Genomic DNA, 120,435 nt, shown 5'->3' on the forward strand with positions numbered 1-120,435 from the left:
AATAGGGATGGAATTAAATATTTAGAAGTCAATTTTGGTAGAAATTAAAAGAAATCATAAATCTGGGGACTAAATTGAACTTGCAATTAATTTAATTAATGAAATCAGGGATTTAATTGAAAAAAATACCAAAGTTTAGAGCTGATTCTGGTCCAAATTGCAAGAAATTAAAAATTCAAGGACCAAAATTGTGAAGCCTGAGAATAAAGTATACAAAAAAAGGGAAGAGTTTATAATAATTTAAAAGTGTTGTTATATATATATATATATATATATATATATATATATATATATATATATATATATAGAAGGGGCTAAAATAAGAAAAAGGGAGAAAGATGGGACCAAAATGAATTAAGAAGAGATGGGACTATAAATACCCATCTCTTCTCTCATTCATAACCGGGGAGGTAACAAAAAGAAAAGGGGAGGGAAATTTTTCAGATTTTCCTTCACCAAACCTAGGAGAAGACACCTAAATTTCTATACCAACACAAACCTTAGAATTTCTACGTGGGAAGACAAACTTGGGCAGGAGATTTGCAAGAAGAAAAGTGACATAATTTCTAAGAGAAGAGGGGGTGGGAGGCCGACTGCTTGTAGAGAAGAAAGGGGTTATGAAACTTTAATTAAATCAGAAATCAAACCTAAATTTTCCTCCAGGTATGAAGTTCTAAACCAATTGGGAAATATAAATTAAATTCATGCAAGAATTGTGCATTAATTTGAAGTTTGAAAGATTAGGGTCCTTGAGTAAAATTTGGGGAAATGTGGAATGGATTGGAATTAAATGAGTTGAGCAGCATAGGTTGCCTAAAAAGGATGGAATTATGCAAAGAAGATTTCAACAAAATCAAAAGATTATGGGGGAAATAGTGGCCAACCATGGGATTGTAAGGAAAGAAAGGAAATTTTGAATATTTGCGTTGTTTTTCCCTATTGCAAAAATTAAAACAGGTTTCAGGAGGTGAATAATAAGGAAATGTCATGATTGAGTGTGTGTGTGTAAAAAAAAAAAAAAGAGAGAAGGAATTGATTTAAGGACCGGTCATTGGAGGGGAAGGAAAAACAAAACAGGGGAGAAGAACGTATGACTCCCCTGTTAATTAATTAAGTGTGCTGATGTAGTGTAGTTACAAATTGTAACTTATAAGGGAGAGGAACCTACGTTCCAGGTAAGGAAAACATGGCTGAAATTGATGGAAAGTAGGATTGGAGATAAAAATTGTAGGCACCTTCTCTATTGACAGAACAGGGCAGGTTCATTTCCCTGGTTCTTGAGGGAATCTGGACCTGAAGATGATAGAATTTAGGGAGGGTCCATCATAGAAGTTGTAGCTGGGAGTGTTAGCTTTCCAACGAGTCTGACCCCGCCTAATTTGGAGTCCTAGAACTCCGGATACAAATGAAAATCTGAGGAGAGGACAAGCTGCCACCCCAGTTGGCAGTTTCGGCCAAGTCGATAAAACAACGAAGTTTAGCCGTATTAAGGGTAGAATTTGTTTTCTCGCCCTTCATAAAGTATGTCTTGATCTGCAAAAAAAAAAAAAAAAAAAAAAAGAGAAGAAGAAGAAGAAGAATAAAACTGTGATCAAAATTGAATTTATGATGTCCACATAAATGGGTCGAAAATGTAAAAGGATAATAATGAGGAATGAAAGTGAGAAAGAAAAGATTGATAAAAGAGAAATGAATATTATTGCCATTTTTGCTGTTGTGTTGTGATATGTGGACTAATATGGAATAATGATGGGTGTTTGTGGTTTCAGGAGGAATCGCGGGAGGAGTACAACAATAACAGGGGAACACAAGTCGAGCGTCTACAGCAGGTAGGTACTCGATACCTATATCTCCTCTTGTTAATAATTGTTGTAGCTAATTATTGAACTCTCTCTCTCACTCTCTCTCTCTCTCTCTCTCTCTCTCTCTATATATATATATATATATATATATATATATATATATATATATATAAGACTTGGTGCATATTGATGAGGAAAAGAAAAAGGGGGAAAGGAAAGGTTAAATGACGGGAAAATAGAAATGGAGGACTAAATTTAAATTATGGTTCCTTTTGGAGGAAATGAACTGTGACAACGAATTTCGATAATGATTGTTTCTTGAAATTGATTAGCCTGTCCCTGATATGGGAGGCTAATGACCAAGCTGGTTAACATCGGCATTACCGGTACGTGGGGGGAGAAATATGAAACTTGATTAACTATTCAGGTTCAGAATAGTTAATGATATCAGCGGGTGACGTCGATATCAGCAAAATTTATAGACTTGATTAACTATTGGGGTCTAGAATAGTTAATGATATCGGCGGGTGATGTTGATATCGGCAAAATTTATAGACTTGATTAACTATTCGGGTTCAGAATAGTTAATGATATCGGCGGGTGTCGTCGATATCGGCAAAACTTATAGACTTGATTAACTTTCCGAGGTGAAAGCTAATGATGTCAAAAATCCTTGACATCAGCATACCCGAGGACCTCCTTAGATAGCAAAGAACAATGATTAATTATTTCGGTCCAAAAATATTTAATGACACCAACAATCATGTTAGTGTCGGCATTTTCATGAATCTGATTAGTTGACCCCAGGATGGACAACTAAAGACACTAATGGAAGTCGTTAGTGTCGGTATAGTCTTCCTAAGGTGGGGAAAAGTAGTTAAAGGAAATAAACTGGATAATCCTCAAAAGGGATGGTGGTGGTGTATTGAAATTGCATATGACTTAAGTAGATAGATGTGCTATATAAATTTTCTTCCGTGAATTGTTTGTATTTTAGTTATTTTTAATTTTATGGAAAATTTGTGTTTTGCAGGTCCCTCCCATTCACGTCAGGAGTAGAATTTAGGTTACTTATCCCTTTTGTACAAGTTATGAACTTAAGGATCTTTCATGTAATTTTGTTATGCAGCAAACATATAACCTGAATAGAATAGCAGCTCCTTATATTATTTTGTTTTTGGAATATTAATGTATTAATCTATACTTGGAGAAAAAAAAAATTATAGTGTAATAGCTTATATTCAGAACGCTAAACTGTGTTGTGATTATATATTAAATTTTAGTGCTTGGATGGTCCTCTTAATTACTAATTTATGCATGTGATATGAGATGGAGATTGAGAATGAAGAACTGTCCTAAACATATTCTCAAATGAATAAAATGATTGAATGTACCAATCATGGATGTGATTATGGGTGGGATGTGATTATAATTGTGTGCAGGATAAATTGTCGATAACTTCGGATCTCCCGGTATAGGGGAGACTAACGAAATTTCGGTGAATTAAAAAAAAAATTGCTCCATTTACCCCTTATGTAGGAGTTAAATAAATATATATTGATTGAATTTTTTTGAGATTGTTACAAAAATAAATAGGCGGTGATACTATAAGTGGATTAATTGATTTTTTTAGGGGTAATTTTGAAATAATTTTAAGTTGAAAAGCCAATTAAGGACTGAATTGATGAAATTAGGAACCAAGAACTGTTTGTAAAAGGCACCGAAATCTAGGGATTCAATTGTAATTCATCCAAGGATAAAATTAAAAAAATACTTCCCTCTTTAAGAGACTCATAATCAAGGAGATCAGCCTTGCATAAAGTTAATCTTTCTTGGGATCAGCCTTGCATAAATGGGAATTCTTGGGATCAGCTGTGTATAACAACACAAATACAAAGCATTAAATTAACACAATCTTAAGAACAGAAAAGGGAAAGAAACCAAGTGCTTAATTATTATAAACTAACCTGGGTTCCTCACAGTTTAACAGAGTAACCTTTCTCTAGAAGAAGTTTAGCGATCCATGAAGCAATGAAGCCACCAGCCCCGGTGATACAGACAGTTTGGCCTTGGCATGGAAGTGATGAAGTATCGACAGGCATGTTGTCTTGATATATGTATTATTATGTGTACGTGTTTGGTGGTAGAACGAAGGAAGAGAGACAGAGAGAGGGAGGTGTTTTCCTTTTCTCTTGATTTATATTTGTTTTATATAAGACCAAAGTCTGAAGATGCAAGGGAATTCATTTTGATTCCGAAGAATTTTCTAATTTATAAAATAAGATAATATGACGGATTCATATAAGAGGTGTTAATACTTCCATATTATGTATTGAAATATCTACAACAGTTATCGATCAATATTGTAATATGACAAAAACTAGAAATAACATAAAATTCGATGTGGTTCGATATTGTGTCTATATCCACGGGAAGGAGTTTTTATCTTCACTATATATCAAATAAAATTATATAACATATATTTATAATAAACCCTAAAACTGCTTAAGGGAAAATAAAGTATTTTTTAATAATATCCATTTATCATACCCCTAGGGCATTGCCCCACACCCTCGACTTATCAATAATCTCTAGATAAAAAAAAAAAAAGAAACAAATCCAAATGAGGTAGATGTTGTCATTCTGCCTTGTTCCACTTTGATATCTGATTATCAATGCATTTTATATATAAAACATGAATAAAAATACTAAATAAATATTGATAAAACTATCAAATAATATGGTTATATAATGAATCTTAAGGGGTTTTTAATATTTATCTAAAATAATTTTTTTTAAAAAAAATATACTTAGGTTATATAGTGGATCCATAGATTAGCTCAATTAAACTCTTTGATAACTATACAAATGGTATCATATCATGCACACATACGGATTAGAATAAAAAAAAATACAGTAATTAAGAAAATAAATGAAATTAAATACAATAATAACTTAGAAGACCATCACAAGCCCACAAACACTAAAAAAAAAACGAATATAATCAATAAGCATATTTAAGTAAAGTACATTCTCCTTTTGTTTTGTTCAAATTTATAAGAAAAAAAGCATAAATATATTTTATATTTTGAAGGCACTTTTAGATGTAAGATTTGAAATGGAGTAAATTGAAGATAAAATTCAGACCATGTTCCAACTCGTATTGAATATTGGCAGATTTGATATATGATTGATGTTTTATGGAGTACTTGAGTTGTAGAGATCGAAATGAAGTGATTGTAGTGGCATTAGAAATGTAACATCAATACCTTTCTATACATATATGGCATAAAAAAAAAAAAGAGGATGGAGATCGCAAACCTTCAAAGACAATTCTCGTATTTTGCTAGTTTTGACATTTGATCATTTGAATAACTTGAGCTAGAGAAGTCTATTTGATGAAAAACTCAATTTTGTTGGATTCCTGACTCAAGGACTTATCAACCTACCAAATTTAAACATATATAAAGTGCTCTGACACGATCAAAGAGTTGATGTCTTATCCCGAGTGCAGGAGTGTCAAAGTAATAAATATCCCGACAAGATCGGGGTCGATCCATAGGGAGGTCAACTATATAAATTATAAATAATATATATAATTTAACAAAAAAGTTAAAGAGATCTTTGAGATGTGAGATTAATATGAGGATTAAACAATAAACAAACTTGTAGTAACACATGCTCTAGTTATTATAAACAACTATCTTATATTATCAGATTTATTATTATAAAACATACTCTAGTTAAGGAGTTATTGATACTTTAAGTCAAGGTTGTTAAAATTGCATTTTGACTCGTAAACAAAACATGTTTTGCATGCTGAATCGTTTGAAAAAATAAAAAATAAGTGAAATTGGGTTGAAATCATGAAAAAATCATGATTTCAAGGCTGATTTCATGATTTTAACAAAAGTATGCATTGAAGATATTCATTGACCTTAAATTTAATTCAGATTTTTTCCCCATATCTTTTACTTTTCTTTGTTATGTTATTTTGGCTATTCATTCACCTTAAAATTACTTATGTTGTTTAATGGTATGGTAGCAAGTAAAAGAGATTTTATAAATATAAAATTAGATATAAAAATAGTAACGGGATAATTTTAAAAATTATATTTATTATGATAGATTGATTCACGAAACTCATAATTAGAAGCTTAACTCATGTCAGATTTTAATTTATACAAATAAAAAAAACTAATTTTAATAAATTTGATTACTTCGACTATATTTTTAACCATTTATTTAACCCGATCAAATTTTGATCAAAAGTCAATTAAGTTAAATCAAATAATTTTTTTTTTAAAATAAAATTGTGTTGTTTCAATCAAATAATTAAAAAATAATAACCCAGCTCCTAAAATATACTTAAGCAACATAAATCATTGACTTACACAATTAAATAAACATTTTTCCATCCCATAAATAATTGAATTTCATTCCTTCATTTTACTCGTGGACGACTTGTCACTCCAACTTAAAAACCACACATAATCCATTCGGATAATCACCGATTTGTCGTCCATCGAGTGAAAGGCAACTTGGAAATGCAAGCACCACCTGTTAACCACGGAGAAAAAAAGGAGCAGCCAACTTCCCCAGCCCAATAGAGCTCAAAGACTGTATAGAAGAGTTAGTTCACTCCTGGGGTTCAATTTAGGCTCCTCAAGGGAGTCCTCTTCTTACCTGGTCAAAGAAGATCAAAATGATCACCACCCCATTTCACATACTACTTCTGGTAAGAAAGTTTTGAACTTTATGCATTAGAAATGAACTTTTTTAATTGGTTGTTACTGGTTCCTTTTCTTTTTGGGTTTGGTTTCTGGGAGAGTGGCAAGCTTTGACTCATTTGGGCTACTTTATTGACTTTGGTTTTTTGATGATATTATTGATTGTTGCTGAGAAATTCAATTATTAGAAAAGGATTGATAAAGAAAAACAAATTTCTCCTTTTAAAGTTATAATTTTAATTGGTTCAATGTAGTTTTTTTTTTTTGTCAAGTTGTATATACTTGTATTGGGATTTATTCATTTGGCCATTGATTGGTTGCTGAGAATTTATAGAAAGAAAAAACATGAAAAATAAATAGAGAGGGAGAGAAAGTTCATGACTTTATTATGCTTTGATTGTTGTTTTCTTAATTAATGTTACTTAAAAAGACAATTTGATATTGCTTTATGTGCTAATTTTTCTTTTTTCAGTTAGTGAGTTGGATGTTGCAGATTGTGTCATGTAAACTAATAATCCTCTTGATGTTAATGATATTGATGAATCTCTGAGAAATAATGAGGAAAATGAAGGCGTTAAAGCTGGTTTTAGTTTACATGACATACCAGTAGATTGTTTGTTTTAAGTTTATTAATTATTAGCTAATGAAAATTTATTTAAATTATGTATGAATTTTTATTTGAACCATGTATTTTAAGATGCTTGAACTATGTATTTAAACCATGTATTTTCATGTGCTTGAACTATGCATGAATTTTTATTTGAAGCATGAATTTTTGTTAATGTATTTTAAAAATCCTTACGATTTTATGATTTTACGATCCGTTTTTACGATTGAGTTTGTATTGCACTTTTCCGTGCTATATTAAAAATCATGATTTTAACAACCTTGCTTCAAGTGCAAAATGATGATATAAAACTTTTATAAAAATACACTTAATTTTAAGTACTAATCACACTACTCAACTAGTTTATTACTAGTCTTTAGTAGTAAAGCGTAAAAATAGAAAAATAATTTGCAAGTTCCATAAGGCAAGGCATTCATCATTTAACTTCCATTAATCTATCCAAATAAACAAACTCTCATTAAATTTATATATTTGCTTCATACTATTAAAATAAGATATTAATAAACCTTCTTTTTATGTGCTTAATATATGAAAACATAGATGATAGGGCTTTTATTGGAAGAAAACAATATTATGTTCTAATGTTTTTCTAATGTTAACTTCCTTGAGTTGGGATTATTATCTTTTTTCTTTGTTTTTCCTCTCTCTCTCTATATATAACTTAAAACACAATGCATTTTTAACCCATGTAACAAGCTTTCGACTAATGACTCTCAGACTAGTTGGTCTTAGGGCATTAGGTGTTGAGACCCTCCTACAAGCTTAGTAACTCGGGTTGTAGATACTGATACGTAGATAATGCAATGTTTGATTCTCCTAAGCTTTTCTCCTTAACCCATGTAACAAGCACTAGGCCAATAGCTTTCAAGTCAGTTGACTTTAGGGTATTAGGTGTTAAAATACTTCTTCGGACTTAATTGCTTAGATTAGGGAGGCTACGAAACCAAACTTATCTACGTTTTTATTATCATCAAGATTTTTTATTTTGAAAATTATATACTTTCCCTTTCCCCTAGTTGTTACCTTTAACAAAAGAACATAAATAATGGAATAATCCAATGTGCAACCCATAATCATATGTTAAAGTGTGTGTGGGAAAATGAAGGTTTAAGAATATTTGTTAAATGAGTATATAAGCAGAATCAATTGATAATAATGCGAGAATTTGTAAACTTGAATATTTCAAAAAGTATTATGATAGACTTTATTAAGAATGTTTACTAAGATGCATCTCAAGAGTCACTTTAATAAAAGAACTCCTTTACTCTGTCATCCTAGTTGTCTCACGTCACCCGCGCGGCATTGGCTAATGATTTTTTTTGTTTTGTTCGTTTGCTTGATTCATTGGGAGTCGCCACCTAGTATTTAATTGAGGGCTACTAAGAAACCCGAGTATACTGGTCTTGTCAGAGATTCACGAGTAAGGGACTGGTTGTGTTTAGGGAAGGTATTAGCACCCCTAACGCACCCTACCTGAGGTAAGCTGCTTCGTGGCTTTGACGTGTTAAAGAAGTTTTAAAAATTTTGTCTTTTCATCAGATATTAGAAATACAACTTATGTATAAGTTAATAATTCTTGATCGTGAGCAAATCAAAATATAAAATTCTTCTTTATTGTTTGCAATTTTATCATAAATAAAAACAACATCCATAAAATAAATACAAACACACACATACATTTTTACTATATATTTTTTCTTCTTTTCTTCTTTTTCTTTTCTTTTCATCCACATTTACAAAATACAAATTATAAAAACTCAAACTAAACAAATATTACATTAAAAAATTTGAAAATTACAAAACAACCCGGAAAAGTGTCAGGCCGACTTTCTGGTGCTGCTGGAACAATGGCGGTGCATGGGCCTCACGCACCGCCGCTGCTAGATAACTAGGGAAACATGGAAGTCTGGTCTGCTTTCTTCTTCTCTTCCCTCCCCTGCCGGTGGGGAGGATCCCTATCACCTGCAAATCCAAGAAAACACGACAAATGGTGGTTGATTTTAGTTTTTCTTTCCTTTACAGATCTACTTCTCTTTCTCTTCTTCTCCGTTTCGGATTTGCTTCTCTCTACAGATCGATTCTTTTCCTTTGCTTTCTCATTCTTCTCTGTTTCAGGTGGTGGCGGAGTTGTGGGTGTCGTCGCTGTGGCCTAGGCGTTGATGATTTTCACTCCTCTTGGTAGTTCTGGCGGTGGCTGTGGAAGGAGCATCAGAGGCCAGTCTGTGCAAAGGAGAGCTGATGGATGAGGAAGGGGATGATGTTTGTGGGTGTAGCTGTTGTCAACCGCCGCTAGGTTCTTCGGTGGGAGGAGGCTATGAACGGGACTCCTGTTGTTGCTGTGTGGCTTGATGGAGGCCGGCGTTGATGGAGACCGAAGGAGAAGAAGACGACGCTGAGGGGAAGCCTTCAGTGCTGACAGGGGGGTTTCTTTCGGGTTGTGAAGTTAGGAGATCAGGGAAGATGGAGAGGTGATGCGGGTTGTTGCTGCTTATACAGGGGAAGATGTAGAGCTGAAATGACAGGGATCCTTGGCTTCGTTCTAAAAACAAACCTAGGACCCCGGGATGACAATTTTTTTCTGAACAGCTAAAAAGGGGCTTACGGCCACTTAGGTTAAAGAGAAGAAAGGGTTGTGGGTTTTAGGGGTTTTTTTTTGTGGTTTAGGGTTTTTTTATGATTCCATTCAATTGTGCAAAATTACCCCCCTTCTTGTGCAAGTGTTGGAAACTCCTATTGATAGGCAAATATGTTGTTAGGTCTCCAAAACCTGGTCCCTCAACTTCTTTTTTTTATATAAATTTTGATTTTTTTCTTATTTTTTTTGGATTTTTCTTATCAACATCGCCTCGAATGAGGAAAATTGGTGATTTTAAAAAATAAAGCGTTAAAAGTCGAACACGTTCTAAAACCTTTGAAAATTTTAAATTCTTTTGAGATGATGTTAAAAATTCTAAAAAATGATGCAAATATATTAAAAAAATGTATTTTTTTGGATTTTCAATGTTTTTTTGTTATTTTTTGGATTTTTTCTGAAAATTTATCAAAATAAGGGTAAAAAATTAGGTTACAATAGATGCCCCCTCTTTATAATGCTTATGAAGCAAAACTCCTCAATGTTTTGCATAGTAAGCTTTGTAAATAAAACTTGTCTTCTTGTCTTCTTAACTTGCTGAATGATCCAATCATCTAAAGGATTTTTACTTTTTTTTTTTAAATGTATGTTTCTTTGTTTTTTCCTTCTCTTTACTTTCTCTTCTTTCTTCCTTTCTCTCTCTCTCTCTCTCTCTCTCTCTTGTTTTTTTTTTCTTGTTAACCTAAGATCCCATCTGGCGAGCTCCTTTACCAAAACCAAAGAATTTGTGTAGCTCGATCAACTTGAAATCCCATCTGGCAATTCCCTTTAAACAAAGCCACCTAAGATCTCATCTGGCGACTTCATTCAATTGGAACAAAACAATATGTGTAACTCGATCAACATGAAATCCCATCTAGCGATTCCCTTTAACCAAAGCCATTTGAGATCTCATCTGACGACCTCATTCAACTATAACACAAAAATATGTGTAGCTCAATCAACCTGAAATCCCATCTGGCGATTCCCTTTAACCAAAGCCACCTGAGATCCCATCTGGCGACCTCATTCAACTATAACAAAAAAATATGTGAAGCTCGAACAAACTGAAATCCCATCTGGCGATTCCCTTTAACCAAAGCCACCTGATCTCTTTATTTATAGATTTTTGTTATGCAACAAACAACCACCCCCCCTCTTAATTTCAACACAATTCAACTTCTCATAACAAATTCAGCCACCACAACACTCGGTTTGTCACATCTGTGTTCTAATTCAATTTTATTGAGGATTCTCTACCTTAAGTAAGCAAATCTATCCATTTTTATTTGAACATAATTTTTTTTTTATGTTAATGTTTTATGCATATTTTTGTAGTATATATGTTTTGTTGGGATGTTTACTTGTTTTATTCTTAGATAATTTTTTTTTTGTGGATTTATGATTTGTACATGTTATGGTTTTTTTAGATTTTATAAAATTATATTTTTTTTATAAATTAATAAAACTTATGACAAATATTTGACTTCGATGTTTTGTGATGAAATAAATAATAGCTTAATGTAGATATAAAATTGATAATGAATTAAGAAATCTATTAAAATAATGGGCTAAACCAATATTTTTGCAAATTTATTTAGTTAACGTAGTTAAATAATACCTGTTATCATCGTTATTTATGTCATACCCTCGCGAGAGCACGACGTCGCGGTGATCTTTCCCAGAGCAGGGATCATGTTGGGGTCTTTGTTTTGTGAAAAGGGGAGTCGTCGCCTTGTATTATAGTCACTAGAAACCTTACTTGGTCTTTAGAGATTCTAAGACAAGGGACTGATTATGTAAATAAAAGGTTTTAGCATCTCTAATACGCCTTACTTAAGGAAAGTTGCTTTGTGTTTGATTTGTTTTATAATCCTATTAGTTTTTTAGGATAAGTTTGCTACGATGAACAAATTGGGGCTCAAAGTCTAAAAAGAAAGATCCCTTGGCCAATATGGATCATACCTTTCATTATGTCTATAGAGTGCCAAGGAGAACTAATATAGATATCTTGAAATCTGTTTTTGATTCAAACTAAATTTACAACCCGTGAATTAAGAGACAACTAAGATAGAAATCCAAGGATATTTAGTGTGCTTAAAAGCTCATTTTTCCCTTAGTCTTTTAAGAGTTCGAAACTCGTAAATCGCAAAGAAACAAAAACTAAGTTAGAAATCTAAGGAAATTCAAAATGCTTTAACAGCCCATTTTTACCATAATACTAGGTGCCGACTCCTAAACATTAATCATAATTTTATGATTAAATCCAAAAACCTTCCCAACACACCACACCTCATTAGGAGGCATGATAAAAGCCTTCGCTATCGCAAAACGACGTCGCGGCAGGTCCCCATGATAGTAGAGAGGATGATTGGGTCAACTTCTAGTGCTAGCAACATGCATGAAGTTGTAAATAACAATAGTAATCATTATAGGAATATGATTATGGATGCGATGAGAAATAATCAAGGTCATGCCAGTCAATATCCAATAAAGTATTTTATGGGAGATTCCTTATTGAAAGACTAATCTTCTTTATCATAACCTTAAAGTTATGCACATGGAAAAGAACGTGTTTGAGAACATTTTCAACATGGTTATAGATGTGAAGAGGAAGACAAAGGACAACAATAAAACTAGTGTCATAACCCATTTTTGGGTTATTCCTCAAAATTTGCCCTTTTTTCTCTTAAAATAAAAAAATAAAATAATAATAGTAAGAGGACTAACGATGTGGGTAAAACGTTGGCCGAAAAAAATCCCAAGTACATGCAAAAAAATCAGGCTAAAATTAAGGATAATTTTGGAGTATAATTATACCTCGTTGTACTCAAGACTAGAGATACAACGCAAATTTAAGGTTATAATAACCCAATTTTTTATTCTTTTACTTTATTTATTTTATATTTATATAAAAATAATAAAAAAATGATGGAAAAAAATGAAATAAATGAAGAATAAATTGAAATTTGGGTCAAGACAACATAAATTGGAATAGGGATGAAATTAAAAATTTAGAAATTTACAATTCAATTTTGGAAGAAATTAAAAGAATTGATAAGTTTGGGGACTTAATTGAACTTGAAATTAGTTTAATTAATGAAATGAGGGCTTTAATTGAATAAATACCAAAGTTTGGGGTTGATTCAGAACCAAATTGAAGAAATTAAAAATTCAAGGACCAAAATGAATAGGCGGAGATGCTATAGGTGGGTTAATTGATTTTTATAGAGATAATTTTGAAATAATTTTTAGTTGAAGAGCCAATTAAGGAATGAATTGATTAAATTGGGAACTAAGAACTGTTTTGTAAATGATGTTGAAATGGAGGGGTTCAATTGCAATTGATTTAGGGGTAAAATTAAAAAAAAAAAGATTTCGATAAGGACCTAATTTCTAACTGTCAGAAGTTCAAGGGGCAAATTGGAAATATCCATTTAAGGTGAAAACGACGCAATTTCAAAGAAAATTGTTCATCACCTTCTTCATTCATGAACCACGCCTGCCAACTACCCCACGATGCATTACTCCTGCAATAACAACGGTTGGTCGCCTCATTACCTAGAGGCGACCGCATGGCATTCTCTGGCTTTGTAAAAGCTACACCTAGTGGCGCAACCCAGTCACTAGCCCAAACCAATGACCCAACTGGCCAACAGAGGCACACGCAGTGCGTGAGTGCATAGTGAAGGGGTTATTAAAATTCAAGGTGCATAGTTTCTATGATCCATATATGTTGTTGGGTGAAGCCTTTCCTAAGCTTGTTGCTGGAATTCTAGGAAGAAGCTAGGATGCCACTCCCTGTTTCTGGCTTCCCTTCTATTCTGTCTTCTCCTTTTTATTTCCCATGTTAGTGTCCATTTCCTGTTCTCTTAATCCCTTTCTTTCTTTTTTCTTTGTGCCTCCCCCCTTTTCTTCCCTTGGAATGCTTTGTTTCTAGTGCAATGGCTGCTGAAGATGGAGCTTTGGAACTGTTACCAAAGAAGAAGTTGAGGGCATGCCTTTTGTTTTTCATTTCTGTTTGTTCATCCCCCTCTGGTTTTTTTTTTTTTTTCAGTTCTTCTCTCGTCTCCCCTTCTCTCGAGTTCATGGCCTTTCTCTGGCTTTTATAAGGCTAGAGAATGCCATGCGGTGGTAACGGTAGGCTTGGCAACGACATATATCATGGGGGCGAGGGTAGTAGCTGTGAGACGTGTTCTATGATTGAAACAGTTTTAATGCCTTTTTTGCTGAAACGGCTCCATTACCTTTACTGTTGAAATGGTTTCAGAAAATGAATAGTCTTTCTAAATGACCTTGTTTTCCAATTTAAATGGATATTTTCAATTTGGTCATTAGAGTTTTGAAATTTTGTAATCAAGCTCCCCGGTAAATTGTAATTGGATCCATTGATTTTACCATTATTTACAAGACAGTCCTTGGTTTTGGATTTCTTCACTCAAGTCCCTAATTGCCTATCAAACTTTGATATATATGCAATTAAGCCCCTGATTTGGCCAAATCAACTCTTAAAAATTGTAATTTCACCCCTGAAATTTAATTTCTTCCAATTAAAGCCAAGATTGACTTAAATCTTGCAATGAAACCCTCCATAAATTCAATTAAACCTTAAATAAAATTTAAATGAGTCTATAAATATCTTATTTTGGTAAAACTTAAGTCAAGAGATATAATTAGATTTTCAATAGGCCATATTCATTTAATCATAGGCCAAATTAAAGTTTAATTATGTTTAAGAGTTAATTTGGGTCAACTTAAAGGATTTAATTAAGTGCAAAGACTTAATTATACTTAATTAAAGGAGCTAGCCTAATTTGGTTTTAATTGAGAAGATTGAAATTTTAGAAGACCAACCTTAAATTTTTATAAAGTTAATTGGTTCAAATTAGGGGTAAATTGCAAAACAAAATTAAATTTTATGAGCAATTGAGGGCTAAATTGAAGAAATTCACAGCTAATTATCTTTTTGAAATAGGCGTCAACTTGGGACTAAATTGAATGAAATCAAGGGTGAAATTGAAGAAATTTAAAAGTTTAATGGTCAATTAAAGATTAATTTGCATAAATTTGAAACCGTGGACCACAATGAAAAAGGTGCTGAAATTCAGGATTGATGTTGAAGTTTGGCAAGGGAAAAATTGCATAAAATTAAAAGTTTCGGTCCAATTAGAGATGTAATTTAAGGAAATCAAAAGCTAAAAGATTAAATTAAACTTTGATCAAATCCCTAAATTAAAAAAATAAAAGACAAAATGATGTCATTTCATTTAAATAAAAAGACATGTTTTGACCAAAAAGCATCACAAAAACAAAACAAACTAGATTACTTGTCGTCAGGTTACTAATCATCATCTTCTTCCTTTTTGCCTAAAAAAATTTACCACAACAAGAATTCATAGTTTTACCGACGGCAATATTCTGTCGGTGTATGATTAGGAGTTCGTCGGTAAATTATTTACCAACTAAATTACCGATGGAATATGTCCGTCGGCTTACCTTTCATCGGTGATTCCACATTCCGTCACTATATCGGTCGGAAAAACAAAATAAACATTTACCGACAGTTTTACAGACGGAATTTGTGAGCCAAAAAAAAGGTTTCCTACTTGAAAAATACCGATGGATTTTAATTTGTTGGTGGTATCACAAGTCACCGACGGTTACTTTTCATCGGTAAATTGGTAGGTGAATCGTTGAAATACCGACTAAATATATTCGTCCGTGAATTCATCGGTAAGTTAAAACACCGATGGAATAAGTTTGTCGGTATATCTATTGGCGAGTCATAAAAATACCGATCGAATTTATCCGTCTGCAAATTTGTCGGTGATGGTCTCGGCTACTGTCTAATGTCGACGATTAATTCCGTCGGTAAATCCCTCTGTAATTGTTTTTTTTAATTATTATTTTTTAAATATTTTTGAATACATAATATAAAAATGATATAAATTAATGGTAATAAAAACCAATTATGCAAATAAAATTTATATTAAGCATAAAAAAAAAATGAAAGATAAATAATATTCATTACAAAATGAATGTGTGTCAAAAAAACATTAAATGAAAATTTAAATGTAAATAATGTTTATTAAAAATTAATATAAAGTAGGAGGAGGAGGAGGAGGAGGCTGGCTGTTATGCGGCCAAAAAGAATTTGATGCACATGTTCCATCTTGTGCCATGTTCATGTTCATGACCATTTGACAAAGCTCTTCGTAGGCAGCTCTTTGTCATTCAGACTCCGCTCTTTGTCGTTTAGACTCCGCTCTTTGTCGTTTAGACTCCGCTCTTTGTCTTTCGGATGCCACTCTTTGTTGTTCTACGAGTTGTGTGTACGCCTCTGATAGGTGGTCGTACATTTCGGTGAGCAGAGCCGTGTGTTGCTACAAGGCCACGAACTCCTTAGCTTGGGAGCTCGATACTGATTGGGAGCTCCCGACGGTTGAAGCACTACGGGCCGACCGCAAGTTATCGGCCGTAGTGTTGGAGATCCCGTAAACCTGATTTTTATCGGGTCCACCTGACAATCCAGCCTCCATCCACAAATCCGGATTGAATTCCGGATGGGTCAAAGGAATGCCCCCGTATCTCTCCCTCAACCGATTATTATAGGTATCCTGAAAATAAAAAAAGAAATCATCATATTCAATTCAATAAACATATTAATAACTTACAAAATAAAATGGTTGAACAAACATACCACAAAATGTTGAGCACGACTGTCAATGAACTGTTGCACCCCGTTTTGGCGGTCTTGACTCCGCACGTGCGTCTCCACAAACAGCTCCATAGGGCTCGGCTTACGTCCAAGAGATGTAGCCTATAATGAAAAAAATTTATTAACAACAAATTAATTGAACGATATATTTCATTTAAATTAACCTTACCATCCGTTTCGCATGTGCAGCAAACGGAATGGAGTCGCCGGTGTGTGTTGTGACCGAGCCATGAATTGGCCGATTCCGGTTGCCAACACCGGAATGTGAGCGTCGTGTGAACCGTTCAAACGTCACGTGCTGAAGATAGTGCGGTCATATATCCTCCGGGATGTATATTGGTTTGAAATCCCTCCAAACTGCAACATCGTTCCAGCCTTGAAACCACCTATCCCTCGCAGTTTTTTTTTACCTTTTTTTAGGCTTCGTACCAAAAATCACACAACCTACTTCACGCAAGCAAAAATTACATTTCAAAACATAAATTTTTTTGTAAAAAAAAGGTTGTATTGTTTTCGATATTACCTAATTGCCGCATGATTTTTCAACACCCTCCTCACAACAGTGTTATGTTCCTCATTCTAGCAGAATCGATTCTATGTATAAAAAATAATTTTTTAAAATGTTAATAATTTGTTTTACAATTATATTAAGAATTTATTAGAAATAAGCTGAAAATTATATATTAACACGAACTTGAAATCTGGAAAACCATGCATTGATTTGAGGCATCCATTCAGGATGCCTGGATATCTAACTCCATTGATAAGCTAGCTGCACCCGTTCTAGCCCAACATGTAAAAAATAAAAAAAGATTGCTGAGTAATAAGCCAACCCAACCAAGCTGGGCTAAACTTGTTTTAGCCCGGCTCATATGGTTGGATTGGATCTAGCCCAAGTACCAAAAAAAAACATAGAAAAGTTGTTATTTGGGTGGATTGGACCCGATTATAATCTATTTCCTTGATAGTTCACACTGATGTCCGTGGACTATGTGGCTCCTTGCTGGAAATTGCCTGTGATGTTGTTCGCTGACTACTAAGCGCCGACTTCCCTCTCACTGATATCAGATTTATCCAAAATGTTTTTTTTTTTTAATTCTAATCTGTATGTGTGCATAATTTGGTACCACCACCATTGTCTGAGCTTTACTGGAAATTGACTGTGATGTTGTTCGCTGACTACTAAGTGCCTTGGTTTAGACTTTAGATTCGTCTTCCACAAAAAAGGGTATGTACTGATCTATACAGAGATGGCATCCTAGCGATTTTGAGAGGGAATAAGAGCAAGAGAAATTGACATCCTTTATTAATTATATTAGGAGGGTGCTACGAGATGTACATGCAACTATCATTATATAAGCTTTATTCGATTTTTAGACCTTATTTTGGAAGATAGATAATCAATTCTCAGTCCAAGGGAAGCCACCAGAGATTGATATTGGATTAAACTTGCAAGAAAAAAAAAAAAACAAAAAAAAAAAACAAGCGGAACACTCAAAAGTTAATCTAATAATTGATTAATTTAGGGATTAAAACATTCATTGAAAAAAGGATTAAAAAAGCACGAAGACAATTAGAGGTATAGAAGACAGTAACACTTACACTCTGACATTGATATTCTTTCTTAGTATATTCTTTTTTTTAGTATGTATTTTACAAACAACTGCAACCATACTTGAGGTGTGGACCTATACCCTGCTGATAAATGAGCTTTTATATTGAATGTTCACAGAGTCTTCAACATGTTTTGGGATTGGAAGGATACCCTTTTCCTGCAAGCTCTTAACAGTTTCATACAGGCACTGTTTCACTGGACGAATTCGATGCCCAGATCCTTGATCTTCTGGTTTGTGAGCTTGTAGTTTTGTTTTCTTGGGTTTTTCTTCATCAGAACACCTGCAAATGCATAGCAATACAAAATATTAATATTCAATATGAATAAAACACACAACATTATTAATTCTTTCTACAAACTTGGTAGGTTTATTTGAAGACAGCAGAAAAAACTGTTCCGTATAACCTTAGCAACCCAACTAGGAACATTCAATCAACTTGTCTGATCTTAAGCACTGCAATTAGGCAAACAAGTACTGCAGCATATAATTGCATGAGATTAGGATATAGGACCCAATCCTCTTCCTAACTCTCCATGACAAAATTTGAAATATATATAACAAAGCAATATTTAACTTGTGATCCATTAACTTTGTGCAGTACAAATCGTGGAAAATATGACAGACGATGATGGGGTTGGTGAGGACCCTTTTGCTGCACCAGTATTGTCAAATCATTATGACAAAGACAATTTAGTATTGCTAACCCATTCAATCCTCACCATTTTGTTTCATGTCTATTTAATTTTCCTTGTCTCCATTATATATATAAAAAAATTGGTAAATGCTAAAAAAAAACAAAAGAAAAAAGGAAAAAAAAGAGTGAACATCAAGACAGGGGAAGAAACAAAAAAAAAAAAAAAAATTGACTTTCTTATGCAAATATTTGTTTCTAAAATCATAAATATAATTTTGCTAATGAAGATTTGAAGAAAAATCGGAAAGGACCATGAAAGAAAAATAGGTTAGAAAAATAATACAAAGTTTCATGACGTTAGAAAAAAGCCAATTTATTCTAACTTTTCCATTGAAGTAGTTTGTCAGAGATGTTAAGCTCGTGATTATTATACAGTTGTTCAAAATCATAAGAACTTACTTGGTGGGGATGGGATACTCCGGGAAGAACTTTGCAAGGATTTCCACCACCTCTCCACGGTGAAAGCATTTTTCTCAAAGCAAATGTAACGGCCGGAGGCAGAAGGTGTCTCGAAGACTAAAATGTGGGCTACGGCCCACATCCCTAACATGCACATATGCTTGAACAGCGTTAGCATATGTCTTGGCTGAGCCAGTTAGTACTTGAGGATGTGAAGGATGCTAGCATTGACAGTGGGTTGCAACAATGGTCCAACCACCACCACCGGGTTCACCACCACTAGGTCAACTCCTTTGTTCCTAGCCACATCCCATGCATCCTGTTCTGCCACAGTCTTTCCATAGCAATACCAATTCTGCAATTCCAGGATGAACTTACATCAAGATGTGAAGGACAGGCAATTAGGATTTCAAGATGCAGTAATTAAGTCCTATGACGCAAGGAATAAATGAACTTACATCACGATATTCTTAGAGATATTCTTATTTACACCTGCTCTGTATGCTTTGAGTGCTCTAATTAGGAGCTATTTAATTATGTTAATCATCACATGTTATTAATTAAATACCTTGGTGTTCTTGCAATACTCAAGATCACTCCAGCAAGATTCATCAACGACAACATCAGGGCTCCTGTTGGGGTCCATGTACACAGTACCAATTGAGGACGTGAAAACCACTCGTCGGACTTTGGCCTCAGCTGCTGCCATGATCACATTCTTGGTTCCATTCACTGCTGGCTCCATCACCTTGTCCTTCAAGTATTGTAACACAAAATCATCAAATTTGAAGAAAACATACTTTGCATCATGAAATTACGAAAAACAAAATGCATAAAATCTTTTACTAACATTTGTCGGTGACACCCGTACTTCAATTTACCGGCAACCTAAAATTTGTCCTTGGAAGTCCAAGTGTTGTTTTTATATTCTTTTCTTAAAATTCTCAGCATCCAAACAAATTTTTTACTACCAATGTACCGAAAAGAAAAGAAAAGAAAAAAAGGAAACATACTGGATCGTCTGTGACAGGACAAGCAGTATGGAATACTCCATCGCACCCTTGAATAGCCTCTTTAAGAGACTCATAATCAAGAATATCAGCCTTGCATAAAGTTAATCTTTCTTGAGCTCCTTCAAGCTCCCTCAAATGGGAATTCTTGGGATCAGCTGTGCATAACAACACGAATACAAAGCATTAAATTAACAGGAAAGGGAAAGGGAAAGAATCCAAGTGCTCAATTATTATAAACTAACCTGGGTTCCTCACAGTTCCTTTAACAGAGTAACCTTTCTCTAGAAGAAGCTTAACAATCCATGAAGCAATGAAGCCACCAGCCCCGGTGACACAGACAGTTTGGCATTGGCATGGAAGTGATGAAGTATGGACAGACATGTTGTTTTGATATATGTATTATGTGTGCGTGTTTGGTGGCAGAACGAAGGAAGAGAGACAGAGAGAGGGAGGCGTTTTCCTTTTCTCTTGATTTAGGAGCGGATGTATTTATAGGTACGTGACTGAGTTTTTGTAATATGAATCGTCAACACCTTGTCCTGAATTTATAGCTGCTATTCTTTTAAGGTTTTGTGTGCTGCTTAATCATGATGTTTACGTCAGCCTGCTCTTCTTCAACTTCCACCACATAATCTTGTGTGCGAATTGGATTCAATCCCCACTCTTTTAAAAGAATTTATGAATAAATTAATGTCCATTGATTAATTAAAGCTCCTAAACCAGCAAACAGTTTGGTGGAAAAGTGCTAATTACTAATAAACCTTGTATGGAATCCTGATTGTTTTGTACTCTTGTTTTTTTACCAAAATGTAATTATAAGCTACTGATAAATTAATTTTGTTTTGGAAGGAGAGGGAAAGCATCTCATGGATGACAAGTGTTCATGCTAAAGAATATTTCGTTATTATCCTGTAAAATAGCAACGTGTATGATAATTAATTAATCCACTCTTTTAAAAGAATTTATGAATAAATTGATGTCTTTTGATTAATCCTACTCCTAAACCAGCAAAGAATTTGGTGTAAAAAAATACGCAGACCATAAATCTAGATAAGGGCAGAGAGCAGTACTTTCTTTTGGAAGTAGAAAGATAAGGGCACATTAATGCTAGGATGGGTGGCAAGTGTTGATGTTGAAAGTCTAGGTATTATTTTAGAATAGAAAATATAAAATTAATTTAAATAAAAAAGATGGGACCATTGAATAAGAGAAAGAAATAAAATTGTGTTTGATAAACTACACAAATATACATACAAAAGATAGAATGACTTTTTATTATTGTATATAAGATATAGGTGTTGTTTGTTTTTGTTGTGATGCTGTGTTTTAAAAAAAAAATTAATTTTTTTTTATTTTAAACTATAATTTTTTTTGTGTGTTTTTTTATTATTTTGATTTGTTGTTGTCAAAAATAAATTTTAAATAATAATAATAATAAATATTATTTTAATATATTTTTAAATAAAAAATACTTTAAACACTAATTTAATATTTTGATTATAATATTTATGTAAGCCTACTTTCTCCAACCCAGTGTGAATTGGATTTAATCTAGAAAAAATGACGAATAAATGAATGTCCACTGATTAATTAATACAAGTAAACCAGCAAAGAATCTGGTGGGAAAAAAAAGTAATAAAGCTACGAATAAATCTTAAATGGAAAACTTATTGTTTTATGTATGTATTTTTTGGACCAAAAAGTGCATGTTGTTTTTGGACCAATCTCCTGTCCTCTTGTTTTTCTTTTGATTTTATATGAAACTTAACTATTTAAGAACATGGTGTATGTACTAGTTACATGACCCGCGCGATGTCGCGGGTTAATTTATTTTTGCTTAAAAAATATTAAAAAAAACTAAAAGTCTAAAAAGTGTTATGTCTTTCTGTAAAGTTATAAATCAAGAATCTTGAGTTTGACTGCAACACCTGACCCAAAAATAATATTTATAATATTAATAATAACATTAAATTTATATAATCCAAGTTTAAGTGGATTTGGCTACAATATCAAACCCAATAGCCTTGGATGTGGGTCTATCTGCAAGATCGTATCATAAAAGTGTGATAATTAAATAGATTAAGTAAAAAAAATGCATAGAAAAAAATACCAACATGAAGAAAAAGAAAATAAAATCTGTACTAACTGGGTTAATCCGTCAAACATTGGATTTGTGTTGTGAAAGTTTGATAACTAAATAGAAAAAAAAAATTGACGGGTTAACTCAGAATTAACTGGGCTAACATGTTAAACCCATAAACCGTGTCATGAAAGTTTGATAATTAAATAGAAAAAAAAAATTTAACATTAACAAACTAAAATAAACAAAAACAATTAATTGAAAAGGAAAAAAAACAAAAAGCATCAATTTTCACTATGGACTACACTCTGCAATCCATAGTCAATAGCATAAAAAAGGCACCAAAGAAAAAAGAAGAAAAAAACTAATGAAGAAAAACAAAAAAAAAAATCTAAATTAACTGGGTAACCCCGTCGAACCTGAGATCCATGTCATGAAAGTCTGATAACTAAATAGAAAGAATTTTAATATCAACAAACTAAATTAAAAAAAAATTAGTTAAAAAGGGAAAAACAAAGAAGAAAAAACCTATATGAAGAAAAAAAAAAAACTAATGAAAAATAATCTGATAACTAAATAGAAAAAAATTTAACATAAACAAATCAAATTTAAAAAAAAATTAAAAAGTAAAAAAAATAATAATAAAACGCATTAGCCTTTTCACTATGGACTGCACTATGCAGTCCATAGTCAAAGACATAAAAACAGCAAAAAAAGAAAAAGAAAAAAAAAAAACTAAAGGCATCAGTCGATAACTTAATAGAAAAAAATTTAATATTAATGAACTAAATTAAAAAAAAAAATATTAATTAAAAAGAAAAAGAAAAGAAAAAGCTATAAGAAAAAAACTAATGAAGAAAAAGGAAAAAATAATCTAAATTAATTGGTTTAACCCTTCAAACCAGGTTAACCCATCAAACCTAGGATTCACGTCATGAAAGTTTGATAACTAAATAGAAAAAAAAAATAACGGGTTAACCCATAATTAACTCGGTTAACCTGTGAAATCAGGTTAACTCATCAAACTTGAGATATGTGTCATGAAAGTCCGATAACTAAATAGAAATAAATTTAACATTAACAAACTAAACTAAACTAAAAAAAATTAATTAAAAAGAAAAAAAGCAAAAAAAAAAAAACTTCAGGTTACCTTGTCAAACCAGGTTAACTCGTTAAACCCGAGATTCGTATTATGAAAGTCTGATAACTAAATAAAAAAAAATAGTATTAACAAAAGAAAAAAAAACAAAAAAAAGGGATGGGTTAATCCATAATTAACTGGGTTAACCCGTAAAACCTGAGATATGCGTCATGAAAGTATGATAACTAAATATAAAGAAATTTAAAATTAACAAAACTAAACTAAACTAAAAAATTAATTGAAAAAAAAGCAAAAAAAAAAACTCTGGGTTAACTCGTCAAACCAGGTTAACCCGTTAAACCCGGGATCCGTGTCATGAAAATATGATAACTAAATAAAAAAAATTTAACATTAATAAAAGAAAAAAAACAAAAAAAATGGACGGATTAACCCATGAAACCTAAGATATATATCATGAAAGTCTAATAACTAAATAGAAAAAAATTTAATATTAATAAACTAAAGTAAACGAAAAAAATTAATTAAAAAGAAAATAAGCAAAAAAAAATCTAGGTTAACTCATGAAATCAAGTTAACCTGTTAAACTCGGGACCAGTGTCATGAAAGTTTGATAACTAAATAAAAAAATTAACATTAACAAACTAAATTAAAAAATATATATTAAAAGAAAAAAAAACAAACAAAGAAGAAAAAAAAACATTAAAGGCATAGAAAATGAAAAAAAAGGAAAAAAAAACAGTTTTATTAAGAAAAAACAGCTAAAAAAAAGGACAACTTAATCTTTTATTGTGGATTGCTATAGTAAAAGAATGAGCAGTTTTAGAATATTTCTAATATATGTTTCTTGTTCCTTGCTTGTATAAAGAAAGACCCGTCACATCAATTAATGGTTGATCCTGGGAGTCCTTCCCTTCCTAGTAACTTCAAAAATATTTTACGTCTAGTTCTCTTCTTTTCCCGCGGATTGACCTGTCTTCTTCTTCTTTTTTTATTGAACGTTAGTTTAATTTAGACCAGCATTTTAATCAAAGAACTGCATGATCTTTTACCAATGCCTTTAATTAACCCGACAACAAAGTTTGATTTAAAAAATAAAACAAACCATATTATGATATAATATTCTTTATTGATAGATAGAATGCTCGATAAAATGATTTTATCAATAAATTTATTGATAATATTTTATTTTTTGATCTACCGATCAATCATTCTCTCTTACTCTCCTCATTTCTCCTTCTTTATAGACTTTTTTATGCAACAAACAACCACCCTCCCCTCTTTTTTTTTTTTTTTTTCAATGCAATTCAACCTCTCACAACAAATTCAACCACTATAACACTTGTTTGTCAACATCCGTATTCTAATTCAAATTTTATTAAAAATTTTCTATATTAAGTAAGCAAATCTATCCATTTTTATTTGAGCACAATTTTTTTATGTTAATTCTTTTGCATATTTTTGTAGTATATATATTTTGTTAGGGTGTTTACTTGTTATATTCTCAGATAATTTTGTTGTATGGATTTATGATTTGTATATGTTAATGTTTTTTTTTTTTTTTAGATTTTAAAAATATTATATTTGTTTGTAAATTGATAAAACTTGTGACAAATATTTGACTTCGATGTTTTCTGATGAAATAAATAATAACTTATTTAACAAGTTTGTTTTATATTTTTGTTAATTTTATTGTCAACTTGTATTTTTCAGTAAATGTGCAGAAATTTAAATTTATGTAGATATACAATTGATAATGAATTAAAAGAACTATTAAAATAGATTAAATAAGATTGGGTTAAACTAATGTTTTTTCAAATTTATTTAGTTAATGAGTTAAGTAATACATGTTATCATCATTATTTAAATAGCTTTGATATAAGTAATGAATGATCATTCATGAATGTATCGAGATTCACTTCAGAGGTTGTGAAGGATGAATTATTGTAATGAGATTCAAATTTTTATTAATTACACGCTATATAATCTGAGAAATATTAGTTGTTGTAACCCATTTTTGGGTCCCCACAAAAATAAATAAAATAAATAGCCAAAAGAGGCTAGAAAAATAATGAAAGGCAGAAGCACTCAGAAAATGGTTAGAAAATTGGTCAAGGAGTATAAAGATACAAAGATTGGATTTTTGATAGTATTTTCTTGAAGGATGAGAGCCCTATTGAGAAGGAAAATTTAAATTTTGAGGAGAAGCCCAAATTTGGATGTTTATGGACTTAATTGGATTTTTATTTGAATTTATAAAGGATTTGATTGCAAGAAAAAATTGATTTTTAAGTCAATTTGGGCTTTAATTAGAAGAAATTAAAGTTCTGGGGCCAAATTATGATTTTTAGGAATTTATTAAGTCAAATCAGGGGCTTAATTGCATAAATATTGAAGTTTAAGGGCCAATTAGGGATTTAATTGAGAAAATCCAAAACCAGGGACCAATTTGGAAAATGTTCCTTAATTTACTGTTCACTTTCTTCCTCAAAACGCTGCCTGAGTGGCTGCTTTCCAGGCGATTTTTCCGGCTCGTGTGGCCTCCAAATCCGACAAACCTTACACCAACATGTTCACATGCAACCCCTTTATCCCGGAGAATGGTCCGGTCGGGTCGAAAAAGTTAGAAACGGCTCCGTTGAGTGGCTCAAAATGGCCACCTCGGGCAGTTCGCAGCCTTGAGCTGCCAAATTTGGCAGCTCGAGGTGCACACTTTGAGCGAACGGTTGAGATGCTTCCCAACTGAATCAAGGGTTTCAATTTTTCCATAACATATACAAGATTTCCCTCTTCCACAGCCTATAAATAGAGTCGAATTTGATGATATGAGGGAGGAGAAATTCGAGTCCAAAGTCAGCCAAAAACCAGCATTTTCGCCCAAATTCTGCAGATTTTTCTTCTTCTTCTTTCTTCCTCTGCAACAGGAAACCGACGCCGTCTTCCTCCAACTCCACCGCTGCAACCACCAGCCGAACCACCTCATCACAGCAGCCACAACCCCTTCGGCCAAGTAAGCCCCTCTTCCTTTCCTCCTCCTTCCTTTTCCCTTCCTCCTTTTCTTCTTCTTCCTCCTTACCTACTGTTGCATGAACAGTAGGCGTGAAATATAATTCACGTCCTACTGTTCACGCAGGACATGAATTATATATATATAGGTGTGTGTGTGTGTATTATAAGATTATAAAATAAAAATAAAAAATAAAAATTCAAAAATCAATTTTTAAAAAAAATGTGATTTTCTCGCATCTTTTTCTACCAATTTTGCAGGATATTGGGTTTGTATTTTTTTATATTGTAAAAATAGAAATCTAGCATTTAAAATACCCCCGTTTTCGTCAAAAAAAAAATGTTTATTAAAAGAAAATGTTTTGTTTTCATGCATACGGCCAATACACTAACATGTTTTGAATGTTCTTTTTATATATATAAAAAAAATATTGGAAGTTTTGAAAATGTGTTTTCGCATGGATTTCTTAAACACAAATCATTTTCTTGCATTTGTGGATTTTACAACCTGTTTGTAAAACTCCAAAGGGTATTGGCCAATATTCCAAAAACTATAAAAATCTTATTTTGGGAGGAGAAGTTGTGGTTATTGTTCACCGCTAATGTTTGGATGAAGAAATCCTTAAAAGGACGAACATCCAAAATATTATCGGGAGTAATAAATCAACGCACATGTTTGAAAGAAGCTTTGGTTGCGATCGAGAACATTTCAAAATTTTAATTTTTTTTTCTCCACGGTTTACGAGTCGTGAAAAGTATAAAATTGTTTTTTTATGTAACTGTGAAATTTTCTTCGTTCTTTTTTTTCTTCTTTTCCTTGCGATTTACGAGTCACCGACTTTTGAAATACTAAAGGAAAAAACGAACTTTCATAGCACATGGAATTTCCTTAGATTTCTATCTAAAATAAATTGACGGGTTTAGAAGACACCAACACCATAGACTATGGAGCAAACCAAACACCAAGCAGCTTACCTTAGGTAGGGCGTATTAGGGGTGCTAGTACCTTCCCTTTACGCAACCAGTCCCTTGCCTTAGAATCTCTGAAAGACCAGTTAGGGTTCCTAGTGACCAAATACTAGGTGGCGACTCCAAAGAACCAAATCCTTAGAACACAACGAAAATCGCCAGCCGATGTCGTGCCTTTATAATTTTTTGTGGGGGTGTGACATTAGTGAAGACAATCTTAGATGTCTATACAAGAGGTGTAAGAAATTCTTTATTTATTAATTTAAATGTTGTAACGATGCATCTTCTATAAAAAAAAATCATAAAAAAATACATGTATTGGTATGCACACGAAGAACTATATATTCCTCATAATATCATGGTAGAGAGGATGATTGAGTCAATTTCTAGTGCTAGCAACGTGCATGAAGTTATGGATAACAATGGTAATTTTTATAGGAATATAATTATGGATGCGATGAGAATGAATTAGGGTCATGTCAGTCAATATCTAACGAAGTATTTTGTGAGAATTTTCTTATTGGAAGACCAATATTCTCTACTATAACCTTGTTGTTATGCACATAGAAAACAATGTATTTGATAACATTTTCAACATGGCTATGGACGTGAATGAAAAGACAAATGACAACAATAAAACTAGTGCCATAACCTATTTTTGGATTATTCCTCAAAATTTATCATTTTTCTTTTAAAATAAAAAATAAAATAATAATAGTAAGAGGACTGACAATGTGCTAAAAGTTGGCCGAAGAAGATCCCAGGTACATAAAAAAAAAAAAAAAAATCAGGCTAAAATTTTGGATAAATTTGAAGTATAATTATACCCCATTGTACTCAAGATGAAAGACACAACACGGATTTAAGGTTGTAATAACCCCTTTTTTTTTTTACTTTATTTAATTTTAATTTATTTATTTTATATTTATATTAAAATAATAATAAAAAAATGATGGAAAAAAATGAAAAAAATGAAGAATAAATAGAAATTTGGGTCAAGATAATATAAAATGGAATAGGGATGGAATTAAATATTTAGAAGTCAATTTTGGTAGAAATTAAAAGAATTCATAAATTTGGGGGTTAAATTGAACTTGAAATTAGTTTAATTAATGAAACCAGGGACTTAATTGAAGAAATACCAAAGGTTAGAGCTAATTTGATTCCAAATTGCAAGAAATTAAAAATTCAAGGACCAAAATGAATAGACGGTGATACTATAGGTGGGTAATTGATATTTATAGGGGTAATTTTGATATAATTTTAAGTTGAAAAGCCAATTAAGGATTGAATTGATGAAATTAGGAACCAAAAACTGTTTTGTAAATGACGCTAGAATCCAGGTGTTCAATTGTAATTGATCTAGGGGTAAAATTATAGAACAATTATTTCCATAAGGACCCAATTGCTAAAGTTTGGAAGTTTAGGGGGCAAATTGAAAATATCATTCAGGTGAAACCAGCGCAGTTTCAAAGAAAACTGTTCATCACCTTCTTCGTTCATGAACCACGCCTGCCAGCTGCCCCACGATGCATTACTACTGCAATAACAACAGTGGTTCGCCTCGTTATCCGGAGTCGATCGCATGGCATTCTGTAGCTTTATAAAAGATAGAGAAAGGCCATGAACCAGGAAAGGAGAGAACGAGCAGAGGGACGAACGAACACAGAGGATCAAAATAGAAGGAAACCAAGGGGGGAGACAGCAAACGACAAGGCACAAAACTAATACTCAGACACAAGAACATGGACAAAATTTAGAAGAAAAACACAAGGAGAACGAGCAGACACAGGGAGAAAGAAAGAACAGAACAGAAAACACAGGAAAAAAAAGAAAAAAAAAAACAAAGAGAGAGGGAACAAGAAAAAAGAAATAGAACAAGAATGGAGAGCCAATGAGAGGACCCAGAGAACACAAAAAAGGGCAGGAGACAAACGAAAAACGGGATAGGACATCGTTTGGCCAGATCATCACCATCGTCTTTATCTCCGGCCTTCTGCACCAGGTGAGCTTTTCTTTCCTTGCTCGCAATTTTAATTACACTCTTACTGTGCAAAGCGTGCGTGAAGTGTTTCATGTGTTGCAGACAAGTCATTAGCTTGGGTAAGTGATCGGGCTGGACCAGCCCAAAAAACACACAAAACAGTTGAATTGGGTTGGGCCCAATTGAAAAAATAAATAGAAGAACAAAAGAATAAAAATAAATGCACTTCAATTTTAAAAGATTGTCGTTTACCCTCACCATTAAAATTTTGGTACATTAACTGTTAAAAAATAACTTGGTTTTTATTTATTTATTTCAGTTACGGTAAAAAAAAATATCTAGCAGCGTTGCAGAAACTCCTAAATGCAACGAAGATTGGAGTGCAGAAGATTGACGATACCATTAAAGAGGCTGGGATCAGTATAGATTATAGAATGGTCTCTGGAGATCCTATGTAGGGCTGCTCTCTCTATGGGCACACATTATTGAAGAGAATAATATGGGCCTTATCTTTTGTGGACTTTGAGGCCCAATATACATTCCACAACTTGATTTGCCAACGACACAGCTCAACAGAAGTGTGGGCTTGTCTATACTGGTCTTTTGTTACGACTATTGACAATTCCTTGGGTCAACTCTACTTCAAAGATGACTTAAAATTCTCTAAAAATGTTTCCATTTAATTCAGTTCATTAGTTAGTTATTAATTTTTTAGAATTCAGCTTTTTTTATTGAATTTTATATAGGTCTCATGGTTTTTTTTTCTTTTAATCTTTAATATTAAATTTATTAGAAGTGAGGTTTCATCATATATTTTTATTTGTTTTATATAAATTTATAATGATTTCATGGTTCAGATCACGAGTTTAATATGTTAATTCAAGTTGATTCATGCATTTTTTTTCTTGTATTTTTTTCTAATTTATTTTATTTTATTTTATCATTCAGCATTGAATTCATTAGAAATTGAGCTTCATAAGTTTTTTGTTATATTGATTTTATGACCCTATTGCAAGTTCAGGAAGTTGACTTTGTTAATTTTTTTTCTTGTTCCCTTTTCTAATTGAATAATCTTTTTTACCAGGCTTTGTAATTTTTTTTATTTGTTTTTTATAGGGTTATCTTGATCTCATGACATAGATCATATGTTTGACAGGTTGACTCGAGTTGACCCAGTTTATTTTTTTATCCTTTTTAATTGAATAGTCTTTTTATAATTTTATTTTTCAATATTGAGTTCATTAGAAATTGAATTTCAAAGTTTATCTTGATTTTCTTTTTATAGGGTTATTACGATTTCATTACCTAAATTGCGAGTTTGGTACGTCAACTCAAATTAACTCAAGTATTTTTTTATATATATATATTTTGTTTGTAGTTTTATTTTTTAATATTGGATTGATTAGAAATTGACCTTCATAATTTATCTTGATTTTATTTCTATAAGGTTATCACGATCTCATGAACCATATCACAGGTTTAGTAGGTTAAATCAGGTTGATTCAGATAATTTTTTTTTTTATTATTTTTTATTTTTTTTTAACATTTGATCATTATGAATTAATCTTCATAATTTATTTTAACTTTATTTCTATAGTGTGAACTGAATCACATGTTTGGTAGGTCACACCGGGTTGACTCAAGTGGTTTTTCTTATCCTTTTTATAAAAAAAATTTAGTTTTATTTTTCTTTATATTTTATCGATTATGAATTAATCTTCATAATTTATTTTCATTTTATTTCTATAGTGTTGTAATGATTTCATAATTTGGATCACAAACTTTACAAGTTAATCTGAATTAATTAAATATATCAATAATTAAATATTTTAAAAACAAATATCATTCAATTCAATGTAACAGTATTTAGAAAAAAATATTGTCCAAGAAATGAATACAACTTTCAATGCAGCACGAAACAATAATCCGAAGTTTGAACTATTAAAACCTGCGTTACCGAGTTTGGAAGACGAAGGGATCTCAACAACCACACATTAATCACTTCATTGTATAAAAACTGTAAATTACTAGGTAGTTGCCACTGGCCACTATGATATGGTATGATAATCAAGCAAATATCATATAGTTTATTCAAGATTTAGACCTTGAAAAAACAGCTAATCAAATTCAATTTAAGGAGAGCCAGCAAAGAAAAAATCAATAAAATTATGTTCTTGTAATTTTATCAGTTTCATCCCAAAGCTATTTAGTGATGCCTGAATGTTCTTGCTTGTAAGGCAATTCTTTCTAAAAATGAAACAAAAATCAATAAACTTAACAATTTCAGTGGGAAAAAAGAGAAAATCAATTGATAAATTAAACAGAAAAATGAGGAAACAAATGGAGAATAACAATAAACAAAAATCTTATTCCGCAATAGATTATAGATCCATAACCTAGCTGGGCAGTGAAAACTAAGAAATATTACAAGCCAAATAAGAGGTTAAATACATGCAATATCTTAAGTTTATGAAAAATCGTACACCATCCTATTCAAGAACCAATCAACTTAAAAGTATAAATGAACCTCCAAAATATGATTTTATTTAACATTCGAAGATCCCAAAAAGGGTGATCTGTACCATTGATCCATGTTGTAACCCATTTTTGGGTCCCCATGAAAAATAATATAAATAGCCAAAAAAGGTTAAAAAAAAATAACAGGAGGCAGAAGCGCTCAGAAATGGGTCAGAAAATTGGTCAAGGAATTTAAAAATACAAGGATTGAATTTTTGACAGTATATTCTTGAAGGAATGAAAGCCCTATTGATTTTTAAGTCAATTTGGGCTTTAATTAGAAAAAATTTAAGTTCTGGGGCCAAAATATATTTTTTAGGAATTTATTGGGTCAAATCAGGGGCTTAATTGCATAAATATTGAAGTTTAATGGCCAATTAAGGACTTAATTAAGAAAATCTGAAACCAGGGACCAAATTGGAAGAGGCGCGTAAATGGAGGGGCTGCAATTATTCGGTTCAGGGGCCTAATTGAAGAAATTGGAAGTTTATTGATCAATTGAGGGCTTAATTGCATAAATCAGAGGCCAAGGATCAAAGTGAAAAACGCGGCCAACTATGGGGGCGGGGACCGAATTTGGAGGGTTGATTTGAAGTTTGGCTCATTTAAATGAAACGGCGCGTTTTATCCAAAACGACGCCGTTTCATATAAAAAAAAAAGAAAAGAAAAGGACCAGAACGGTGTCGTTTTGAACGACACTGTTCATCTTCCTCCTTCCCCCCTAATTAGCAGCAACAAGAGACGAAAACATTTTCAAACCTTCCCGCCTCTCTCTCCTCGCCCCCACCGAAGCCCCACAAGACCACCGAACGGGTCACTGGCCGACCAGCCGTTGCGTGATTGAAGGCGCACTAGCAAAAGGCACACCGGTTTCTTTTTTTTCCTTATAAATAGAGAGAGACCGAAAGAGAGAGAACGACCCGAAGATAGAGGGAGAAGAGAAATAACGCACAAAAGAGAGAGGAGAACAGAAACAAACCGAAACCAAAAACAGAAAGCAAACCGCAGCCCCGCCAGCAACGAAAAAACAGGGAAAAGGGGAGGAGGAAGAAATTTTTCGCCACTGTTAGAAACAGCAGCAACGCCGCCCGGAGCCGCCGTCCACGAGCCACGCCACCGCAGCCCCGCCATCAAACCACCGTCTCCGTCGCGCCAGGTACGCTCTCTCCCCTGCATTTTTCTTTTACCTGTAAGTTTCATCTCCTGCATGCAGAATCGTTCTGTATGCAGGGGACGAGGGGGAAAATAATTTCCCCCGTTCTGTCTTCTCTTCTGGGCCAGACGGGTTCTGGCCCAGAAACATGTATATGGGCCAGACGGGTTCTGGCCCAACCCGGCGGTCTGGGCCGGGTCCGGCCCAGACCAAGTTTATACTTTTCTTGGGCCGAGATCGGCCCAGTCACTTTTGGGCCGATCCCGGCCCAATGACTTGTGGGGCTGAGCCCGACCCAGTTAGTTGGGCCGGCCCAGCCCCCCTTAATAATTAATATATAATTATATTATATCATTATATTATATTATGTGTGTATATATATTTATTTTTTAAAAAAAAAAAATTCTAAAAAAATGTTGTTGTTTTCTTTTCATATATATATAAGGGGGTTTGTATTTTTATACTGCGAAGGTATAAATTCAGTATTTAAAATATCCGATTTTCGTCGAGACACCCAAAATTTTCAAAGATAATTTTTTTTTTTTGCTTTCAAAAAATTTCTAAAATTTCTTAAAAATATTGTTGATTTTTTTTCCGTATATTTTTTAAAATGACTTAATATTAGTTTGTATTTTTTATGCTGTGGAGATACAAATTCAGTATTAAAATACCCGATTTCGTCAAAAAAAAAAATATATTGTTTAAAAAAAAAATGTTTTCTTGCGTGCTGCATACGGCCAATACTCTAACATGTTTTGAATGTTCTTTTTGTAAAAAAACATATATTGGAAGCTTTGAAAGTGTGTTTTCGCATAGATTTCTTAAACACAAATTATTTTCTTGCATTTCTGGATTTTACAACATGTTTGTAAAACTCCAAAGGGTATTGGCCAATATTCCAAAAACTATAAAAATCTTATTTTTGGGGAGAATTTATTTATTATTCACCGCTAATGTTTGGATAAAGAAATCCTTAGAAGGATGAATATCCAAAATATTATTGGGAGTAATAAATCCGCACACATTCTTGAAAGAAGCCTTGATTATAATCGAGGACATTTCAAAAAAATTTATTCCACGATTTTTGAGTCGCAAACGCTTGAAATACTAAAGGAAAAATGAGCTTTCAAAGCACATGGAATCTCCTTAGATTTCTATCCAAAATCAATTGATGAGCCTAGAAAATACCAACACCATAGCAATTATAGAGCAAACCAAACATCAAGCAGCTTACCTTAGGTAGGGCGTACTAGGGGTGCTAATACCTTCCCTTTACGCAACCAGTCCCTTGCCTTAGAATCTCTGAAAGACCAGTTAGGGTTCCTAGTGACCAAAATACTAGGTGGCGACTCCAAAAAACCAAATCAGCAAAACAAAACAAAACGAAAGTCGCCAGTCGAATGTCACAAAACAAAATTTTTTGTTATATTTTTTAGGGGTGCGACAGTCCATATCAAATGCAGATATTTCCTTAGCAAGATATTGTTGTGAATTAAAAACTTCAAGTAATAATTAACTCACTTGATCTGGTAATGACTGGTTTATTCAATGAAACAAGCTTTGGCTATTAAATAACATTTACAGTTGTAATATTAAACAACCATGTAGCCCACGTCTAAGCTAATTGAGACGTGATAATCAATAGAAGAAAGAGTCAAATAACAAACGACTTCCCTATTCAACAGGGATTATTCAAAACAGAAAATATAACTTCAACTGAAACACCTATTAACTCGACATTTCCTTCCCTTAGACTAATCAGTTTACTTCTGGTACTAGGCAAACTCTCAACTAATCATGAAGTTTCTGAAAAGTATCAAGCTTGAGTGCCTTGGTCATTACATCTGCCAGCTGCTCCTGTGTACCACAATAAATTAACTCAAATGTGCCTTCTTTAATGAGATCACGCAGGAAATGGAAGCGTACATTAATGTGTTTGTTGTGCCTATGCATTACAGGATTCCTTGACAACTTTACTGTGGAGCTATTATCACAAAATATAGTTGTACACTGACTCTGTGATTGACTCAACTTCTCCAAAATTCTCTTCATCCAAATAGCTTAAGTGGTGTAAGAGGCAGCAACCACAAACTATGCCTTTATTGTCGAAGAGTAACAATCTATTGCTTTTTTTAGGACCAAGCAACAGCTCCAGAACCTAACATAAATACATAACTCGACGTGTTCTTTTGATATTCTAAGTCATTTACATAATCACTATTAGCATAACCAACTAAACTTTCACTCCCTCCCTTCTTGTAGAAGATCCCATAATTACCTCAAAGCTCTTTTGACAGCTTACAAATGTAATTCAGTAGGCTTTCCCATGTATCTACTAACAATGCTTATTGTGAACATCAAACAGGCCTAGTTGTTGTCAAATATATTAAGCTCCCCATTCACTTGAAATACGTCTCATCCACTTGAACTCCTCTTTCATCCTTTAAAATCTTAAAACCTAGAATAATAGGATTGTAAACTGAATTACAATCTTCCATTCCAAATCTTTTCAATACTTCCAACGCATACTTTCTTTGATTAATATGAATCCCATCTGGCCCTTGTAACACCTCAACTCCAAGGAAATATTTCATCTTCCCCAAATTTGTCATATCAAACTCACACACCATTGAATTTTTAAACTCAAGAAACATCAATTCATCATTACCAGTAAGGATAAGATCATCCACGTAGAAGCTGACAATTAGAATTTTACCTTCTCTACCTGTCTTGGTGAACAAAATGTGTTCACTATGGCACCTTTCAAAGCCTTCATTATAGAAGGGAGGCTCAATACGACTAAACCAAGCTTGTGGAGCTTGTTTAAGTCCATATAAGGCTTTCTTTAGCTTGTAGACTTTTTGAGGATCATCGTGCTATATATAACCTTTAGGCTGCTCCACATACACTTCTTCACTTAATTCTCCATGCAGAAAAGCTGATTTTACATGAAGTTGATAGATTGTCCATCCTTTTTGTGCTGTAAGTGCTATAATCATCCTCATTATATCCATTCTTGCAACCGGTGCAAACACCTCATTGTAATCAATTCCTTGTTGTTGCACATAGCCTTTTACTACCAATCGAGCCTTGTGCTTGTCCACCTCTCCATTTTCCTTTAGCTTTGTTTTGTAGATCCATTTAACACCGATCTTTTTCTTTCCAACAAGTCTATCAATAGCCAAGTATTATTTTTCTCGATGGCTTTCATTTCAGAGTCCATAACTGCTTTCCACCTCTCACTCTTTACTGCTTCGTCAAAATACATAGGACCAACAAATGCAAATAGTACCATATTAGCCGCATCTTCTTCAGAAAAATTGTCTCCACTATCGTAATCATCCATCCAGACTGGCATTCTTCTAGATCTTCCTTCATTTGAGCTAGATGAGTTGATATCATTCATATTATTTGATGGAATGATATCATTCACATTGCTTGATGGAATGATCTCCACTTCTTCTGCACTTGATGGAACGATCTCCACATCTTCTGCGTCATTATCCCCTTCACTGTCACTTATGGCAGGTTCTTCGTCCTTGTCACCACATTCCAAATCAACTGTAATTAATTCTTCATAACTTTTATCCCAATCCCACCACTTATCTTCTTCAAATTTGACATCCATTCTCACCATAATTCTTTTTGATATAGGATCATAAAGCCTATAGGCTTTGGATTCCTTATTGACCCCAAGCAGTACGCAACTGAAGCTCTTGTCTTCCAATTTGGTTCTCTTCACATTTGGTACATAGACATGTGTGACACAGCCAAACACCAGAAAGTGTTCAACTGAAGGTTTGATTCCACTCCAAGCCTCTTCTGGAGTCATGTTTTTCACAGCTAGAGTAGGACTTTGATTCAGGACATGTACAGTCCAATTTACAGCTTCTGGCCAAAAACTCTTTGGAATCTTCTTATCTGAAATCATACTTCGCACCATATTCATGATTGTCTTGTTCTTCCTTTCTGCCACTCTGTTTTGTTGTGGGGTGTAGGCAACCGTCAGTTGTCTCTTGATGCCATTCTTTATGCAGCCTTGTGATGCAACTTCTTATTTCTTTCTCAATAAGACTCTTGAAGAATTTAAAAATGGTGAAAGCTTCTGACTTCTCATCCAAAAAATAAACCCATATTTTTCAACTAAAGTCATCAATGAAACATATTAAATACCCTTTATTGTTTTTTTATATAGGAATGATTGGTCTACACAAGTCTGTATGAATCAATTGAAGCTGTTGTGATGCTCTTCAATTACTCTTCTTTGGAATAGGATTTCAATGCTGCTTTCCAACCATGCAGTGTGAACATACTATTGTGGAAGTAGTGAATTGTGGTAGTCCATGTACCATTTTCTGGAATTGAAGAGTTCTGAGACCTTTATAACTCAGGTGACCATATCTACAGTGCCACAAATAAGACCAATCCTAAGAGGTTGTATGGAAACAAGTTGCCTTTACTAGTGGAGATTTAGCTAACAGAAAAAACATTTTATTTGCTAACATCTCAGTTTGAACAATTAACCTCTTTTCTGGATGGTAAATCTAGCACTTCCCATGTTGAAAGAAGATAGTTAACCCTTTTTCTTGCAACTGACCAATACTTAACAAGTTGTTCCTTAATTCTGGCACATAGAACACTTCGGTAATCACATGTACAAATTCACTTACTTGCAGCCTCACATTTCCTTTTCCCATCACTGACATTTTCATGTTATTTCCTAGTTTCACCATTTGCCTGAAACTTTCATTAAGATTGTTGAATAAGATTTTATCTCCACACATGTGATTGTTGCACCCTGAATCCAGAAACCACACGTCTTCTCTTCCTACTTCATTTTCCTCCACAATTGACATTAACAACATTTCTACTTTCTCATCAATCTCAACATAATTAGCTTCTTTGTCCCAGCTAGGACACTCACATTGAAAGTGTCCGAGCTTGTGACATTTGTAACATTCAACAACAGACTTGTCAAAGAACTGACGCCCTCTACCTCTGCTAGCTTCTTCCTCTGAATGATCCTTGACCAGGACCTCGTCCTCTTGATCTCTCCTCATGAGTTACTTTCAAGGCTTGTTCTTCTCTATCATGCTTATGAAACTTCTGCCCGTGAACAATTAGAGAGCTTTGCAACTCATCAATGGATAAACTATCAATATCCTTCGACTCCTTAATAGAACAAACAATGTAATTAAATTTGTCTGTTAAGGATCGAAGTATTTTCTCTATAATGGTAACATCTACCATTCGTTCACCATGCACCCTCATTTTATTAGCCACAGACATCACTCTTGAGAAGTAGACCGAAACTTTCTCACCTGACTTCATGTCTAAGGTTTCAACCTTTTTGCGAAGAGCTTGAAGAATTGACCGCTTCACTCTTGCATTTCCTTTGTACTTCTTCTTTATTGAGTCCTAAATCTGCTTTGCAGTGTCCTTCTGAAGATGGTTTCCAAATGGTTCGATCAATAGCCTGGAATAAATAGTTCTTTACTTTCAAGTCCTTTAACTTCAACTCGTCGAGCCTCTTTTGTTAAGCCTCTGTCACGGTTACTCCATCTTCTGGTTCTGCATAACTAGTCTCCACGAAGCTCCAATACTCTTTGGATCTCAAAAGACTCTCCATCAGCATGCTCCAATGATCATAATGACCATCGAAATGGGGAATTGAAGGTTGCACGAAAATCCCTTTCTCTTCACTCGTCATGTTTCTCTCTTTGTTTACAAGTCACTCAAAGTCTGCTACCTTTTCTCTCTCAGTCCCAGTGGGAGCTCTGATACTAGATTGTTGTGAATTAAAGACTTCAAGTAATAATTAACTCACTTGATCTGGGAATGACTGGTTTATTCAATGAAACAAGCTTTGGCTATTAAATAGCCTTTACAGTCCTAATATTAAGCAAATATGCAGCCCACGTCTAAGCTAATTTAGACGTTATAATCAACAGAAGAAAGAGTCAAATAACAAACGACTTCCCTGTTCAATAGGGATTATTCAAAACAGAAAATATAACTTCAACTTTAACTCGACAAATATTGGAGATTTTCTAACATGGAAAAGATTGTTTATTTGAAAGAAGACAGAACTGTGTAATGAATCTGTTTCACGATCATCCTATTTGACCCCTGTTTTCGGGTCCGGTTTGAAATAAGACATAACTGTGAATACAGTTTGCAGCAGGGTGAGCAGAAGCAATGTGAGAGCAGCTAAAAAGGAAATCAGTGACCATGGACTGTTGAAATGATTATGCCACAGTTTCGCCAACCACACATTGCGCCGCTGAGTGCAGTGCTTCTCCACATCTTCGAATAATTGAGCATAATAAAAGAGACCACGATCGGACATCATGACATTTATGCCTAATTTGTTGAATAAGGTGCAAACCATTTCATCATCACCCAATCCATTTTCAATAATTCCGCGGTGTCGAAGTATCCGCACATCCTCTGGAGTGTTGATCAGACAATCCATCAATGTTATATAATCAGTGACGTACAGATGTTGACGCTGTGAGCATTGTTCATAGGCAATAAGATTTCGGAATAGAGACTCTGTTGTATCCTCAATTTTCAAACGTGGGATTTTTATCATGTCTTTTTCAAAACGCACACCTAGGAACAACCCAAACGATTCTTCTTGTTTTCCAAACTTTATGCCAACTTCTTTCAGCTCTTTGGCACTGCGTATGAATTTCGTGTTCTTTGCTTCAATCCCACTGTGCCGCTCAGAAGGTGAAGGCAGCAGCCAATTATGATATAACAAGTCCAGAAGATGCTTGCATTCATGGGAAGAAATTGTATTGCTTCTCTCGAGCTCCGAGCTTGGATACATCCATTTGAAGAAAACTGATGCCTTATCAATGAAAGGGACGTTTTCGTTCGGCATCGCCATGGAAGACAACTTCAAAAGAACACAAAATGGAAGTTGATTTTCTAGTAACAGAATATCATATGATACTGTAGAGAAAATCAATACATTTCCAATAACGGGATCATTTTGATCTCCCTGTTGAAGCCCGGACGTGGCAACCTTGCAAATGAGCTCAACAATAAAGCAACCATCAAGAAGCAACATTTGAACAAATGCATCCTTGTCAAGGATTACGGGCTGGTCATAGTATCGACGAGCTTGTGCTTCCAAACCTCTCATGGCCGCAACATAACTTGTCAAGCTATTTTCCCGCCTGCGTTGAAGAAACTTTTGTAGATAGATTTTTTTATATTCTTCCATCATCTTCAAGTGATCTTTTCCACGGTGATAAGGACCAATAGAGAGGATATCCGGTTCATATGCCCTTTCGTTCACAAAGCGTTGGCCACGGGGGACCTTAAAAATACTGCAAGCTGACTGATTAGTTGGCAAGTTTTGAAGCGACATCTGGATATGACGGGATACACGGTCCGGACCAGGACTCATCTCTTCCTCCTGAATCAAAGGATATAAAATGTCAAATTTATTTGAAGCACAGGAGATCGAGCATTAAAAAAATGTTGATGTTGAGGACAAATTAAAAGTCGTCTCGTTTAGAATGACTAAAAAAAGTGTTTAAAATATAGTTATGAGTAAATTTGTATTTATTAAAGCCAATTTCTATTTATTAAAAATCAAACACGTGATTGTTGAAGAAACATAAAAGAGTTGTTTCATAATAACAAGTATTTTGGATGAAAATGATTCTTTTTTTTGTGTGCAGAATTTATAGAAGACCTTGTTCATTAAATTGAGTTCATCATTAATCAGAATATGTTTTTATTTTTTAAAAAATAAATAAAAACAATTTATAACTAGTAAAAATTAAACACATGTTTGTTGAGAAACCACAAACAGAGTTTTTTGTTTTTTTAAAAAACACATATTTTGGCTGAAAATATATAATACTTTTGTGTAAAAGTTATAGAAAATCATATTCAATAAATTAAGATCATTAATAAAATTATGTCTTATAAAAAAATAAATGAAAATAACTCATATTTATTAAAAACCAAACATTTGTTAGTTGAAAATAACTCATAATTAAAAAACACATATTTAAATTGAAAACGTTTTATTTTCCAAATAGTATATAAAAAATTATGTGGTTTAAGAAATACCTATTCATTCAAAAATAAAAAATAAAAAACTTCTAAAATGACGCTAGAGCTTCTAAAAGATCGGCAATTTAAATATTATACACATGTTTTGAATCTCAAGGACGTTTAGTTTAATAATATGATTTTGTTTTTGAAAAAAAAAAAAAAGGAAGTAGAGTGTTGAGTTTCAATAACAATAACAAAGACAATAATATAGAAAAAAAAGAACGATAGATTTATTTTTAACAAACAAAAAGAAGCATATATATATTTGTCTCGTAAGTTTGAAAGAAGCATATGTATATAATTTCAAATCATAAACTCAATCTGCAAAGCTTTGGCTCCTGCATGGTAAAGGGTTTTTGAGTCTTTTCAGATCATGAATTAAGACATGGAAAAACAAACCAATTAAATAAGTTAAATATTCACAACAAATCAATGGAGTGCCTGCATATTGCAATGGTTAATAATTAATGGATCAACAATCAACTGATACTGTCAAAAACTATCGCTTACCCTTTTGAAACTAGCAGGCTCGACCTTTGCTGCTAGCTGTAATGGACGGATCCTCTGGTCTAGAGCTGAGAGAGAGAGAGAGAGAGAGTGAGAGAGAGAGATACTCTTTGTGACTATAAATCGATTGATCCCAAATTCAGAGTTATATTTTGGAACTTCCTGTTTCTAGACGCCCCAACTCGCAAAGAGGACTTGGACTGGTCAAGTTATCACGTCTTCGTCCTCGTTCTCTGCATGGCTGGACAGCTTTTCCCGCGTAACATCAATTTTATAAAAGCCAAGTTGGGGGACCATTAGCCTCGGCGTAGAAGCGGTATGTGATTTTGACCTGTGTATTACTAGTTCAGTATTCCACATTAATTTCAGTGTTTTTTTGAAAAACACTAAAATTACGACGTTTTGGATTTACATGGATAAATCCCAGGATTAATAATTTATTATGAATTTTCACTCCATCAAGTAAATAAACCTTTTTCTTTTTTTATTCATTTATGTTTTAGGTTAATTTATTATATTTTTTAATTTATACTATTTTAGGTTTTATTATATATTTAAGTGTTCTTACAACTTTTTTATAAAGAATCTTGTAATATTAATATATGATTTGTATGCTAAGGTTTGTTTGGTATTTGAAGGAAATTGATTTCATTTTTCATTTGATGAAATTAAGTTTGATTTTGTAACTTAGATGAGTTCTAATTGAAGAAATGATGGTTTATTTAATTGGTACTTAAGTTGGAAATTTAAGAATTATTTTTTGAATTGATAATAATTAAAAGTTTAATTAGGTTAAATAAATTTGAATTGAACAAACGATAAACATTTAGTTGGCTACCGATTATTTATTAATTTTTATTGTTTAGTTCACATTTTGACACAAGATTGAATTTATATAGAAATGATAATTAGTTATTGAATTGAGAATTCATTTAGAATAATTATATAATTATTTGAATTTTGAGTTGATAGTTATATTATTAATAAATTTTGTTATCAATATTCTTTATAAGCTTTACAAATAATGGATGATTGTTTTTTAATATATCAAGACTCTTTGAAGGTTTGTATAATAAAAATTATCTTAAAAGGATTAATGGTTTTATTAATTTTATACTTTCTAATCTGAAGAATATTAGTGGGGATGAAATTAAATATTTATGTACAAAGTGTAATAAAAAATTTTCAGCATAAAAATATTATGATGATGTATATACTTAAAACAATATTTATTGAGAAATATTTTTGTTATTTTTCACACGGAGAACCATATGTTCCTTATAAAACTCATTGTTCTATGAGCAAGCATACCAAGAACGCACTTTTTTTTGTTAACCATGCAAGGTGCCTGGGTATATTTAAATATTTTTTAAATTTTTTATTTAATCTTTATTTATGAGAATTTTTATATACTATTTATTTGAAAAAAACAGCTCAGAAGCAAACACACTCCAATGAACTTATATGAAGAAACTTACATAAGGAAGGGGGATAGGGAGAAATGGGTGAAAGAATTTGTCGATCATAGCAAAACAAAAGTGTTTGTTGTGAGTGTTTTTGTAATTCTTTTAATTGAAGCTCATATTTATTTATATAATTATTATAAATTTTGAATTAACACAAATTTATTTAATATATTATTATTTCAATATTAAAATAAATATCATATCAAACGTGTCACTATATCAATATCGAAAAAAAAGAATATTATCTGATATGCATTGTATTTTGAACTTATTATCAAAAAAAATTATTACAAAACATGTTAGCAAAATTAAATATTTTTTTATATTAAATAAATTAATACGACTTGCAGCACAAAGTTGCCAATAATCCAAGTCGTATCTGCTAAAATTCGAACTATTCAAACCTGCATTACCTAGTTTGGACGAAGTCCAAGGGATCTTGGCAACCACTCACTCATCGCTTCAAGGTATAAAAAGGTGTAAATTACATGGTAGTTGCCACTGGCCACTTGTGTGTGGTGTGGCTGGGCTTCGATTCTTTCTTCCACAAAGAAAGAGTCAGCGATCCTACTTTTTTTCTGTAGGTAATATAAGAGATATTATATTTTTTTATTAATATAAATATTTAAGTCAATTTACATGTATCTTGATTAATTTTATAGATTTTAAATTAATAATTATATAAATTTTTAGTTGTAAAGAACCATATGACAGTTTCATCCCAGAGCTATCTAGCAGTAGTGATGCCTGAATGACTGAATGTTCTTGCATCTACGGCAATCCTTTCTATAAATAAAAAAAAAATCAATAAAATTAAACGTTTCAGGGAATTAGATGATTAATTAAAAAGAAAAATGAGGGAACAAATGGAGAATAATAATAAACAAAAGATTTATTCATCAATAGATTATAGATCCCCAACGTAGCTGGGCAGTGGAAACCAAGAAATATTACAAGCCAAATAAGATGTTAAATATATGCGATATCTTAATTAGTTTATGGAAAAAACATACGTTTTCGATCCTTCTCAAGAACCAATCAACTTCGCAGAAAAATGAACCTTGTTTTATGTAATTTTTATTTTTTCCTCTTCAATTTAACAAAATTAAATTTCACAAATAGCCTTTTAACTTTTAAAATTACTATAATTATAAAACTTGGCCCGATCTAGAAATCTTGACAATCCGGGTTATCACCGGTCAATCTGGAACCAAATGACCTGACATAATTAAGATGAAACTTGACTTTTGCCCCCTATTCTTCACTTAATAAACAAAAATGCTTGCCATGGCTAATTATAGAAACCAGATCGCTGCTCTTTTTCTGCATTGCGGCCAGCATCCCAGCGATAAACTTTAGATCTTTTCTCTGAGAGGTAATTAAAGCATCAATAAACTGTGCTGGAGATTGACTGAAACCAAGAAAGAAAGCTCGCCTCTGACGATGCTCATGCATCTTCTTTATAGAGTTGCATATCAATCCATCACAGGCTTTTTTAGGTAATAAACACTCTCTATTAAATTAAATATTATATAAATTTAAGTTCTTAAATTAATTTTCTTATAAAAAACAGAAAATTAATCATGAGTTATTTCAGGTCTTCAAATTATAAGCATCACTGAAATTAAGTTGAAAATTTATTTTATTATTCTTATTATAGTGTTGATGATAAAAAGACTGAAAACAAATACGGTTAAGTTCCATTTTCCATACTATTTTTTGAAGAATAAATATTAAATTTACGTTTGAATAGAGTTTATAATAATAAACATTGAATTATGGATGACTTATACGTTGTAATATATTTCCGCCACAGTCTTTCCATAGCAATACCAATTCTGCAATTCCAAGATGAACTTACATCAAGATGTGAAGGATAGGCAATCAGGATTTAAAGATATATTCTTATTTACACCTCCTCTGTATGCTTGGTGTATCCCAAGTGTATGTCGTCGGCACAATATTTATGTTAATCAATTATCATGACATGTGATTAATTAGCATATATTTTATATCATATTGATTTAAACATCAAGTAATAGCCGATCCGTGCTCTAATTAGGAGCTATTTAATTATGTTAATCAATCATTATCACATGTTATCAATTAAATACCTTGATGCTCTTGCAGAACTCAAGATCACTCCAGCAAGATTCATCAACGACAACATCAGGGCTCCTGTTGGGGTCCATGTACACAGTACCAATTGAAGACGTGAAAACCACTCGTCGGACTTTGGCCTCAGCTGCTGCCATGATCACATTCTTGGTTCCATTCACTGCTGGCTCCACCATAATTTGTTCCTTCAAGTATTGTAACACAAAATCATATGTACACTGTACCAATTGAAGTCCAAGTGTTGTTTTTATGTTCTTTTCTTAAAATTCTCAGCATCCAAACAAATTTTTTACTACCAATGTACCGAAAAGAAAGAAAAAAAAGGAAACATACTGGATCGTCTGTGACAGGAGAAGCAGAATGGAAAACTCCATCACATCCTTGAATAGCCTCTTTAAGAGACTCATAATCAAGGAGATCAGCCTTGCATGAAATTAATCTTTCTTGAGCTCCTTCAAGCTCCCTCAAATGGGAATTCTTGGGATCAGCTGTTTATAGCAACTCAAACACAAAGCTTTAAATTAACAAAATCTTAAGAACAGAAAAAGAAATGTCAAAGAAACCAAGGGCTTTATTATTATAAACTAACCTGGGTTCCTCACTGTTCCTTTAACAGAGTAACCTTTCTCTAGAAGAAGTTTAACAGTCCATGAAGCAATGAAGCCACCAGCCCCGGTGACACAGACAGTTTGGCCTTGGCATGGAAGTGATGAAGTATCGTAAGGCATGTTGTCTTGATATATTTATTATTATGTGTACGTGTTTGGTGGTAGAACGAAGGAAGAGAGACAGAGAGAGGGAGGTGTGTTCCTTTTCTCTTGATTTATATTTGTTTTATAAAAGACCAAAGTCTGAAGATGCAAGGGAATTCATTTTGATTCCGAAGAATTTTCTAATTTATAAAATAAGATAATACGAGGGATTCATATAAGAGGTGTTAATACTTCCATATTATGTAATGAAATATCTACAACAGTTGTCGGTGAATGTTGTAATATGACAGAAGAACGTAAAATTCAATGTAGATCGACATTTTGTCTACATTCACAGAAATGAGGAGTTTTTATTTTCACTTTACGTTGAATAAGGTTACATAATATATATTTATAATAGACCCTAATGTTTAAAGGATATTAGATAATTTTTTAATAATACTCATTCATTGTACCCTTGAGGCATTGCCCCTGCACCAACAAATCTCACAGACAAATTTTATCATTTCGCTTAGCTCCACATTGATTTCTTTCTTATGAGCCATAAACTACTATATATATGTGTGTGTGTGTGGGGTTTTATCTTTTTACAAATTTGAACAAAACAAAAAGGAGAATGTACTTCACTTAAATGCACTTGGTAAATATGTTTGATTATATTCGTTTTTTTAGTGTTTGTGGGCTTGTGATGGTCTTCTAAGTTATGAATGTATTTAATTTCATTTATTTTTTTTAATTATTATATGTTTTTTTTATTCTAATGAGTATGTTTGCATGATATGATAGCATTTGTATAGTTATCAAAGAGTTTAATTGAGCTAATCTATGGATCCACTCCATTACCTAAGCATATTTGAAAACTAGATTATTTTAGATAAATATATATATAAAAAAAACCCTTTGGATTTATGATACAACTGTATTATTCATGTTATAGAATAATATAAATCATATATTGAGATCTCATTTAATAGCTTAACCTTTTAGATTGAGATAGTTCTTTGACATGGTATCAGAGCTTAACATAACCTCTGTTTTTCGATCCACCAATATGACCTCAACTCCTTTAAACTCAGTTACTCCCGTCAACATCCATAGCCTTGTCACAATTAAACTTACCAAGTATAATTACCTTATTTGGAAAACTCAAATCGTCCCCTACCTATGTGGTCAACGCCTATTTGGGTTCGTTGATAGAACCATCTCTAGTCCTAGCCCCACCATTCCTAATCCTAAATCGGCAACCTCCTAGACAGCTCTTACTGAGATATCAAATCCCAACTACATTACCTAGTATGATCAATATTAGGTTGTTCTAAGTGCACTGGTTTCCTATTTATTCGAGAATATCCAGGCAGAAATGGTTGGCCTCACAACTTTAAGAGAAGTTTGGGTAGCCCTCAAGAGAATGTTTGCGTCTCACTCCTCTATTCACATCATAAAAACTCGACAATTGTTTGCCTCCATCAAGAAAGTTAACTTGTCAATTTCCCATTACTTTCAAAAAATGAGATCATTGCCAGACAACCCCTTCAAAATCATGAATTTACAAATTACCTTTTTTATGGTCTCGATACTTCTTATGATGTTATTGTCATGTCAATTTCCACTCAAATTGACAAAATGACTTTAGAAGATATGTTTAGCCATCTTCTTGCATTTGAGTTTTGACAAGAGCAGCAACAAATTGACATTGACACCTCTGTTGGATCAGTGAACATGGCCCCAAGGAATGAGTACAGGTCGCGCAATTGAAAATATAACGGCAATGCTTTCCTCAGAACCAGTCCCATGGTTCCAACAACATAGGAAGGGGATGTGGAAATAGAGGAAGAGGCCCACCTCCAAACTACTCCTCCAACCTAAAACCACAATGCCAAGTCTGTGGAAGAATTGGCCACACCGCCATTCAATGTTATTGCACATTCGATCATGCCTGCCTAGGCACTCCTTCTTATATGGCGGCTTATATGACATCTCCCTCATCACAACATGATACCAACTGGTATATGGATATTGGTTCAACAAACCACCTCACCAACAACTTCAGTAACTTGTATGTGCGATCAGAACCTTATCTAGGCAACAACTAGATTCATGTTGACGATATGGCAGGTTTACCTATAAAAGAATATTGGTTTCGCCACTCTTTCAACCCCAACAAATTCTTTTATTTTAAATAAGTTACTTCATGTACCTCAGATTAATAAGAATTTGATTTTTGTTAGCCAATTTACGAGTGATAATAATGTCTATCTTGAAATTCAAGAAAATAATTTGTGTTTAAGAAATCCATGCGAAAACACATTTTCAAAAAACTTCCAATATTTTTTATATATAAAAAGAACGTTCAAAACATGTTAGGGTATTGGTCGTATGCAACACACAAAAAACATTTTTTATATTTTCTTTGCAAAATACACACACGTCACAGTTAAATATCGCAATTAAAGTCAACAAACCACATATTAATCAAATTCTTAAGGCTTTAAGAAATCAACTATTAAATCCCAGAATATATATAGAAACATGTTCTACATGTTTTCAAAAACACATTTTCAAAAAACTTCAAATATTTTTATATATAAAAAGAACGTTCAAAACATGTTAGGGTATTGGCCGTATGCAACACACAAAAAATATTTTTTATATTTTCTTTGCAAAATACACACACATCACAGTTAAATATCGCAATTAAAGTCAACAAACCACATATTAATCAAATTCTTAAGGCTTTATGAAAAAAAATCCATCTTTGTATTTTTAACCTCCTTGACCGATTTTTCTGACCATTTGTTGAGCGCTTCTGCCTCCTGTTATTTTTCTAACCTCCTTTGGCTATTTATTTTATTTCATTGATTTGGGGACCCAAAAATAGGTTACAACAAATGCCCCCTCTTTATAATGCTTACGGAGCAAGGGTTTTGCGTAGTAAGTTTTATAAAGATAAACTCAAAACAGAACTCCCGAAATTAATCTGGTTGAAGCTTGATTGATCTGGAACTTGTTTTTTTTACAACAATCCCCCTCAGCCCCAAAAACTATGATCAAAATTTAGTCATCTGGTGCTCCCTTCTAGCGATCCCCTTCAACCAGAATCAAAATCCTTTCCAATTAGGTTAAACTGAGATCCCTTCGCCGATCCCCTTTAACCATAACCAAGGTTTGTGTGGTTAGACTGAACTGAGATCCTTTCACCGATCCCCTTCAACGAGAATCAAAATCCTTTCTAATTAGGTTAAACTGAGATCCCTTCGCCGATCCCCTTTAACCATAACCAAGGTCCTTTCCAATTAGGTTAAACTGAGATCCCTTCGCTGATCCCCTTTAACCATAACCAAGGTCCTTTCCAATTAGGTTAAACTGAGATCCCTTCGCCGATCCCCTTTAACCATAACCAAGGAATGTGTAGGGTTGGGCTAGACTGAGATTCCTTTCGGCAATCCCCTCTAACCAGAACCAAAATCCTTTCCAATTAGGTTAAACTGAGATCCCTTCGTCGATCCCCTTTAACCATAACCAAGGAATGTGTAGGGTTGGGCTAGACTGAGATTCCTTTTGGCAATCTCCTCTAACCAAAATCAAAATCCTTTCCAATTAGGTTAAATTGAGATCCCTTCGTCGATCCCCTTTAACCATAACCAAGGAATGTGTAGGGTTGGGCTAGATTGAGATTCCTTTCGGTAATCCCCTCTAACCAGAACCAAAATCCTTTCCAATTAGGTTAAACTGAGATCCCTTCGTCGATCCCCTTTAACCATAACCAAGGAATGTGTAGGGTTGGGCTAGACTGAGATTCTTTTCGGCAATCCCCTCTAACCAGAACCAAAATCCTTTCCAATTAGGTTAAACTGAGATCCCTTCGTCGACCCTCTTTAACCATAACCAAGGAATGTGTAGGGTTGGGCTAGACTGAGATTCCTTTCGGCAATCCCCTCTAACCAGAACCAAAATCCTGTGTATGGTTGGGCTAGACTGAGATTCCATTAGGCAATCCCCTCTAACCAGAACCAAAAAACTTGTGTGTAGCTCGGTCAACCTGAAATCCCATCTGGCGATTCTTTTACCCATAACCAAATACAAAAACGCGTGTGTGGTCTCATTATGATGGGTGACCTGCCCGAATGGAAAAGGGAAAGAGTGGTCTCATTATTATGGGTGACCTACCCGAGGGGAAGAATGGCCTCATTATTATGGGTGACCTACCCAGGTAAAAAAAGATGAAGAATGGTCTCATTGTATGGGTGACCTACCCAGAAAAATAATGGTCTCATTGTATGGGTGACCTACCCAAGAAAAATAATGGTCTCATTGTATGAGTGACCTACCCAAGATAATGGTCTCATTGTATGGGTGACCTACCCAAGATAATGATCTCATTGTATGGGTGACCTACCCAAGAAAAATAATGGTCTCATTGTATGGGTGACCTACCCAAGGGGAAGAATTCTTAGTAAACTCCATGCTTTTCTAAGAAATAGTTTCAATATGAGGTCCCTTCTAGCGACCTTCCTTGATGAATGTCGAAGTACGAGATCCCTTCTGGCGATCTCAAATAACTTGGAATCCCATCGGGCAATTCCTTTTACCAAAGCTAAAACATGAAGTTCCTTCTGGCGACCTTCATCGAAATACAAGATCCCTTCTAGCGATCTCCTTTAGCCAAACAACTTGGAATCCCATCTGACGATTCCTTTTATACAAAAGCTGAAATTTAAGGTCCTTTCTGGCGACCTCCATCGAAATACGAGATCCCTTCTGGCGATCTCAACAACTTGGAATCCCATTTGGCGATTCCTTTTTACCGAATGCTATCGATGTCGTTCTTCCTGCTGGCATGGTTTGAAAACCATTATCTTCTCTTCTTGTTGTTCTAGAATCAACTCAATGATTCTTTCTTCGTCCATAATCTTGTTGGAATGCGCTAAGATCTCCTCCTGTAACGATCCAAAAAAAACATACATGCAATGATTTATGATTAGATGCAATGCATGCATTCGTACCTGGTTTTGAAACATAGGCCCCATCCTCTTCTTCTAGTTCATGAGACTCCCTCTTAACATGAACTTTGCTTTTGAAGTTGTATGTTGGATTCATCTCTCGTGTTGCCTATCATATTCTTGGAGAAGAAGTCTTTGACTTTCTTCAAGTAGTCCTTTTCTCAAAATGTATGACTTGTATTTGCCTCTTTGTCATGCTTTTGTCAAATGCTTTAGCTTGGTTTTCAAATCTATAAGCTTCCATCCAATTTTAAACACTTAAAACTTTTCATAAAACATCTCGTCTTGCCCCCAGTGTAGGGGTGCGATATTAGTCTGGGCTTTTATATAGAGAAGTAATTCATTCAGCCAGTGATAAACTTTTTAGTGAGTGAAGAGATAATGATTTTTTTTTTCAAAATGCACATTGTTATGGTTGATAAATTCTATTATTTAAAAGACAATTACAGATGATTATAAAGTGACCACTTAATCATTTATCCATGCAATTTATTATGCTATCAATGATAGGGTTGTATTTTAGGGTTAGCTTTTCTTAAATTTCATATTAAACCATTTTATGATACTTTATTTGTAACCACTCAAACTTGTTCAAAAAATGCATAAACTCATCGTTTATTTAAAAAAAAGGTAAGCTAAAAAACAAACACAAAATCTGGCTGACATCATGAGCTCTGATTGCCCACTAGAGAAAATAAAAGCAATGACAAAAGCAATGACAAAAACATGCTAAGGCAAATAAAGTTGTTTTACATTTTAAAAACTACGAGAAGTTCTTGGGTCAACCCGTTCTGAAACTTCTTCTAGTGTGTGGAAAGTCAACCGAGGCAATGCTTCATCTTCCTTCCCCACTTGCGTTTCCTTGTCTTCTCCTTCGATCTCGCCTTCTTCATTATTGACGATTCTTGACCAAGGTTTTCCAACCCTTTATCCCCTATCACTTTTTTCATGACCAGGCAATGGATTTGAACTGATATTGGGTGTGTCTTCAAATGACACCCATCCTATCTTGATGAGCTTCAACAACTTGTTCTTGAAACCATAGCACGTTTCAAGACAATGCCCGGGAATACCAGCATGGTACTCGCAAGTCAACTCGGGCTTATACCAGATGGGGAATGGTGGCTGTAGTGGTAATGTAGGGATAGGAGCTATTTGTCCAATGCTCAGTAGTTTGGCATATATGTCCTTCAGAGGCATGGGTAATGGCGGTAGTTGTTCTGAAATGTATCTTGTGTTTGGTCTTTGGTGGGTGTTTTGGGTGTTTGACTGGTCATTTGCTCGATTAAGGGAAAAAGGTTTGTTAAAGTTTATGTGGGCCACATGAGAGGTAGGTATTTGTGGGTTATATGAATCCGTTATCTTGTCATTGGACCCACCTTCGAAGTTGTTAACGGGACCTTTCATTTTTCTTCCGATAAAACCCTTTGTCTCCAATGGCTCAATTATGCGTCCAGCTTTAATCCCTTGCTCTATTCTTTCCGCTATGCGTACAGCATCATAGAAATGTTGAGATGAGCTACCCATTAAATGCTCATAGTAGGGTGCCTTGAATGTATTGGTGAACAAAGTCACCATCTCCGTTTCTATCAAAGGGGGTTGCACATGCGTGGCCTCGTCCCTCCATCTTTGCGCATAAGCCCTTACTGGTTCTTGGCTTCTCTTTTCCATTGACATAAGGCTCGTTCGATCTGGAGCAATTTCCAAATTGAACTTGTATTGCTTAAGGAAAGCCTCAACTATATCCTTCCATTTCTTGATCTTGGCATTATCCAGCCTCATGTACCAACTTAGCGCCGACCCCGATAGACTGTCTTGGAAAACGTAGATCAGTAACTTATCGTCATGAATCACCTCAGCCATCTTATTGCAATAAGATCGAAGGTGAGTGTTTGGGCATTCCAACCCAGTGTACCTTATAAACTCCGGTATCCTAAAATCTTTTGGTACCGTGATGTTTGGTACCAAGCATATTTCAGACGCTCGCATGGGGTCAAACCAGTCATTTCCCTCGACTGCTCTTAACCTTTCTTCCAAGGCTGATATCTTGTCATCGTTCATAAATCCAGTGGACCTATTATCGGAAGGCCCATCTACAGTAATGTGAGCTTGAGGGGGCTGAATGGGAATGGCAGGCGCAAAGTGCTGCCCCGTTACTGAATCTGCTCCCAAGTTCTGAGATACCCCCGGGACATGAACTGACGGTGCTCCTATAGGTGGTTGGGTAGATGTTCCCTCCCCGTTCTTGGCTCTTAAAAGTTGCTCAAGTAGATTGGTCATTCGAGACACTTCATTCCTTACGGCTTCCAATTCACTTTGGTAGCGGGATTCTAGGATGGCCCTCTCTTCATTCTCCATTCTTGATCTTAAACGGGTTTGATGGACTCTAGGTGTGGGACCTATGTTTCACGATCTGTAATGCATATGATAACAAAATGCGTGATGAAAATGTGATGCACAAGTGATGTGTGATGAGTATAACATTGCAAACAAAGATACATAACCTAAGGACAAGCTCTATTTATCAAGTGAGAGTGGGTAGTTTTTTCTATCTAGTCTTGAAGGTTCTCATATCTGCCTAGTGACGTTCTTCGTAAAGACAGTATGGGGGCGTTGTAAGGAATAACTAAGACACGTATGTCCGCCATTACCAAGCAGGCACTTGGATATGAGTTGGGTGTTTCACGCATTTAAACCCTGACCGATAGTCTTAGGGTAAATCGCTAATTCCCCACTTAACTTAAGGCTTGTGTGTGCTTCTCAAAAATAAAAGCAAGTGATGCATGAGACAATTTTATACAATGCATAAATAATACGCGTAAAATAAAAAACCAATATGTAAATAAACGGAAAGGCATATTAACAATAAACACACGAAAACACAAACAAATCAGACAAAAACAAAGCTTAGTCTACAAGGTCCCCAGTGGAGTCGCCATTCTGTCACATGTGTGTGGCGTCGCGGCGAAAAACTATATAGTGTTTGTTTCCATTTTCTTAATCTACCATGTAAATCTATATATATTTATAGGGATACAAAAACAATATTGTCTTTTATTGGTAGAAAATGGAATGGGAGTCGCCACCTAGTATTTTGGTCACTAAGAACCCTAACTGGTCTCAGAGATTGGGTACGGGGACTGGTTGCGTAAAGGGAAGGTATTAGCACCCCAAATATGCCCTACCTAAGGTAAGCTGCATTGTTTTATTTGTCTGATAAAATCTAAGGTGTTATTGTGGTTTCCTAGTTGTTGATCTGTCTATGGTTCAAGAAAAAATCCTCCTCGGTAAGAAAGGCTTTATCTTATCGGGTAAAATCCTAACCGTTCTAACGTCTATACTAAAACTTTATTAATAATACTTAGGAATACGTTTTACATATAAATTCGTAATCCCAAATACTAAAAGAAAACAAAAAAGATTTTTTTGAATTTTTGAAATATTGGCCTAGTTCTCATGGCTTGAATAAACTGGTTATTAAAGCCAAAATGCATGCTAATACATATATTGTTTTGAAAATTTTCTTTATTGTGAGAAAATATAATGTTATAATATTTATATATATATATTGGAGAGACTAGGCTGTATTTTAAAACAAAAACAATTTTTTTGTAAAATATTATTTTTTATGCTTTGACGAAAATCAGGTATTTTAATACTGAGCTTGTATCCTTACGGTATAAAAATTCAACCCAATATTAATCCACTTTGATAAAAATATGCAGAAAAATCAACAACATTTTTAGGGACTTTTTAGAATTTTTTTGAAAGCAAAAACATTTTTTATTCTGAAAATCTTTGATATTTTGACGAAAACCGGGGTATTTTTAACACTGGTTTTGTATCTTTACGGTATAAAAATACAAACCAACATTGAACCACTTTGAAAAAAAATATGTAGAAAAATCAACAATATTTTTTAAGATTTTCAAAATATATTTTTTTAATTATTATATTTATATATATATATACATATATACACACATATATTATAACATATTATATAATATATAATATAAAAACAATTCGGGCTGGGCCGGCCCAAATAAACGGGCCGGACTCAGCCCAACAAGGAAAGGTTGGGCCGAACTCGGCCCAACCGAATATTCTTCTTCAGTCTAGGTCAGGACCGACCCAGACGTGCAGGGGCTGACCCAGCGTCAACAGCCCAGCAGGGGGGGAAGAGTTAATTTTCTTCCCCCCCGCCTCCTGCATGCATAACTCTGCATGCAGGAGGCAACGCCTGCAAACGAAGGAGAAGAAGAAAATTTACCTGGCGTGGAGGAGGCGGTGCTGCGGTGGCGTGGCACGTGGGTGGCGGCTCCGGGCGGTGTTTCTGTCGTTCCTAACGGCGGCGAGAAGTTTCTTCCTCTTCCCCTTTCTTTTTTTTTTCTTCCGTTCTCAGTGGCTTTCTCCGCTTCGGTTTGGTTTTGGTTTTCGGTTTTGCTTTATTTGTTTTCGGTTTGTTGCTGCTCTCCCCTCTATTTCGTTCGTTCTTTCTCTCTCTTCGGTCTCCTCTCTCTCTCCTCCCTTCGGTTTCTTCCCCCTCCTTCTCTCTTTGGTTTCTTCTGTATTTATAGGGGAAGAAAAGGTGCTGGGACCATTGTTAGTGCGCCTTGGAGCGGGTTTCGCGGGTGGCTGGTCGGCCACCACCCGCGACAGCAAGGCGCCGTTTCTACTTTCGGCCGGAGGTCGGCCAATGCCCTCGGTCGGTGGTCCCAACGGTGTGGGGCTTTGGGTTTTTTCGGTGGAGATGCAGGGGAGAGAGGGGCGAGAAGTTTTTGAAGAAGAAAACCATTTTTCTTCTCCCCTACAACGAGTGCAGGGAGGAAGACGAAGGAGGAACAGTGCAGTTCAAAACGGCACCGTTCGGTCCCTTTTCTTTCTTTCTTTTTTCTTTTTTTTTTTAATGTATGAAACGGCGTCGTTTTGGATAAAACACGCTGTTTCATTTAAAAAAAAAGGCGCCAGAATATGCTTTTGCAAATCAGTCCTTAATCATCTTTAATCATTTCAATTGCGTCCCTGCCAATTCAGTCCCCGTCCCTCTTGTTGGCCGCGTTTTTCACTTTGGTCCTTGGCCTCTGATTTATGCAATTAAGCCCTCAATTGATCAATAAACTTCTAATTTCTTCAATTAGGCCCCTGATCCAAAGCAAAACAGCCCCCTCTATTTACCCGGTTTTTCCAAATTGGTCCCTAGTTTCGGTTTTTCAAAATTAAACCCCTAATTGGCCATTAAACTTCAATATTTATTCAATTAAGCCCCTGATTTGGCCTAATAAATTCCTAAAAAATATATTTTGGCCCCAGAAATTAAATTTCTTCTAATTAAAGCCCCAAATTGACTTAAAAATCAATTTTTCTTTCACTCAAATCCTCTATAAATTCCATTAAAAATCTAATTAAGTCCATAAACCTCCAAATTTGGACTTTTCTCCTCAAAAATCAATTTTTCTTATCCAACAGGGCTCTCATCATGCAAGAATATATTATCAAAAATCCATCTTTGTATTTTTTAACCTCCTTGACCGATTTTTCTGACCATTTGTTGAGCGCTTCTGCCTCCTGTTATTTTTCTAACCTCCTTTGGCCATTTATTTTATTTCATTGATTTGGGGACCCAAAAATGGGTTACAACAACATGTGCTTACATTTTCACGAGAAATACAACATGATTTTATTTGTCCTTCAGATACTTGACCATATACCAAATTAAAACATTAAATTCATTTTTTTTTCTTTTGATTTTATAATTGAACAACATACATAAAAAACTACAAACACACACACATCCCTCTTTTATTATGTTTTTTCTCATACACCGATATGTAATTACAAATAACATAAATTCAAAACAAATCTAAACACATAATATACAATTCAGAAATTGCAAAATAGACCCCCAAATATTCTTGAATTGTAGAGGAACACTTCTAGGCATAGTTTTAAAACCCAGACCGGCCCGGCGGGTCGACCCGGGACCCGGCCGACCCGGGCATGGGACCGGTCCGGGTGGAGGCCAAAACCCGCTTAGGAATTGGCCCGGCCAGACCCGGGCGACCCGGGACCCGGCTGACCCGGCAAGACCCGCCCCCAAACCCGTTGACTTTTTTTTTTTTTTTTTTTTGCTAAAACGACGTCGTTTTGATTTTAAAAAAAAAAATTAAAATTTTTTTTTTGACTCGGCCGACCCGGTCAAAACCCGAAACCCGAGCCTTGGACCGGGCCGGGTCTTAAAACTATGCTTCTGGGAATGCAGAAATAGTGCGGCGCGTCTGCTCCATGCGCCGTCGCCACTAGCAGCGCGTGGGTTCACACACCGCCGTAAGAAAAACAGAGGCCGGTGTGGATCTGGCTTTGCTTCATCCCTTCTTCCCTTCCTCGCCGGCGGTGACCTGTAAAACACCCAAAAATGCAACAAAACAGTTGATTTTAATTTTTCTTTTTGTGCAGATCCGCAAGTCTGTTTTAGTTAGTTTTTAGATCTATTTTCTTCTGCTTTCCCTTTCTGGATCTGCTTCTCTCTCTCTCTACAGATCTTTTTTTTTTATTTCCCCTTCTTCTATGTTTCCGGTGGTGGCTGTATGTACAAAGGACTGTTGGCGACCGAGTGTGGGTCGTGTCTGTGATGCTACTGGTGAGGAAGGAGACGTTGCTACCCGAGGAGTGGGTCATCGCTGCTGGATGGTCTTCACTCCTGTTGGTGGCAGCGGTGGTTGGATTTTGCTACCGTTGCCCGGCTGCAAAGGGATAGGCTTTCTGTGTGCAACCGAGAGAGGGAAGGAGGAGCAAAGGGGGGCGAAGATCTATTTGCCTGGTTGAGAGAGGAGAGAGATGATGGTTGAACGACTGTTGAGACGGAAATGAGAGACGGGAGCAGCTAAGTCTTGTTGGAGTGGTGATAATGATCAGTGATGGGGGGCTGTGTGGTTTTAGTATGTTGGAGGAGGCAGTGGTCTGGTCGGTTTGGTGGACAGTGAATCTGTTGGTGTTTTAAAGAGAGAAGATGAGTGTGTGGTTTTTGTCAGGGTGAAGGCTTGGCTTGTGGTTTCGGGTTGGCTATAGGTAAGAGGAGAGAGGAATCGTCGGGTGGCTTTGATTCTCTCTTTTTATGTACAAGACAGGGCGAGGCCGCCGGCTGCTGTAGGGAAGAGAAATTTAGGTTTAGGGTTTTCTTGCTTTTCCCTTATTTTTTTTGAAAAATTGCCTCCTTGTGATTATTTTTCTCTCCCTTTTTATTATAGCCGGAGGTTCACTTATATAGAAAATTTCTACACGTGTTATTCAAGGAAATATTGCAATAATTATTGCAAAGATTGTCTTCTATAACCAGCACCAGCAAATCCTATATATATGGTATTTTATATTGCAGTGATTATTTTCCATAACCAGCACTAATCAAATCATATATCTATGGTATTTTATATTGCAATAATTATATGATTCAATAATTATCTCCTTGATATATTGCTTCCTTAATATTAGCCCTTATGCTCTAGGTTATCGCCATATGGAAACCTTCATTTTTATTTATTTTTTATTTTTTTATTATTGAAAATTTATCAAAACTATCGCATGTCACCCGCGTGGCATCGGTTGACGATTTTTCATTTTGTTGTTTGATTCGTTCATTGGGAGTCGCCACCTAGTATTTAATTGAAGGCTACTAGGAAACCCGGATGTACTGGTCTTGTCAGAGATTCGCGGGTAAATAACTGGTTGTGGTTAGGGAAGATATTAGCACCTCTAACGCGCCCTGCCTGAGGTAAGCTGCTTTGTGGCTTTAATGTGTTAAAAAAGTTTTAAAAATTTTATCTTTTCATCGAATATTAGAAATATGACTTACGTATAAGTTCATAATTCTTTATAGTGTGCCAATCAAAATATTAAATTCTTTTTTTACATTTGCAATTTTATCATAAAATAAAAATAAAAAAATCCACAAAACAAATACAAACACACACATTCACTTTTCCTATATTTTTTGTTTCTTTTATTTTTCTTTTTCTTTTTCTTTTTCCTTTTTTTTAATACACACTACAAATTATAAAAATTCAAAAAAAACTAAACAAAAATTACATTAAACAATTCAAAAATTATAAAATAGCCCCTAAAAAATCTGTAACAGTGCTGGGAAGCCTTCTAGAACTATAGGAACAGCGCTGGAACAGTGGCGGCACATTGCTCCACGCGCCACCGCCACTAGAAAAACCCAAAAACAGAGGGGATCTGGATCGACTTCTTCCCCTCTTCTTTTCCTCACCGGCGGTGAGAATCACTGTCACCTACAAAAGGAGAAAAACACGCAAGCCAGTTGATTTTAATTTCTTTCTCCTTCCCGGTCTCGGGTCTGCTTTTTTCTGCTATGATTTGTTCTTCTTTTCTTCTTCTAGTGGCCAATCTGGCGGTTGTTGAGGGAGCTGCGATGGTGGTCAAGGCGTTGGTGGTCTTCGCTCCTATTGGTAGCAACGATTGTTGGCTATGTGGGTGTTGCCCTGTGTTGGCTGCTGCTGGAGGAAGCTTCGGTGTTGATGGAGATGAAGAGATCGGGGAAGATGGAGAGGCGGCCAGCGAGAGGGGAGAGCAAAGGGGAAAGACTCTGCCCTCTTTTGGTTTTGGTGAGCTGTGGCTGGGAAAATGGGGAGAGTTGGCTTTGATTTTGGAGATTAAGAGGCAAACAACAGGGAGAGTATGGATGGGGCTATATTGTGGAGGAGCTAGGGTTGGTTATGGGGAGCAACGATGATCGAGGGGGCTGCTGGGTGAGGGAGAAGAAGATGGGGTTACGGTGTGGAGGAGAAAAAATCAAACCAGGAAGGGATTCTGTGTTGTGGCCTCAAGGGAAAAAGGGGACGACCGGTCTCTGTTGAACAGGGAAGAGAGGCTAGCTGGGGTCAAAAAGAAAATGTGAGATCGTTGGGGAAGAAGAAAATCCAAAACCAGTAAGGGGCGGCGGGGCTGGTCTTGTTATTTTGGCCAAATGAGGGCACCGACTTGGGTCAAGAGATAGGTTTTTTAGGGTTAGGTTTTGTTTTTTGTATTATCTCTTCAATGTGCAAAATTGCCCCCCTTGAGTGTGCTGAGGAGACCAGTATTTATAAGTAAAAATGTTGCTAGGTTTTCAAACTTGGTCCCTCAACTTCTTTCATTTTCTTGTAAATTTGATTTTTCTAGTTTTTTTGGATTTTTTAATATCAACATTGACTCAAAATAAGAAAAATCGGTGATTTAAATCGTTAAAAGTAGAACGCGTTCTAAAAACCTTTGAAAATTTAAATTATTTTTAGACGATGCCAAAAATTCTAAAAATGATGCAAATATATTTAAAAAACGTATTTTTTGGATTTTCGATGTTTTTTCTCTATTTTTGGATTTTTCTAAAAATTTATCAAAACATGGGTCAAAATTTGGGTAGCAACAAAAACATGGGTCAAAAATTGGGTAGCAACAATTCTAAACCAATCTATGGCTAAGTTTGCTATCAAAACCGAAGTTGTGATATTTGAACTTGTGAAGCGACTAAGTTTAATAATTATGATGGATCTATGTTGTTAATCTTAGAGGAAACATTCAACTAAATCGATAATATATTGTAGAGAGTTATGTTGTCTAAGATTTATCAAACTATCTAGTTTTTAAGGCTGCCATTGATTTAAATGACTAGTGTGGATATTGTGGTTGTTTAATAGTTATGGTTAGTTACATTGTGGATAAGTTAAGTGACTAATGTTAAGAAAAGATAGATATTCTTAATATAAATTGACGTATCATTTCAGTGATCAGTTTTGATTCGTAGGTGGACATTTAATTGAGACCAAGGTTTTTCTTTTAATAAATTTTGGATTTATTTAATTTAGCTTCATTAATTTGTTTCTATTTACCATAGTATAGTCTAAATAACATCAAAACCCTCTTAACTTTGAATCATCTAGTATAAAGACTTGAATTAGATATTGCACGTGAAATCGACCCCTTACTTGCTCTATACTATCGATTTTTAAACCTTATTTTGGAAGATAGATAATCAATTTCAATCCAAGGGAAGCCATAGAGATGGTATTGATTCCATATTGAAATTGGATTAAACTTAAACAACAACCACAAAAAAAAAAAAAAAAAAAAAAAAAGGTGAACACTCAAAAGTTACGTCCAATAATTGATTAATTAGAGGATTAAAACATTGATTAATCTAAGCGCGAAGACAATTAGAGGTCTTAGAAGACAGTAACACTTGCACTCTACATTCTTCTCTTTGGTATATTGTTTTCCCTAATATGTATTTTGCAAACAACTACGACCACACTTGAGGTGTGGACATGTACGTCCCCTCCTAATAAATGAGCTCTTATTGAATTTTCACAGAGTCTTCAGCTTGTTTTGGGATTGGAAGGTGACCCTTTTCCTGCAAGCTCTTAACAGTTTCATACAGGCACTGTTTCACTGGGGTGAATTCGATGCCCAGATCCTTGATCTTCTGGTTTGTGAACTTGTATGGTTGTTTTCTTGGGTTCTTCTCATCTGAACACCTGCAAATGCATTGCAATACAAAATATTAATATTCAAGAATAATAAAAAATACACAGCACAATTAATTCTTTCTACAAACTTTGTAGGTTTTTTTCTACAAAATATTAATATTCACTAGCTCATTAACAGTTACACAAACAAGTACTGTGGCATATAATTTCATGAGATTAGGATTTAAGACCCAATAATCCTCTTCCTAACTCTCCACGACAAAATTTGAAAATACATAACAAAGCAAGATTTAACTTGTGATCCAATAACTTTATGCAGTACCAATCGTAGAGAACCCATTTTGGTCCAAATATGACAAAGACGATGGGGTTGGGATAGGATTTAATTTCATGAGATTAGGATTTTATTCTTTAATTTAATTATTGTACGAAATCTTCCAACATTCATTGCCCTAAGTTGCTTTATATATATATATATATATCAAATGTCAACGAGAAATCAAATATATTATTGTTTAAAAGCATAATATATTTTTGCTAATGAAGATTTGAAAAAAAATCGGGAAAGGACCATGAAAGAAAAATAGGTTAGTAATCTCTTTAAAAAATTCTTTTTGAAATTGTTCTAAATCATAAGAACTTACTTGGTGGGGATGGGATACTCCGGGAAGAACTTCGCAAGGATTTCCACCACCTCTCCACGGTGGAGCATTCTCTCAGCGCAAATGTAACGGCCGGAGGCTGAAGGTGTCTCGAAGACTAAAATGTGGGCTAGTGCCACATCCTTAACATGCACATAAGCTTGAACAGAGTTAGCATATGTCTTGGCTGAGCCGGTTAGGTACTTGAGGATGTGAAGGACGCTAGCATTGACAGTGGGTTGCAACAATGGTCCAAGCACCAGCACTGGGTTCACCACCACTAGGTCAACTCCATTTTTCTTAGCCACATCCCATGCATCCTGTTCCGCCACAGTCTTTCCATAGCAGTACCAATTCTGCAATTCCAAGATGAACTTACATCAAGATGTGAAGGATAGGCAATTAGGATTTCAAGATGCAGTAATTAAGTCCTACGACGCAAGAATAATAAACTTACATCAAGATGTGAAGGATAGGCAATTAGGATAGAGAGATTTTTATTTACACCTACTCTGTATGCTTTGAGTAACCCAAGTGTATGTGGGCACGATAATATTTATGTTAATTAGCATATATTTTATATCATGTTGATTTAATCATCAAGTATTAGCTGATCCGTGCTCTAATTAGGAGCTATTTAATTATGTTAATCAATCATCATCACATGTTATTAATTAAATACCTTTGTGTTCTTGCAGAACTCAAGATCACTCCAGCAAGATTCATCAACGACAACATCAGGGCTCCTATTGGGGTCCATGTACACAGTACCAATTGAGGACGTGAAAACCACTCGTCGGACTTTGGCCTCAGCTGCTGCCATGATCACATTCTTGGTTCCATTCACTGCTGGCTCCAGCATTTGCTCCTTCAAGTATTGGAACACAAAATCATCTCATCATCAAAACCAAATTTGAAGAAAACATACTTTGCCTCACGAAATTACGAAAAAAAGGAAACATACTGGATCGTCTGTGACAGGAGAAGCAGTATGGAAAACTCCATCACACCCTTGAATAGCCTCTTTAAGAGACTCATAATCAAGGAGATCAGCCTTGCATAAAGTTAATCTTTCTTGAGCTCCCTCAAGCTCCCTCAAATGGGAATTCTTGGGATCAGCTGTGTATAACAACACAAATACAAAGCATTAAATTACCACAATCTTAAGAACAGAAAACGAAAAGGGAAAGAAACCAAGTGCTTAATTATTATAAACTAACCTGGGTTCCTCACAGTTCCTTTAACAGAGTAACCTTTCTCTAGAAGAAGCTTAACAATCCATGAAGCAATGAAGCCACCAGCCCCGGTGACACAGACAGTTTGGCCTTGGCATGCAAGTGATGAAGTATCGACAGGCATGTTGTTTTGATATGTGTATTATGTGTGCGTGTTTGGTGGTGGAACGAAGGAAGAGAGACAGAGAGAGGGAGGTGTTTTCCTTTTCTCTTGATTTAGGAGGCGGATGCTACAAGGAAAGAAGTGGTGGAGTGGATGTATTTATAAGGTTTAGAGTTACCTTCCTCACCCACTACCGGTAAATATTTACCAAAGAGAGATTCTCTCTTTGTTTCTCTCTTTCCATTATTTTTCTTTCCTTGAGGTTTGTGATTGAGTTTTTGTGATATGAATCGTCAGCACCGTGTGTGGAACCCTGATTGTTTTGTACATGTGTTTTTTTGACCAAACGTGCACGCTGTTTTTGACCAAAATGTAATTATAAGCAGAGAGCAGTACTTTAATTTGTTTTGGAAGGAGAGAGGAAAAGGATCTCATGATGACAAGTGTACATGTTAAAGAATATTTGGTTTTTATACATGCATGCATCTAAATAAGATAAAAAAAATAATTATATTTGATAATAATATAAAAATAAAATGCTTTTTTTTTATACAAAATAGACAGTATTTGTTTTTGTAATGGTGTCATGTTTTTGAAAAATTTAAAATTTTTTTGTTTTAAATTATAATTTTTTTTATATTTTTAAATAAATTTAAAAATATAAAATTATATATATTATTTTAATAGATTTTCAAGTAAAATATATTTTAAAAATCATTAACTATTATAATTCTACACACTAGCATAGTGCATTGATTACGATTAGCATGTTCATTTAAGCTTACTTTTCTCCAACCCCATGTGAATTGGATTTAATGATGTCTCTTAAGAAAGTTGACCAGTAAATGAATGTCCACTGATTAGTTAATTAATACGCATAAATCTTATTGTTTAATAAGCTACTAATAAATCTTACATGGAAAATTAACTTAATGTTTTCTATATGTATTTTTTTGGACCAAAAGTGCATGCTGTTTTTGACCAGTCTCCGGTTCTCTTGTTTTTCTTTGGCTTTTATATGAAACTTAACTATTTAGGAAGATGGATATTACTATATTTGTTTTTACCTTACCTTTATTATTATTATTATTATTATTATTATTTGGATTCAATTAAAAAAAAAATGGTTCATCAAACATATGTACAGTCAACATAGTTTTTCTCGGATAATTACAAAACAAAATACATTAATTGATTATGGAAATGCATAGTTTGAATCTATATATCATATATGCACAGGAATAAGTAAATCATGATGAAATAAACAATCGCCATCCATGTTTTTTTCTTCTTCTTTTTTTTTAAATTTCCCTATTCAACAATGCTCATGACCAACAACGTTTACCTTTTGGTCAAATCATATATATATATATATATATATATAGAGAGAGAGAGAGAGAGAGAGAGAGAGTTTATAATCCATCCACATGTTTCTTGTTTCTTGTTTCTTGCTTGTATGAAGAAAGACCCCATCACATCAATTTATGGCTGATCCTCTTCTCCCACTGATTGACCTGGTCTCTTTTTCCTCTTTTTTATTGAACGTTTGTTTTTTATTTAGACCAGCATTTTCATCCAAGGACATGATCTTTTACACGGTAACACCAACCATAGTTGTTTGACGTTATGGTCTAACCTATTTTTTAAAATGTTTTTTTTGAATTGTCTTTTTATTAAAAGAAATTTTAAATGTATATTTTTATATAATTTTAATATATTAATGTTAAAAATAAAAAAATCTAAAAAAACTTCTTCTTATGCCTTATTGAAAAACACCTTACACTACACCGCATTAAAAACACTACCACAAATTTTGACCCATAGTGTTTTGATCATTGAATGCTCATAGTCGGTTGCAAGCATTCAAACTTCCGAGTTCAAGCTAGGCGATGTTAGACCAGTATAGGATCAAATGACCAATCTTAATGAAAAATATGAATAACTCACTATGAATTATAAAAAAACTCCGCTGAGTGGCAATGAAGACGAGATCACACATGAGTGGTCCATGTGCTCTTTTTTATTGACCCCACGATCCTAGCAACGACCAGCCTCCTTCTCGTCCAGCGCCGCCTTTGTTTTAGATTTATTGTATTTGAACATACAAATATTTAAATTTGTAATAAATATTTAATTTTTATATTATTTTAATTTCTTTTTATTTATTTTTTTTAATTTTTTTTAATTATTTTTCTACTTTTGTTCAATATATTTTTTAAAAAATATATTTTAAAATATTACTAACGGGATTACCGATAGACCACTTCGTCGATATATTCTAAAGAGTTGGAAAATAATTATTGTAAATGTTACTTCTATTGTTAACTCTTTGATGAAATTACGGATGATATTATGTTGGTGATATACTATATTTATTGACGGATACACTGACAAACAAATAAAAACATTGACGAAATTGCATATGGTATTTTGTTGGTTATATGACAAACTTCACGAGAGAAATACTGACAGAATAAATTGAGTAATTTATTTATTTTGCACACTTTATCTGTCTTTTAATCCATTAATAAATTTATTAACAATGAATTCACTGATAAACCATAAATTACTGACGAGAGCTTTTATGATGAACTATTTTCGTCCAAGAACCTATCGCTAAAATACTTGTCCATGAAGTGTGAGTATAAATAGTGACACAAATTTATATATGTAAAACATTCAAATTCGGTAGTGAAAAAGCTCAAATTCATCTAATCATCCATAGCTACAACTCCGAAGGTCCCAGGACCAAAACAGATCTTTATAAATACGAAAACTCTGATGCAAGCTGGAAGGCGATAATTGTTCCTTATCTGATGGGATGGGAGAGATATGATTTACACCATCAAATCTCCTATATTTTAGGATAGACCTCTTATCACGAAGACTTTTTTTCTGGAGGTTAAATAAAGAAAGAGAGAATCACACAGAAGGGGACATTCGGCCTTCCCTCTTTTTTCTTACTTTTACTTGTGGCAAATCTGTAAGGATGAGCAGCTTCTCTTTCTATTCAGCTCAAAGGGGATATATTTTCTAGTGTCTTTCAATTCACAATTGTTATTAGAGATTAGAACAAGAAGTAGATAAGGAATTGCTTCTCAATTTTGAATTTGCTTGATGATAAGGAATTGATTAGAAGCTTAGTCTAATTAATTGACTATTAATCTTCATGATTTATCTTAGCTTTAAGAGAAATTGAGTTTATTTGCTTGTATTGAAGGAATAATCAATCCACCTGTTTATAGAAATGGATGTATAACCCTTTGAACTGAGATAACAAAATAGTAATTACCTTTTAAGTTTTCCATATCTCATTACTTTTCTGATTTCTGTTTTATTCAGACCCCTCTATCTTCTTTTAATCCCAGTGCATCATAGGCTTAGCTACAATTTTTGTTGAATTCGACCGGGTCATCACCATCATACTACTAGATATTGTTTAGGTGATCGTTAAAATCAGAATTAATATTTGGAGATTCCGACTACCGACGAGTCTTGAGCTTGTTTTGGGATTGGAAGGTGACCCTTTTTCTGCAAGCTCTTAACAGTTTCATACAGGCACTGTTTCACTGGGGTGAATTCGATGCCCAGATCCTTGATCTTCTGGTTTGTGAACTTGTAGGGTTGTTTTCTTGGGTTCTTCTCATCTGAACACCTGCAAATGCATTGCAATACGAAATATTAATATTAAAGATTAATAAAAAAACACAGCACAATTAATTCTTTCTACAAACTTGGTAGGTTTTTTTCTACAAAATATTAATATTTACTAGCTCATTAACAATTAGACAAACAAGTACTGTGGCATATAATTGCATGAGATTAGGATTTAGGACCCAATAATCCTCTTTCTAACTCTCCATGACAAAATTTGAAAATATATAACAAAGCAAGATTTAACTTGTGATCCAATAACTTTGTGCAGTACCAATCGTACGTAGAGAACCCGTTTTGGTCCAAATATGACAAAGACGATGGGACTGGTGAGGACCCTTTTGCTGCACCAGTATTGTCAATCATTTGGCTTTCTTCGTTGATGATTCAAAAAAATTATGCCACGGGGGTTTCGATTTTTCATGATTTTTGGTTAAGATTATCATACAAGTCAAAATTGGATGAATAGGGATGAAGTATCAGAAAACTGTCATGCAACAGGAAGTGCGGATTTTATTCTTTAATTTAATTATTGTACAAAATCTTCCAACATTAATTGCACTAAGTTGCTTTATATATATGTCACCAAGAAAGTAAAAAATATACAAGCCTTAAATTGACTATCTTGTGCAAATATATTGTTTCTTAAAATCATAATATAATTTTGCTAATGAAGATTTCAAGAAAAATCGGTAAAGGACAATGAAAGAAAAATAGGTTATTAATCACTTAAAAATATGTGGGTTTGTTTTTACGTTTAAAAAATTCTTTTTAAAATTATTAAAAATCATAAGAACTTACTTGGTGGGGATGGGATACTCCGGGAAGAACTTTGCAAGGATTTCCACCACCTCTCCACGGTGGAGCATTCTCTCAGCGCAAATGTAACGGCCGGAGGCTGAAGGTGTCTCGAAGACTAAAATGTGGGCTAGTGCCACATCCCTAACATGCACATAAGCTTGAACAGAGTTAGCATATGTCTTGGCTGAGCCGGTTAGGTACTTGAGGATGTGACCGATGCTAGCATTGACAGTGGGTTGCAACAATGGTCCAAGCACCATCACTGGGTTCACCACCACTAGGTCAACTCCTTTCTTCTTAGCCACATCCCATGCAACCTGTTCTGCCACAGTCTTTCCATAGCAATACCAATTCTGCAATTCCAAGATGAACTTACATCATGATGTGAAGGATAGGCAATCAGGATTTAAAGATATTCTTATTTACACCTCCTCTGTATGCTTGGTGTACCCCATGTATATGTCGTCGGCACAATATTTATGCTAATCAATTACCATGACATGTGATTAATTAGCATATATCTTATATCATATTGATTTAAACATCAAGTAATAGCCGATCCGTGCTCTAATTAGGAGCTATTTAATTATGTTAATCAATCATCATCACATGTTATCAATTAAATACCTTGGTGCTCTTACAGAACTCAAGATCACTCCAGCAAGATTCATCAACGACAACATCAGGGCTCCTGTTGGGGTCCATGTACACAGTACCAATTGAAGACGTGACAACCACTCGTCGGACTTTGGTCTCAGCTGCTGCCATGATCACATTCTTGGTTCCATTCACTGCTGGCGCCATCACCATGTCCTTCAAGTATTGTAACACAAAATCATCTCATCATCATATTTTGCATCATGAATTACGGGAAAAAAATATATAAAATCTTTTACTAACATTTGTCGGTGACATCCGCACTTAAATTTACCGGCAACTTAAAATTTGTCCTTGGAAGTCCAAGTGTTGTTTTTATGTTCTTTTCTTAAAATTCTCAGCATCCAAACAAATTTTTTACTACCAATGTACCGAAAAGAAAGAAAGAAAAAAAAGGGAAACATACTGGATCGTCTGTGATAGGACAAGCAGTATGGAAAACTCCATCACACCCTTGAATAGCCATTTTAAGAGACTCATAATCAAGAATATCAGCCTTGCATAAAGTTAATCTTTCTTGAGCTCCCTCAAGCTCCCTCAAATGGGAATTCTTGGGATCAGCTGTGTATAACAACACAAATACAAAGCATTATATTAACACAATCTTAAGAACAGAAAAGGGAAAGAATTCAAGTGCTCAATTATTATAAACTAACCTGGGTTCCTCACAGTTCCTTTAACAGAGTAACCTTTCTCTAGAAGAAGCTTAACAATCCATGAAGCAATGAAGCCACCAGCCCCGGTGACACAGACAGTTTGGCCTTGGCATGGAAGTGATGAAGTATCGACAGGCATGTTGTCTTGATATATGTATTATTATGTGTACGTGTTTGATGGTAGAACGAAGTAAGAGAGAGGGAGGTGTTTTCCTTTTCTCTTGATTTATATTTGTTATATATAAGAGTACCAAAGTCTGAAGATGCAAGGGAACTCATTTTGATTCCGAAGAATTTTCTAATTTATAAAATAAGATAATACGAGGGATTCATATAAGAGGTGTTAATACTTCCATATTATGTAATGAAATATCTACAAAAGTTGTCGGTGAACGTTGTAATATGACAGAAGAACATAAAATTCAATGTAGTTCGACGTTACATAATATATATTTATAATAGATCCTAATGTTTAAAGGATATTAGATAATGTTTTAATAATACTCATTCATTGTACCCTTGAGGCATTGCCCCTACGCTCCTGATGTCTTTCTTATGAGCCATAAACTCTCTCTCTCTCTCTCTGTGTGTGTGTGTGTGTGTGTGTGTGTGTGTGTGTGTGTGTGTGTGTGTGTGTGTGTGTGTGTGTGTGTGTGGAGGGGGGGGGGCTATCTTTTTACAAATTTGAACAAAACAAAAGGAGAATGTACTTCACTTAAATGCACTTATTGATTATATTCATTTTTTTAGTGTTTGTGGGCTTGTGATGGTTATAACTGTCATACCCTCATAAGAGCTTGAGTTGTGGCGACCCTTCCCGGAATGGGGATTGATATTGAGGTCTTTGTTTAGTGAAAAAATGAGTCGCCACCTAGTATTATGGTCACTAAGAAACCTAACTGGTCTTTCAGATATTCTAAAGCAAAGGACTGGTTGCGTAAATGGAAGGTTTTAGCACCCCTAGTATGCCCTACCTAAGGTAAGTTGCTTGGTGTTTGGTTTGCCTATAATTGCTATGGTGTTGATGTTCTCTAATCCCATTAGTTTCCTAGGATAAGTCTGTTGTGATGAATGAACTTGGGTTCAAAGTCTAAGGGAAAGAACCCTTGGCCAATATGGATCATACCTTTAGATATGTTTATAGAGTGCCAAAGAGAAACGGTGCAGATCTCTTAAAGTCTATGCTTGATTTGAAATAAATTCAGAATTTATGAATTTAGAGATAGTTAAGATAAAAATCTAAAGAGATTCAATGTGCTTAAGAACTCATTTTTTCCTTAGTATTTCAAGTGGTCGCGACTCATAAATCGCAAGGAAGATAAAAGAAAAAAAAACTAAGTTAGAAATCTAAGGAAATTCAGGGTGCTTTAAAAGCTCATTTTTACCTTAGTGTTTCATATTTTCATGACTCATAAATTGTGGAATCAAAATTTGAAATGTCCCCAATTATAATTGAGGCTTCTTTCAAAGATATGCAATTAAATTGTTCTAAATAAAATTTTAGGCATAAATTTTCCCTTATGTTAAAAATAAACAAGTTGTATTCCTATTAACAATATTTTGGACATTTACCTTTCATAGGTTTATTTGCCCTTATATTATTAAGGGATAATGACTTGTTATTCCTAGAAAAAATATTTTTGATATTTACCACTTGGGATTTTTTTATCTAAATATTAACAGTGAACAATGATGAATTATTCCCAATAATATTTTGAATATTAACCCCTTTGGGGTTTCTTTATCCAAACATTTGTAGTGAATAATAACAAATTATTTCTAATAATATTTTAGATACTAACCCTTTTGGGATTTCTTTATCCAAACATTACTAATGAATAACAAATTATTCCTAATAATATTTTAAATATTTATTCCTTTGAGATTTATTTATCCAAACATTAATAGTGAATAAAGGCGAATTTTCAAAAATAAGATTTTATATTTTTGGAATATTAGCCAACATCCTTTGGAATTTACAAACATGTTGTAAAATCCAAGATGCAAGAAAATAATTCTTGTAGCTTTAACATAAGCAAAAGGAAACCAACTTGGAGCCATGGATGGAATTGGGTAAGCATACCACCTTTTTTCCCAACATAAAACAAACGTCTAGAGAAAAGGAAAAAAAAAATAGTTCTGGAACATAACGAAACACATATGCAAGGGTTTGAATATAGCAGGAAAAACAAAGGGGGGTGAAACATATACCTGCAGATTGCTTGCAGAAAGGGGGAACAAACCGGTGGGCAATCCCTGCGTGTTTACCTTTGATGACCCGAAGAAAACCCCTCTTTTATCGTTAGGAACTTTTTTCAAAACCCTTTAGAGCTTTGTTAAATTCCTTTTCGGCAAGGTAGAATAGTTTGAAGTTAACCTCCCTCCCCTTTCGTTGTTTCCTTCTATTTTCCACTCAAACTTCTTCTTGTTCTCTCGGTTCTCTATTTTCCCTTCCCCTTCTGTTTTCCCTTTTTCCTATGCCTCTATCTTTTCTCTGCGTGTTTTAATTCTCCCAGTCTCCCTCTACTCTCTACTTCATCTTTTTTTTTTCAGCCTTTTCCAGCTTGCTTTTATAACCAGGCAAAACACTTGGAGACTAACCTTAAACCCCTCTCATCCCAGCCATCTGTGTTAGGGATGGAATTCCAACCATTAGATGATGGCGAGGCTCCCTCTGCGTCCTCTTCCCCAGGTAGCACTAGTAGTACAACGTCGTTCCCTCTCACAGCTGCCATCCTAGTGTGAAAAGGGGGACTGTTTTGTACAGTGCAAGGACAGGGGAAATGCAAAAAAAGAAAATGGTAGGAAACAGCTGCAAAGGAGGGAAAAGGTTGTAGATGGGGGTACAATACTATCGCATGTGACCCGCGCGGCGATTCGTTAGCGAATTTTTGTTTCTTTTGCTTGATTGGTTCTTTAGGATTCGCCACCTAGTATTTGATTGAGGGTCACTAGGAAACCCAGATATACTGGTCTTTGTTAGAAATTTAAGGGTAAGGGACTAGTTGTGGTCAGGAAAGATATTAGCACCCCTAGCGCACCCTACCTGAGATAAGCTGCTTTATGATTTGATGTGATTTAAAAAATAAAATATTAGTCAAATTCTAAGGCTTTAATAAATCAATTACTAAATCCCATAATATTTGTACAAACATGTTCTTACATTTTCATGGAAAATACAACATGATTTTATTTATCCTTAAGATATTTAACCATATTCAAATTAAACATTTAATTCTTTATTTTATCTTTTTGATGTTATAATTCAATAACATACATAAAAAGGTACAAACACACACATGCACATCCCTTTTTATTATGTTTTTCTCATACACCCATATGAAATTACAAATAACAAAAAATTAAAATAAAACAAACACATTACACAAATAAAAAATTACATAATAGCCCCTAAAAATCCAGGAAACTGCTGGGAAGGCTTCTGGATCACCAAAACACTGGCGGCGCATCTCCTCCACGCACCACCACTACTGACGGCGTGTGGGATCATGCACCACCGTGAGGAAGAAACTAGAAACGGTGGGATCTGGCTCAGCCTCATCTCCCCTTCCTTTCCCTGCCAGTGGTGGATCTCTCAGTCACCTACAAGGCAACCCAACAAACACAAGTAGTAGATTTCATTTTTTTTGTTTTCCTCCTTTTTTTTTAGATCTGCCACTATCTCCCTCTGTTAATCCTCCTTTCTTCTTATGGGTTCAGCGCCACTGTTGCGTGTTGTCGTCTGGATGGTTGAAGATTGGAGAAGTGGCTGTCGGTGGTGGTCGTTGCATTGATGGTCTTCGCTCTTGTTGGTGGCAACGATGGTTGGCCTTGTTGTTGTCGTCCGTAGGGGCTTTTGTGGTTGTCATCTTGGCCACGAGGGAGAGCGACGTCCAGACGAGGGGCGTGGTCGGCTGGCTTTGGGGGAAAAAATCACAAAGCAGGGGAACAATTTTGGGGAAGAAAAGCAGAGGAGAGGAGGGAGGTCTGGTTTTGGCCAGCTGAGAGAGGGAATTGTTGATATATGGCCAACTGAAGAGGGGAAGCAAGAAAGGGTCTCTGGTTTCTTTGCTAAGGGAAGGGAGGCGGTTGTAGCTTGGAGAGAGAAGGAACAGTTGGAGATGGCTTTGTTTCTATGGTTTTTGGCTGGGCAAATGGGGAGAGTGGGCTGAGAAGGGAGCGACTAATGGGAAGATAGCCTCAGCCAAAATAGGGGTGCGGCTGCTTTGAGAAAAGATGAAAGCTTCGGTTTTTTTTTCTTTTGGGCGGCTGCAAGGAAGACGAAATGCCCAAGGGAAGAAAGTGGCCTCTGAGGGGGATCTGGTTTTTTTTGTTTCAAAGGGAGAGGGGCCTCTATTTTTTTTTCAAAGAGAGAGGGGCGGCACCTGGCTTCGAAAAAATAATTTAGGTTTAGGATTTATTTTTTTGGCTACCCTCTCCCCTCTAAAATTTTCTCCCCCCATGCCTCTCAATTTTTCTCCCCGTGAATAAACTTTTCTCCCCCCGTCCCCATTCTTTTTACTGTAAACTGTAATTATAGAAGAAGTGTGGCTTGGCCATAATCAAACCGGTCCCTCAACTTTTCTTTCTTTTTCTTTTTTTTGTAAATTTTGATTTTTTTTTTTTGTATTTTTGAAAGCGGGCAATACCAACGTCGACTCAACAAGAAAAATCAGTGATTGTAAAATTAACGCGTTAAAAGTTGAACGCGTTCAATATACCTTTGAAAATTTAAGTTCTTTTGAGATGACGTTGAAAATGCTAAAAACGATGCAAATATATCAAAAATATATTTTTTGGGCTTTTCTTTGTTTTTTTACTATTTTTTATTTTTCTGAAAATTTATAAAAAATTGAGTAGCAACAAGTACCATGCTCATTAATTCAAAATGGGGCAATTTTAAAACGGCACCACCTTGCTTCCCCAGCTAAAGAAAGGAAAAACAATGCACATTAATGTGTAAAAGCATGACGGTGTCGTTTTTGTTGCTGAAATGCAAGGCAAAGGTAATTGGTCTGCAAATTAATCGAGTCCCTATTTTCCATTTCCTCAAAACCCAGCCAAGTTTCTTCCAATTTTTATTTGCCATTAATTCCCTTATTTCAGTCTTTATTCAATTCAGTCCTGCAAACTTAGGGGCAAAATCCTTCTCGTGGCAGAATTTTTTCTTTCACATTAGATATTCAAATGTGAATATCTTGAGCTTCTGATATCGAAATCAGGAGAGTCAAAAAACCAAATTCATCTACACATGTAGGACTACAACTTTCATGAAGGATTCGAAGTGAGATAAATCATTTTAAAGAACAAACTTTGGTAATAATCTGGTTGATAAAAAAAAAAGGGTCTCCTAATTTAATTCAAAAACTGGCAATGCCAAGCATCCTGATATTACTGAGAGTATGATGTAGGAATAACGAGCAACAAAATTATGATGGAATTAGAGTTTTTAGTGCAAAACTCAGGTCAGAATCCTTCTCGCTGCAGAATTCCCTGCTTTCATGTTTAGATATTCAAACGGGGATATCTTAAGCTTCTGATATCCAAATCAGGTGATTCAAAAACCCAAATCCATCTACGCGTACAGGACGACAATTTTCATGAAGGATTAAAAATGAGATAAATTCGTTTTGAAGAACAGATTCTGGCTGCAACCTTGTTGGTGAAAAAGGATCTCCTGATTTAATTCAAGAAACTAACAATGCCAAGCATCCCAATTTGACTGAGAGTCTCCCATAAAAATAGTGAGTCCTAGGACCCAATAAAGGTGAAGTTCGATTCTTTAACATGTCATGAGTGACAGAATATAGTCGGGATGGTCAAATATTGCGCGAAACCAAGTCAGAATCAAGGCCTAAGTTGGAAAACAAATTACGACAGCAGTAGAATCGGTTTTTTAGTGCAACTTCTGAGGGATTTATCCAACCTTAAAGATTAGATAACAAAGGAATGAATTTAGCACTATAAAGACTCCTAATTAGCCTAAGAATCTTGACAATTTCAGTAGCGAAGGGGAAGGATAAGGAGAGCAGATCCTAACTGAAACAAGGTTCGAAAATCATTTCTTTCTTCTTTGCTTTTGTCAATCTTCCAGCAACCTTGAACTTAACTCCTGCCTTCGCTTTAAAAGGGATATACACCATCTTCGTATGGCTCAAAAAAATAAGTAAGAACAGATGCCCCCTCTTTACAAAACTTGTGAAGCCAAGACTTGAGTAGCAAGTTTTGTAAAGATAAAATGATTGATAAAACTTCAAAACTTGATGCCTTCTTAAAGATGGCCTCATTATCAGGTGACCTACATATTTTAGAAAACTCCATGTTTTTCTAGAGCTAGTCTCAATATCAAGTGACCTGCCTGTTTTGCTATTCAAAATGATTTTAAAAGTGGTCTTAATGCCGAGTGACTTGCCCGTTTACAAAACTCCACGCTTTTCTAAAGATGGTCTCAATATCGGTTGACTTGCTCGTTTTGTAATCTAGTAGCCTTTTTTAGAAAAACTCGTGTTTTTTTCTAAAATAGTCTCAATGTCGGGTGACCTGCGCATTTTAAGATTTTTTAGAAAAACTCCATGTTTTTTTTCTACAAAATGGTCTCAATGCCAGTGACCTACCCGTTTCATGATTTTAGAAAAAATCCATGTTTTTTTCTGAAAAAATAGTCTTAATGTCAGGTGACATACCCGTTTTAAGATTTTTAGAAAAACTACACGCTTCTTTTTAAAAAATAGTCTCAATGTCACGTGACCTGCCCATTTTGATATATATATATATATATATATATATTAGAAAAAACTCCACGCATTTTCTAAAAAATCATCTCAATGTCAGGTGACCTGCCCGTTTTGAATCTTAAAAGGAATCATCCTACCTCAAGGAGTGAAGCAGTGCTAGTTCACAATTCTTTTCTGTAGTTTCGTTGACCTGAGTATATGTATCTCAGTGGTTCCCAAAAAACTTGGAACTATTTTGGCGTTCGCCACACCTTTCCTGCTAGGTTAATGTTATGACAATATAGCATGCATGCTTTTGTTACCTATTTTGGTAACATAGGTCCCCCTTTTTGTTATAGCCTTCTTTGAGCTCATGTTTCCATTTATTTGCCCGACTTGTCCTCTTGAACCAGAATATGCTCCCCGTGCTACATTTCCTATCTTTTTCATGCTTGGTGAAGAGATCTTTAGTTCTTTACGGGGCCCTTTCTTACTCCATTGAATATTGCATTTTATTATACTTTTACCGATGTTTTAATTGTCTTTCCTATTTTTAAGAAATTATTTTAAAAGGAAAAATCAAAAGATCTGGTTTTGCTCCTGAAAATTGAAACTTTCCATGCAATCATCATATTTTGTTTTAAGAAATTCTCATAAAGGTGTTCCAAAGGTTTTTATGATGATTCCCTTTAATGTTGGGCTTTGGCTCACTATGGACCCATACGTGCACTTTTTGCCCCTAATGTGGTGTGCAAATAGGTCAGGTTTGACTTTTGGTTTGGTTCTCTCCAATTTGGGCATTGGTTGAGTCATCTTGAGCATATTATGATTCCTTAATCATGCTTAAAATCAGTTCTTTTAAGTATAAGGTTTTAAATGTTATGAGATCATGCCCTTTATGAAGAAAAGGTTCTTTACAGCAAGAATTCATGGCTAAACTTTATTTGATTGGGAAAACATGGAATACATCAAGCATAATATTTCCTTACAGAGTCGGAATTCATAGGTCTAACTAAATCTTCTTCATTCATTCTAGACAACAACAAAGCTCCTCCTGAGAAAGCTTTCTTCACCACATAAGGGCCCTTATAGTTTGGCGCCTATTTACTATGATCTTCTCCTAGTAAAGGCAATATTTTCTTCAGTACGAGGTCTCCTTCTTGGAATCCTCAAGGTCGAACCTTCTTATCATATGATTTAGCCATCCTTCTTTGGTAGAGTTGATGATGACATATTGCAGCTATCATCTTCTCACTTATCAGATTTAGTTGTTCATATCTAACTTTTGCCCATTCTGCCTCTTTTAGCTTAGAGTCTATCAATACTCTTAATGATAGGATCTTTGCTTCTAAAGGCATTACTGCCTCCATTCCATATACCAAAGTGTACGGTGTGGCTCTTGTTGAAGTCCGGACTGCAGTAAGGTATGTATGAAGGGAAAATGGCAACATATCATGCCAATCCTTGCAAGTAACTACCATCTTCTGAATAATCTTCTTGACATTCTTGTTAGCAGCTTTTACCGCACCATTCATCTTTGGCCTATACGACGAGGAATTGGAATGCTTAATTTTCCATTTAGCACAGAGTTCTATTATCATCTTGCCATTAAAGTTCTAGGCATTATCAGTTATGATCTTTTCTGGTGGACCATATTGACAGATCAAATCTCTTTCAATAAATTTCTTCACTACGTTTTGCGTCACATAGGCAAATGAACTAGCTTATACCCATTTTGTAAAGTAGTCGATAGCAACGAGAATAAACCTATGACCATTGCTAGCTTTTGGATTGATAAGCCCAATCACATTAATTCCCAACATTGCAAAAGGCTATTGGGATGTTAGGTTAAACAAAGAAGCTAGAGGGGTGTTGATTTTATCACCATACACTTGACACTTATGGCACTTTTAGATATAGTTGATGCAGTCCTTCTCTAATGTCATCCAAAAGTAACCGACCCTTTGTATCTTTCTAGCCATAACGTGTCCATTAGCATGGGTTGAGCAAATCCCTTTATGGACTTCTCGTAATGCGTTTTTGGCCTCAATTTCATCTAAACACCTCAATAAAGTCCCATCGGATGACTTCTTATACAAAATCTCCCTATCAAGATAAAAGTCCATTACCAACCTCCTTAAGGTCTTCTTATCGATTTTGGATGCCCCCATAAGATATGCCTGATTTTGGACAAAATAATTGATATCATAATACCAAGGGTTTCCATTTATTTCTCCTTCGATTGAGCAACAATGAGCTGGGTTATTTCTAGTATCAATGTGCACTAGTTCTACCTTGTGCCCAAATTATATTCTATCCATAGAAGCTAGTGTGGCCAAAACATCAGCAAACTGGTTTCTTTCCCTTCCTAGGTGGGTGAACTCTATTTCCTTAAATTCTCTAACCAGTTTAGCCAAGTATTCTTGACAAGGTCTCAACTTCTCTTCCTAGGTTTGCCATTCTCCTTTCACTTGGCAAATAATCAGCATTGAGTCTCCATACACATCTATCTTTCTGATATTTAGCTCTAATGCAACTTCTAACCCGAGAATACAAGCCTCATACTCAGTTGTGTTGTTAGTGCACCCGAACTGTAACTTAACTGAAACCGAATATTATTTGTTATTAGGATAGATTATCACTGCACCTGCTCCATTACCACATACATTTACAGCACCATCTTCATCAAGAAAGTCAAAGTTCAATGGCTCATAATCTTCTATAGCATTGTCAGCCAGGTGATAGGCAATGGCACTTCCTTTCACAGCTTTCCTTGTCATATATACTATGTCATATTCAGCCAACAGAACTTGTCATCTTGCAATTCAACTTGACAAATATGGCTTTTCACATATGTACCGCAACGAGTCTAATTTTGAAATTAACCATGTAGTATGATACAACATATATTAATATAACCTCTTTATAGCCCATATGAGTGCACAACATAGTTTCTCAATCACAGTATACCTGGCCTCGTATTCTGTGAACTTCTTGCTTAGGTAATAAATGGCCCTTTCCTTCCTTCCGGTCTCATCATGTTGACCAGTACACATCCCATTGTTGTTTTAGTTACTGTTAAGTATAATATCAACGGCCTTTCTGGTATAAGAGGAACAAGCAAGGGTGGATTCAGTAGGTACTGCTTGATTTTCTCAAAAGCTTCTTCGCACTCTTCATTCCAAATTCTAGGATTCTTCTTCCTTAACAAAAAAAAGATTAAATTGCAAGTTGTGGTTAATTAGGATATAAATCGGGCAGTGTAATTCAACCTTCCTACGAAACCTCTTACATCCTTTTCAGTCTTGGGAGTTGGCATAGATCGAATAGCCCTTACTTTGTCAGGATCCACTTCTATCCCTTTGTCACTCACCACAAATCCCAACTTCCCAGATTTTACACCGAATGAACACTTTGTAGGGTTAAGCCTCAACTTATATTTTCATAGTTTTTCAAATAATTTCTTCAATATTTGGACATGATTCTCTCCTTCTCTAGATTTAGCAATTTTCTTATGCATCATATCATGAAATAAAGTCACCATGGCCCTTTAGTAAGTGGCCCTAGCATTCTTTAACCCAAATGGCAAGACCTTGTAACAAAAGGTTCCCTATGGTGTTACAAATGTTGTCTTCTCCTTACCTTCTTGCGCCATTTTTATCTGATTATAGCCCGAAAATCCATCCATAAAGGAATATGTGGAGCTACGTGCTGCATTGTCAACTAGCATATCTATGTGTGGCAATGGAAAATTGTCTTTAGGGCTAGCCCGATTTAAGTCCCTAAAGTCCACATTTTGGATATTTGACTACTTCTAGAAATCCAGCATTCCATTGTTTTTCAATTTCTGCCTTCACTTTGATTAAAACCTCCGGATGAGTTCTCCTCAACTTTTGCTTAAATGGCTTGCATCCTTCTACCAATGGTACCTTATGTACTATGATATCAGTATCCAAACCATGCATATCCTCATAGGACCAGGTAAAGACATCTATATAATCTCGGAGTAATACAAACAACTCTTCCCTTTCTTTAGAAGTGATCATAGTCCATATCTTCAGCTCTATCTTAATTTTCTCAGTGCCCATATCTATGGTTTCAAGTTCCTCTTTAACGGGTTTCCAAGCTTGCTCATGCTACTCTATTAGTTTTGTGAATTCCCTAATGTTATTTTCATCCCATTCTTCCTCTTCTACTGCTAGTATAATTCTTTAAAGTTTGGCCATTCATTCTTAATGTAAAGTGCAGGTGTTGTTATGGAAGATACGCTTTTAGGTTTCCTAAAAGTGGAAAGTTATATGTAAATGCGCAGTAAAAACATAAAGATAAACTTTGAAAATACATGATCTCATTAAAAGGAAAAGGTTGGCTCAAAAACAAGGATGAAATCCAATTGACATCTTGAGCCTCGATTGTCAATTAAAAAACAAAACGGGAAAGAAAATAAAATAAAAAAACAACATAAATAACATCATAATCAAACAAGCATTGTTGATTACATTTTGAACACCAACAGAGCTTCTTAGGTCTCCCAATTTTGGAACTTCTCTGCCTTGGCTAGCTTTCGAACAAAGTTCCTGACGACAACTTCTTCCCGAGTGTAGATAGTTAATTACGACATCTCTTCATCCCTTCTTCCAACTTCAGTCTCCTCCACAATGCCCTTAGCTTCATCTTCCTCTAAAGTGTTTATGTTCATAGAAGAGAGTTACTGAAAAAAGTTTTCAGGTCCCTTTTCAGGTTGCATCACATATGTAGCCTTTGGAAATGAAATTCTTATTAGAGGGATGGCTAAGTTTTCTTCTTCAGGCTTCCTTCCTTCAATCCTAGTCATTATCTTCTTTCTTCTTACACCAGCAACTCGCATGTAATCCTCTTTATTGGGTTTATAGCCAAGCCCAAACCTTTGTTGTGCAGCTTTTAGCTTTATTATGTTAATCCTCTCAGGTTTTCCAACTTCAACATCATATTGGAAAGGAATCTTGTGCTTTAAAAAGCTTTTAGCAGCCATTTTGGTGGCTTCTAAGATCTCTGGTTTCCTCACCACAGTGTTCTTAGGCACCCACTCGGTATTTACAACCTCAAATGCATGAAGGTTTACATCCCTACAGTCTTCAGCCTCAATGAACGGAACCGCCATGTTCATTACCATCGATATAGTCTCCCCAGCCTTAACAGTAACCAAAACACCGTTGGCAATGTATTTCAAGTATTGATGCAGTGAGGAGGCGACAGCTCCTGCAGAATGTATCCATGGCCTTCCTAACAACATATTATAGGAAGGGTGGATGTCCATCATTTGAAGGGTTACTAGAAAGACTTATGGGCCCACGGCTAGTTCGACCTTAATTGTCCATATCACCTATCTAGGCAAGCCATCATAAGTTCTGGCCGTTATCACATGACACGACCAAAAGATTGATGTCTTCTCCCAAGTGTAGGAATGTCGAAGTAATAAATAATCCGGCAAGACCGGGGTCGAACCACAGGGAGGTTAACTATATAAATTATAAATAACAACAACAACAACAACAACAATAACAATAATGATAATAATAATAATAATAATAATAATAATAATAATAATAATAATAATAATAATAATAATAATAATAATAATAATAATAATAATAAGAAGTTAAAGAGGACTTTGAGATGTTTGGTTAATGTGAGGATTAAAAAATGATAAAAACAAATGTCAAGGTTAGAGGAACCACTAATGGTATTTCAAACAAGTATAATATAAACTCTTTTTATTACTCAACTGGAAACCACACACAAAGGAGGTTCTAATCGGATGATTTTTCATTAATAGCTCATTATAAAATTATTAACATGATCATATTAATTATCTTATTTAAGTAACATCAAACTTTTAAATATTGTCAGGAATTCATGATGTTAACTTATGTTAACAACAAATCAAGTTTCTTTCATAGCACAGGTGTAGGTTATACCATACGGTTGGGCTATGAAAGTGCCAAGCATTTGTTGTACCAAGTGTTATACAACACAAATCTAGATTAACCATTTAACAAGCAAGGTATTAGGAATTAATAAGATAAAAATGATAAGACATGTTAATAGCAGGTTGTTTAGGATATAAGCATTGAAGTCCATATTGAGTTTATATTATACTTATTCTTGCACCATTAGTGTAACCTTTTTCACCTTGACATAATAAATTTAGCTAAACATAATGAAGAAGAGAAACATAAATAAACAAGATAAGAACATAAATAATATACAAGTTAACTAAGTAAAGGAAAGGAAATGAAAAGCATAAACAAGATATTAATGAAAGCAAAACTTAAGCATTACAAAAATATAAAGAGAGAAATAAAGAGCATAATCTTGATCTGAATAACCAAGATGCCTAAATGCATGGCAAATGCCTCCTTTTATATGCCAAAATTTAGAACTATTGATTTAATGACTAATTGTTAAGTGGGTGGCCACATCTTGACTTGGTGACAATCCTTATCTTCTTGTCTGAACAAAACGTCATTGATAACATCCGAATTTGAAACATTTATACTCATGAAAGTTCTAGAAATTGTCTCATCTTTCCAAGTTAAAACAATTGAGGTCATTTGGACTTTAGAACTCTAGATATGGGCTGAACACTGAATAGTGTCTGGGTTGTAGGACAGATTCGAACTTATCCGTTGTTGCTATAATTTGGACTTGAAAACGGTCTTTTTAAATCTTGGACTCCACATGAAAGTTTTAGGCCTATGTCTTATCTTTCCATCCATATAAAGCATACCTAAATTCGAGATCTACAGCTCCAGATATGACCCAATTACCGAACTGTGTTCTAATTTGGATTGAACCAGCATCTCTTTTCTAAGTTTGGCCCTCTCTTTGTCCTTTCAATTTTAGTACTTAAACTCGTCAATCAATCCTTTCATTTATGTGATAGGCCTCCATTTAAGATGAACATTTACCATAAATTAAAGGTATCATATCTTATTAGATATGTTATTATAAAATATGTTTTAGTTAAGGAGTTATTGATACTTCAAGTGCAAAATGATGATATAAAACCTTGACAAAAATACACTTTTAAGTACTAATCACACCCCCCCCAACCAGCTTATTACTAATCCCTAGTAATCAAAGCATTAAAATAGAAAAATAATTTGTAAATTCCATAAAGCAAGGCATTCATCATTCAACTTCCATTAATATATCCAGATAAACAAACTCTCATTAAATTCATATATATGTTCAATACCTCTTAAACAAGATATTAATAAACCTTTCTTTTATGCTCAAAATATCAACATATAGTTATGGGGCTTTACTTGAAAGAAAACAAAATTTTTGTTCTAATGTTTAAGGTTAACTTCCTTGGGTTGAGATTATTATCTTTTTTTTTCTTTTTTTTAATATAAATATATACATATAACTTAAAACACAGTGCATATTTAACCCATGTAATGAGCTTTTGGCTAATGACTCCCAGACTAGTTGGTTTTAGGGCATTAGGTGATGAGACACCACAACGAGCTTAGTAACTTGAATTACAGATACTGATACGTAGATAGTGCAATGTTTGATTCCCTTAAGCTTTTCTCCTCAAGCCATGTAACAAGCGTTGGGCCAATAGTTCCCAGGTCAGTTGACTTTAGGGTATTAGGTGTTAAAACACCCCTTCAGGCTTAATTGATTAGGTTAGGGAGGCTACGAAACCAAACTTATCTATTTTTTATTATCATCATTTTTTTTGTTTTTTTGCAAATTATATACTATCCATTTCCCTTAGTTGTTACCTTTAACAAAAGAATATAAATAATGTAATAATCTAATGTGAAACCCATAATCATATGTTAACATATGTGTGTGAAAATGAAGGTTTAAGAATACTTGTTAAATGAGTATATGAGCATATTTAAGTGATAACAATGCGAGAGTTTGTAAACCCGAATATTTCAAGAAATATTCTGATAGACCTTGTTATGAATGTTTACTAAGATGCGTCTCAAGAGTCAAAAGAACTCATTTACTCGTCATCCTAGTAAAAACAGTTTTGCAAATGGTTTATGAAATAGAAAACACAGTTAGTTAAATTTATTTATTTATTAAAAATATCAACTACTACCCTTTCCCCTCAACCAAAACGAGATATTGTCCTCAATGTCCTAAGGTCGAAAGATAGAGTATAGAAGACATCACCTGAAACAACGAACACTAATAATCCTGAAACACACTTAAATAAATATAAGAAATAACAAATCAAAATAATATGCTATTAATAAAACCAAAAGACTCAAATCCAATCTAAGCTTTTTGCTACTTTCCTTAGTTGACCAATTTATGCGACTCATGGAAGGATCAATTACAGGGATGAAAGATTGTAGTTGGTCAATCAATTATTCAGCAGTAGTAGCAGAGATTATGATTTATCGTGCCGAAGATGTTAGAAATTTCTGTTCCACAACTTGATCAAGAAAAGACAACAAATTATCATAAAAACCATTAACATTTAGCAAACATATAGGTTTATGGTGAATGTGCAGTTGGGCCTAAGAGGAAATATGAAAGATCTCTTCCAATGTGCTCAGACCATCTGGTAAGGCAATGAAGGCATCAGTATGGTTAAACATTGCATTCATTCGATCAGACATTATGAAGACCTGTAGTTCTTCTCCAATTGTTTTTCCAATGATGTCCCCTTTTGCTAAAGCTTTGGGGACAACCCCAAAAACTTGACTGCCTCCTAAGAATGCAGTTGTTGACACACTTTCCATTAACCCAAGTGATACGATCAAAAGATTGATGTCTTTCCCAAGTGCAGGAGTGTTGAAGTAATAAATAACCCGGCAAAACCGAGGTCAAACCACAGGGAGGTTAACTACATAATTACAAATAATAATAATAATAATAATAAGTTAAAAAGGACTTTAAGATGTAAGATTAATGTGAGGATTAATCAAAGATAAAAGCAATTGTCAAGGTTAGAGGATCCATTAATAGTACTATAAATAAATATAGTATAAACTCTTATACCTGCAGATTGCTTGCAAAAATGGGGAACAAACCGGTAGGCAGTCCCTGCGTGTTTGCCTTTGATGACCCGAAGAAAACCTTCCTCTTTTACCGTTAGGAACTTTTTTCAAAACCCTTTAGAGCTTTGTTAAATTCCTTTTCAGCAAGGTAGAATAGTTTGAAGTTAACCTCCCTGACCTTTCATTGTTTCCTTTTATTTTCCACTCAAACTTCTTCTTGTTCTCTCGGTTCTCTATTTTCCCTTCCCTTTCTGTTTTCCCTTTTCCTATGTCTCTATCTTTTCTTTGCGTGTTTTAATTCTCTCTGTCTCCCTCTACTCTCTACTTCATCTCTTTTTTTTCAACCTTTTCCAGCTTGCTTTTATAACCGGGCAAAACACTTGGAGACTAACCTAAACCCCCTCTCATCCCAGTCGTCTGTGTTAGGGAAGGAATTCCAACCATTAGATGACGGTGAGGCTCCCTCTGCGTCCTCTTCCCTAGGTGGCACTAGAGGTACAAAGGCGTTCCCTCTCGCAGTTGTCATCCTAACGTGAAAGGGGGGACTGTTTTGTACAGTGCAAGGACAAGAGAAATGCAAAAAAAAAAAAAGATAATGGTAGGAAACAGCTGCAGAGGAGGGAAAAGGTTGCAGATAGGGGTACAGTACCATGCTCATTAATTCAAAATGGAGCTATCCCATTTTAAAACGGCACCATCTTGCTTCCTTAGCTAAAGAAAGGAAAAATAATGCACATTACTGTGTAAAAGCATGACGGCGTCGTTTGTTGCTGAAACGTAAGGCAAAGGTAATTGGTTTGCAAATTAATCATGTCCCTATTTTTCATTTCTTCAAAACCCAGCCAAGTTTCTTCCAATTTTTATCTACCATTAATTCCTTTATTTCAGTCTTTTTTCAATTTAGTCCTGCAAACTTGGGGGCAAAATCCTTCTCGCGGCATAATTTTCGCTTTCACACTAGCTATTCAAGCGTGAATATCTTGACCTTCTGATATCAAAATCAAGCGACTCAAAAAACCAAATTCATCTACACATGTAGGACTACAACTTTCATAAAGTATTCTAAGTGAGATAAAATCAATTTAAAGAATAGAATTCGGCAGTAATTTGGTTGATAAAAAAAAGAGTTTCCTGATCTGATTCAGAAACTGAAAATGTCGAGCATCCTGATATTATTGAGAGTATGACCTAAGAATAACGACCAATAAAATTGTGATGGAAGTAGAGTCTTTAGTGCAAAACTCAGGTCAGAATCCTTCTCGCGGCAGAATTCTCTACTTTCATGTTTAAATATTCAAACGGGGATATCTTGAGCTTCTGATATCCAAATCAGTCAATTCAAAAACCCAAATCCATCTACGCGTACAGGACTACAACTTCCATGAAGGATTAAAAATGAGACAAGTTTGTTTTGAAGAACAAAATCTGGCTGAAACCTTGTTGGTCAAAAAGGATCTTCTGATTTAATTCAGGAAACTGACAATGCCAAGCATCCTAATTTGACTGAGAGTCTGCCATAAAAATAGTGAGCCCTAGGACCCAATAAAGGTGAAGGTAGATTCTTCAACATGTCATGAGTGATAGAATATAGTCGGGATGGTCAAATATTGCGCGAAACCAAGTTAGAATCAAGGCCTAAGTTGGAAAAAAAATTACGATAGTAGTAGAATCAATTTTTTAGTGCAACTTCTGAGGGATTTATCCAACCTTAAAGACCAGATAACAAAGGAATGAATTTAGCATTATAAAGCTCCTAATTAGCCTAAGAATCTTGATAATTTCAGCAGCAAAGGGCAAGGATAAGAAGAGCAAATCCCAGCTGAAACAGGGTTCAAAAATCATTTCTTTCTTCTTTGCTTTTGTCAATCTTCTAATAACCTTGAACTTAACTCATGCCTTCACTTTAAAAGGGATATACAACATCTCTATATGGCTCAAAAAAATGAGTAACAATAATAACTATTATATTCTAAGTTATGATTGTATTTAATTTCATTTATTTTTTAATTAATATATGTTTTTTATATTCTACTCTGTATGTATGCATGATATGATAGCATTTGTATAGTTATCAAAGAGTTTAATTGAGCTAATCTATGGATCCACTGTATAACCTAAGCATATTTGAAAACTAGATTATTTTTATATATATATATATTATATATATATATATAAAACCCTTGAGATTCATGATACAACTATATTATTCGTGTTATAGAATAATATAAATCACATCTTGAGACCCCATCTAATAGCTTAAGTTTTAGGTTAAGATAGTTTTTTAACATGGTATCAGAGCTTAACATAACCTTTGTTTTTCGATCCACCAATATGGCCTCATCTCCTTCAAACTCAGTTACTCCCGTCAACATCCATAGCCTTGCCACAATTAAACTTATCAAGTATAATTACCTTCTTTGGAAAACTCAAATTGTCCCCTGCCTACGTGGTTAGCACCTTTTTGGGTTCATTGATAGAACCATCTCTAGTCCTAGCCCCACCATTCCCAATCCTGAATCGGCAATCTCCCAAACCACTCCCATTGAGATATCAAATCCCAACTACATTACCTGGTATGATCAAGATCAGGTTGTTCTAAGTGCACTGGTTTCCTAGTTATTCAAGAATATCCTGGCACAAATGGTTGGCCACACAACTTCAAGAGAAGTTTGGGTAGCCCTCGAGAGAATGTTCGCACCTCACTCCTTTGTTAACACCATACAAACTCGACAATTTTTTACCTCCACCAAGAAAGGTAACTTGTCAATTTTCGATTACTTTCAAAAAATGAGATCATTGTCGGACAACCCCTTCAAAACCATGAATTTACAGTTTACCTTTTTTGTGGTCTCGATACTTCTTATGATGTTATTTTCATGTCAATTTCCACTCAAATTGATAAAAATGACTTTCGAAGGTATGTTTAACCATCTTCTTGCGTTTGAGTTCCGACTAGAGCGGCAATAAATTGCCATTAACACCTTTGTTGGCCCAGTTAACATGGCCCCAAGGAATGACTACAGGTCGCGTAGTTGAAAATATAACAGCAACGCTTTCCTCAAAACTAGTCTCATGGTTGCAACAACATAGGAAAGGGATGTTGAAATAGAGGAAGAGGCCCACCTTCAAACTACTCCTCCAACCTAAAACCATAACGCCAAGTCTGTGGAAGAATTGGCCACACCGCCATTCAATGTTATTGCAGGTTCGATCATGCCTACCAAGGCACTCCTTCTAATATGGCGGCTTATATGACATCTCCCTCACCACAACATGACACCAACTTGTATCTGGATATTGGCTCAACAAACCACTTCACCAACAACTTTAGCAACTTGTGCGATCAAAACCTTATCTTGGCAACAACTAGATTCATGTTGACGACGGGGCAGGTTTACCTATAAAAAATATTGGTTTCACCACTCTTTCAACCCCAACAAATTCTTTTATTTTAAATAAGTTACTGCATGTACCTCAGATTAAGAAGAATTTGATTTCTGTTAGCCAATTTACGAGTGATAATAATGTTTATCTTGAATTTCACTCTTCTTCTTTTTTTGGTGAAGGACGAGGCAACGATGAGAGTTCTTATGCTCGGCAAACCTAAAGACAGCCTCTACATCTTTCTAATCTCCATGTCACCAATAAACCATCCTCAAACATACCTATCTCAATTAGCACCTTTTGATGTATGGCATTGCCGGATGGGAAATCCTTCCTATCAAATTATCCGGCATCTTGTTTCCAAATTTTCTTTACCTACTTCGTCTAACAAAATTTTAGGTATTTGTTCGGCTTATCAACAAGGAAAGAGCCATCACCTTCCTTTTTCTAGTTCTCAATCAATATCTAATCATCCTCTTGAATTAATTTTCTCCCATGTTTGGGATCCATCTCCTAGCATGTCAACCAATGGCAATAAATACTATGTTTTGTTTGTTGATCATTTTAGCAAATTTACATGGTTATTTCCAATCGCTAACAAATCCAATGTCATGTAAATTTTTTGCTCATTTCAAAGACTTGTTGAATGCCAATTTAATTGTAAGATAAAATTTGTACGAACTGATTGGGATGGGAAGTATCGCTCTCTTCACACATAGTTTGCAAATATTGGCATTCAACACCGAATCGCATGCCCCTATATGTCTCAACAAAATGGATTCGTTGAACAGAAACACTGTCACATCGTTGAAACGGGCCTCTCACTCTTATCCCATTGTCATGTTCCTCACACCTATTAGGATAACGCTTTTCTCATGGCCACATATCTTATTAATTCCCTGGCCACCACCCCACTTGGCTTTTCACCATTTGAAAAACTCTATAAACATGCTCTTGATTTTTCAACTCTAAAATTTTTTTGGTGTGCTTGTTTTCCTTTTCTTCACCCATTCAAGTGCAACAAACTTGACTTCATATCTAAACATTGTGTATTCATTTATTATAGCACCTCTTATTGAGGATTCAAATGTCTTGATACATCCATTGGCAAGATATTTGTTTCAAGACATGTGATCTTCAATGAAGGGTTTTTCCCTTTTGCTAACTCAGATGCAAACCCAATGTCAAAGAACAATTTCAGCCTAAAAGTTTAAGCTATTAGATGAGATCCCAAGACATGATTCATATTATTCTCTAACATACCCCCTCAAGTGAAAGCCATTTGGGCTTGAAACTTGCATAGACTCACATTATATATCTTATGCTTAATTTTTATCAAGTAAATGGGGATGGTGAAATTCAAACTCATGATCACTTGGTTATCAAGGCTTTGATACCATGTCAAATAACCATATCAACCTAAAAGCTTAAGCTATTAAATGAGGTCCTATGATATGATTTTTATTATTCTCTAACAATTCAATAGTTTTACCCATATTTACATAGTATTTTGTTCATGTTTTATATATATAATACCTTGATAATATTGTTTTATGTTTTAAAGGAACTTTTGGATGTGAAATTCTAAAATGAGTAAATTAGAGATAAAATTCAGACCATGTTCCATCTCGCGTTGAATATTGGCAGATTTAACCTTTGGTCGATGTTTTATGCAGAACTTAAGTTGTAGAGGTCAAAATGAAGTGATTCCAGTGTCATTAGAAAGCTAGCATCCATACATTTATATATATATATATATGGAAAGAAAAAATAAAAAAAAAATTAAAGAGGCTAGAAATCACAGCCTTCAAAAACAAGTATTGCATTATGCCAGTTTTGATCTTCGGTCATTCCAACTTGAATATCTTGAGGTAGAGAAGTCCATTTGATGCAAGCTCAGTTTTGTTGAATTCCTAACTCAAAGAAATATCAACCTACCAAATTTCAACCCACTCAAAGAGCTCATATAAGATAGATATGATTTTTCTAAGACAACCTATAAATTCAACCACCTACAGGTTTTGTGATGAAATAAGTCCAACTTATTTAAATATAAATTGTTTACTTTGCAAAGGATTATTTTTATATTTTTTTAGGAGAGTAAAAATGGATTGAAGGAAGGTGGGTATTAGGATTTACTATCAAATAAAAAAAATATAAAGAGAAAGAAAAGGATGAGGCAGCCAGAAAGAAGAAGAAAATGTATCCCACTCTTTTCTCTTATACAAGAAATTATGTTCTCATATATTTTATTCAATAGTTTTTCAATAGACATATAAGCCTAAGTAATTTTTCTTGATTCAAAAGATATAAAAACCTTTGGATTTCAAAAAAAAAACTATGAGATCTATTCTATCTTTTCTTTTCAGTTTATATGATGAGTATGAATGTTTTCTTATTCTTATTTCCTATTATTGTTTAGTTTGATTGTTAGAGCGGACTCTAAATTATTATTTTAAACCAATCTATGGCTAAGTTGCTATCAAAAACAAAGTTGTGATATTTGAACTTGTGAAGCGACTAAGTTTAATAATTATGATGGATCTATGTTGTTAATCTTAGGGGAAAGATTCAACTAAATCGATAATATATTGCATACAGTTATGTTGTATAAGATTTACCAACCTATCTAGCTCTTAAGGCTGCCATTGATTTAAATTATTAGTGCGGACACTATGGTTGTTTAATGGTTAGGGTTAGTTACATTGTGGATCGGTTAAGTGACTAATGTTAAGAAAAGATAGATATTCTTAATATAAATTGACATATTATTTCAATGATCAATTTTGATTTTCGTAGGTGGACGTATACTTGAGATCAAGGCTTTTCTTTTAATAAATTTTGGATTTATTTAATTTAGCTTGATTAATTTGTTCTGTTTACCATAATATAGTCTAAATAGCCTCAAAACCCTCTTAACTTCGAATCATCTAGTATAAAGACTTGAATTAGATCTTTCTCGTGGAATCGACTCCTTACTTGCTCTATACTATCTTATTTGTTTAAGTTAGGGTAATTAACTTGTGTAACCACGACATTACAACAATTCACCTAGTCAAGTCTCACCTAGTTTGACCGAATTATCTAGATCATGAATTGACCTCACAGATCATCTAAGTTTGATTAATGAACTTTGCTAACCAAGTAAAAAACCAACCTGACTGGGAGCTCAAATTTGATAGGTTGTTAGGTCGATATGTAGGGCACACCGAGTTTTAATTCTAAACTCTACCGAAATAATTGCTAGTAGAAGGATGGGGCCTAAAGTTCTGCAGCTGGATTTGGTCACACACAACTCAACTGAAGTCTAGGTTTGGGCTTGTACATATTCCTATTGCTTATGCAGTCCTTTTTTTGGTTCCTGCCTCTTGGAAAATACTCCTATTGCTTATTTCCGTGCTCAGATCGACTCTAAAATAGATCTTTTGGGTGAAATTGAACGACTCAAATTTCCCTAAAAATGTTTCCATTTCAATTCAGATCATACCTACATAAAAAAGACCCTTTTTCTTGACTAGTGAAGCAAATGATTAAATTTTAGATATATAAAAGATGAGAAAATAAGATCCTTTGTCCCAAGAACATGTCAGTTAAACTTGCAAGAAACTAATATAATTTGCAAACTAGAAAATCATAGTTTCCTAGCTAGTAGGTACCACCACCTTTGTCTGAGCTTTGCTAACCTGTAATAGCAGATTGGATGAGGCCCATGATATGATACAGTCAATCAGTCTAACAGCCCGTTTGGGGCTGAGTTTCAACCAGTTTTTGGATAAATTTTGAAAATTTTTTTTTTTTTTGTTAAAATTGAGTGTGTTTTGTATTTTTTGGATCGTTTTAATGTGTTGATATCAAAAATGATTTTTAAAAAATAAAAAAACATTATTGGCATGCTTTTCGGCACGAAAAGCTATTTAAAAAGCAACAGCTACCACACTCCCAAACACCCTCTAACCAACCGTGTGCCTTGGTTTCTGAGCTTTACTGGAAATTGCCTGTGATGTTGTTCGCTGACTACTAAGTGCCTTGGTTTCGACTTTAGATTCGTCTTCCACGAGAAGGGGTATGTACTGATCTATACAGAGATGGCATCCTAGCGATTTTGAGAGGGAATAAGAGTAAGAGAAATTGACATCCTTTATTAATTATATTAGGAGGGTGCTACGAGATGTACATGCAACTATCATTATATAAGCTTTATTCGATTTTTAGACCTTATTTTGGAAGATAGATAATCAATTCTCAATCCAAGGGAAGCCACAGAGATGGTATTGATTCCATATTCAAATTGGATTAAACTTAAACAACAACCACAAAAAAAACAAAAAAAAAAAAAAAAAAAGCGGAACACTCAAAAGTTACGTCCAATAATTGATTAATTTGAGGATTAAAACATTGATTAATCTAAGCACGAAGACAATTAGAGGTCTTAGAAGACAGTAACACTTGCACTCTACATTCTTCTTTAGTATATTGTTTTCCCTAATATGTATTTTGCAAACAACTACTACCACACTTGGGGTGTGGACATGTACGTCCCCTCCTAATAAATGAGCTCTTATTGAATTTTCAGAGAGTCTTCAGCTTGTTTTGGGATTGGAAGGTGACCCTTTTCCTGCAAGCTCTTAACAGTTTCATACAGGCACTGTTTCACTGGGATGAATTCGATGCCCAGATCCTTGATCTTCTGGTTTGTGAACTTGTATGGTTGTTTTCTTGGGTTCTTCTCATCTGAACACCTGCAAATGCGTTGAATACAAAATATTAATATTCAAGATTAATAAAAAAAACACAGCACATTTAATTCTTTCTACAAACTTGGTAGGTTTTTTTCTACAAAATATTAATATTCACTAGCTCATTAACAATTAGACAAACAAGTACTGTGGCATATAATTTCATGAGATTAGGATTTAGGACCCAATAATCCTCTTCCTAACTCTCCATGACAAAATTTGAAAATACATAACAAAGCAAGATTTAACTTGTGATCCAATAACTTTATGCAGTACCAATCGTAGAGAACCCATTTTGGTCCAAATATGACAAAGACGATGGGGTTGGTGGGGACCCTTTTGCTGCACCAGTAATGTCAAAATCATAAGAACTTACTTGGTGGGGATGGGATACTCCGGGAAGAACTTTGCAAGGATTTCCACCACCTCTCCACGGTGGAGCATTCTCTCAGCGCAAATGTAACGGCCGGAGGCTGAAGGTGTCTCGAAGACTAAAATGTGGGCTAGTGCCACATCCTTAACATGCACATAAGCTTGAACAGAGTTAGCATATGTCTTGGCTGAGCCGGTTAGGTACTTGAGGATGTGAAGGACGCTAGCATTGACAGTGGGTTGCAACAATGGTCCAAGCACCAGCACTGGGTTCACCACCACTAGGTCAACTCCATTCTTCTTAGCCACATCCCAAGCATCCTGTTCCGCCACAGTCTTTCCATAGCAGTACCAATTCTGCAATTCCAAGATGAACTTACATCAAGATGTGAAGGATAGGCAATTAGGATTTCAAGATGCAGTAATTAAGTCCTATGACGCAAGAATAATAAACTTACATCAAGATGTGAAGGATAGGCAATTAGGATAGAGAGATTTTTATTTACACCTACTCTGTATGCTTTGAGTAACCCAAGTGTATGTGGGCACGATAATATTTATGTTAATTAGCATATATTTTATATCATGTTGATTTAATCATCAAGTATTAGCTGATCCGTGCTCTAATTAGGAGCTATTTAATTATGTTAATCAATCATCATCACATGTTATTAATTAAATACCTTTGTGTTCTTGCAGAACTCAAGATCACTCCAGCAAGATTCATCAACGACAACATCAGGGCTCCTATTGGGGTCCATGTACACAGTACCAATTGAGGACGTGAAAACCACTCGTCGGACTTTGGCCTCAGCTGCTGCCATGATCACATTCTTGGTTCCATTCACTGCTGGCTCCAGCATTTGCTCCTTCAAGTATTGGAACACAAAATCATCTCATCATCAAAACCAAATTTGAAGAAAACATACTTTGCCTCGTGAAATTACGAAAAAAAGGAAACATACTGGATCGTCTGTGACAGGAGAAGCAGTATGGAAAACTCCATCACACCCTTGAATAGCCTCTTTAAGAGACTCATAATCAAGGAGATCAGCCTTGCATAAAGTTAATCTTTCTTGAGCTCCCTCAAGCTCCCTCAAATGGGAATTCTTGGGATCAGCTGTGTATAACAACACAAATACAAAGCATTAAATTACCACAATCTTAAGAACAGAAAACGAAAAGGGAAAGAAACCAAGTGCTTAATTATTATAAACTAACCTGGGTTCCTCACAGTTCCTTTAACAGAGTAACCTTTCTCTAGAAGAAGCTTAACAATCCATGAAGCAATGAAGCCACCAGCCCCGGTGACACAGACAGTTTGGCCTTGGCATGCAAGTGATGAAGTATCGACAGGCATGTTGTTTTGATATGTGTATTATGTGTGCGTGTTTGGTGGTGGAACGAAGGAAGAGAGACAGAGAGAGGGAGGTGTTTTCCTTTTCTCTTGATTTAGGAGGCGGATGCTACAAGGAAAGAAGTGGTGGAGTGGATGTATTTATAAGGTTTAGAGTTACCTTCCTCACCCACTACCGGTAAATATTTACCAAAGAGAGATTCTCTCTTTCCATTATTTTTCTTTCCTTGAGGTTTGTGATTGAGTTTTTGTGATATGAATCGTACGTCAGCACCGTGTGTGGAACCAAACATGCATGCTGTTTTTGACCAAAATGTAATTATGACCAAATGTAATTTCTTTTGGAAGGAGAGAGGGAAAGGATCTCATGGATGACAAGTGTTCATGTTAAAGAATATTTGGCTATTACCTTGTAAAATAGGAACGTGTATGATAATTACATATAAGATACACTGAATTTTTTGTATTCAAGACATATTGTGTTAACTATGATGTTTACATAAGCCTGCTTTTCTCCACCACCACAAGTACCGTGTCCTGATTGGATTTAATCCAGTCTCTTAAGAAATTGAAGAACAAATTGATGTCCATTGATTATTTCTAATCCCTAAACCAGAAAATAATTTGGCGGAAAAAAACAAGATATAATGATTACATATATATATATATATATATACACACACACAGAGAGAGAGAAGAAGGTATTTGTTTTTGCCTGGTGTCGTGATTTTGAAAATTTTAAATTTTTTTATTTAAAATTATAATTTTTTTATATATGTTTTAATTGTTTTAATATACTGATATTAAAAATAATTTTTTAAAAAATATTATTTTAATATATTTTTAAACAAAAAATTCTTTAAAAATCATTAATTATTATAATTATACACACTATCCTAATGTTCATGTAAGCTTACTTTTCTCCAACCCCATGTGAATTGGATTTAATAAAGTCTCCTTAAGAAAGTTGAGCAGTAAATGAATGTCCACTGATGATTAATTAATTAATACACAAACCAGCAAAGAATCTGGTGGGGAAATTTAATAAGCTACTAATAAATCTTACATGGAAAACGTATTGTTTTCTATTTGTATTTTTTGGACCAAAAGTGCATGTTGTTTATTACCAGTCTCCGGTTCTCTTCTTTTACTTTGGCATTTACATGAAACTTAACTATTTAAGAAGATGGGTATTACTATATTGTTTTTACCTTACCTTTATTATTATTATAATTTGGATTCGATAAAAAAAAAAAATGGTTTATAAAACATATGTACAATCAACATAGTTTTTCTCGGATAATTACAAAACAAAATACATTAATTGATTATGGAAATGTATAGTTGAATCTATGTATCATATGTGCACAGGGATAAGTAAATCATGATGAAATAAACAATCACCATCCATGTTTTTTTTTTTTTTTTTTTTAATTTCCCTATTCAACAATGCTCATGACCAACAACGTTTACCTTTTGGTCAAATCATATATATATATATATATATATATATAGAGAGAGAGAGAGAGAGAGAGAGTTTATAATGTAACAAGTAACAACGTGTTTCTTGTTTCTTGCTTGTATAAAGAAAGACCCCATCACATCAATTGATGGTTGATCCTACCTCTAGTAACTTCAAAGATATGAATCTTTGTCAAGTTCTTACGTCTAGTTCTCTTATTTTTACCAGTGATTGACCTGGTCTCTTTTCTTTCTTATTGAACGTTTGTGTTTTATTTAGACCAGCATTTTCATCAAAGGACATGATCCTTTACACGGTAACACCAACCATTTTACGTTGTGGTCTGACCTATTTTTTAAAAATATTTTTTGAATTGTTTTTTTTGAAAGAAATTTCAAATTTATATTTTTTTATAATTTTAAAATATTAATATTAAAAATAAAAAAAATATGAAAAAATATTTTTTTTATACCTTATTAAAAAAACACCTTACATCACCGCATTACCAAAAATTTCAACCCATGGTGTTTTGATCATTGGATGCTTAGTCGATTCCAAGCACTCAAACTCCTGTGTTAAAAGTGATGTTAGACTAACAAATACAGTCATACAGATCAAACAACCAATCTTAATAAAAAAAAATATGAATAACCCACTACAGATTATAAAAACCTTCGCTGAGTGGTAAATATCACGCACATGAGTGGTTCATGTGCTCTTTTTTATTGACATCACAGTCACGACAACGACCAGCCTCCTTCTTTAGCATCATTTCTGTTTTAGATTTATTGTATTTGAATGTATAAATTTTTAAATTTGTAATAAATATTTAATTTTATATTTATTTTAAATTATTTGATTTTAATTTATTTTAATTATTTTTCTACTTTTTTTAATATATTTTTAAAAAAATATTTATTTTTTTAAAATATTACAGACCGATAGACCACATCCGTCTGTATATTCCAAATAGTTGGAAAACAATTACTGTAAATATCACTTCTATTGTTAACTTTTCGATGAAATTACAGATGATATTTTGTTGGTGATATGTTATATTTATTGATGGATTTACTGACAAACAAATAAAAACACTAACGGAATTAAATATGATATTCTGTTGATTATATTAAAAAACTTCGGAAAATACTAACAAAATAAAGTCGGTAATTTTATTTTTTTACATGCTTTGTTTGTTTTTTAATCCATTGATAAATTTATTAATAACGAGCTCACTAGTAAACTAGAAATTACTAACCAGAGTTTTTCTAATGTATTATTTCCATTCATGATTCATGAATTTATTGGTAAAATAATTGTCCAAAGACTACGAGTATAAATAGTGACCGAGATTTATGTGAGTAAATCTTTTAAATGCGGTTGTGAAAAATCTAGTCAAAGTCAAAGTCACAACAGCAAAAGAATCAATACATTGTCACTTTCTTTTTTTCTTTTTGATGTTCAACTGGCAGTTTGTTGCCGGCCGGCCAGTAAACCGATTAAGAAACAAAAGAATATGACAAAGCTGGCCGTTGTCTGAGTCATTGTTTTGCCTCATGGCCGGGAGCTAATTTATAGCATTGTCGGATTAAGGAAATATTTTGTTCTTGTCTTGGGTGCCATTTACTTAGCACATGTAAATACCCTAAAGGATTTGCTCCTTTTCCTTCTCAGAAAATCATATCTTGCTCGATCGTCCTACACTATTGAAAATTGAATTTCAGTTCTATCAGCTTTTGCCATGTGTGCATATCATATTGGTTAATGGCAAGTCCATTAGCAAATTAGAGATATCAAACCAAGGAGCTCTATCATTTTATTTTATTTTAGTAGAACCAAGGGTATCCTAAGCGCTGGCCCAGATTAATCCCTTTTTGTATCGGGTGACAAGTGCTCTCCAAGCGGCCGGCTACAAACGAAAAGAGGGGTCAAACCACAGATCTTGTAAGCGACGAGAGCACACCTAACCACTCCGCCAGGACCCATGGGTAGGAGCTCTATCATTGAATTAAAGTAGAAGATTTTATATGAATTAAAATTGAATAAAAGAGTTGATATAACTGAAATACAATAATGCATACAAGGGTACGTGATGAATTTTTTATTTTTTTCCTCACACGATCGAGAAGGATTATTTGGTTTTGAGCTATTTAATATAAATAATCTATATATTGGCTCCCTTCCTGTTTTAGAGGTTATTTGTAAATATAGTAGTGATTGTTTTTTAAAATATTTTTTTTATATAAATACATTAAAATAATATATATTTTTTATTTTTTAAAAAATATTTTTAATATAATAATTTAAAATAATTTAAAAATATAAAAAAATTGTGAAAGCCATGTTCTCAAAAGGGGACGAAATCACAAGGTAACGAGTGCTTTATCTTATATAGAAAATAAACTTGTTGCACTCCCCACTTAAACTCAATTATGTAGATAGTAGGAGGCTAAAGAGCAGGTTTGGTATTATGTTTTAATTTATGTTTGGATGTGTTTTAAAAATGCATTTAACATGAAAAAATATTAAATTTATATGTTTTTTAATGTTTTATAATAATTTTAATTTGTTGGTGCTAAAAATAAAAATAATCTAAAAAATTATTTTAATATATTTTTTAACAAAAATAATTTTTAAAACACCACACAACAATATCTCAGTAAATACTAAATCTTCCTAGCTTAAGAGACGTAGGTCGGTTTTAACTACTGGGATTAAGTGAGAAATAAGGTTTTTAGTGATAGAGGTCTTAGAATGTGTTTTCAATTAGTTTTTTAATTTGAAAATGTATAAAGATAATATTTATTTATTTTTTAAAAAAAATATTTTTTATATTAACATGTTAAAATAATTTTTTTAAAAAAAATAAAAAATCTTTTAAAAAAAAAAAACACACAATCCACCCGACAGTGACTGTTTCCTACAAAATAATCTGCAAAGACTGCGGTTTTTTTTCTGTCACGTTAATGATCTCTCTAATTAATACTTGACAGCTTTCGACAGTGACTATTTCTCACAAACTAATCTATCATAAAGTTATTTAATTACTTCTAAATTCAAATTATATATAGCTCTTGACGAAGAGTGTTTCTTTGCCGACTAAACTTCAAAAAAAAAAAAAAAAAGTTTTTGGTTCAGAAACTGCCACATTGCATAAGCCTATTCTAACTGTGACTCTGTATGAACGCTTCCTAATTGGAGAATCTTTGTGCATGGTTAGTATTTAAGGATATATATATATATATGAAATAAACGAAAACGTGTTTGGATTAAAAAATAAATATAAAGATATAAAATAAACCTGTTTTAGAATAGAAAGCATATGAAATATATTATCTTTATATATTTTCTATCTTTTTATTATTATTATTGCAGGATAAGAACTAATAATTTTCGTTCTATATTCTAATATTTTGATACCAGAAACTATAGCATCAGATTTCCAGATCAGAAGTAGTTTTAACGGGGAAAGGAATTTCCACAATGTTTCCCCTTCTTTCGAAATCGGCAAACTTGATGTGGCTGGCTGTCTCCATCTCACCAACCTAGCCAGCCATGCATCTCCGGCGACCTCAATCCAGAACCTCCCGAGCACTCTCACCCCATGACCTGGGTCGTACACCACCTAATGCCAGAAAAACACAAAAGACGAAGACACCATTAATTGGAAAGTCAATTGCGCTAACTACTAGTAGATTTCCATCACTTTATGCGATTATAATAATCCAATATCCTCTCTTACATGTTGACTCGAATGATAAATAAATTTGTTTTCTAAATTGCTATCCTGTGTTCAAAGTCCAACTAAAGTTGCAATATTGTTTTTTAGGTGACCTAACAAAGTCATAGTAAAAAATAGAGAGTCTCCATAGGTATACTAAGCTAGATTGATCGGGGAATATCTTTATGTTATAACTACTAATACTTATAACATAAAAAGAAAATATAAAGATTAGAGAGAAAATAACATCAGAACCCACAAAAAAAGTGATAAAAATTCTCCCAAATACTTCAAAAAATCTTTTCTAAAAATCTTTTTCTCACTATATATGTGTGTGTGTGATATTTCTAATGTTTAGAAAATTTCTCTTTTCTTTTTTTACCACCACATTCCTCCCTTTGGTGGTTGGGACTACGAGGTTGACATTTTTTGTACGCGTTTAATCTGAATCGCGCGGAGTTTTGAAGAAATTTGTATTTTGTTGAAAAAGGAAAGATGTGAAAGCAGCCTTAAACGAAAAAATGCTGTCTTGATCCTGTCCTCGCATTAGCGTTGCCATTAATTTCTTCACATGATTGATTTCAGGGAAGAAAATTTCTGAAGCCCTCAAAGTTTCGTGGGTAGGTAGGTAGAGATGACTTGTTTCTAAGGTTTGAAAAACATGCCCACTCTGATTCTATTGCAAGTCTTTAACATTTGAAAAAAAAAAAAAAAAAAAAGTAAACGATGTATATACACGATCAACAACCTCCACATATGAAGACTTTTGAAAACTTCCACGAAGAAGCAGTTCTAGAAGCTTCAAGGAAAGCACATCAAAGACACTTGACCCCAAATCCTTTCAATGAGAAGCGTCACCATTACCAAATTTTGAGCGAATAATTCTAATAAATTACCCATTTTTTGTACAAATAGATGCAGTAATGACTGCTTATCTTTGAGTTATGATCAATCATTTACTGTTCACTCTTCATCAACTGTCACATCGATTCGTATTGAATTTAGTATGACTTGTTTGCGAATGATTTTCTAAGCATGACTTCACTCAATTAGAATCAAGGAGGGAGATTTTAAAGATAAGTCCCATAATTCAATAATTTGGTATGTAATATATACTATGGAGGGGGAGAAAATGTAAGCGTATGTTAGTTCATTTTGGCAACCCCATATTCTTGTTTGTCGGCTTAGAAGGTGACCATGAAGGCCAACTACTATGATTCCCTTCTTCGTCCATTAACAAACTGGTTCGTGCTTGTCAAATTTCAAGTTTCAACAAATTTGATGTTCTGTGCATCGAGGTTTTTGGTTAATTTATGGGGTTGCTCCTTTGATTTATTCATTTGCAAACAGAGGTGTAAGTTAAAAGCTAAGAGAAGGAGAAGAGTTTCTCAAGATTAGTTGGCTTGACAAGAGATTAATAAATCTTGTAGAATAGTGAAAATCGAGGTATGAAATCCTGGCCATGTCATGACACCATTGCATGCCAAAACATCCTTCTTTTCATAAATGCATACGTTAGAACATCCAGAGTCTTTAAAATAATGTGGCCAAGGTTGTTTCATAAACACCCTTAAGATTGCAATCAAATTGAGGTCTGAACACTTCGTGGGCTGAGGGATCCATTACAATACAAGCCCGATCAAAACATTGTTCCTGTCTAAGACGAAGGATTGCTTGCATGTACTCCACTAGGGTCGCAAAATATATCCTTCAGTTGTCTAAAACAGAGGCGCTAAAACTAACACTAGTTCTAAACGAAACCAAACTCACAACATTTCCCTATGCCTCTCAGTCTGCTGTGTCTGTACACGAGATTTACCAGTTCCTACACAGTTTTAGGTGAAAAGGAAGAGCTCACTTCCCCCTGTTGTTCCCTATTAGATCCATCCGAGCCATGAGATTCATCACCCCCTTTGGAACTTTCATCTTTGGATGGTGTCACACCGACTGAAGTTGTCTGCTCAGAGTTGAAGCTACAATACTCGGTACCAGCTTTGGGACTTCCATTGTCAGATGGATTTACGGTCTCTGGCAATGCTTGCTTGGAGTTGATATCAGTCAATGGATTGTCGATCTTCAACTTGACAGTAGAATTTTCACCATCATCTTTTGAACCGCTATCTGGCCCTGAAGTGTTTTTACCATCATCTTCTGAACCGCTATCTGGCCCTGGTGTGTTTTTACCATCATCTTCTGAACCGCTATCTGACCCAGATGTGTCATGATCCGCAGGTTTGTTGACAATAATTGGTTCATTAGGCACAGCACCATAAGCAGATCTTCTAGCTCTAGTTTTAGAAATGTTGGCAGCTCTGCTCCTGGAAAACCATCATACATTTCAGTCAGTAGCTGACCATGAGAAAAACACAACTCAAACGAAAGAATGCAAGCCAACCTTTTTGAGGATGAAAGAGCCTTTGATCTCTTCCGTGACTCTGACTTAGTCTCGCATTTTGCCTTTTGCAGTCTGGTAACACAACGTAAAAGCAAAGCCCAGATAAGACCTAACATTACGGAATCAGAAAAGAACCTATCTACAAACTATGGGAAAACCATGTTATTATAGTCTTATTTATAAAAGTTTGAAGAAAAATGATAACTAAACTTACCCGTCAGATGAAGTAGCAGCTTTTGAAACATCAATCTCCTGCTCCTGCAAACATTATTAGCACAATTGCAAGCCGGATAAATTACTTCTTTGGAACAGTTCTAGAACATACAAGAAGAGGAAAATATGAAGCACAGAATGGGGCAAGAGACCCACTTGAACTGGAAAAATATCATCTTTAATTAGTTCCCACCGCTGCCTTTTGAGATTAAGCTTCTCTTCATCCCCGTCAGCATACAAGACCTGAACAAGTCATCAACAGAAGTATTTAGAGCTATGATAGGAAGAAATGAAGATAGATAGCTCCATTGGTGATGGAAGTTGGGTGAGAAGATTTGGACTCTGTCATCCACAATGAACCAATTACTCCATCAATGGAGTAATTTGGATCCATTGATCTTACAAGAAAAGCTATAGAGACAAACAAAAGCAGTCATTGTTGTAAGACAATTTCTCATGATTTATCATAAACTTTGGCCCCAGGTACAGTCACAATTGCTATATAAAGACTGAAATTGTAGAAGACAGGTTCGAAAAGCTAATTCCACCTCCTTCCTTTTTTTCCAGATAAGTAGGGATCACTCAGAGTCATCTCACCTTGTGCTTCTTTTTTACGGGGTCGTAGGAATCAACAACTCCTTCATAGAACCTGCAGAACAAGGAATCACGCTTAGAAACTTCATGATGGATGTTCTTTAGGAAAGATCATGAAATAAAGGTGGTTATAAGCTGAGCATTAATTCAAATTTCTAAAGCCAGATTCTTAGCCAAAGATGTCTAGTCCATCTCAAAACCCATGATCTGCGTTCACTAAAAATAAAAAGCAAGTGGCAAGTGGAATTCTTTTACAAATTGATGGTTTCTTCTTTTTCTTTCTGTGCTGAGCTGACATCAGGCAATAGCTTCGCACCCACAAAAAGCATTTTCAGAAGCTCAAAATAAAGTAAACTAAAACATCAACTTTCTCCGTCAAAGGAAAACTTAGATACACCATATAAGATCAATAAAGAAAATTACAGCATGTCATGTGTAAAGACGTTCAAATGAAAGATCCTCTCTAGTAGAATATGACAGACTGCCTAACCCTTTTAATCACCCTCAGTAAGATTTTGCAATGTTCAAGGATCAACATAAAACAAACCAAAAGAACCACCTTGTCCATGTTATGACTGTAATAGTTGGAACCCTGGTGTGAGACAAAGACATCAAATTGACAACATGATCTCTCTTCAGCAAATTTGTTAAGCAGTTATTTCCAAGTCTAGAATGCATGCAGTCATCAAAAATTGCATTATCATTTCAGGTCTGCGCTTTTGGGAGAAAAAACAAACAAGATAATGATGAATAAATTGCTCTAATCCCACTTCAAAAGCCTATTCAGTGACCTTATACTCAGCATATATAACTTCAGTCTCCAATATGAACATAGAACATGTAGAAGTCCATCTAACAGATTATAGAACAAAAAGTTATCAAGTCCTACAAGCATTGGTGATTGAAGACAAGTACAACACAACAACAAGCAAGACATGACAGGAAATGCAAGAGAAATTCTGACCATCTAACATATCCTTTTCAGAAAATTGAAACTAGAAGTCTCATGTTCAAGTCTCACCTCTTATCCATTGGCCACCAAACCTTTATTTTGCTACCAACCAATTGCTCACTGAGATCAGGAGTTTCAGAAGACTGAATTTAAGAAAATAGTCATTTCAATAAATTGAAAACTAACAAAGATTACAGAAGAACAAGAAAAAAATCTCTATCTAGAAGCACGACGTATAAGCATGCTTAAATGAAATACAAGTGAATAAAAAAAAAAACACAAAACATAAGCATGTGACAGATCCCAAGATGTGTTGTCACAATCCAAGAGCTCCAGAACAAGCTTCAACAGAGCTTTTTCATGACAACCCAAAGAGAAAAGACTAGGTCTCAATGATAGTTTTCAATGAGCATGAAGTGAATTTATTTGATGAATTTGATATTCCAATAAGAACTGACAATTACTAGATAAGTTCAGAGTATTTGTATGGTTTATACCCTATAACAGATAGAGGCACATCATCACTGTAAACCACAAGTATCTACCACCCCTGTTAGACTTAAAAAGACTACTGGTATTTATTCATGTTCAAGGCACAAAATTGGAGCACCAATGCAACAACCTCCTTCTGCCCAAATAGAAATTTGACTATTAGTCCAATATTTTCATGATCATCAATAAAAAAAGAAAGCAAAAATTATATCTTGCCCACGGCACACAAACATTCTGATTGCCAAAGTACATAATTGTGCCTTTGTGTGACTACACTTTTTCCCTTTCAGTTCTGTTGGTTATAGCCTTATTTTCAATCAGTTAAGTCAATATGGAAAACTAGTCGGAGGTTTATCTCCCTTCACAATGGTTAAGAATAAGCTTGCCTCCCAGTCCCAAAGCAGTTCTGAGATTGTGACATCTCACTGGACTTTTGAGTTGCAAATCATTGGGTAGAACAGCTAGACATTGCAGCAGCACAGCTTTTCAAACTCAAGACATGCATAAAGGGCAGGCAATTGAGCTAATAGAAAAAAAAAATTTCAACTGCTGTACCCAATCTCTGTGGAAAGAGGTCTACCGGCAGAAATAAAGAGCATATGTCAACCCGATATACTCCTCTCTCTAGACACTTCAAAATTAGGTAATTTGGAAAAGACCACTATGATTCATCTTTTCAGCCTTATTTTATGGAACATTGTTCAGCAATTTTATAGTATGTCCAAATTTCAAACAGAGATAAACTAATTTATTGGAATACCAGTTGAGCTAAATGTTACAAAGTGGAAAACTAGAAATGAAAATTAAGGACGAGAAAAGAAGGAAAGTTCCATTGACTAGAAACAAGTTACTCAGTAACAAGAAATAAGGATCATTACCACTTCCTTCCTCGGAGTACGCTTCCTCTTGAGTTTTGTTTTTGGGGTTTCTTCCAGGTAACTTACTTCCCCGTGTAATGATTTAACCTTCTGTACAACTGGCAACCATCAAGATAATAGAAAAGCGTATGCACAACAAACATAAATATTAGTCAGGTTCTTATTCATTTAATACCTTATCTCTAAATGCTTCCTTAACATCCTCATCTGATGTACCATCCAACGACCTTCTCTTTTTAGTGTCTGTTGGGACTGACGAGCTGTGCTTATTAAATCTCCTGACCGCAATCACAATTGACTGATGGTGAGGCTTTTTCTCAGGTTCACTTAGGACAACTGATTTCTTTGCAGATACTACATGTCCAGAAGACAGAGATATCTTCTTAGTAATCTTTGAGCCAAGTCCAACTTTTCTTAAGTGCTTTTGTTTCTTTGCTTCTGAGTCACTTGTTTCTTTAGAACGCTTTCTCCAAATAATATCATCAGATTCTGGAGCTTTTTCTTCAACCTGAGCACTCAAGCTTTCACTCTTTGACAATGATAAAGGACTTGGATCGGCATCTTCATTCATGCTGATCCCCTTTTTCTTTGGTCGGCTGCTTTTAGGATGACTTCCAGCAGATATCTGTTGCTGTGGGGATAGGGAAGAAGACCCTGAGATTTGACCAGTTTTTGGGGTAAATCCTGCTGGTTTTGTCACACTCAAATGTTTTAATGACAAAGCTACCTTCTTGGAAACTGGAGTTTCTGATGGTAAAACTTCAGTGCCTTTATCATGACGTTTTTCACGGGGAAGTTTAGTAGTTTTTCTTCCTGTATTAAACCAAGGATCGTAGCCTTCTTCTGGATTCATCAAAGAATTAGGTTTCCAGCCCCTTTTACTTGGAACGGTCTTTGGCTCCTTTTCTAACCTGACTTTAGGTTCAGCTTTGTCCTGTGCATCAGTGCTTTTAGAATGCTCGGTAAGAGAGCAAGGGCCTAGCATTTTTGAAGCATTATCCTTTTTGACAGTCCCGGCATTTCTAGTTGAAGCAGTTCCTTTGCTTGCTTTTGACTTCAGAATCATATCCTTGCCTTCAAAAATCTCTCCCTGACAAGCAGCATTTGGTGATAATCCCTTGGACATTTGGCCAACAGAAAAAAATAATTTTACAGGGATGAGCATGAAATTATATTAAAATGGACACCTAGTTTAAACACAAGAAATAATCCAAGATTACAGCAAAAGAGCTTTAGCCACAAATGCTACCCACCTTTCACCTTATAAGTCGCGACCACTTCTATGAAGAATAATAAAAAGGCTACTCATCCTAGACTTTGTGGTGTGCCTCGAATACATATGAGGTAAATATACACTCCCTCTCTAAATAGCTTTTGCAACAGTCATGAGTTTTCTTTTTTCTCTTTATTTTATTTTGCATTAAGGTGTATTAGTCATGGATTGATAATTGATAACTGAAATGTGACTAGCAGGACTACAATCTCATGTGATCCCTCCGCTTTGCACATTCGCTCAAATCAACCATGTCCCTTAATTTGGACCAAATCAACTCTACTTCCTATTTGAGATTCTCCATTTGATCACATCATAACATGGCATTTAGCTGGCCATTTAATTAGTAATGGAATTAGAGGAAGGGGCTGAAATCACCTTTACTTAGACGCAAAGGGGTTGATTTGTTCTAATTTGAAATAAAAGGCTTCCTTTAACGAAATGAAGAAAATAGAAAACCATGTGTGAATTTTAGCGAATCACTAGTAGTATAAGACAGTAAAATAGGCCTCATCTTGCATCAGAAAATTATAAGGGTTTTAGGCTCTACAAAAAAGATAAGAGAGAAACCAAAACTTGTCCTTGACAATGAAGTCAGGATTTATATTTAACAAGAGACAAGTGCACAAGAACAGTTTTCAGTCCGAGGAAACAATTTTACAATTGCAAGACAACATCATGAAAAACTCCACTCAGATTTCATGCAGTTATAGACAGGGAGAAGATACATACCAAATGTTCCCCAGAACGATTGCTATAATCACCTTCGAGTGTGTAAGAGTCATCTTGGAATATAGAAGCAACTATTGGAGCATATTCATCCAAAAATATACCTGTAGACTGCACTGCTTCCTTGAGATAGGGCTTAAGTTTAGCAGCACTATTAGTGATAACTCTTTCCCCAAGCTCCCATGCTATAGGAGAAACACTCTGGAACCACAGTGCAAGATATTGTAGAGTAAATCTCACTGAACCTATCAAGATCATGATGCAAAGGAGAAACATTCGATGAAAGACACACCTGGTTTTGCTTTTTTACACTGGCTAAAAGTAGAGTGAGAAGCTCTGCTGAGATTTCTTCACTTTCGTCAATGACCAAGGTCATAATTGTTTCCATGGCTAAGATTACAGTTTTTGGATGGTTGGACCTAAAAGTTGAGCAAAAAAACCCATTAATTGTTGAAGAGAGACAAAATAAATATAGGCATTTAAATGAAAGTAGACAGGAGGGGAAAAAAGGAAAAGAAAAGAAAAGCAAACAACAAGTCCCAAGCTACCACTGCTTCTTCTATAACAACAAGACAACAAACAAACCTCAGTGCCAAATTAGTTCAGGTCAACTATATGGATCCTTTTGCGCCTTTCTAGCAATAATATACTACCACTGCTTCTTCTGATAACAAAAATAAAAATAATGCTGCCACAGCTTCATTATGAGAACTGAAACAACAGCAACTATAAATGCAGCATCCTTAGCATAATGGATTTGTTGATGTTATCAAGAAACTAGTTTTAAAAAAATTCTGGACCTTGCCACCCTAGCACAAGAATGCGTCTCACACATTTTACATAGACTATTGCAGTGTCAATTTTTAGTAGTAAGGTTACCATTTGACACAAAGATGAGCTGACACCATGATATAAAATATACCCTACAGTACTCTAAAACCTGTTCTCTGGCAAATATATAGCTGTTATTGTCTTTTGTTGAGTATATTTCCACTTGTTTGTATAACTTAAATTTATGTTCATCATTTATCCGTTCCATTCATGCCATGATCAATGAAGATAGAAGCAAAGAACAGTGCGAGTAGAAACCAAGGCCCTGATGACCTTTGCCCTTCTTTCCAGTTTTTATGGTGACTTAGGTAACAACCCACCAATGGTACCCCAAACATTAACCAAAGAGTCTATCATCCAAAATCCCACCAAATTTTCCAGATTTTTTGGAACACCAAATAAGAACAGAACCAAAACACTAGATATGTAGTCATGTAATGGACTCTTTGAGGGCGCACTGATCATAAAGCAATAGCCAATTTAGGGATCTTAATATCTCCAAACCTCCATTTGAAGTCCACAGGAGTTTCCCATGAGGTGAAATCTGATGAACTATCATGAAACTGAGTAAGTGAATCCTCTCCCTCTCAGTGACCAGCACTTTTTTAAGGACACAATCAAACCCAAGAAGCACAACGCCACCCATGAAACGCACACATCAAGGGGCTGTCTTAATCACTCCATATTAAGGATGCCAAATGATGCTATGTCCAATCATTAGGTGGGTAAGGTGCATTGCCACATACAAACAACTCTTGGGTTGCTTCTCATTTGTAATAATCCTCGTCCTCTTTTCCATAATCATAGACAGTGGACCTTTGCAATCCAATCTAGACTAAGAATCAATTTTCCAAAGGAACTATATAGAAATGCATTTTAAGTGTAAGAAAACTCCTGATGCATAAAAAGGAACCCACAACTGCATACGGAACTTCTGAGAATTTCTAAAAGATTGCTGAATCAAGAACACAATTGGAAAAAAAAAATAAGAATACTCCTGACATGCTCTTTAACATAAACTTCTGAAAATGAAATTCCAATATAATTAACAAAATTATTATTCAAACCCTTATTCTCTTTAATTTTAGCAGCTCCAAAACTTAGTTTTTAGAGGTATGACAATGTTACTCTTTAACAAAAAGTCAAGTTATGGAATCTAATGAGCAGAAATTACTCACCAACTTAGAATGAATACATATTAGTTATGGAACTATGCTATTGAAGATGGTACTACAGTCTGTTAAAATGGGAGATAGAACAGCAGTGGCTCCTATATCTTTCAGAAAATGACATATAAACATGGGAAGTTTGTGAAGCAAAAGCTAATGCCATTGACAAGGCTCTTAACTCGTACCTGATGAATTTCAGAAAGTGTTGGAACATCTCTATAATTAGTTCATCCAACTCCAGGTCCAGCATCACCAAGCATGACCTCACCCTTGCTACGTTCTCAAGAATTGAAACTGCCTTTGTATAACAATGACCAGACGTTTGGGATAATTTTTCAAAAGATGCTACCGTCAATTGAAAAATTTCCTGTTCATCATTGGAAAAGCAGACAGCATAAGAGCCCGGAAAAATGTAGGAACATGTAATGAAGAAATCTTGTTCTGATCACCCACACACGTGAAAATTGATTTTATCTGCTATGAGTACCTTCATTTGGTCATCATTGTAAGGAGCATCTGGTGCTGTTATTCTTGTAATCTCACTCATACAAGATGCAACTGCAAACCTTACATCTTCGTTTGAGTGCCTTAAAAGGGCACTAGAGATTAATGCCTTCATTGTAGGCAAAAGAGCATCTTGCATTGATCTTGGTGGTGCTTGCTCCACATTTGCGAGGAAACGCTCAAGTTTCTATAAGAAAAAATGAAACTCAACAACAGATCAATCCAATTTCTGTCAATGACCAAAGCAATTAAAAAATAGGAAAGAAACGATATAATGATTCTAAAAGTGTGAAAGAAGCAGTACAGAAGTTATCCAAGGGTCAAATAACCAAGAAAAATGACATAACAGAACAAAAACACTGTTACAGGCAATAAAGCTCAAATTACATGAAAGCCAAGTAAGTGTCACAGCAAAGACCCATTGAAAAAACCCCATTAATAAAAAGCACCCTACAAGACAGTTTAAAGTGCATCATCCAAAACAAGCAACAGAAAAGACATCTATATTTCAAAATCCATTAAGGCAAGCTGGAATCTTTGTGTAACTCATCAACAGACACACATCATGCCACAATCCTCATCAACCAGATGGCAATATCTTTGTAAGATAACCATTTTGATTATAATAACTCAAATAAGATCGTGCCACCATTAACACATACACATCAACTAGAGCAGACCTCACTAACTTTTATTTACTAATAACAGCAAATCAAGCAAGACCAAGAGTTCAATTCCAACGGTTATTTTCCAATCATACCAATAGAAGATGCCAACACCAATAGTTGCAAAATTATATATAAACATAGCGTGCCAGTTGCATTCTGAGGTAATGCCACAGATCTGATTATTAAGAGTTTCACATGTAGCAAAATATCTGAGAACAAAAATAAGAATATCTAGTTGCAGGGTCTAGGAGATATATAGGCATCCAAAACCCAAATGTATGTCGATGGTTTTGGATCCTGCCAGGAGTGATTGCCTGCAAGTCCATTTGCTCCTAACTCATCCTAAAAGGCATCAGCCATGCCCTTAGGCAAGAGTATAAATGCATAGCCTCTCTACATTATGCACCCCTGTCATAACATTACACATTAACACAGCACACCCTTGAAATTTTTTATGAAGAAATGGAATTGAAAATGCAAGATCCCTCCCAGCCCATTGATCAGGAAATGATTATCAACCATAAATCCATCACTCCCTGGGGAACAATCCTAAAAATAGAATACATGAGCAACAAAGCCAAAAGATAAATTAATCTCTATAGAGGTCATATAAGGCTAAGTAAAAATCAGAAATGAAATCCAAAAAACAGCCAACATTCAACATTCATCAACACTACATTGAATGATTTCAAATTCAACACTCCAATTAACAGGCATGCAAACAACAAAATCCCGGGGAAAAAACTTACACAAACATCAATATCTAGTGAGTTTTTATACATGACTAAAGGAATTAAAAATGAAGCCCGTATACGATAACAACAACATTTTTTTGCAAAATTGCCAAACAAACAATCATCAATCCATGCCAGTCGTCACCAAAAATACCAAAACGTTTATATCCCTGCACCAAATAATTAAGCCCAAAAAAAATATTCAACAAATAATCAATTCAACGTTCTAATACAATGTCAAAGACCATTAAAAAAAAGGCAAGCACACAAAGCAAATAAAAATACATATGTATATATAAAGAGATGAAGAGGGTGACGAGACATTACATCAAGCAAGTCAAGAAGGTCATCAACAGATGATGGAGGGTTTAAGAGACTCCTTCCAGCCTCTTTGAGACGTTCTTGAAGCTCAGTCTCACTGTAAGGCATTTTAACACTCTTTCAACCACGAAAACCAAAACCCCAGAAACCAAAATCACTAATGACTCTCACTTTCTCTGTAAATTCAGAGACTTTTCACTCAAACCCGCACCAGAAACAAAAGAGCAACATGGTATTTATTAAACCCGAGAAGGATTTGTTTTGCTGACAACTCCACCACAGTTAAGTTTTAGCAAAGTGTTGTGCATGCAAGCAGAGGTTACCAAAGAAGCAGGTTTTTTTCCTTGGATTCAACCCATTAATTCAATTGGGTTAAAAGAATGGGGTTTCGGACATTTTTTGGTTTTGGCTTTTGGGAATTCTCGATTTCTCTCCCTTTTTTATTTATTTATGGTCTTTTTCACTCCTTTTATGTGCATTACAGCAAATAGTGTTTGGGGATCGTTGAGGATTTTCATTTTTTTTCTTTTTTAAGGATAGTGCAGGCAAAGGTTGTGTAGCCTTCTCGCTAGTTTTACACCAAATCAGAGGTTGTATGTTATAGGAGATTTGTTTTCTTTCTTGATTTTCTAAATTTAAATTTTAAGATTAATATTCAAAAAACATTTTCTCTTTAAAAGAAAAGATGATACAAAGAAGAAGGGTTTTAGATTAATTGACAAACAAGTTATATTTAGGGATTTTTTTTTTTTTGTTAGTATTTAGAATATAAGAAAAATTGTCACTATCATTGCTTTAGAATAGTTTGGAAGAAAAGATGATACAAAGAAGAAGGGTTTTAGTTTAATTGACAAACAAGTTAGATTGAGGATTTTTTTTTCTTCTTCTTTTTTAGTATTTAGAATATAAGAAAAATAGTGACCTGTCCGAGCACATCATTGCTTTAGAATAGTTTAAACTAGATAATTTATATGTGCTAAGCTGCAAGTTAAATTAATATATATATATAGTTAAATATTACTAATATTTTTTTCTAATGAAAAAAATCAAATCATATGAGGGTTAATTTGATATAACCTTGATTAGCTTTATTAGACCAAAAATAACTCATGCAACTCTTGAAAACAATATTTAACTAAACAAAATTTCAAGATGACATCTTTTTTAATATTAAAATAACAACATATTGAATTGACCTTAGACAACCCGGGTTAATATATGAAATTTATGACTTGGAATTATGAGATTATGATAACTCTATAAAAAGCAAATCAAAATAAATTATAAAGTCTAATTCTCAATCAACCCAATATTAAAGAATGAAATTGAATAAAAAATAACAATTAAAAAAGGAATCTAAAAAAACAACCTAAGTTAAATATATCAAACTTGCAATCCGAGTCATAAAATCAAGATAACCCCATAAAAAGTATATCAAAATAAATTATGAAATTTCAATCTCCAAGCAACTCAATATTGAAGAATTAGATTATAAAAGAAATCAATTAAAAAAAACATAAAAAAAAAAATATGAGTCAATCAAGCAAACTTATAACCCCGGTCATCAAACCAAGATAACTTTATAGAAAAAAAAATGATATGATTTAACCCGGGTTAACCTATTAAATTCACAACTTTGATCTTGAAACTGAAATAACCCATAGAGAGAAAAGTCAAAATAAATTATAAAACTCGAATCTTAATCCTTATGTCGGATCTAATGTTAAATAATGAAATTTGTAGAAATCTTTAATTAAAAAATAACATAAAAAATAAGTCTAGTCGAGTCAAGTTAACCATTAAGCATTATTATCGATCATGAGACTAGAATAACCTAATAAAAAACAAATCAAAATAAATCATCAAGCTTAATTCTCAATTAAACACAATATTAATTAATGAAATTAAAAAAAATGAGTCATTGATTAATTTGCTAAACCCGCGATCCAGGTTATGACACCGGAAAAAACCAATAAAAACAAGTTCAATGTTGAACGATGAAATTTATAAAAATCTTAATTAAAAAAATAACATAAAAAATAAGTCAAGTCAACCTGAGTTAACCGTTAAGTACTATTAACAAGTCATTAAACCAGGATAATCTAATGAAACAAAAATTGAAATAAATCATCAAGCTTAATTCTCAATCAAATACAATATTAATTGATAAAATTAAAAAAAAAATCCATTAACAAAGGAGAGAGAAAATGAGTCAATTGGATTAACTTGTTAAACTCGCAATTCACGTTATGAGACGGGGATAATCTAATAAAAACCAAGCTCAATGTTGAAGGGGGTAGTGACATAGATTATGAAACTAATATAATCTCTTGAAAAGAAAAAAAAAAAAATAACATGATTTAACCAAGGTTAAAATATTAAAAACCACAACTTTAATCTTGAGATTAAGATATTCTCATAAAAAATAAAACAAAAAAATTATATAAACTCAATTATCTAATAGCTATGAAGGCTGGTAGTAAATCAGGGGTTCGTTGTCCTAGCTATTGCTATAGCTAGTGCTGGTGTTATATTGATATATTGTGCCGATGTATTACTTATAGATTAAAATGAAATATTTTTTAATTAAAAATATATTAAAGTAATATAATTTTTATATTAATATATCAAAATCATTAAAAAAATATTATTTTAATATATTTTTAAATAAAAAATAAATTATAATACCATAAAAAGAGCGGGGCATGGTCCTGCATTCACTAAAAGGAATTTTTTTTTTTCTCACTAAAAAAAAAAAAAAAAGGAATTATATATATATATATATATAACCTTAAACCAAACATAACTTTAACTTTTTCTTAGATAAGAACCGAATTAGTGGTAACTTGAGAAACAAGTTTACAAATTTGTTTCCTTACAAAGTATTTCAACTCTTGATCTGTCATCAATTAGGTATCCTAAGTTTTTTTTTCTACCTATTAGATCCTTTATATTTATTAAAATGTTTTATTTTTAAAATAGATAGAATATTTTTAAAATAAGGGAATTTTTTTAAAATCAAAAGAATCACTATTACGATAGAGAAAATTTTAGAGATCCCTTATTTTGAATTCTTATAATAAGGTAGTTGACTTCTATGGTATTGACTATTTTTTGGGGGAAAAAAACTTATTTTTTGTTGGATAATGGGAACAGTAATCCTGTGGTGATAAGTTCAAACAATTTATGAAGATAAAATGTGATAATTCTAGTAAGTTCATTTCCCTATTTAAGTATTGTGATTAAAAACAATTTTTTTTTTAAAGAAAAACCTCAATCTAAACTCAAACCTAAATATTCATTCTTAGTTACATCTTAAACCATAAATTTATTAATTAGATCTCAAATTATATCCTACATCTCTCAACCATGCTCTTAATAATTTAGTCAATTTTTTTACTAGTGTAGGTCTAATTTACATATTTTATACACTGAAATGGTGTTGATTTTTAGAAATTTTGATAAAAAGTTGATGAGCATAAACATTTCCAATCCAATAAAGCATATTCATGCATCAAAAGGATGGTTTGAAGAAAGAATAATTAATAAAAATACTGATGAGAATCGATAAAAAAAACTACCCAGTTGAGAGTATTTTGAGATGTTCGGGACCTAATTTATCAATCTTATGAGTTTTGGTATTACCTAAGTATATTTTGGAACTTAATTGAGACAAAAATATACAGTAATATTCAGCATTTCTACATTAATCTCAATTTTTAATTTTTTATTTTAAATCTAGAATTATTTTCAAATTATTTCCAGAATAAATCTATTGATGGTGTGTTTGATAGTGTGTGAGAGAGATAGTCCTCAACAAAAGTGACCGAATATAAATAATTATTCTTTATAGAAATAAATATTTTTCAATGGCTGGGTTGACTTAAAATAAAAGAACAAAAATAAATACTGTTAACTTACATATTATCATAATTAAAACACCATAATCTTTAATGCATGGCATCGCACAAACACCATCATCGCTCGCAATGTATATATCAAAGCAAGTCATCACATTAAAGTGGTTTAAAATCTACATTGATGGTTTGGTTTGCAGGTCAATAATTAATTAATTATACTGGAATGATTCATAAATTAATATATATATATATTATATATATATATATATATATATATATATATATATATTATATATATATATATATGAATGCATATCACGTACGTAGCAAAAATACTTCTTGTATGTTAGCTCTCTTGAATTAATAGTAAAGTACTAGAACAAGAGAATATATATAAAGGATTTAAGACAAAATAAATAAATATTGATGTATTTGAGTAATATTAAAGGTGAAAGGAGGATTCCTTTTTCTTCTTTTTTTCACATTTTCTTACCCTAATTAGTCATCACTTTTAATCCAACTTCACCCAATTTTAATGAAACTCATCTCTTCCTATAGCATTTATATTTCAAAATTGCTTGAAATCAATGAACAAATACGGGAGATGGAAAGAAAAAATAATTATGACTTAATTTATACTAGAATTAAAAGAGTTTCATAGGAGAATAAAATGATAAAACATTATCTTACTTGCCTTGTTGATATAGTTACGACGAAGAAATTTATTAACATTTTTATTTCGCTCCAATAAATTTTCTAAAAAAATAATATAAAAAGCATTTGTTAATACATAAATGAAATGAGATATTTATAATAAATTCAAATCAAACTGTTTATTTCTATAGTTATTAAAAAAAACTATGAACAAATTAAAAATCAAGCATGGATGCAAACTAGGATTCTCGATGAAATTAACTTAAAAGAGAGAAAGAATGAAAACATAAGAAATAAATAATGATCTAAGAAAGAGCTAAATCGCTTCTATCCACGCCGTCGGTGAAAAACAAAAACACTTGAAGAATTCCTACAAGCGATCTTCACTGTAAATTAAAGCTATAGAAATTCCTTTTTTCTTCATCAACTATGAAATCCTTAAAATATCAAATAAGAAAAAAAAGGAAAAAATCAAACTAATAAATAATAAAAAAAAACCTCTTGGTAAACGAGCATAGAATTCAATGCATGTTGACTCGACGCTCTCCTTTTATGAGCTGTTGATGAAATGATCTTGTCGTGAGGACAAATAGTAACATCTATATATAACACATAGAATTCTATGCACCCATATCGAGTGTATCGAAATGAACACGTACAAAATAAACTATGATCCAAAAAAAGAAAATTATCGCTTAAAAAAACGATAAGCAGAAACTTTTATACAATAAAGAAGTTATTGGTTTTTTTTTTTTTGGAAGGAGGAGGAGGAGGAGGAGGAGTGGCTCTCAATAGATGCTTGAAGTTGCTTATCCATTGATCAATGCCCTGTTTGGTGAGTTGTTAGAGTGGGGATACTCGTTTCTTGGCTAACAATTTGTCCAAAATATAGGTCACCAGTCTTTTTTGTTGTAAAACTTTGAATAAAGAGTGTTTGTCATTTACCTTCCTTTACATCTTTTCCTTCTCACCAACTCTATAGCATGCTGACACTTCAGACCTATTTTTTTTTCAAGAATTGCAACTTAAAACATGGATGAAGTGTCTGCTTAATTGGCAGCGTGGCCAGTATAGTTTTGAAAGTGTTTTTGTTAATTAATATAAACTATAGTTTTACACAGGTCCACTAAAAGATCTCACTTGAAACTTTAGTTACAAAAAACTTATAGTTTATAGTCTTTTTAAAAACTTATTTTTTTAAATTGCAATTTCAAAAGCTTCAGCAATGTTAAACTGTTATTAAAAAGGTGTTTAAAAACATGATATTAATTGTTTTTCAAGATGCTTTTTACTATAAAATACATCAAAATCATATTTTATTTTTTTATTTTTAAAATGATTTCCTTATTTCTAGATATGGATTTTAAATATTTTTATTGCTCTCCTAGATGAAAAATAGAAAAAAGAAAAATACCCAATTGTTTTATCTACCCATATTTTTGGAATTGAATTGTTTTATGAAATTGAATTTTCATTATTTTATTAATTAAATGAAATATTTCCCACCAATTTTTAGGACATAGAATTGAGAACATCACACAACATGAGATCATATGTAATAAAAAAAAAAATTGTCATACGTCTACTCTCATGTATTTACGCTTATTAGTAAAGGTAAGAAAAACACTGCAGCATATTTTACAGATAATTAAAAAAAGATGATACAAATAAATAAATAAAAATATTAATCAATGCCTGCAAAATCAATAACTTCTTCAAGGACTCTTGGATAATCGAAGCAAGAAATTAAAAAAAGCCTGCAAAATCACGTGTGATTTCAGCAGCAATATTAAACTAGTCACTGGCACGTTCAAGAGAGGGCTTAGCCTAATGAGCTAATTCTGCGCATCATCTATATATTAATCAAGGCCTTAAAGAAGGGTGCTAACTCTGCATTTCATGTATCAAGAAAGATTTTCACATCATGAACCAACTTGATTAAAAGTCAAAGGAAGCGAAGACTCAAAATTCCCAGGGCGGAAAAATGGAGACTAGAAAACACTAAAAAATCCCATAGAATTGTGGGTCCATGAAAACATGGAGTAAAGGTCTCTACATATGAAATTCAACTCGTTAGATCCATTGTAACTCAGTGAGCCTTGACGTGCTCCTGAACAACGTTATAGCCTTCACTTGTCTCGCCATAATCCTGCAAACCAGTAAAACAAAACAAAAATGTTAACCCTAAGATGACAAGTCAGTACAAACATGCTATACCTGAAAGGATTAGTACCTTCACAACAACGCAGGAGCAGCCAACAACCTTCCTGGCCTTGCCCTCAGAATCAATCTTGCATAACTGCATGTAGGGACGCAAAAAACAACAATGCCATTACATAAATGTTAAGGTTAAGCAAACAATTAAAGCTCTTAATGGAACAAAACAGGCAAGTTTTGGCAGAGAAAAAAGAAAAGAACATGATCAGTAATAACTATTACTCCTGCAATGGGAACATAACTTTTTCTAGTTCAGGCTAGATAACAACTCAATCATTGGAAAGAATAACATGATGTGGATTTCAGAAAATAGATGGGGAAAAAAAGCACAAAGCAATTTACAACTAAGCTATAAATAGACTAAAAATTTTAATGGTTAAGATGAAAAGGCTAGTAGAAAAACTAAACTCACCCCGGCCCACTCGCCAAGAGTCTTAGCACTGGGAACTGTCAATAAGCCTACACCATGGTCAGCACAGAGTGCTTTGACGAGTTTGATATAGTCTGGCTGGTTGCAGTCCTCTGCCAATACACAGAGCTGGGCGGCATGCTTCTCAATCACTTTGGCACCTTCATGGAGGCCCCGGGCAAGTCCGCCATGAGCAAGGGACTTTTTCAGAACAAGCTGCAATGCTGTCATCAAGTCCATGGCCTCAAGAGGCTGGCGGGAGTCTCAGCAGGAGCAGGAGCAGGAGCAGGAGCCTCTTCACTGCAGAAGCAAGAAAATCCAGATACATCAAAATAAATAAAATACACAATGCACCACCATTATGTTGGCTATAAGGAAATAACCAATACATTTACAGTGATGTATCTAAATTCGTGTAATTGTTTTTAACACACTGTCCTTTCTATCACTTTTTCTTAAAAAAAAAAAAAAAAAGTGGGCCTCTGGCAAAAGCAAAATAATTCAATGAAACGCTAAAAAAACTTCATATAATATACTGGAAGCTAAGAAATTGAAAGAGATCAAGATCCACTTGTAAGATGATCAGTTGAAATGTGACTAATCTCTACACCATGGAAACCATCCGCAGCTCTTAAGAATAAATCAATCCACCATGTAGACAATTACCACAAGCAATAGCAAAAAACAGCATATCAAATGTGCAACAGCATTATCACCAATAAGAAAAACCCAAAAATAAAGAATTACAAGTTAACCTCTAACAACTATAATTATAAAAGCTACTAAAACAGGAAAACACAAGCAAAATTGAGTTAAAATTATCATTTATTCAAACAGTTACATACCTTGACATTTTTCGGGTTTTGTTAATGATTTTAAAATCTCCTCACTGCAAAACAAAAAAAAATAAAAAATCAGATCTCAAACAAGATAAAACAAGTTCAAGAATTGAACGTAATTTGATTTAGAGAAAGGGGACAGTGACCTTTGCAAGTGAAGATGGACCGGCTGCTTGTGTGTCTGCGAAGCAAGTAGAAGGGTGGTGACGGGAGACGATAATATAACTAGGCAGAAACCTATTAAACCCTATTTCTTAATTGACCTTCTTGTCCTTCAATTCTTTACTTGGGTTTCTTACATGAAACTGGTCACGGCCTTAAAACGGGCCCAATATCGAGCCGAGAGGAGCCTCAATAAATTGGAAATCAAGACAGAGCTTGGTCCAATAAAATATAACTAAATATATATATAAGAAAAGGAATTAATAAATAAAGATTAATTCTTTTTCTACTCAATTTGCTATTAATTAAATAAATAATCACAATCCGATATATTGACTACGTTGATTTACAACTTGCCTCGGATTTCATGTTGAATTGAATTTTATCTATCATTTGATTAAAAAAACACTCCCAGCATATCATTTTGATATAAATATTGAGTTAATATACCAACTTATTAATTAATCTGATCACTCTCATCAAAACTTATAACTATGTTCAAAAGATGTTAACTTTTTTATATGATTTTAAATTTTTTTCATTGTTTTAAAACCTAATTTGACCAATAAATCCAAAACTTAAAGTTTACATCGAGCTGGATTTCAACAAAATAAATGGAAAATTAACCTGGTATAACCAATCTTGTTTGAG

The 120,435-nt window shown here is 34.1% G+C and overlaps 7 protein-coding genes and 1 pseudogene across 9 annotated transcripts; all 8 read right to left on the reverse strand.

Moving 5' to 3' along the window:
• Positions 1 to 18,002: 18,002 nt before the first annotated feature.
• Positions 18,003 to 20,719, reverse strand: LOC118034057 (cinnamoyl-CoA reductase 1-like; annotated as a pseudogene).
• An 18,134-nt stretch (positions 20,720 to 38,853) lies between these two features.
• Positions 38,854 to 41,727, reverse strand: LOC118034056 (UPF0481 protein At3g47200-like). Its single transcript, XM_035039209.2, has 2 exons — positions 41,610 to 41,727; positions 38,854 to 40,449 (listed from the first exon to the last, which is right to left on the reverse strand). Exon 2 carries the CDS (start codon positions 40,438 to 40,440, stop codon positions 39,139 to 39,141), a length of 1,302 nt encoding a protein of 433 aa, XP_034895100.1. The 5' UTR covers positions 40,441 to 40,449; positions 41,610 to 41,727; the 3' UTR covers positions 38,854 to 39,138.
• Positions 41,728 to 44,859: 3,132 nt separating this feature from the next.
• Positions 44,860 to 45,918, reverse strand: LOC118034046 (cinnamoyl-CoA reductase 1). The gene is made up of 4 exons (XM_035039200.2): positions 45,780 to 45,918; positions 45,524 to 45,678; positions 45,187 to 45,375; positions 44,860 to 44,910 (listed from the first exon to the last, which is right to left on the reverse strand). The coding sequence occupies exons 1-4, from the start codon at positions 45,916 to 45,918 to the stop codon at positions 44,860 to 44,862; spliced, it is 534 nt and encodes a 177-aa protein (XP_034895091.1).
• Positions 45,919 to 61,130: 15,212 nt separating this feature from the next.
• LOC118034058 (cinnamoyl-CoA reductase 1-like) lies at positions 61,131 to 63,529 on the reverse strand. The gene is made up of 5 exons (XM_035039210.2): positions 63,246 to 63,529; positions 62,990 to 63,144; positions 62,708 to 62,893; positions 62,029 to 62,381; positions 61,131 to 61,432 (listed from the first exon to the last, which is right to left on the reverse strand). Exons 1-5 carry the CDS (start codon positions 63,382 to 63,384, stop codon positions 61,252 to 61,254), a joined length of 1,014 nt encoding a protein of 337 aa, XP_034895101.1. The 5' UTR covers positions 63,385 to 63,529; the 3' UTR covers positions 61,131 to 61,251.
• A 3,296-nt stretch (positions 63,530 to 66,825) lies between these two features.
• LOC118034059 (cinnamoyl-CoA reductase 1-like) lies at positions 66,826 to 69,307 on the reverse strand. Its single transcript, XM_035039212.2, has 5 exons — positions 69,132 to 69,307; positions 68,882 to 69,036; positions 68,446 to 68,631; positions 67,819 to 68,171; positions 66,826 to 67,018 (listed from the first exon to the last, which is right to left on the reverse strand). The coding sequence occupies exons 1-5, from the start codon at positions 69,268 to 69,270 to the stop codon at positions 66,826 to 66,828; spliced, it is 1,026 nt and encodes a 341-aa protein (XP_034895103.1). The 5' UTR covers positions 69,271 to 69,307.
• Positions 69,308 to 92,584: 23,277 nt separating this feature from the next.
• Positions 92,585 to 94,850, reverse strand: LOC118034060 (cinnamoyl-CoA reductase 1-like). The gene is made up of 5 exons (XM_035039213.2): positions 94,572 to 94,850; positions 94,316 to 94,470; positions 94,034 to 94,219; positions 93,355 to 93,707; positions 92,585 to 92,981 (listed from the first exon to the last, which is right to left on the reverse strand). Exons 1-5 carry the CDS (start codon positions 94,708 to 94,710, stop codon positions 92,801 to 92,803), a joined length of 1,014 nt encoding a protein of 337 aa, XP_034895104.1. The 5' UTR covers positions 94,711 to 94,850; the 3' UTR covers positions 92,585 to 92,800.
• Positions 94,851 to 101,337: 6,487 nt separating this feature from the next.
• LOC118033988 (sister chromatid cohesion protein PDS5 homolog D) lies at positions 101,338 to 112,275 on the reverse strand. Of its 3 annotated transcripts, none has more exons than XM_035039127.2 (13): positions 111,650 to 112,275; positions 109,904 to 110,107; positions 109,602 to 109,783; positions 107,709 to 107,835; positions 107,420 to 107,617; positions 105,590 to 106,531; positions 105,415 to 105,501; positions 104,114 to 104,187; positions 103,096 to 103,147; positions 102,655 to 102,741; positions 102,500 to 102,543; positions 102,286 to 102,357; positions 101,338 to 102,208 (listed from the first exon to the last, which is right to left on the reverse strand). In XM_035039127.2, the coding sequence occupies exons 1-13, from the start codon at positions 111,749 to 111,751 to the stop codon at positions 101,716 to 101,718; spliced, it is 2,664 nt and encodes an 887-aa protein (XP_034895018.1). In that variant the 5' UTR covers positions 111,752 to 112,275; the 3' UTR covers positions 101,338 to 101,715. The 3 variants fall into 3 exon arrangements, with proteins under 3 accessions (XP_034895018.1, XP_034895019.1, XP_034895017.1); XM_035039128.2 differs by having other exon boundaries at positions 105,415 to 105,504; positions 105,590 to 106,504; positions 111,650 to 112,274; XM_035039126.2 differs by having other exon boundaries at positions 105,415 to 105,504; positions 111,650 to 112,274.
• Positions 112,276 to 118,028: 5,753 nt separating this feature from the next.
• Positions 118,029 to 119,636, reverse strand: LOC118034047 (small ribosomal subunit protein eS12-like). The gene is given in 5 exon segments (XM_035039201.2): positions 118,029 to 118,306; positions 118,391 to 118,456; positions 118,787 to 119,040; positions 119,043 to 119,083; positions 119,629 to 119,636. Coding segments are annotated over 5 exon segments (429 nt in total). The 3' UTR covers positions 118,029 to 118,246.
• Positions 119,637 to 120,435: the final 799 nt, after the last annotated feature.

Source organism: Populus alba, chromosome 1 (genome assembly GCF_005239225.2).
Source record: "Populus alba chromosome 1, ASM523922v2, whole genome shotgun sequence".
Taxonomy (NCBI): Eukaryota; Viridiplantae; Streptophyta; class Magnoliopsida; order Malpighiales; family Salicaceae; genus Populus; species Populus alba.

Coding starts and splice junctions, on each gene's coding strand:
- LOC118033988 (XM_035039126.2), bottom strand. CDS start 111,751: ATGCCTTACAGTGAGACTGAGCTTCAAGAACGTCTCAAAGAGGCTGGA. Junction 110,108..111,649: donor ACCTTCTTGACTTGCTTGAT/GTAATGTCTCGT, acceptor TTTTTCTTATAG/AAACTTGAGCGTTTCCTCGC. Junction 104,188..105,414: donor GTACTCCGAGGAAGGAAGTG/GTAATGATCCTT, acceptor TCTTAAATTCAG/TCTTCTGAAACTCCTGATCT.
- LOC118034046 (XM_035039200.2), bottom strand. CDS start 45,918: ATGCCTTACGATACTTCATCACTTCCATGCCAAGGCCAAACTGTCTGT. Junction 45,376..45,523: donor CTCCTGTCACAGACGATCCA/GTATGTTTCCTT, acceptor CAATACTTGAAG/GAACAAATTATGGTGGAGCC. Junction 44,911..45,186: donor AGTTCTGCAAGAGCATCAAG/GTATTTAATTGA, acceptor TTGGAATTGCAG/AATTGGTATTGCTATGGAAA.
- LOC118034060 (XM_035039213.2), bottom strand. CDS start 94,710: ATGCCTGTCGATACTTCATCACTTGCATGCCAAGGCCAAACTGTCTGT. Junction 94,220..94,315: donor CTCCTGTCACAGACGATCCA/GTATGTTTCCTT, acceptor CAATACTTGAAG/GAGCAAATGCTGGAGCCAGC. Junction 93,708..94,033: donor AGTTCTGCAAGAACACAAAG/GTATTTAATTAA, acceptor TTGGAATTGCAG/AATTGGTACTGCTATGGAAA.
- LOC118034058 (XM_035039210.2), bottom strand. CDS start 63,384: ATGCCTGTCGATACTTCATCACTTGCATGCCAAGGCCAAACTGTCTGT. Junction 62,894..62,989: donor CTCCTGTCACAGACGATCCA/GTATGTTTCCTT, acceptor CAATACTTGAAG/GAGCAAATGCTGGAGCCAGC. Junction 61,433..62,028: donor GAGTATCCCATCCCCACCAA/GTAAGTTCTTAT, acceptor ATGCATTTGCAG/GTGTTCAGATGAGAAGAACC.
- LOC118034059 (XM_035039212.2), bottom strand. CDS start 69,270: ATGCCTGTCGATACTTCATCACTTCCATGCCAAGGCCAAACTGTCTGT. Junction 68,172..68,445: donor AGTTCTGTAAGAGCACCAAG/GTATTTAATTGA, acceptor TTGGAATTGCAG/AATTGGTATTGCTATGGAAA. Junction 67,019..67,818: donor GAGTATCCCATCCCCACCAA/GTAAGTTCTTAT, acceptor ATGCATTTGCAG/GTGTTCAGATGAGAAGAACC.
- LOC118034056 (XM_035039209.2), bottom strand. CDS start 40,440: ATGAGTCCTGGTCCGGACCGTGTATCCCGTCATATCCAGATGTCGCTT.